This window comes from Pipistrellus hanaki (assembly GCF_964339955.1).
Source record: "Pipistrellus hanaki genome assembly, chromosome: 5".
In the NCBI taxonomy this organism is placed as follows: domain Eukaryota; kingdom Metazoa; phylum Chordata; class Mammalia; order Chiroptera; family Vespertilionidae; genus Pipistrellus; species Pipistrellus hanaki.
The window spans coordinates 18,851,704-18,956,373 of NC_140507.1; the positions used below are offsets into that span (position 1 = coordinate 18,851,704).

The window sequence follows — 104,670 nt, forward strand, 5'->3', positions numbered from 1 at the left end:
CGGCCTGTGGACTGAAAGGTCCCAGGTTCGATTCTGGTCAAGGGCACATGCCTTGGTTGCGGGCACATCCCCAGCAAGAGGCAGCTGATTGATGATTCTCTCTCATTGATGTTTCTAACTCTCTATCCCTCTCTCTTCCTCTCTGTAAAAAATCAATAAAATATATTTAAAAACAAAAAACGTGAGCAATGGTTATCGCAGAGCAGAGGGGTCAGACTTCCTCCCTTCCTCCTCCTTCGTCTGTGTGTTCTCACTTCCCCACAGTGAATACCTATAACTTTTGTGATGAAAATATATTTTCTTAAAAGGAGAGGCCTGGCCCCTCCGTTGGCCTAGACCCAGTGTCTAAGTCACGGGGGCCACAGTCTTAGCCTCCTTCCTGCCTCCACATTCTCCCGCTGTGTGCCTGCTTTCCCGCCTGCTTTGAATTGGCACCACCTTGCTTTCCTGCCCGTGTCCTTGTAAAAGGCCTGAAGCCCTTGCTGGAAGGAGGCAAGGCAGAAGCCAGGGCGCAGGTCCAGCCGCCCGCCGCTCCCCACCACCCCACGCCGCCTCCTGCAGTCTTGATCTAATTAGTGGGGACGCAGAGCAGGCCCAAAGGCGGAACTATAAACACCAGAGGCAAAGACCCATAAACAGCTGGGTAACCAGTTCCAGCTGTGCACATGGCTGGCCCCTCGTCCACGTTGGGGGCGCATGGGGGCCGGCCTGGCCACTGGGGACTTGCCCTTTTTTTTTAGAGAATTTTTTAAAATATACTTTATTGATTTTTTACAGAGAGGAAGGGAGAGTTAGAGAGTCAGAAACATCAATGAGAGAGAAACATCGATCAGTTGCCTCCTGCACCCGCCCCACCAAGGATGTGCCCGCAACCAAGGTACATGCCCTTGACTGGAATCGAACTTGGGACCTTTCAGTTTGCAGACTGATGCTCTATCCACTGAGCCAAACCGGTTTTGGCATCTGCCTCCCATTTTTAGCTACATGCTGCCAGGAGCTGGGCCGTTAAGAGAATCGGGTGGGTCATTCTTAAGTGCTTTTACATTCACGTGAGCGGGGGTATGGGGACCAAGGCTCCTCAAAGTCACCTGAGCCCCATTACCTGTGCCCTTGAGCTTCAATTTACCTGTCTGCAAAATGGGTTGGAAAGGGACTAAGAGACTAGCTGGGCCCTTCAGCTCTACCACATTATGCTTAACTCATAAATCTATGCACTGGAACTAAAGGCCTGTAATTTACCTATCTGTACTATAATAAAAACATGCCCTGGGGTAAAAGAAGTGTGCTATAGTCAAATTATCTGTACTATAACCCATACATCATGTTCTATATTGTTGTATCATACACTTTGATATAAAATTTTAAATTTGTAAATGACTATCTTGGATAGCTGTGATCAGGGAGTATACAGAGGCAAGCCAGGAAGACTTCCCGTAAGAAGAGAGGCTAAGGGCTATGAATTGACAGGTCGGGGAAATGAGCCTCCAAAGATGTTGCGATGGAGGAGAAGGGAGAGATTGGGGGAGAAGGGATTAATGGGGCTGCTTGGGATCATCCAGAGAAGGACTCTGTTCCCACCTTGCACTGCGTAAACACAGCCTGGCATGGCCGAGGGTGAAAACTTAGTATCTGTAAGATGGCAACTCCCCAATGATCTACAGCAGTGTTTCCCAAACTTCTCTCATGATAAGAATCATCTGGTGGAGTTGTTAAAACACAGATTCCTGAATCCCAACTAAGAAGTGCTAAACTAGAATTTTTGAGAACATATAGGTATAATTGCATACCTAACTTAGTGCTCTGTATATAAAATCTGTCTTAGAGCACTAGTTAAGTATACAATTTTACCTATATGTTCCCAAAAATTCTAATTTAGCACTTCTTAGTTGGGATTCAGGAATCTGTGTTTTAACAACTCCACCAGGTGATTCTCATCATGAGAGAAGTTTGGGAAACACTGATCTACAGGGTCAACACAATCCCTATTACAATCCTAGGTACATTTTATTACAAGCTTATCCTAAAATGCATGTGCAAATGCAAGGACCCCAAAGTAGCCAAAAACAGTTTTAAAAAGGAAGAACAAAGCTAGAGGAATCATTCCTGACTTCAATAATTACCACAACGTTACAGTAATCAAGACTGTCTAAAACTGGTTATAGATCAGTGGAGAAGAATTAAGGATATAAGTAAATACTTATTTTTATAGACAATTGATCTTGGCAAGGGTGCCTCAGCAATCCAGTGGGGGGAAGAACCGTCTTCTCAAGACGTGGTGCTGGGACAACTGGCTGTCCACATCCCAAAGAGTGAAATTAAACTCCAATCCCACATGATACATAAAAATCAACTCAGCCTGGGTCAAAGGCCTAAGTGACCTACCTAATAATTAAATCTCATATTCAGAATATATGAAGAGCTCTTACAAACTCAACAGCAAAAAGACAAACAACCCAAATCAAAAATGGGCACCTTAACCGGTTTGGCTCAGTGGATAGAGCGTCGGCCTGCAGACTCAAGGGTCCCAGATTCAATTCCGGTCAAGGGCATGTACCTTGGTTGCAGGCACATATCCAGTAGGGAGTGTGCAGCAGGCAGATGATTGATGTTTCTCTCTCATTGATGTTTCTAACTCTCTATCCCTCTCCCTTCCTCTCTGTAAAAAAATCAATAAAATAAGTTTTTTGAAAAATGGGCAAAGAACTTGAATAGACATTTCTGCAAAGGAGATATAAACAGCCAGCAAACACATGAAAAGATGCTCATTACCATTCATTATCAGGAAAATGCAAGCCAAAACCCACATTGAATACCACTTCACGCCCCCTTGGAGAGACAGAATGAAAAAGTGGAACATGACAAGCTTTAATAGGGCAGGAGAAATGGAAACTCTCCGACATTGCTGGTGGGACTGAAAATGGCTTGGCCACCATGGAAAACAGCTTGAAGTACTCACACATGCTACAACATGGGTGAACCTTGAAAACATTATGGCAAGTGAAAGAAACCAGATACAACACTACAGATCGTGGGATTCCATTCATGTGACTTGTCCAGAAAAGGCAATCCTCCATAGAAACAGAAAGTAGTGTAGTGTTTGCCAGAGGCTGGGAGGAAAAAGAATGGGGAATGACCACTAACGGATATGAGCTTTCTTTTTGAGGTGATAGAATGTTCTGGAACTAGCGGTGATACTTGCACAGCTTTGTGACTAGGCCCACACAGCACTGAACTAACTGTGCATTTTAAAGCATTCTTTTATGGTATGTGAATTACATCTCAATTTTTTAAGAGTTGCCTTTTGTGCTATATATGTATTTCTTATTGTGGCAAAACTTGCCATTTTAACCATTTTAAGTGTACAATGCAGTGCCACCATCACTACTCTCTGTTGACAACATTTCCCACCTCCCACCTCCCCAAGCAGAGACTCTGCACCCATGAAACAATGACTCCCCATCCTCTCTCCCCTCAGCTCTTGGTCACCTCTAAGAGACCTGTCTCTGAATCGGCCTGTTCCAGATAACCCGTATAAGTGGAAGCACACATATTTGTCCTCTTGTGTCTGGCTTCTTTCACTTAGTATAATGTGTTCAAGTTTAATTTCTGTTCTATCATTTATCAGAATTTCATTCCTTTTTTTTGCTGAATGACATTCCCTTGTGTACACATACCATATTTTGTTTATCCAGACACCTGCTGATGGACTTTTAGGTTGTTCCCAGCGTTGGCTATTGTGAATAATGTTTTTGGGTTGTTTTGTTTTGTTTTTTTGTGGGGTTTTTTGAGGAACTATTTTCCACAGAGGCTGCTCTCTTTTACAGTCCCACCAGCAATGTATGAGAGTTTCAATTTCTCTATGTCCTCATCCAAATTAATTTTCCTTTTAAAATGAGTTATAGCCATCCTAATAGGTATGAAGTAGTTTTGATTTGCATTTCCCTGATGGCTAAGAATGTTGGGCATAATTTCATGTTGGCCACTTGTATATCTTCTTTGGAGAAGTGTCTAATCAAATTCTTTACTCATTTTTAAATTGAGTTGTTGGAGTTCTTTATATATTTCAGATAGGAAGCCCTTACCAGACATAGGATTTGAAAATACTTTTTCCCATTCTGTGTATTGTATTTTCACTCTGTTAGTGTACTTTCGTGCATAAAAGTTTTTAATTTTAATGAAAAATAATGTATCTATTTTTCCTTAGTTGCTTGTACTTTTGGTGTCATATTTAAGAAACAATGACCAAATTCAAGGTCATGGAGATGTGCACTTATGTTTATTTCTAATAGTTTTATAGTTCAGCTCTTACATTTAGGTTTTTTTTCATTCATTTTGAGCTAATTTTTGTATATGCTGTGAGGTAAGGGTCCAACTCCTAACTTTTGCACAAAATGTCCAGGTTTTGCTTGCCATGAGATTGATACCTACCTACCTCAGAGGATTGTCATGATGATTAAGAGATATTACTGAGGATCTGCTTGAGTCAGAGTGAGAAATACTTTTTATTATTCATGTTATTTAATTTGATATTCTTATTTATAGTATTATTACCCCACCACCATTTTATCACCACCCTCCACGCCCCCCATCTTTGATAGGGAGGTTCACGCTGACCTAGCCTCGAGATGGTGTGATATCTCCCCCTGGTGGAAATATTCTGAACTGTACCAGAGAAGTCTGACCCGCTAGATTGTTTCCCAAAGTGTGGTACATGAACCCCTGCGGGTACGGGTAGAGCTTGGTGGGGGTACGTGTTGCACCTGAGTTTGGTGGGGATATGCACTGCACTGTGTTCAGCTGCGCCTAATTCTACGTTCTCATGAGTATGAGGGGTACTCAGGGTTACGAAAATTATAGAAGGGGTACACATATGTCAAAAGTTTGGGAAACACTGTGCTAGAGTAAGAGTCAAAATTCAGCTCCCTTTCTTTCTTCTTAGCTGTAAATATTTCAGTGTGTACTTTGTAAGTACAGTGAAATACTCTTACATTACGATAATCAAAATCAGGAAATTTAACATTAATACATTATTCTCCAACCCACACAGTCTGCATTCACGTTTTGCCAGTTGTCCCTATGGTATCCTTTATAGCTCATTGTTTCCTAGTCCTGGGCCTCTTCAGGGTCACCTATGACATTTGCGTGCCGAGCCTCTTTAGTAGACTTTAATCTTGAATCATTTCTCAGCATTTCTTTACTTTCATGACTTTGACATCTTCGGCGGTCAGGCCAGTTAATTTGCTAACTGTCCCTCACATGGATTTGTCTGGCGTTTCCTCCTGGCTAGATTCACGTTACCAGTTTTTGTCAGGAATGGCACAGGCTGTGTCCTTCTCCTACAACCTTGGTCTGCCCCAAGGCTGATGGTGCTAACTCGAAGCCCCATCTGTGGGCCTGTGGGCGCTGAGCTCTGAAGACCAGAGAGGCGAGACTTGCCTCGAGTCACACAGCAAGTCAGGCTCCTCAGCTCAGGCCCTGAGCTCCGCTGGGAGCCTGTGGGCGGGTGAAGGACAGCAGTGTCACCCTTCCTGGCACATCTCACAGTGGACAGCTGCCTGGAGCCGCCTCTTCCTGCTTCACCCATTCCCAGTTATTTTTATTAGAACATTTTCATTCTACCGATGAATAGATTATCTTCCTTTAAAAAAAAAAAAAAAGTTTCAGCCAAAGTAAAGTCCCCTAGGAAAACCCCTCTTCCCTGTCCCCTCACCCCCGTTACCAGTTTGGTGTGAGAAATAGGAATCTACTAGAGGCCCGATGCACAGAATTCGTACAAGAGTAGGCCTTCCTTCCCTGGGCTGCCGGCACCAGCTTCCGACTGGCACCCGGGAACGACGACCAGTCTGATTAGCATATTGCCCTTTTATTATTATAGATACGCCCAGAAAAAATACACGGTCTAGTATTCTCTCCCACAATGGTCACACTGTAAAGGACCCCGGCAGGACTGTCCTCAGCTGCCTTGTCAGCACGTGGCTGCCCTGGAGGCTCCGCAGCTGCCCCCGCAGGGATGGGCAGGAAGGTTGTTCCCAGGGCTTTGCTATCATGAAACACACTGCCCTGTGCCCAGGAGCCAGGGCTTCTCCGAAGGAAATGCCCACCTGTGGAGCCTGGACTGCCCCAGGATTCCTGAGGGAACTCCCCTCTGCTGGGGGTGAGGGGCTCTGCTGTGTTTTTTGTTAAGACTTGCAAAACTCTTGGGGCCTCCGGGAGCAGCCAGGCTGGCTTTTCACAATGTGCTTCAAGGAATCTTAGGGTTCCAGACAGGATGGGGGGCAGGGAGGAAGGCAGGGAGGAGGGGTAGAGCTGATCAGAGTCCAGACCCTCACCCCCACTCCAGCCAGAGCACCCAGCCTTCACCTGGTTTCCAATGACATTTCCCCTTTAAGGAAGAATCATGCTGTTGTAAAAGCCGCCAATGTCTGATGTGGCCCAACCTCTTACCTGGCACAGGCATCCCTTCCGTATCCCACCTTCTGGGTCTGTTCCCAGTAGAGCAGCCTCTGCCGTGTTCTTGCTGATGATGTACCGAGCTCCCCGATGACAACCCCCAAGGTGGTCTCTGCTGGCATGACTGTTGTGCCGCTGGGGCTGGCATTTTGGGGTGTTCCCAGCAGGGTCCCAGCAGGCCCCTCACAGCACCCACATTTCTGTAACTTCCCTGGCTCACCCGGGGGCTGGCTGTGTTAAGTGCACATTGCTGGGTTTTTGGCTGGCTCGGGGGAGCCCGGGGAATGTGCATTTTAAAAGCCTTGCAGGAGGTTCTGAGGAAGAGGTCCAGACACTGGCATTGCAGACAGCTGGCCAGGGCCCCTCCCGCAAATCACAACCAGGCTGGGAGGGCTAGAAAGTCGTTTGTTTTGTTCCTTGGACAGAGGGACTCTGAACTCATCTGAGCCAGTTTCCCAGAGTGGGGTGCCTCTGCTGCTGGAGAGGATGTTAAAATGCAGGCTTGCCCTCCCCTTCCCCCCCATCTGCCAGAAAGAAAACTCTGAGAGTATGGCCTGGGAATCTGGTATTTTAAGCAAATTCTCCAGGGACAGCCACAAAGTCCAATTCCTTCCAAACCCCTAAAGCCGGGAGCCAATTCCAGCATGTCATAATTATAAGAGTTTTATCAAAATGTTGAGACTTGGGGGCTCAACAAGGACTGAATCACATATGTAATTACCTGTTGGAATGGTTGGAAAGACACTTCCCCCAAACCTGAATAGGATGATTGTTTACTGCCAGACAGCTGAGCTTCTTAATCTACATGTTATTGGCTCCTGTTGGCCAAACATCTGAACAGCTGTAGGCTATTCCCCAATCTGACAATGCTTCTGTATACCCTACCCTTTGAAGTGTAGTATCTCCACCTTGCCTTAGGACAAATTGTGTTAATAAAAGCAGGGGTCATGAGACTAGGGGGACCAAAAACTAAGAACTTGAGTCTTTAGCTCCTTTAGCTGAAGCTTCTCTGACCCCCCCAATGCCTTTCAAAACTATCTTTCGTCGTTGGACTCCTTATTGAACCTACACACAGCCTTTCTCCTGATTGCTGAACCCTTTGTAATGCTGGGACAAGAACCCTCACCCTAAAAGATGAGGAAAACTGAGGATCAAGAAGTAACAGTGACCTGTCCCCAATCACATTAGCGGCAGAACTGGTTCTAGACTCTGAGCCTCCATAGGAGGGCAAGGCACTGGTCACCATCCAGCGGGTCTGAAGGCACTTGGTCCCCGGAGATAGCCCACCTGGCTGGCTGCCAGGACAGGTCTGCTCTCTGGAGAAGCTATCTCACACCCCATGGAAATGACCTCCGATTTGACAGTCACCATGTGTGTGTGTGTGGGCGGGGGGGGGGGGGGGGAGAAGATAGCAAAGGGGCCGTGCAGCAAACATCTGTGTCTCCACCCTCCCTGCAAAGGTCGGACAGACAGACATGACCAATGGGTACAAACGGAACCCCACTTTATTAGCAGTTAGTTCGATATTGTACATTAATGGAGGAAGGTTCCCACGGTTAACACAACCCAAAACGGCTGGTTTGAGAGCCCTGATCAGGTGAGCTGGGTAGCGCCCCCTCTCCACACCTCTCCCCGCCCCAAGGGAAGGAAACCCGGGCCTGCTCCCCCAGCGTGCCCCCCACCCTCTCCAGTCAGCCCTCTCCTCTCCCCAGGAAATGACATGAATTTCATGCACAAATTACAAAAGGAGCCCTCTTGCTGATAATAAAAGCTAGCGTAATCATAGAAAACCCTCTCCTCCCTCATTCTCCTCACGGGCCACCGAGAGGACGAGAGGGAGGAACTTAGGATAAAACCCAGCCAGAGTCTCCCCAAGCCCTTGACGTTCACCCACACCCATTCCTCCAGGAGCTGAAAATATCTCCCGTCTAGGCTGGTGCAGACCCCGCAGCCAGCATTGCCTGCGGGGAGTGGGGTGGGGAGGGGGCCGCCTGGGCCCTGCTCTTCAACTAGGGCAGCCCCCTTCCTTCCTGACATTTGAAAACCCCCGGCTGCTCGGTCTTAAATGGGGGGGGGGGGGGGGGGAGACTGAGCTGGGAGGAAATTGCCCACCTCCTGCCTCCAGCCCAGTGCTCTTCTCCTTACACCACCATGGGGGAGGGGAGGGAGGGTGGTTCCCTAGCTAGACCTTCCCCTGGCACATCCCAGGGGCCTGGCTACTCCAGTGCACACTGACCACGGGCCTCCGAGAACTGAAGACCCAGAAACCACAAAACAGAGAGAGAGAGAGAGACAGAGACAGACATGCAGTTTGGTGCCCTGTGGTCCATCACCAGCATCAAAGGGGGGAGGAAAGCCTCTTCTGAGCTAGGGACATCTCATTCCCAAGAGGCCCAACTCGCCTTGGTCTGGCCTCCAAGCACACAGCCTCCCATTCCTAGAGGGCCCCCAGGCCTGCTCCGCCACCCCCCCCCCAGGCCTGGCTGTGGGGCTGCCCCCGCCCTCCCCCAGCTCCCGGAGCTCCTGCCGGCCCCTCTGCTGGTTTGGCACTTGGTACAGGTGGCAGCAGAGGGGCACCTTAGGGTGGAGTCCAGTCAGCACCAAGGCAAACCTCCACCAGCCTCCGGTGCTGGTGACAATACAGGGGCTGGGCTCTGACCTGCCGCCAGGAGGACAGTGCAGAGCGCAGCCGCCCCGAGCATCAGGCCTGCTGGCCGCTGAGGCTACGGCGTTTTAAACTCCAAGTGCGCAGGACTTTTCCACGTTCAGCGAGCTTTACACACAGTCACAGATGCAGTGAGTGCCCCTTGATTGGACGCAAATTCCAAACCAGGTGTAAGTTATTTAGGGGAAACGAGAACACGGGTTGGAGAGCAGATGAGAGAAATTATTGTTTCAGGTGAGATACTGGACCACCGCACAGAATGTCCTGTCTTAATAGAGGCAGCCTGCAGCATTTTGGGGTGAAGTCTCATGATTTTTACTTTTAAGCTGGTTCAGAAATGTAAAGAGAGAACACTAACGCCCCAAAACGTTCATTGTAAATCCAGGCAGCAAGAAACACGGACAGACCTCAGCCCTGCACCGGGGCTGACGCTGGCTGCTCCTACTTAGGGGTTTGGGAAGGGCCATGTTTAAAGTTCAGACTCGGCCACCATCACAAGTCGCCTGCCCCGCCGGTGGCTCTAGAGCCGCGAGCGGCTGAGGCGTTAGCTGGCCTCCCCACAGCACCCGCCTTGTGGGGCGAGGGCTGGTGGTGGGGTCAGCAGAAGGGAAGGTGCCGTCATCTACAGGGTTTAAGCTACTTCCACCCCCTCCCCCACCCCCCACCCCCTCTTTCTGGCCAAACCCTTACAGTGAGTCAGGGAGCACTAAGCTGCTGCTGCTGTGCTCACTGACCCAGGTTCTCCCCCCGACGGGGGCCTGTGGTCAGCGCTGGGCGCCCGGAGACTTGCCTGTCCTCATAACCCCGGCGGCCTCAGTGGGTCCTGGAGAAACACTTGTCAGTGGGAAAGAAAGTGACAGCAGTGACCAGGTTTGTATGAGGCAGGGCCTGTGCCCAGCCTCCCAGAAGGGCCTGGACAACCCCCAGGGTCTCCTCTGCTCCCACAGGTCTCCCCCCTGCCTGTCCTTCCTGGGGCCGGGCCCGGGGCTCAGAGAAGGGGAACTGCCGGCCCCTTAGGTGTTCAGAGCTCCAAGGGGGAGCGGGCAGGTGTCCAGGCCCAGAGGGCAGACTGCTGGGAGGTCGTCAGGTCCCGGAGCCCTCGCCCTCGCCCTCGCTGACAGAGGGGAAGTGAGGCCCGGGCCCGGGACGTGGCCCAGGAAGTCACTGCTGCCCTCGGGGGGTCTGGTTCCGCACGGGCAGGTCCTCTGTGCGTACAAGCGGGCAGGCCGCCCGGCCGGACATGGCGCCTGCCCCTTGTGGGGTTGATCATGCTCAGGACTCCCAGGCCCAGAGGCCCGGCCAGGAACACCGTGGGTACGCTTCTGGGTACACCAGGAAACCACACGCAGCGGCCCCGAGTGCCCAACGCTCTCGTCCAGTGAACTTGGGGAGGGAACTGGCTCAGAGCCAAGACTGACCCGGCCCCGCAGGCTGGGAAGGACCTTTTGAGGTGAGGTGAGCAAGACAGGGATGCAGATGGAGGTCTGAGAAGCTCAAAGGCACCTGCTGGGGAGGAGTGGTTTGTCCGGGAGTGAGTGACTGAAGGAGAGGGAGGGGGAGGGCAGGACCTGGCGGGGCGGGGAGAGGAGGCTCAGAGGCAGTGGCACAGCAGGAAGAGCACTGAAAGCGTCAGGCGCTGCACATCGGTCCCCAGCCCTCTCCCAGCCGGCTGTGATGTCGTCTCCGCACCCGGAGGGCGTTCCAGCCTCGAGGGGCCAGAGGCTCTGAACAAGGCAGGCTCGGAAAGGCCTTCCTGGGGGTCAGTCCAGAGCTGGACTGGCAGTGGGAGGGGCTGGGAGAGACCCGGTTTAGTCCCTTCACATTGTTAAGAGGGGGCAGGAGCAGACCCCAACCAGAAAACAGCTGAGCCCCGCTGTCCGCAGGCCCCGCGGCTGCAGCTCCGGGCAGCTCCCCACCTAGCACCATGAGGGGGACAGGCCTCCGCCCAGCCCGCCGTTTCCTTTGGCCAAAACCCCAGGTTTCCTGGGGAGAGCGGTCTTCCCCGCGGACCTCGCCACCTCCGGCCGCCTGGGCGCCCAGAGCCCCCGGGCCCCGCACACGGCCCGGCCCGCCAGGACCACCCGCCTCCCTCCCGCACGGAGAAAGACACCTTTGGGCCTGGGGCGTGCCACCACTTTGTATGACTGAATTAAAAACAAACCCAACCAAAAAAATATAATATATATATACAAATAATATATATATATATATATATATATATATATATGTATAACACAGTGCGACCCCAGCACCCAAAGTATAAACTCTGGCACCAAGAAGAAAAACAAAATATTAAAATACTTTAGCTTCTTAGTATTGGGGAGGTTAAGGGGCCTCTCGAACCCTCAGCCACGGGTCGCTGGGCAAGGCCGTGGGTGGCAGTGTCCCCAGGGGCCGAGGCTGTGGGCGTGGGGACACGTATGTACACTGGAACATGTATACGGCAGACTCCTGAACCGCCTCAGTCTTTTACCACAGGAAACACCACGCGTGTCAGGCCCCAGGGTGGAAGGGGTGGACTGAGGCCTGGGTCTCTGGGTCTGAACGGCATGGCAGTGCCCAGGGCCCTGGGGAGGCCTTGAGGACTGGGTGGGTACTTTAGGAATTAGCGGTTCTTTCCCCAAAAATGGGGGTGAGATGTGAGGTCTGACCCAGAACGTATGTGAAGTTCGGAGTTCTCTCGAGGTACCGCCCTCACATCCAGCCTGGTGCCCGACTCTGGTCCCCAGCTGGCCCCTCGGGAGGGCCTGGCTCGAAACAGTCCCGTCTCGCTCCCTGGTTTGGCAAAAGGCCCAGCGGGGCTCTTCTCCCTTCCGGTCTGGGGGACAGGAAGTGTGGCAGTTGACACTGAGGGACGGAGGAGAGGGCATGGCGGGTAGGACACAGTGAGGGGCAGAAAAGAGAGTCTCACGGACCCCTCCTACCAGGAGTGGCCTCCCCTGGCGGCTGTAAGCGGGACGGACCTCTGGTGGCTAAGGCGGTCCTGGCGGCCACAGCCCCGGCGCTGGATGCTCGGAGGCGCGGTGGGCCTGCCTGGGTCTCCCGGCCCGGCCTGGGCCTCGGCAGCGTATTGCTCAGACGTGCTTGGCCAGCCCAGGCCCAGCTCCCGTTCTGCAGGTCGGTCTGGCTCGGCATGCCGCGGGACGTCCCTGCCATCTCTAACGTCAGTCTGGCGTGGCGGCCACGGCTACCTGGTGTTCTGGAGGTCCTCCCGCAGCCAGGTGGGCAGCGTCTGGCCCATCTTGTACAGCAGCTTGGAGAGCTCGATGTTGTGGTCCCGGTAATAGTCCTTCAGGAAGGCGCGGGACTGTAACAGGAAGGAGAGCTCAGATCGCGGTGATGTGCGGACTCAGAGGGACCCCTCTTTAAGACCACCCTCTGCTGGCACCATCCCTATGCCCATTGCTTGTTCACGTGCTTCTTAAAATGGTAGCCTCCAAAAGAAAACTCCCACCTAGTACGAGCACCCAATGGAGCACATGAGGACAAGTTCTTGTTATACAGCGAAGAGGGAGGAGGAGTTAAAATCAGGGGCGAGTGCGACCAGTGTGACTCAGTGACTGAGCATCAACCTATGAACCAGGAGGTCACGGTTTGATTCCCAGGTTGCAGGCTCGGTCCCAAGACTGGGACGTGCAGGAGGCAGCCAATCAATGATCCTCTCTCATCACTGATATTTCTCTCTCTCTCTCCATCTCCCTTCCTCACGGAAATCAATTAAAAAACTAAACACAAAAACCAGGGGCAATCATAAGGAGTCACAGCGTGTGACTTTGCCCCTATATCCTTTGTACCTGCCCTTCCTTCCCTGCCACAGATCCAAATGGGTCCCACCCTTTCATGCCCAACTCCGGAGACCCCTCTAACCCTAACCTCAACCCTAACCCTGATTCCCATAGCACTTTGGGGACCTCTCCTACTGCACGGAGCACTTCCTGCCTGTATTCTACTTACTGGAGTATGTGACTCACCTCCTTCCCAGACTAGGAGTGCCTTGAAGCCAGAGAACATGCCTGAGGCATCCTTGGAGCCCTGTGGCGTTCTTTCCCCAAAGAAGGTAATTAATACTCATTTGACGTGCTGGGCTCAGGTCAAGGGGACAGAAGGCTCCCTCCCGGACAGGGGCCCCGTCCACGTATCCAGCTGCTGCGGGCAGCGTGTCCTCCACTTACGTCCAAGTCCATCTCCGGGTATTTCCGGCCCTTGCTTTTGCCCAGACACTTGGTTTTTCCTCCTTCGAGCAGTTGGCACCAAAATCCTTTCTTTGGATCAAACCTGTGGAGGGGGGAAAGTCAGGGGTGGGAGATGGCCCAGCCCACCTCCTTCCCACTGAGGCAGAGCCTAGACTACAAATCCCCCGCAGTCCTCACCCCCCCCCCCCCGCCACTGTGCCCTCTGGAGCCCACCGATTGCCTGGGGCTGACACTTGCACCTGCTGGCCCACGTTCTGTCCCGGACTCCATTAAGCCCGCCTGCCCTTCTCCCCAGTGGGCGGCGGCTCACGTGGCTAAGCCTCCCCGTCTCTGGGCTGGCAGCCCCAGATCCTACATGAATCCCTAACATGGGCTCCCCCGCCTCCACAGCACCCGACACCTCTCCTAAGCATTCCCCAGCCCCGGGAGAGCAGAACTCTTTTACCCATGAATCCAACGGAGGGGGCAGTTTAGCGAGGTCCTTGGTATTTTTTGTTTGTTTGTTTTTTTCCTAAGGAACTGTATTTTTATGAAGAATTGCAACATCTGCAGTTGTATTTAAACATGCCATCATCGGAAAGTTTTGGTTTTTTGGAGTGAATTTCAGAAATGACAGCGCAAGGCTGCCTTTGGAACTTGAAGTCACGCTGGGCCTTCAAAGGCATTTTGGGGAGATGAGATCTGAAGCTGTCGCGGGGAGGGGAGGCACACTGGCATCAGAATTCAGCCCCAGGCGAGGAGACTCGTGGGCATGAGGACAGCAGGAAAACAGAATGCACATGTGGCTGGTGAAGGAAATGTGATTTCTGAATGGGCACGGGGTAGGAGGAGACAATGGTGATGGTGATGCTGATGACAGCAGCCTCATTGTTACATGCCGGGCACCGAGCTAGGAGCTCCACGTGAATGCTTTCATTCAGCACAGCGGCCCGGGGGGGGGGGGCAGGGATCGTTACCTCTGTCCCCAACTCTCAGGTGAGGAGGTGCGGCCTGAAGGGGTGAAGACCTTTCTCAAGGTCGCACAGCTAAGGAAGTCGCGGGCCTGGGTCCTAACCCAGGCATCTGTGACGTCACAGCCCACACCCTTCGCTGCTTCTGCCTCAGAGTGAGGGACTGCCTTCCCTTCCCCACCTCCAGCTTCCAGGACAGTGAGAAGGGCACATTCCTGCTGCGAGACTTTCCTAAGGAGGCGGCCGGGGAGGTGCTTTATTCCTCCTTTCTGACCCCCCGGGCCAGCTGAGGGTGCCACTGGCTGTGACCCAGCACCGGGAGGCGGCCTTCGCCCGGCCCTAAGCCCCGGCAGCACGCGCTGGCACTTACTCCCCTGGGGAGGGCACTATCCACACATCTGCACTGGCTCCTGAGTGCCTGGATTACTGGCCCTCAGCAGCATCTGTGGTTTACTTCTCCTAAATTACACTAAGTCATCATCCAAGACTAAGAAACCCTGTGGGAATTGGGGCTGCTCCTTGTTGGTCTAACTTACTTAGACGAAACATGTGGAAATGTCCAGCCCGGACTGAACAGAAAACCCGGGAGTGGGACTTCAGAGACAGATTCATACATGTGACGTAAGTCGTTATTAGTAGCTTTTCTGCTAAATTGCCATCAAGGACATGCGTCCGTGCTCACACTGGTTGCTGCTAATTGACCTGTGTCTCTCCCATAACCACCCAACACTGTGGTGTCTGGCCCAGGTGCCTCTCAGGAAACCCCGTGCAAAGGCCAAGCACCACTCACACCAAGGCTTTGTGGTAGTCAATGGTGTTGGTCACCCCGAGGAACTTCTGCACGGTCTCCATCACTTTGGCAGGTTCTGTTCTCAGCAGTTTGCCGTCCAAGACCAGAATCTGGAAGAAAGAAAGATAAAGGCATCGATTGGACCTGTTTGGACTCCTGTGGCCAAGGGGCCCCATTTTCTGGGTCAGCAGCCATGGCTACAAACCGGGGCCCGCACTCTGGAGAGTCTGTTACCTCCCCGCCTCTGAATGGCGGGCGTCCCTGACCCTCTGACCCTCTGTCCTCCGAGCCTAGCTCCCTGGTCTCTGCCTGCCTCCCTGACCGAGGTCATCCCTCCTCCCATCCCCACAGCTGCCCTCTCGGCCTCTCCTCTGGCTTCTCTGGCCCACGTCACTCTCCTGCCCGAGTCCTCCACGTTTCCCTAACGTGCCGCGCGATCTGGCCCTGCCTTCCTCTCCAACCAGGTTCTCCCTCCGTCACCACACCCCCCAAACCCCTCCCAGGGAGGGCCCTACTCCAGGGCTTTCCGGGTCCCCTTAAGAACAAGCCTCTGTTGTGATGGAACAAGGACTTGGGGAATTCTCACACATCAACCTTGGGATAAACAAGACTGAAACCTCGGAGGGCCCCACAGGCTTAACTCGCCAGGGATGGCATTTCCGGCCCCGGGGCTGGTGGGGAGGTGTGGCGGCTCTCTGCCAGCCACAGCGGGGGAGGGACAGGCGGCTACCTGGTTGGCGTGAAAGGCGCTGAGCCAGCGCTCGATGTGGGTGGCGTACCAGCCGGGCACCAGGCAGCGGCTCTGCAGGGCGCGCAGCTTCGAGGACGCGTCGGGCCCGGCCGTGATCACCTCGTGGAAGGTGTACTTCAGGGCCACGGGGTCATCGTGGGCTCGCTGGTGCTGCGGGCAAGGGAGAGGGTCAGCAGGTCATACTTGGAAGGCAAGCAGGAAGAAGCCTGAGTGGGCGAGCAGCCATGAGGCCGCCAGAGCCCTGGGTTCAAGTCTAGCGTTTCTCAGGGAAGTCCCTGGGCCCCCCCCCCCCGTACCCCCCCCCCCTCTCCCCCCGGGCCCTAGTTTCCTCATCTTTGCAAGACACGGATTGGAGGAGATCAGGTTCCTAACCATGGTAATTTGCATACCATCTTTGTAATTTCTGCAGTTTCCACAAACCGCCTGCACAGGCCACTGTCAACATGCTCTTCTTTACATTGACTCGTCTTCCTTATTCACACACAGTGATTTCTAAAGAAAACCCACTATCCCCTCCACGAAAGAACTAGAACAGCTGTCGCACATAGAAAGTTCATAAATACAATAAAAATAATGCAACGTTCTCCAACTCAGTCAGATACAAACATCTGCTACAGACCCGGACCCCAAACCTCGCGCTCCTTGCTGAAGACACAGCCTAGCAACGTTAGAAAGGACTTAGGTGCCACTTGTGTCAAATTAAAACGTCTCCCTCCTTTATGTAACTCAGGTGTGACAGACTGAATGTCCCTTTCCCGAATTTGTATGTGGACGCCCGACCCCCGATGTGATAATACTGAAGATGGGGCCCTGGGGCGGTAATGAGGCTGAGATGAGGACACGAGGGTGGGGCCCTGGCGCTGGGATTAGCGGCCCGATAAGGAGAGACGCCAGCGAACAGGACTCGGGGAGAAGGCGGTCGTCTAACAGCCAGGAAGAGCACCCTCATCAGTGGCTGTACTGGTGCCACCGTGACTTTGGACTTCTACCTCCAGAACTATGAGAAATGAATTCCTGTGGTTTAATATCTCATTATGCCTGTCTGAGGAGACTAAGACAGAAGGATCGGAAGAACTGGACAGGGGGAAATGCCAGGTGTGAACCACATGAAATAATGCCATGAGCCCTCAGCATCCGCAGAATTCCCATGGTCCAGAAATCAGGGACCTGTCGACCAGGGGACCTCCCCTGTCCCCATACTCCCACTGAGGGTTGCACCCCGCTCAGAGGAAGGGGAGAGGTCTGGGAGACAGAGAGCAAAGGGGGTCGGTAGCCGCCCCCTGCCAGTGCTGTGCGCACAGCAAGGCCCCAGAGAAGAGACAGCCACCAGCACCCAGGGCACAGGCTCAGGTCAGTGGCCTGAGGAGGCCCTTCTGGGCAGGCTGGTAGACCAGGTACTCCCCAGACCCAGCACATCACATAGCTGGCAGGGAAGGACACCACCAAAAAGGCCTGTGGAACGGTGCTCAGAAGAAATTAAGTCACACTATCAAAATCAAAGTTCTCATTCTCAAGGAAGGAGTAGGAGTCATCCTCTCTCTGGCATGAGTATAATCCAGGTGACTTCCTAACCTGATCAGGCATCGCATCCTCCACTGAGGATGGCAGGTCCTATTATCTTGTCCTCCTCCAACTTCCCGCCCGCCCCCTCCCGGTATCCGGTGAGGGGCCACCGTTAGTATCAGCCCAGATCACTGGGCACCAAATCAAAGCAGACCCCAGCCTCCACCGCTTTTTGGCATCAGAATGAGAGGCAGGACCCCAGACAAAGCTAGGAAGGTGTGCAGGTAGCTGTTGGCTGGGATTCACCAAGGATTTCTGCCAGGCTAGAAGCACCATGGAGGTAGGACTCCATTCTTACCCACCACCACATCCCAGGAGCCACGCCAGGGCACACAAATGACTAGTAAATATTTGGTTTTTGTTGTCCTTGTTTTATTGATTTCAGAGAAATGAAGAGGGAGAGATAGAAACACCAATGATGAGAGAGAATCATTGGTTAACTCCCTCCTGCACACCCCCTTCTGGGGGTCAAGCCCACAACCTGGGCATGTGCCCTGATGGGGAATTGAACCCCAACTTTCTGGTTCATGGCTCAATACTCAACCACTGAGCCACACCGGCTGGGGTAGTAAATATTTATTGAATGAATGAGTAGCTGAGTAGCAGACAGAGCTCCACACCCCCAACCAGGTCCCTGCTCCGGCCCGGCTCACCTGGTACCAGGAATAGGCCCGGTCCGCTGGGTTGATGAGGATGGTCAGGACCTTGGCTTTGGGCAACAGGGCGGCTGCCCGCCGGGGCGCCACTTCTGAGTCAAAGTAGTTGGCGCTTTTCTCAAAGTAGAAGTCAGAGGTGGTGTTGGAGGGGATGGGGAAGAACTCCATGTACCTGCAGGAAGCCCAAACGGGGGCTCACAGTCAAAACTCTTGAGGAAGGGGCTGAGGGACCAGCACAGAGGGCGAGGGTCGCTGGGGGTTGAACTTCTGAAAGCAAGCACTGGACAGGGGGAAATGCCAGGTGTGAACCACATGAAATAATGCCATGAGCCCTCAGCATCCGCAGAATTCCCACGGTCCAGAAATCAAGCAAGGACTTGCTTCTGGCAGGAATGATGCTAGAGGAATGGTACTTGGCAGTCCCCCTTTCTGGAAGTCCTTGCGGGGGGGAGGATCTGAAGACTTATGGGTTATGTCTCCCTCCTAAACAGATGCTCCCAGAGTAAAACAGACAAGGCCCTAACTACCACGGCCACTAGGGGGCGAGCTGGGATTGAGCGGCCTGACAGTTTCCCAGATGAACCTCCCGTATCCCGCTGGGAGTGAGCGTCCGCACTAGTCCTTTGAGACCACCTCCAGGTTGAAGGCCCCTCAAAAACTGAATGAACATTCCAGAACCCCAGGGGCACCTACTCAAGCAAAATGGAGGGACACTTTCAGGGGTTCGTGGGAACCAAAGTGCACGAGGTCCATCCTAAAGTGTGGGGTCCCTACTCTAACCTGTGAGACAGGGGTCCTCCAGGGGGGTCCCAGGGATGTCCATGTACCTGCACCCAACCTCCTTCACATCTACGAAATCAAAACCTTGCCTCCCCTTCCTTCTTTCCTTCCTTCCTTCCTTCATTTTCTTCATAAAATGCATCTTTCTGCCCACAATCCATTGTAATGCTTAGATCAAGATAGCTCTGAAAAACAGAAGCTTTCTCCACGTTTGTAGCGAATCCATTTGGCAGCAAAAGCTGACATTAATCTTACTTGGTATAAATATTCACATACTTTGCCACAGACATAGTGATGTGTTTGCTAATGGGATGCTGCCCCAGACCCTGCTGATGGGGCTGCTAAATAGATGGTGTCACGGCACAGCTCGCCCTGCAATCTGAAAAACGCTGACTTCCAAGAATACATCTCACCACAACAGGTTTAATTTCTTTTTTCACTTTTTAAAAAATATGTTTTTATTGATTTTTACTTTTTTATTTTTCTATAGAGAGAAAGGGAGAGGGAGAGAGACAGAGTGAAAGAAATACTGATCGGCTGTCTCCGCATGCACCCTGGGGCATGTGCCCTGACCGGGAATCAAACCAGTGATGTTTGGGTGCATGGATGGGATGACACTTAATCAACTGAGCCACACCGGCCAGGGCCACATAGTTGCAGCCATTTTAGAGATAGAGACAGACAGGTAGGTAAGTAGGTAAATAGAGAGATGAAAAACAAGAGAAATACACATAGACTAATACCAAAAAAACAAAACGGAAGAACTACCATAATCTCTCCACCCAGGTAAACTACTGACATAACAATAATACAGGAGAGGAACACATGTATAAGGTAAGAAAAGACAAGTAGGAGAGAAAGATGTAAACTGAAAAATTGGAACGTAACACCATCCCCACGCGGCGCCTACACCCAGGAAACCTCGGGCGACGGCTTCTGGTGGAAGCTGCGGCGTCAGCCCCTCCCCGGGAGACTCCCTGAAGGCTGGTGAGCCGCCTCGGAAGAACCCACAGGACACTTTGGTTCTGAGGTCAGCCAAACACAGTGGACGGGCCAGCTCTCGGGCCAGAACTCTTGGATTTTAGCCCCTTGCTTTGGCCCCAGCTCTCGGGACCTTGGATGAGTCCCTGGCCTCCTCTGGGACTTAGGATGCTTCCGTGCGAGCCAGGCAGGGGCTGGGCTCTGACCCCGAGCAGTAAAGCAGAGGGTCACCGAGTGTCCTGTCCATGACAAGGTTCCAACACTATGGCTCCAGGGTCACCCCGCTCTGTCCCTGTTTACAGGAACTTTAGCTGCGTGTGAGCAAGCACAGCTGCTTCCTGCTGTGGCCATGCAGGGCAGGCTCTCCGGTGGCCTTCCTGCCCCTCTGTGGACAGAAGGGCCCACTCACCAGTCGATGCCTTTGTGATAGTTGTGATAGTTAAAAAACTGGATCTCCTCGAAGGTCTCTGAGCTGGGGTAGTTGCTGCTGAGGTCGGGGTGCATGCCCAGGAACAGGTAGAGGGCCGTGGTGCCTGCGGGGCAGAAGGAGACTGAGACCAGGGCCCGGAGTCTGCAGTCCTGGGGCCTGGTTCTAGCTCTCCACTGTGCTCTGGGGCTCAGTCTCCACATCTATGCAGTGAAGGAATTACACTAAACCTGGGATGGCAAATACATGGCATGCATGTGAACATCCAACTCCTGCACCACTGCAGACATCACTAATCCACCACAGCATTCTCATCACTAAACTTGAACTCAGAATCTTTCTCACCATCTACCCCAGCAACCACACCCCACTCGTGACAGGTTCCTCCTAACCCCACAACTAGGTCTAGGTTTATATTTGGGCCCCTCCGACCCTGGGCCTCTGTCCTCTGGCACTAGGAGGAGCTCAGAGAAAAGGGAGCTCCAGACCCTCCAGGCTGTTAATGTGAAATTCTTGAAGGGCTAAGAAATCTGGCTCCGAGGCCTCTTCTCCTGAGTGCCCTCACGCATGCCCCTCCCCCATTAGACAGCACAGGTCCTGCCCCTCCTCCTTCAGGGAGCTCACTCCTTTCCTGTGTGGGAGCCTGTGGTTACACGCTACAATGAGGCCCCAGCAGAGAAGGAAACTTTAGACTTTGGTGATTAAGAATATATCTTCTTCTGCCGATACCGGTTTGGCTCAGTGGATAGAGCGTCGGCCTGCAGACTGAAAGGTCCCGGGTTCGATTCCAGTCAAGGGCATGTACCTTGGTTGCGGGCACATCCCCAGTTGGGGGTGTGCAAGAGGCAGCTGATAGATGTATCTCTCTCATTGACGTTTCTAACTCTCTATTCCTCTCTGTGTAAAATCAATAAAAATATATTTTAAAAAAAAGAATATATCTTCTGGCCCTGGCCAGTGTTTCTCAGTGGTCAGAGCTTTGGCCCGAGAACCAAAGGTTCCTGGTTCAATTCCAGTCAAGGGCTCATACCTGGGATGCAGGTTCCCTGCCCCAATTGGGTTCATGTGGGAAGCCACCAATTGATAAGGCTTTTACATTGGTGTCTCTCTCTCTCTCTCTCCCTCTCTCTCTCTCTCTGTCTCTCTCTCTCTCCCTCCCTTCCCCCCCCCCCCCCCACTCTCTCCCCCTTCCACTTAACTCTCTCTAAAATCAATAGGAAAAAAAATCCTCCAATGAGGATTAACAAAATGAAAAAAAAAAGAGTGTGTATTCTGGGATCACAGAAACCAGGATTCAAGGCCTAGATTTGCCATTTCCTAACTGTGCTAGAGAAGTCACTTAACTTCTCTGAGTCCCGAGTTTTTTGCTATGAGATGAAGGTTTGTGCCTGAGAGAGTGTGGATGGCAGATACTTACTTGGCAATCGTGTCACCACTTCCTCCTGCACCTCTGGCAGACATGACTAACTGATCACATGACTAACTGATCGCAGTCCTCTCTGCACTGAACCAGTTTTGCCTGGCATTGCTCACACTTGCTGAGCAGCTGCTCTGGGCTTCTCTGCCTAGACTGGAGATTCCCAGGACACAGGGGGAGCTCCCTGAGGCTGTGGTGGTTCTGGACAGACTGAAGAATCCCATGCCCACCCCACCCTCCACCCTGCTCCCACTGCCACATTGACAGGCAATTCATATTCACCCAACTTTACTCCTACTTCCTGGGAAAGAGGGGGCAGGTTATTGGGGAATGGGACCAGGGCAAGGCAGTCCCCAGGGTTCCATGGCTGAGACAGCAGGCGATGGCGGAGGCTGGCCAAGAGAGAAGAGACCTACCTGTTTTCTGGGGGCCAATGATAAGGAGTTTGGGGAAGCGGTCACACGTCTTCTCCTTGGACCAGATGTCTTTGTGGCGTTTGTCTTCACAAGGGTCCTAAAACAACAGGGGGAGAGATGTCAGGGCGGCCAAGAACCCAATGAATGGGCCCCATGGCACGTGGATCTGTGGCTCTCACACCTGACTGACGGGCTTTACTATATGAGTCTTGTAACATCCCACCTCGGGACACTGGGCGGCTGGCAGGCAGGGGCCACTTCTGGTTAGTCCTAGCAAAATGCTCAGCCCAGTGTCTGTCATACAAAGGGAATTCACCAGTGGTTGTTGAATTTAACTGTCTGAGATGTGTTTTGCCAGGGGTCAAGAACTTGCACTATAAGTTTAATAAATCTTCTGAAATGTTAGTAAATATTTTAGTCTTGGAGTCTGTGGCAACAACTCAGCTTCACTGTGTAGCCTGAAAGTTGGCGCAGGCAGTGCATACAGGACTGGGCGAGGCTGGGTCCCAGAAACACTATAAATAGGCCAGGGCCACAGTCTGTGGACCTCTGAACTATGAGCATGTCATTAATTCCAGCTTCTGTTTCTAGTTCTTGACAGTCCCCAGGGGCAGGCTTCCCCGAGAACGGTCTCCCTCCACCCTCCCATCAGCCCCTTTCCCATGGCTCAGGGCCTGCTGGTGTGAGGAGGGCAGGGAGGACTAAGAGTCTAAACTGGGCTGGCAGTTGCTCTCTATACTTCCTCTAGACTACATCACATTCACTGGCAGTTGTACTGCTGTTTTTTCAGAGGCTGTGTGAGTGTGCATGCCTGTAGGTCTGTGTGGGAGGTGGACACACATGTGCATGAGAACAAGTGAGTGAGCCCATGTACACCTGAGTTTACACTCAAGAGTCTGAGGGTGTGAGCTGAGCCCTGCCCACATCTGGAGCTTGCGCCTGTGAGCAGGGGGCATTCCCTCCTTGCGACAAGGCTCCAGGCCCCACTTCCCACCCACCTGCCAGAGCGGGTCCCTCTCTTCGGAGAAGATCTGGAAGTACTTCTGGGCCAGCTGCACGGGGGGCAGCGTCTGCAGCCGGAGGTTGGTCCACGAGTGCAGGAAGCGCACCAGGTGCTTGAAGGTGTACAGGCCCAGGCGGTCGTTCCCGTAGTTGGACAGGTGCGTCATGAAGATGCTGATCTGCTCCAGGAGGGGGACCGGGGGGAGAGGCAGGGGTTGGTCAGCCTCTGAGCCACCTTCACCCACTTCCGACCTTTGGCCTTGCTTCAGTTTGAAGGGCCACTCGATGACCAGTCCAAGGGTCATCGGGCCATCCACCATCTCCCTGTGTGGCCTTGGGCTGGCACAGCCAGGGGAATGCAGGTCTGACTGACCAACTGCTACAGCCCTGAGATGGAAGCTGACCCTTTAGGGTGTTCTGTTTCATTTTTTTGATGGGGTGGGGTGCATGGAAGATAAGGTAACATTTAGTTATCCCATAAAACTGAATAGTACCACCACTTGATATCTATATAACATCTTGATATCTATATTAAAGCACAAATTATTATATTATATCCACCTTACAGATAAGGAAAGAGAGGCCCAGGAAGTTCAGGTAAATAGTTTACATGTGTGTATTATATATTGTTTATACGTTGTTTACTATGTACATTAACATACACTTATATATTTATACACTCACACCAAGCCTGGAGAGAGCACGTGGTTTAGAATGCTAACACTACTAGACTGAAGTGCGAGGTTATAAAAGGAAAAAAGCTCAGATTCCCTGCCCAGGGCCATGCTGTGAGCAGGGACAGAGCCGAGGCTGGAGAGAGGGTTTCCCAATTCTCGGCCCTCACACCTGCTCTACGCCTGCTCCCCGGCCCGGGAGGCCTGCCCCGGGCAGACAGGCACTGCAGCCCCACCTCCCGCCAGCGGGCTGAGGAGCACTCACGGGATTGAGGAGCACGGTGAGGAAGAGCTCGCCCCCGTTGATGATCTTGTCCAGCTCGCTGGAGCCTCCAGGGTACTCGCTGTAGAAGATGGTGTGTGTGAAGAGGCCGCAGGTCTGCCGTGGGAGGACCTGGGATGAGGACAGAGAGGCGCGCTGGCACCTCCAGGCATGGACGGAGGACGGAGGACCCTTCCTAAGAGCTGCCGGGTTGTTTATTACCTGTCTCCTCCCATGAAACTGTGGGCTCCAAGAGAGCAGAGAACTCACCTGTCTTGTCACCACCTCATCCTGCAGCTAATTGAGGGCGGAGGGTGGGTGGATGGATGGATAGATGGATGGATGGAGAGATGGATGGATGGATGGATGGATAATGGATGGATGAACCTGGCCTCCCCACAGCTGCCCCATCTGGGCTGACAACTCATCCTCTCAGCAGTTCAGGCCCCAAACCCTGGAGTCATCCTGGACTCATCTTTCTCCCGCACCCGACATCCAACTCATCAGCAGGTCCTGCTGTTCTAACTCCTAGGAAAGTCCAGAACCTGATCCCGTCCCAGCATGCACCCTATCCAAGCCACCACCATCTCGTGTCTGGAAGCCTGCACCTCCCACTTTGTCCCCAACAGTCTCTGCTCCACACAGCAGCTAAAATGATGGACATGCTTGTAAACGTGTCAGATGCTAACAGCTCACCGAGCCGGGCTCCGAGGGAGTGTCTGCACACCGCCTGCCGGCTGCGGGCCACTCACCATGATGCCGTTGTGGATGAAGCCACGGCGGTAGCGGGCCGGCTTCAGGTGGGGGTACTCCTCCGTGCTGGTCACTCGGATGTTCCACACCTGCTTCCAGGCCTCGTACAGCTGCACGTGCACAGGGTACACGCCCGAGTGGTGGGGCGCCACTGCGTACCCCATGTCTGTGGGAATGCCGTGCTCCTGGGGAGAGGAGGGCCAGGGCAGGGTGAGCAGGGGCCCCATCCCCTCTGGGCCTTATGTCCCTTTGCAGAATGGGACAGAGAAATCAGCCCACAAGTGGGCTAGAGCAGCAGGGCAGTGGGCCAAAGCCCTCGTGATACTGACGGGAAAGGGAGGCCCAGGAGGAAGGGGACATGCCTCAGAGTCTCCAAGAAAGGGCCTGGCTGAACCGGGACTCTAACTCTCGGCTCAGTGTCGTGCCCTCCAGCAACCAGAAGCGAGGAACAAAATGGGGCTTTTCCTGCCATTTCCTGCCAACGGGGGCCTGGAATTGGCTGTGGCCCAGGCAGAGCTAGCACCGGCCTCGTTCCCTCCTGGCTGAGGGGCCTCCATCCTGGCCTGAAGGGAAGAGCCTGGGCTCAGGAAACAGACGGGCCTGGGCTGAAGTCTCACTAGCTGGCGTGGCCGCCTGCGCTTCAGTTTCTTGTCTAAAAGGGAGGCTATCAGTACCCGCCTCTTGGGGTCTCTGTGAGGCTTCCATGGGACAGGGGTTACGAAGATGTCCATAAAGAGCTGTCGCACGGACCTGTGAGAGCAGCCAGAGGCCCGCCGTGGGACCCCAGCCCAGCCCTAGCCCGCCCGGCTCCGCCCCGGAGGGAATCTTACTCACGACAGCGAACTTCTTGTTCAGGGCCATCTGCTCAGCCAGCACGGACTGGTTGTGGAAGAGGTGGGGCTGCATGTGGCTCCACATGTGGGGGAACCACCAGAACTCCTGCACGTAGGACAGCAGCAGGTCGTCCCCGGCATCCTCGGCGTCAGTACCTGCAGCCGAGCACAGGCAGCTCAGCCCAGCCACCTGCCCAGAGGCCCTCCGACCTGGGCAGGTGCACAGGATGGGAGGAGGCCATGCCACGCCCCCAGAGCTTGGAATCTGAGCTACAGCACAGGAGCAGATGTTATCCATTTCTGTGATCTTTTAAAACCCAGGACACTTTAAGCAGGAATAGTGAAATCGTGTTAAAAGGTGGAGTGGAGGGGGTGACAAGAGGGAGACATTCCCCAGGACAGCGCAGCCTGCAGCCAGGGACGCTCAGGGGGAGCGAAGGCATGCTGCTGCTGTCCCCAATGGCCTCTGCCTGGGGCTGTGACTGTTCTGTGAGCCATTGGCCAGGGGTGGGAATGGGGGGTACAGGGATCAAATGTGCCCCTAATATGGTCCCGTGGCACCGTGCTCTGAGGGTCTGGATGTGTTGGCCCCTGGAGATTGCTAGCAAGGCACAGCTGGGCCCACTTACCTGTGTGGAAGAATTTCCCTGAGTAGCCCAGGTTGAAGGTGAAGTTTGGGATGTGTGTGCGTAGTTCATTCTGTGTATCAAACAGGGCCTAAGAGGAGGAAGAAAGGGGTGAGGGGGACCCAGCAGCTCCCATTCCTCCCATTGAGGACCTGAAAGTGTCCTGCTGTCCCAGGACCAGCTAAAATATTCGTGGGGCCCAGTGGGAATGAAAACGTGGGACTCTTGCCGAAACCGGTTTGGCTCAGTGGATAGAGCGTCGGCCTGCGGACTGAAGGGTCCCAGGTTCAATTCCGGTCAAGGGCATGTACCTTGGTTGCGGGCACATCCCCAGCTGGGGGTGTGCAGGAGGCACCTGATCGATGATTCTCTCTCATCGATGTTTCTAACTCTCTGTCCCTCTCCCTTCCTCTCTGTAAAAAATCAATAAAATATATTTTTTTAAAAAGAAAAGAAAAAAAAGAAAACGTGGAACTCTTACTCAAAATTAAATATCTGTGTTTTCTGAGGGTCTTAGGCAACCCTGCTAGCAGTTCTGAACCCGTGGGTCACCTAAGACCATCGGAAAACACAGGTATTTATATTACGATTCATAACAGTAGCAAAATTACAGTTATGAAGTAGCAACTAAAATAATTTTATGGTTGGGGGGGGGGGGGTCACCACAACACGAGGAACTGTATTAAAGGGTCACGGCATCAGAAAGGTTGAGAACCAGTGGTCTATGGTCTCTACCACTGGAAGCCCCAGGTCTTCCCCACGTGTCAAATGTGGAGCACTTCTCCTCACAGGGGAATGCAAGGCCAATGTCAAAGGACCATGACCTTTCCAAAGATGTACTGGGCACCCAGCAAAGCAATGTTCCCATGCATGGCACGCCCAGTGCTTTGCAAGTCAATGAAGGGTTGTTGACACTTCTGAAACAAACCTACAGTTGTACTCTGGGATCAAGACTCAAAATATCCTTGCATGACACACAAGGCTGCTAAGAAACCTGCAAGAGCCTGCTATCCAAACACGGCAGACTGGATGTCCTGGCCCCCTGGGCCACCACCGGCATCTTACTGTGGCCACACTGCCTGGTGGACATGCACGCTCCAGCCGGGTGGCCTTGGGTGAGTTACTACATTTCCCTGAACCTCAGTGCCCTGCTCTGTAAAAAAGGGACTTACAACAAGGCCCACCACACAAGGCTGCTGCGAGGGTCCGATGAGGCAACTCACAGAAGGCCTGAGCCCAAGCCTGGCCCTCGCCAAACCCTTCATAAGCAGCTGCTGTTGGCATTATTTAAAGTGCACTGACAGCCAGTCCTGAAAGAAAGGCTCAGTGTGGCCTGTGCTTGGGATTAAAGAAAAAAACCAACTCTGTCCTTTTTGACTCACAAGGACATTTAAGGCAAACGGGACCCTGGCTGGCGAAGTGTGGTGCAATCTGCACTGAGCTGAGAGAACAGCAGAGGGCGCTTCTGTTCATACCTTTTACAGAAAGACTCCAGACAGCTAGCATTCCTCCCACTCTAAAATGGGGACAATAAGAACCAGGCAGGGGGCAGCCCCAGGTTCATGGGGAATACATGAGGTCATGGTTCCCACATGAGGTCAACCCTGGACAGGCAGCGAAGACCCAGGTGACACAGGAGAGAGCAAGGTTAGGCCATCAGAAGATGGTCCTAAGAAATCTCACCAGGAAACACGATTCATAAAGCAGACCAAAGCAACACTGCCCTGCCCCAGGAGGCTGGAGAGGGAGGGCTCAGAGCCTGGCTGTCTGCACACACCTCTCACGCTTCACCCCAGCACCTCTGTGAAAGCCTGGGATGTCAGAAAATAGCCTGCAACCCTCTCATCCGCCCATCTTGTCACTTTGCAGAGGAGGCTCAGAGATGGGAAGGGACCTGCCCGCATCACCCGGGAGGGTCAAATCGGAACTTGGACCCAAATCTTGATTCCCGAGACTGTGCCTACTCCCAACACCATCTGCTCAAGGCGAGAGGAAGAGTAGAGAACTGATTCTTGACCAAGGCAGGAGCCCGACCCCTCACCCCAGCCTTCCTTCCAGGCCTGGGGCCAGTCCCAACAGGGATATCAGAGGATGGAGACAGCAGTCACTCAGCGGAAAAAGCATTCCTCTTGGAAATCTCTTTTCCAATCCTCCTCCCAACATCAAAAGAAGTCTCGGTTTGGCGCTAATATGCCTCTGACACTTGCTAATCCGGTAGAAGAGCGACAGGCGGCCAGAGGCTGCGCGTCTCAGCAGAATTTAATCCCGGCTTTGTTTTCACTGGAGCTATTGTTATGGTTGCCCTCTATTCGAGGCAACCGATAGATACCGATACGGATACGATTCCCCATTTACCACTAGTGAGGGCCTTTCCTTTGTAAATAACTCTGAGTAAAATAGTGAGTAGATGAAAACTCTAAGACTGCGTAATGGTCTTAATTTGCAGGCTTCTCTTTAGCACTGAGCCGTTTGTAAAACTTCCTGGTTTGCAAACGCTTGTACAGACAGTTTAGTTTGGTAAACACACTTCGAATTAAACACACGCATTCCACTGTCTACACAGACCTCAGTTGAAATACGCCTTGTGTATGACTCCGGCTCTAGCTCTTGTTTTAGGAGTTTTGTAGGAGCTCTGGTACTGACATAAACATTTCTGAGAGTTAAAAATCATGTTTGGATTATGAGGCGGGTGAACGACCCTGTACAGTTCCCATCTGTGACTCCATGGCTGGGTCTCTTCCTCCAGATACATCCTTGAGCTCCACACTCCAGGAGCAAATTCCTCTAGAGTCAATACTTCGATATAGCTTTAAATGACACTTGCTTCGAATAAGTAACTAATATAGCCAAGCGGCCAAGGGAGGATGCAGACAGCAAAGTCCCGTCTGAGCACAGGAAGGTGTGCAGGTGGGCCGCCCCCCCCACCCGATCTGGCGCCCGGGCCCTACCTTCACGTCCTCCACCTTCATGCGCGTGCCCTCCTTGCCCACGAAGATGTCATCGATGTCCACCAGGATGTAGCGGTCCAAGGGCAGCGAGAGGCGCTTGCCGGTGAGGAAGGCCACGGCGTCCACGAAGACGAGCTTGTGCAGCCAGAAGTTGAGGTTGTTGCCGAAGAGCACGCGCTGGATGCCGTCGTGGAGGCCCAGGTCCTGGACCACGGTGGTGTGCAGCAGGTTGGCGTCCGAGCTCAGGTTCGGGATGGACCCGGAGGAGAGCGTCTTGGCCTGCAGCACCGGCTCGTAGGTGGAGTGGTTGGACTGGAACACGGTCCAGTCCTCGCCGGGCAGCACGCCCTTCTCCACCTCGCTGGGCCGCGTCACGTAGAGCAGCGGGGACCGGGGGTTGATGCTGCAGTCCTTCAGGGCCAGGTTTGAGTGCAGGTGCAGGGGGAAGCCTTTGAGCTGTGCGCTCAGCAGGCTGTTCTCGTTGGCCTGCAGGCGGGGTGAGGCAGGGAGGGGGAAACAGAGCCATCATGTCCCAAACCCCAAGGGACCACAGAATCTCAAGTGTGTGATACAGTGATGTCACTCACCTTCAGGGGGGTGAGGGGGCTCGTCACACCCCTGGCCCTGTGCTAACGGGGTCACAGAAACTCAGCTTCGCCCGTCACAATAACACACTAGCTAACATGTATGCTGTCCTTACTGAAGCCTGGCACAGGGTTCAAGTGCTTTGTATGCAGGTTGCCAGTAATCCTCAGCGACCCCCACGATGGCGGCATTTTACAGATGAGGAGAACAAGGCCCAGAGAGGCTAGGTAACTTGCCCAAAACCACAGAGAGAGGTCCAGCAGGGAGAGCGTGAGCTCTACCAGCAGACTGCTGGCCCTGCGCAGATTGTGTAACCTTTCTGCCTCAGTTCCTCTGCCGTAACACGTGGCTGAGGACTCGGTAAGGAGCCCACGGGGTGGGGGAGGAGGAGGATGAGGGTAATGCTGACAGAAGGGCTTAGGGCAGGGCCAGTGGCATCAGCAATTGCGCATTCAGTCCTCGCATGAGCCTTAGGAGGCGAGGAAACCGGCTTTGAGGGAGTGCGGCCCTCAGTCACACAGTGGCCGGGAGGAGCCAGTTTAGTTCCAGATCCCGTACACCTGACCACCTTCCAGGGGGGGGTTCCAAACTGCTTTGGCCGCACAAAGCTTTCTTCAGGAGAAGTCCGAGGTGATGCCAGGATAGAGGAGAACAAAGAGGAGGTATCCACTGGGGGTGCAGACACTCCACCCCACAGCTCTCCCAACCCCCATACACCCCAGCACCCTCAAGGCCACCCCCTCACAGGAATCCCACTCCCAGGGTCTGCTGCTGCCCAGCTTCCTGGGGACCTGCAGACAGTACCTTCAACTCCCACTCTCCCCTCCCCGAGGCTCACAGCCCTGCTCCTTCACCCTTGCTATCAACCCTCCCAGCCTCGGGATATGCTACAATCTGTCCTTGTCCCTGTGCAACTCTGTCTTCTTGGCCTGGAAAGCTTTTGCTCATCCTTCAAAACCCTATGCACATACCCTCTTCCCTGCACTGGCCTTCCTGGGACCATGTCAAAGCCTCTGCTATGGCACGTTTTACCTCGGCTGCTGCATTTGTGCCGAGGGTCTCTCTCCCTCCTGAGGGCAGGGGCTATGTCATTTCCAGCACAGGCTTGACACCCCGTGAGAGTAAACTCATATTAGATGAGTAACTGAATTTTTTAAAAGAATGAAGGAGGAACAGACAGCTGCCCAGTACTTGGCACATGCCAGGTTTCATCTGTTCATTCCATAGCTATTCACCATGACAGACTCTGTGATTAGTGTCAGGAATGCAGAGAGGAAAAACAGACAGGGTCCTTGCCCTCATGAACCTTAAAGTTGAGCAAGGAAGAGAGAGAGCAATCAAATCGCAGAAATAAACATAAAGCTTCAATAGGCACATGTTGCAAGAGTCGGTACACAGTTCCGGAAGAGTGGATGACTGGGCGTAGTCAGCCAGGAAGGCCTCCTGGAGAAAGGGGCTTGAAGAAGGAGAAAGCATCGACAAGGGGAGAGGGAGGCCCAGTTCTAAGAACAGCAAGTGCTAAGGCCCTGAGGTAGGAGAGGGCTCAGCACAGAACAGGAATGGCAAGAGGCCAACGGAGAGGGGAGGGGAGGGGAGGAGACAGAAAGGTCAGCTGGAGCCAGACCTGCAGAACCCTGAAGGTTGGAAGTGGCAGTGGGAAGCCATGAAGACTCCATCGAAGGGTTTTGAACAGAGGGATGACAGGTTCAATTTGCATTTTAAAAAGACCCACCTGGCTGCTGTGCCGAGAATGATGGGGTGGGGCAAAGCAACAGCACAAAGGGCACCAGGGAGGCTGGAGAGGGAGGCGGGTGGTGCCTGGAGAGCTGGCCAGGTGAGACTGTACCAGGACACCCACTGAGCCCCAGGGTAGGGTTGCATCTGCCCACAGGGGTGCCTCTCACTCTCCCCTTACGCAGGAGGGCTTTTCTAATTCCCACAAAGGCTCTGCAGGCCCTGGCCTGGTAAACCGCCATAGGAGCTGCTTTTGATGTGATCGGTTACCAGAGTACCTGCCATCTGCCCACTCTGTCCCACGCCTCAGGGCAGAGCGCCCCACCCTGAGAGGCCACCTCTCCCAGCCCGTCTCCCACCACCCTGTACGCCAGCACTGGTCAGAGGAGAGCTACATTTCAGGCCCTGTCCTCACCTGCTGTGGCCTGGGAGGTCACGCTGGACCACAGGCACCCGGGGATCCCATTTCAAAGCCCCGACCCTGAGCTGACTGCCAGGCGCTGGCAGCTCAGCCAGCTGCCCAGCTGGAAGGCATTGAAGAAGGGAAAAAGCCAAGTTGCTGACTGTCCACTCTGTCGGCAATGAAAGGACCCAGCTGGGAAGGGAATGGAGACTAAGCCTCGGCATCAGAGACTGACCCCCAGGGCAGGCCTTGCCCGAAGGAGGGGAGTCCCTCCTGTCCCGCAGCACTAAAGGCCCACTCAGGAGACACCCCACCTTCCACTGAGGTCACCCAGCAGCGGAAGGAAGCTCTGGTCCAGGCGCTGGGAAGCCCAGCACAGACTTAGCGACTAGCTGATGACCTTGCGAACCGCATGTGTCTTCTCCAGGCCTCGGGTCAGCTTGTTCTGGGTTAGAAGCCAGGAGTGTGGTTGTCAAATCTTGGCTCTGACTGACTGGCTGTGTCATCCTAGAAAGCCACTTAACTTTCAAAAAAATACGTTGCTATTGACTTTAGAGAGAAAGAAGGGGGAGGGAAAGAGAAACATTGATGAGAGAGAAAATGTATAGGCTGCCTGCCGCACTTCCCCTACTGGGAATCAAGCCCGAAACCTGGGTATATGCCCTGACCAGGAATTGAACCAGTGACCTCTCAGTGCATGGGCCAACGCTTAACCAACTGAGCCATACCATCCAGGCCATTTAACTTACTTCCTTACCTATTAAGGGAGTGTCTGCTTCACAGGCCAGTTGTGAGAGTTACATATAGTAAGGCAAGCAAAGCAATGAACTTGGTGTCTGGCACATAGTAAGTGTAAAGAAAAAAAAAGGTCGGGTAGCTCCTGTCAGTCCCAGGAACTGGGGCTAACGAAGACCTGCTCCACCCTTACGGACCTCACGTGAGCGCAGGACTCAGAGACAAGACTCAGTGCTGCCACCAGCTGTTTGCTAGACACAGAAATGACAAAGATGGCAGCTGCCATTTACTGGGCGGCTGCAGGCACCAGGCACTGTACCAGTGTTCCCACCCCGTCTTGCTTTATGTTCAACGTGGCCCAGTGAGGCAGGAACTGTGATTGGCTCCACCTTACAGATGGCTTGAGCAGTGCCCTGTCCAAGGTCGCTCTGCTCTTAAGTGACAATAAGATCTAACCAAGGGTCTGGACGTTTTTGCCCTTGCTCTCATGCTGAACTGAGAATGCAGCACCATGGGGATTGGAAAATGAGTCTCCAGATCTCTGGGGTCCACAAACCATCTGGGTTTGGCCAACCCAATGCACAGTGCTGAAGGTGGCCTTGCAGAAAGAGCCCCAAAATGTATATCTTGACCACCAGAGGGCGCCAGTAAGAGTAGAAAGTCACAGGTCTCTGCTCAAAACCAAGTGGGGGTCTCCTGTTATGCAATAGGGTAGGAAGAGCAGGAAGACCTGGAATTGCCACGGACCCTACTAAGCATGTCTCTGCCCCTCCCAGGGCCTCATGTTCACCTGTAGAGCAAGGACTGGGGCTAGATGGGGTCCAAGTTCTCAGCTGTACCAACTGTGCCCAAGGACAACAGTCCACTGCCTGGTTTCCAGAGACTGGGAGCTCTGAGCACTGGATGTGGCCTCTGATGCAAATTCTACTAAATAAATGGTCTGAGGTTCCTGAACTCACTGCATGATGGCCGTGACTAAGGCCTACAGAGCCAGACACCTGGGTCTGTACTCACTGGAGGTGGGAGCGTGGGCACATTTCTTCACCCCTCTTTGCCTCTATCTCCTTCCTCTTAAATCAGGATGGCAGCTACCTGGCTTGGAGGGCGGTTTATGAGTGCTCAATGAGTTAATGCATGTAAAGCATATAGGACAGGCAGGGCATGGCTCTGGGTGAGCACTCAATAAATGTCAGGCCTGGGGCTCTGACTCGATCTTAATGAAGTTCATGGAGGGAGAGGGAACAGAGTCCAGGAGAAAAGAAGAAACAGACAACGAAGGGAGTCTGACTTTATGCCACTGTAAAGCCATAAACCAGGTCAGCATTTCCCGGAGGGTGACCTGTGAGGCAAAGGGCTTTGTGATCAGGCCAGTTGGGGAACAAATCTCACCAGGCTGCTCCACTGCAGGACTTCTAAGAGCCTGCGATTCCTCTGCCCGCAAAACCTCAGTGGATGGCAGAGCGTCCTGCTGCATTAGCGCGTGTGGGAACATGCCGTGGGACACCTGTCATGACGCCAGGCTCCTCCCAGCACAGGGAAGTACACAAACTCGTGGGGTGGATCGTCATCCCACAGTGGGCATGGGCCACTTCTGAGCCACCTCCCGCTCCCCTCCCTGCTCATGCCAAGCAAGAGCCTGCCTCATGCACTTACCCACCCCTCTTCCGAGAAGGCTCCTGACACAGAGCCACATCCCCTTCCCTCACCTCCTTCCAGCCACTATATCAAAAACAGTCTCAACCGCCATACCTCGCCCACGTGCCCTTGGCCTGCTTGGTTTCTTTTTGAAGGCATCACCACCTGCCACAGGGTGTATTTGTTCACTGTCACCCACCCCTCCCCACGGCACTGCAATGTCAGCTCCGTGACAGCAGGGACCCTGCACATGTGATCACCACTGTGTCCCAGTGCACAGCACGGGGCCTCGGACATGCTAGTGCTCAGTACGAACTGACTGAACTGAGGAACGAATGCCCCCAAGCACTCGGCTAGAGTCCCAACCAAAGTTTGCTTTCATCTGGCGGTTCAAAGTCCTTTGGCCAGAGCCTCTGGGTGTCCATCCAGCTGTCCCCAACCGCCCCCTCCCCAAGGACAGCTTCTCCAGGACACTGTCAACAAGGACTCTGATCCCAGCAGTCATTCTGGGTAACCCACGAGCCCAGGGCAGCTGGTCTGCCCACTGGGACTCCCCTCCTCCCCCTTTCTCCCAATGCAAAATGGCTCCAATTCAGGAGGCGCATAAACCCCACACTCCACCCAGCTCGGAGGGAAGAGCCTGTGAGTCAGTGCCCAAACTGTCTAAGTCTCAGTTCAAATCCTGGCTCTCCCATTTATAGGCTACACGAACACATATACATAACTTTACCCTCCTGAGCCTTGGTTTGCTCACCTGCAGAATGGGGACGACCTGCCACGACAGGTTTTGAGGGACCTGGCTGAGCATGTCCTCTCCTGCCTCTCACCCCTCCCTGGGGCCTCCTTCAGGCAAGTACCTGCTATCTGCCAAGTCCCGTGCATGGCAGGCAATCCCCTGCCCTGTATCCTAATAAAAGCTAATCCTTAAAAAGCACCTACGCACCAGGCACAGTGTGCCCCAAGTGCCTTAAATACACTCATCCATCTAACCTTCACAGAAACCCTGGGAGGCAGGTGCTACCATGACATCCATTTTGCAGACAGGGAAAGCCAGGCACTCAGCTACCCAGTGTGGAGATGGGATCCGATCTTAGCCGGAGCTCCGAGCTGCCTGGGGACCCCGCGCCCTGCGTACCTTGAAGAAGCCGATGATGCCCACGCCGTAGGCCACGCAGTACTTGTCCAGCAGCTCCCGGTTCCAGGCGTCCAGGTTCACGTACTTGAGGATGTTCTCGTAGATGATGAGGGCGAAGCGGCCGCGGCCCTTGTCGGTGAGTGTGGGCATGTCCCCCTTGCCCGGGGCGATCTCTGTGCGGTACTTAAAGCGGCTCGACTCCAGGATGGCCACCACCTCCTGGCCCAGCTGGGAGTAGAGGCTCTCCACAAACACCAGCACCAGCGGGTCCGTGCGGGAGGGGGCGGCCGCCTGCACAGGCTTGAGCGGCAGCAGGCGGCTGGGGGCGACGGGTGGCGGGTCCCCAGAGTCAGGCTCGGGGGCGTCTGCCGAGGGCTCCAGGCCCCGCTTCCAGCCATATAGGTAGTAGGCGGAGACAAACACGCTGAGCACGCAGAAGACAAACAGCAGGAAGAAGATGGCCTGTGGGGACACGTGCCGACACAGCCTGCGGAGGCGCGCCAGGGCGGGCATCCTGGTCCCTGAGACCTCGGCCACCGGAGGCCCGGCCTGCCCTGGCCACCCCAGGCCCCACGCAGAAGGAGACACCGGAGTTGTCCGCGGGCCAACGAATTCACAGACAGTTAGCAAGCGAGGCCTGCAGCGGGCAGCAGGAGGGGAGGATCCGGGCCGCCGGCCCTTCCTCCCAGCCAGGGGCACAGTCCGCAGGCTGGTTGTGCTCCTTCCTTCCTCCTCGCCCCTTTATGTCACCATGGCAAACCCCCACGTGGTCCTGTGCACAGCAGAAGTACCCCAGGGCGTCAGGGCCTCCTGGGGGGGCCGGGCAGCAGGCAGGAAGACACTGGGCAGGCCCGGGGATGCCACATGCTGCTGGCTTGGCGGGGCCCCGGGGCCGAGGCTGTGGAGAGAAGTCAGAAAGGGAAGAGTCAGAGTGTGGGCTTTGTGGGTCCGCTGACAGTGGATGCACGGGACCTGACCTAGGCAGGCCCAAGGTCAAGTGCTGCTGCCTAACCTGGCTGAATGGTCTGCCAGAGCTCCCTAATCTCTCGGAGCATCCATTTTCCCATGTGTGAAACGGGGGCCGGTGGTACCCAGCTCCCAAGACAGGCTGGGGGATTAAGTCCAACAAGGTGTATACATAACTGACAGCAACACCCACTTCTGGGGTCTACAATGGCAGCTGCTATTGGTTATAGTCATCAGAGTCAGAGACCAGACCAAGAAAGCTCCAGAAGTGGGAAGAAGGAAGACAATAGACACTTCCCAGACCTGGGAGCTAGAGGTGTAATTCTAAATCACACTCAAACACCATGTTCTCTCTCTCTCTCTCTCTCTCTCTCTCTCTCTCTCTCTCTCTCTCAATTACCTACAATGCTCCCCCTCTCCCCCATTTATCTGTGAATGGGCCCAGCAGCCCCATCTGACAGATGAAAAGACTGAGGCTCAGGCAGAGCAGCCAAGCCAGGGCTGTGAGGCATCGGCGCTGAGCTGTGCTGGAAGGGCCCTTCTAGCACCAGTGCCTCGAGGACCTGTGAATCACCCCTGGGCCGCAGGGCTGGGCTGAGGGAGGACTGAGTCCATCAGCCCAGGAGCGAGGAGCCAACAATACCTCAGAAACGGCAGCCGTCACTATTAGCCCCAATGCAACCGGCATCTTTCCCCCTCGGGGCTCATGCCACACAGGTACACACACCAGGACCCCGAGCGTGCTGAGGGCCCCAGGCAGCCAGAACTTGGGTTCCAGTCTCCCCCTCAGCCAACCCCGGACAGGCATGCTGCTTGTACGGGTTTCTCTGGAGAGTAGATGAGACCACCCATCCATCCTAAGGCCCCAGTTCCATCACCCCAAATAGCACTCCCACACACACAGCCCTCCACTCGCCCTTCAACAGGAGTGGAAGCAGCTGCTGAAGGCTAGCAGGAGAGCTCCCCAGGGCGAGTGGGGTCGGGACAGGGACAGAGGTGCAAGGGCCTGGGCTGGTGCAGCTGGGGAGGGAATGTAAGCCTCAGACACAGACTTAGGGGTGAATATCTTCAAAGTCCCCCTCCCCCCAGCTCCAAGGCAATCCAGGGTGTTCCACGTGGTACGGCATGGCATGCCAGAGAACTTCTAGGAACTCATACTAGGAACTTATCCTTAATGGCAAAGCGCATAAAGATTTCCACGCAAAAACACACCCCAGTGCTATTAGTAACAGCAAAAGATGCCGTTTGCAAAAGCAAATGCCCAACTACGGGGACTGTCTCGGGCAATCACAGCACAAGCACGTGACGGCATTCCAGGCAGCCATTGACGAGACGTCAAAGCACATAACTGACACAGCGACAGGATTACCATGCAGACTGCTGAAGCGGAAAACTGTGTAAAACAGGATGCATTGGCATATTTTGGGTAAAAGATTTTATGCAGAGGCCAAGAAACTGGTACTAAATCCAAAGAAATGTGAACTATGATTATCTCCGAGGGGTTTTTATTTTCTTCCTTTTGTTCGTTTCCTAAATTTCCTATAATAATCATGTTATTTTTGTGAAAATAAGAAAATAAATGTTTTCAGAAGATATGCTCATAGACTGACAGATCTCAGGGGGAAGGGAGGAGAGGGAGTGGGAAGAGATTAACCGAAGCTCTTCTATGCCTATATGCATAGCCCAAGAGCAAACAACAGTGTGCTGAAGGCCTGGGGTGGGGCTGGAGCGGGGTGGAGGAGGGCAAAGGGGAGAAACAGGGGGACAGCTGTAATACTGTCAACAACAACAATAAAGGTGTGCTCAGAAGCAAGGGGGGGACAGTCTCAGTCACCAAGTCTGCTCCCAGTTCTGTCAGAATGTGCTGTGTGGCCCAAGCACAGCCTGCCCCTCCCTATCTGGGCTTCCTGTCCATTAGAGAGGGGTTTGGGCCGGAGGATTTCTGGGGACTCTTCCATCGCTGATGGTCTGCAATTCAGTCCCTACTATGTGCCAGCACTATGGGGAGCCCGAGGCCACCACGGAAACAGGCACCTATAAGGCAGGGGGGAGGGAGGGTGTGTGAGAGGCCTGGAGGCCGCCGGAGGGCCGAGGAAGGCTTCCGGGAAGCAGTGGCACCTGAGCTGACCAGCAGGACAGTAAGGGCTGAGCAGGGGTAGGAAGAGGGAGGGGCACATACCTCACGCAGCTGGAGCTGAGATAGTGTGTGGGCTTTCCAGGGCCTCAGAAGTCCCAGCTGACAGCAGGCAAAAGGGACAAGTTTCCTGGTGGAGTCAGGAGGGCCCAGCGACTGGTCCTGTGTATGCCTGGGGTGCACCTGTGTCCTCCTCCCACTGATAAGGGACCTGCCCAGCGATCCCAGCGAGCCCCACCTCTTGGCCCAGGGCCAGGACAGACGAGTGGGGGAGGGAGAGCTGCTCCGAGGGCGCCCTGCTTGCCTCACTCCCTTGCAGGCCTGGGCGCTGGGGGCACTGGCCCTGGGTCTGCTGCATCAGCAGCGTGTGTGGTAATGATGCAATCAGCAGCCTCTCAGACATCTGGGGACACAGATCCTTGTGGGAATCAGATAACATTTTTCCATCAAAAAACATGCACATGCCCTGGACAATGCTGTAATGATTTCAAGAAGTCCAGACCCTGTGACCCCAAACCCATCCGTGGACCTAAAGCCCTAGGCTAATAGAGCCAGGCGCCTCCGTTCAAACCCAAGCCCGCCACCCAGCACTTGTGGAATCCGGGCAAGTGAACTTTTCTGTGCCCTGTTTCCTGATCTGTAAAAGAGGAAAACGTGACATACTTCCCAGGGTACGTCAATTTTCCCATTGTGAAAATTCAGTTCTCAGAGCCATGCCTGACGCATAGCACGGAGGGCCAGCCGCTATGATCGTGCCTGTTGTTTATTGCATCACGTGGATGATAACAGAGCCATGAGCACTGCAAAGCTCTGCGTGCTCCCTCGGAATCCTATTTGCAGAGGCTGTGGCCTTTCCCAGGAACTAGATCAGGGGTCTTCAAACTACGGCCCGCGGGCCACATGCAGCCCCCAGGGGAGTCTGATCCGGCCCGCCAGGTTTTTTGGGCAGTGAGCGCAGCCAATGTGTTACAGTAGGGATTAGTAGTTCATATAGTCCGGCCCTCCAGCTCTCTGAGGGACGGTGATCTGGCCCCCACTTTAAAAAGTTTGAGGACCCCTGAACTAGATGGTTGGGCAGGGAGGGGCCAGAAGGTCAGAGGCCAGGAGGTTAGGGAGAAGGCCATGGTAAAACCCGGCCCAGCCCAGGCTAGAGAGAAGGTAAAGGAAGCAAGACTACGGGCCCATCAGCCGGTCCCCAGAGAAGTCCAAGTACCTGAGGTGGGGGTGGGAGGAGCCGGGAGCTTTGTGAATAAGCACTAGTCTCCAGCACTGCCCCCCTCCCCCCGCCCCCGCACCCTTCACCGGTCTGACCCCAGTCATTTGTGGCCTCCATTAGCCTTCGTGCCAGAACTCCAGACTCCAGGGATGGGGAGCTGGAAGGTTTCTAAACCCCCTTGGAGCCACCAAAGCCTCAAAGACGGCTGGGGACTGAGGCCTCAACCACCCCTAATGTCCAGGGCCCGGACTCTGCCTGGCCCTGCTGACATCACCAGTCACACTGCAGCCTCGCCCAGCCAGTCCCCAATCTTGGTCAAGCAGTTAGGCCTTTCTAATGACGTTCCCATCGCCTGGAACGCCTCCCCTGCCCCCGGGACACTTATTCATCCTTCAAGACCCCAGTTCCAATGTCATCACCTCTCTGAAGTCATCCCCACGCACATGGCCCCTCCTGCCCCCGGGGGGTCCTATTCCTCAGGCTTCCCACCCATCCCCACGCCACAGCCGAGGCTGAAAACCAGGACCTCAGGCCAGAACAGGATGCAGATGTGTGCCCTTTGACCTGTACAATATTTTTCTTTCATTTGAGATTAGTTATCAACATTTTAAAATCAGGAGATTTCACACAACTTCTAGGTTGCCTTTAAAAGGAGCACGTTCTGGTGACACCAGGTGCACACATCCCTCCTGGCCACCGTCAGTGGAGGCACAGCACCTGCCTCGGGTAGGCTGGCCATGTGTTCCCCGTCAACACAGTGCCACACGCACCCTCCTCCCCTCATCTGGCTTCCTGCCCCGTCCCTGAGTGTGTGGTCCATACAGAGGAGGCTCGGGACGTCTGCACTAACAGCTCTGCACTCTGCAGCTGCAGGTCCCGGGGCTGGACCAGGCCTTCCTGACCTCGGTGCAGGCAGGCCCTGCTTGGCAGCTGGCACACAGAGGGCCTCCCCAAATACCATTTCCTTTCTTTCCCTTCCCCATATGCCTGGGGTGCCCTGTTGGGCAGGAATAAGTCCGATTTATCCTGGAAGCTTAATATTTTCCCAGGCATAGGTGCTTACTGAATACTCAGGATATGAATAAATGAGCAGCTGTTATTATCCCCAATTCACAGATAAGGAGGCTGAGACTTGAAGGTGAAGTGATTTGCCACAGTCACATAGGAAACTGCTAAGTCTTGACTCAAAATCTTGTCATTCCTCCATGACACTCAGAGGTTTCTAGAATAATTTAAAAAAACAACCATTATAATTATCACCATTGTTATTTTTACTGCTTCCATGTATTGAGCATTTACCATGAGCCAGGCCCTTTTACTGACATTATTCACATTTACAATTGAGAAAAATGAGGCTCAGAGAGATTAAGTCACTTGCCCAGAATTGCACAGCTAATCAATGGCAGAGCTGAAATTTGAATCCAGACCCCCCCCGCCATGAGAGGGGGTCCAGAGTCTACAGGGAAACCTTGGCTGAGATGGGAGGACAGTGAGGGAGCCGCAGGCACAGAGGCCTCTAGCCCTCAGCCAGGCTCCCACTGTGCTCTCCCAGCCCTAGGTCCAGCTTTCCCTGCCAAGGTGCTGGGGATAATGAATGAGATGCTCTGGTTGTCATGGAGATACCATGGCAACGCCGCACTTTCGGGAAATACCACGGTAACTGTGGCCATTGCTTGGGAGTTGAAAGTCACTCCCTGCCCTACTCCCTATTCTGAAATGCTCTGGTTCCCCATAATCCTCTCGGGGGCCCAGAGAGAAAGGGGGGCAGTTATATGGACCTTCCCAGAGACCAAGCTGTCCAGAAATCAGGTCTGGGGAGGGGTCCCGCTCCGCCCTGGATGGACAGGTAGGCTCAGCAAGTGCAACCAAGAGCTCCCTGAGACTGAGCTTCCTGTGCCTTTCATGGTGACATGCACCTATGCATAACTGCATACACTTGTTGCCTACTATGTGCAGTGGCCTCCTGTGAAGTCTGTATGCCTCATGCTCTTTCACCCCAACAATCTGAGGGGCAGCAGTGGCTGTTGGTTTGGCAGTTAAGGGCTCATCGTGGAGCCAGCCCGCCAGGGCTTGAATCTGGCCTCCATTATTTTACTAACCTTGTGACCTTTGAGCAAATCACTCAACCTCTTTGAGCCTCAGTTTCCCCAAGTGTAAAATAGGGTTTATACTACTTATCTATGCGCTGCCAAGACTAAGAGAGATGACAGGTGAGTGCCTGGCACACAGTGATATAGGTTAAGAAACATTATCCATTTAGCAGACGTGGAAGCTGAGGTTCAGGAAGGAACTGGCCCAAGGCCACATGTCAGATTAATAGTGGATCCAGAAAGCGAGGAAGGGAGGCCGGTCTGGGAGCCCACTGGGAGTCAGGGCAAGCAGGTGACCGCTCCCTGGTCCCTCCTCTGCACCTACTGAGCACCACTAGGGGCACGCGTGGCCCTGGGCACTGAAGGTGCAGCCTGTGGGCTGAGGCTATGTCACTGCTATGATGCTGCTGCGGGATGAATGAAGGCCCTCCCAGCCCCGCGTGCTCACCCAGCCCAGATCTGATTTCCTGCCTGGGTTACACCTGACAAATGTTCCCGGCATCTCCCACACTCACATGCACACGGAAGCACAGAAAAATTCCTATGATGTTTACATATTCACATGGTGCCAACACAGGCATCTGGGCCACAGGCACAAGAATAGGGTGGGGAGTTGAGAGGAGATGCAGGAGGACACCTATAAAGAGGCTCAAAGGTATGTGAATGGCTGGCAGCGTGGCTCAGTGGTTGAGCTTTGACCTATGAACCAGGAGGTCGTGGTTCGATTCCAGTCATGACACATGCCTGTGTTGTGGATTCCATCCCCAGTGTGGGGCAAATAGGAGGCAGCTGATCACCGATTCTCTCTCATCAGTGATGTTTCTATTTCTCTCTCCCTCTCCCTTCCTCTCTGAAATAAATAAAAGTATATATTTTTTTAAAGTATGTGAATGGCCACTGGGCTTGGGGGCGGAGTGATGGTTGCAATCCAGGTTTTGATAGTCCCACAAGCAATCCCAGGAACACTTCCCACAGCTGACCCAGCCCCTCCCCCTCCCAGCACAGTCACCTCACCACCCACTGCCCACACACACCCCACAGCCACCAAACTCCACCAGCCACCCTGCCCGGACCTACCCCATCCACCATGTACAGCACAGCCGAGAAAATACTCCACATTTGCTTCCCAGCTGTGCAGGAGTATCTCAGCTCAACCGCATCCCTGGGAGGCCCAGACCAGAAGCAAATCCCTCCTCTGCTGGAATTTGATGCACACCCCATCCCCCACAGCCCTGTGGTGCTGCCTGGCTCCGGGCCCAGCTGCTGCCCATCAGCCACCCTGGAGTCCAAGGCCACACCAAGGGACTATTGCAGTCTAGTTCAGTCTCAAGGCCAAAGAGTGTGCAGTGCACCCTGCAGTGAGCACATGGGGACAATGAGGCCCAGAGAGAGAAGGACCCCTGAGGATGCACCTGCTAGGCCTGACCCCACTCCCACCCCCCGCCACCTTGGTTCATTTTCTCGTCCAAGAAAGCCATGCCCATCCCCCTCTCAGGCCAGCCTTAGCGGGAGGTGGGACTCTGCCAGCTGTGGCTTTCAAGTCCTCGAGGAGCTCCCCTGCTCTGCATGCCACCATGCAGCACCAGATTCGCTGCCAGTTGTCAGCTGCTCGTACAACTAGAACACTGGTCCGCAACTTCACAAGAAGCAGTGGTCAAGGCAGAAGTGGCCTCCCGCCCATGGTCGGCTCTCATGAGCTATGGGCCCTTGCCTGCTACCTTCCCCTTTTGAATCTGCTATGAGGCGTCTCTGAGCTGAATGCATTAATAATACAAATTCCATTTATTAGACAGGATAGGTCTGTCTGAGTGCTATTATTTAACCCTTACGACAGCACCATCACCTACTTTCCACTCATCTCACAGACGAGGACACTGAGGTTACCCCAGCACACAGAGCTAATGAGCAGTGATGGGGAATCTCAGCACAGAGCCTCCGAGCCCATCATCCTTCAAACCCCGGTCCTCCGTTCACCCAGCACAACCCACTCTCTGGGCCCTTTGAATGGTGCTTTTTCTGTTTTTGTTTTTATCCATTTTATGTGTGTTTTAACTTAAAAGCAGACCCTAATGAGCCTTCTTGGAAGCAGGCCCATAAATCATCCATCAATGTACAAGCAAACAAAGCATAAAACCCTGGTTCACTTGCAGGTTCTCAACCCGGTTGTTGTAGGCTCCCCGGCAGGGACTGCCCAGCAGAAACTTCGGGAACTCAGGCCTGCTTGTGGAGAATTTGTCTTTCTTCCAACAGGGCCTGAGCTGAGAGTTTACCTTTGTACCAACTCTGAGGAAAGAGCTTACCGAGCAAACAAACAAGTCAACAAACAAGTCAGATTGGGCGGACGGGGGGTTGGGGGGAGGGGGAAAGAGGCTGGGGAAGGGAGGATTGGGGAACAAGAAGGAAAATGAGGACCAGCTGCCCCCCTGTCCCAAGGCCAGGCTCCAGTCGCCCTGAAGCTCCCAGCACAGACCCAGATGGGCAGGCCCACCCCAGGGCATGATCCTCATGAGCCCATTCAGCTACCCAGAATCGGGCTCCCTCCTCCCATCCCCCAAATCCACTGGCAACAGTCAAATCCATCCCTATTTTTCTTAGGCTCAGATCACAGGCACTCAAAAAGACTAGAGTGATATTTCTTTGCAAATACCATAACCTCCCTGGCTGACAGCAGCCAGCAGTGACTGAGCTCCTGGTAACTCACCAGCCCCACACCCATCTGTGCTGAGAGCTTTCCCTGAATTATCACACCCAATCCTCACATCCTGGGAGGTGGTACCACTGCCATGTGCACTTCACAGATGAGAAAACGTAGGCTCAGAGAGGGTAAGCAACTGACTGAAGGTCACACAGCCAGGTCTTCAGCCCAAAGCACATCCAGGGAGAGGCTTTCTGCGGGTGGCTAGCCCCAGCTGCCTAAATGTAGGCTAACAAGGAGAATCTGCAATGGGAAGGCCGTTACTGGCAGAAGAGCCAGCACAGGTCCCCAGAGAGGCAGGACCTCAGTCAGGGGGTCCCTACCTTCTCCTAGATCAGGGGCTCCTGTCATCCCAGGCAGGAACCCCACATGAGAAAGGGGGACTGCCTCCATGCCCTCAGGAAGAGGCCTCCTGCTAAGGAAGAGGAAAGAGAGGCAGGAGCGAAGCTCAGAAGCAGATCTCAGCTAACCACCGACAGGAAGGACAATGGTGACCGACAACCTCAGGGTCTGCTGTGTGCGAGGCACTGTAGCAAACATGGCCGGATGTGCCCTCATTTACTCGTCACGGATTCCCAGGGAAGTAGAAACAAGTTTATCATGCCCTGTTCTCCCCTGGCTGCCACCCCCGCAGAGGAGCAGGGAAAGGCCAGTCCAGGCCAGCCCTGCCCTCCCACATCGCCAGATGCCCCGTGAGGAATTCCGAGGAGCAGGCCTATCTGGGGACCTCCATCTCCTGGATGCAGAAGCCAAAACCCATGGGGCCCTGAAGTCCATATCAGATCCCAGCGCCTCTGTGCCTCCGGGCTTGGCCTTCCCTTTCTCTTGCTTTTGTTTCTTCAACTGGGCAATGAGGGGAGTGAACCAGATCGGAAGCTGATGACCTCCTGGGGACAGAATCCTTAGAGAATATACTGAGGGCTGCTACTGGACTCTCACGCACATTCTACACAAACTCAGGGTGGCTCTGGCTGGCCCCCACGTTAAGAACACAGAAACCGTCTCGGGGCCCTGCGGGCTTTGAGGAGCCATGGCTCTCAAGGTCTAGACAGGACTGAAGCCACGAACACGACACATGAGCAGCCTGGAACCTCACCATTCCAGCTCCCCATGGCCCTGTGCTAAATCTCTAACGCTCAGACCTGTCGGCTTCAGGTGGATTTGTGGGCTTGCCAAGCTGTCAGAAGTCGCAAGAGAAACTGATCCTTCCCTTCCTTCCCACACCTCCTTCCCCTCCATCAGGAAGCTGCCGGCCAGTCCTGCAGCCACCCCAGGGGCTGGGACACTGAAGGAACCTGCTGGCTGCGGAGCCAGCCAGCCCCGTCCTCTGCACCCAGGGCCCCTCTTGTGTGCGTATGAACACGCACACGCTGCGTGCACACACACATCCAGACAGACCTGGGAGGGCTGGAGAGCAGGGAGGGCGCTAGGGGCCATGGTCAGAGGTACAGGAAGCCCAGGGAGAGAAAGACAAGACCCACCGGAGCTCCAGCCGCAGCCGTTACTGCACCGCGTCCTCTCAATGGCTCCGCACTCCTCACTTAGCACGCTGGCCGCACCTAATCCCAGAGCCAGGACAAATAGCATTACAGTCAGCCAGTCCCCTCCCCGAGAGGGAGGGGGTGGCCCCAGGGCACCCTGAGCCACCAACCAAGTTCCCGGAAGCCTTCAGCACCCCACCCCCACCATGTCTCTTGTCAGAGGCCACCAGCCCCTACCTAATGGACCTCAGCCCAATTCAGTCCCTGGCCCAGGGATCCCCCCAAATGCCAGGAACCCCTGCCTGTAGGTGCAGTCCACGGAAGAAGAGAAAGCATGTCCCTGACCCTAATGCTTCTGGTCCCACTCAGGAAAGGTGACAGCCAGCAGCTGAGGTGCCCTCGCTGGCAGCAAGCGTAACTGCTTGCAGTTCTGCCTGACCTCCTATGTGATCTTAAGCAAGGCCCGCCCCTGCTCCAGGCCTCAGTTTCCCCACCTGTCCTAAGAAGAGGAAGAAGAAAGACTGATATCCTCAGGTGGGGTCAGCTGGTGGTCGAAGCAGCTGTGCGTTGGCTTTGGCCCTTCCTGCACCCCAGCTGCCCTCCCATCGCCGCCCTGCGGGGGAGGAAGACGGTGACTGCCAGAGTGTCAGGTGCTGGATGAGAAGGGCCTCCCGGAGCCCAGAAGGAAGCGACCTGGCCACATAGGCAGCTGGAACGGGGCCAGGCTGGCCTGGGCTCACTTCCCGGCAGCGAACATGGAAGAGCGTCCACCCGCCAGGGTTTCTGCCTTTTTAGCGACACCAAGGAAAGCACAAGGCAACCTGCTAATGACATAATTTGAGGCCTCAAGAGCAGAAATGGAGAAAAAAGATGGTGTGTTTGCGTGCATGGGGCTTGGGGATGCAGACCGTCCAAGGCCCCTCCTGTCACCACAAGAGGCGGGGGGGTGGGGGGGAGAGGAAGGGGCTATGAGACTGCCAGCCCCGAACCTGCAGGGAAGAGCAGTCTCAGCCACCTCTTAACAAGTCCTTGTGGTGGTGGTGATGGGCAGACTGGCCCAGGGGCTACATCGCGACCAGGCTGCCTACCAGACAGAACTGAAAGGCTCAGGCCCTATGGCCAGAGGGGAAGGCAGCCAGGTTCTCGGGGGCTCCAAGGAGGGAGAGAAAGCTTTGAGGCACTTGAGCTGCAGAAGCCCCTAATCTTCTGGAGGCCTGACCGGCATAACACGGGGCCTGCTGAGACCCAGGCCCACATGAAAGTGGCCTCGTCCCTCCAGACTTGCTGGGGCTTGTCACCGCGACAAGAGCCCCCGCCAACATACCTCGGCGGCGAGGGGCTCAATCTGCTCACAGAGGCGCAGCTGGCAGGGAAGGGAGCGGGAGGGGGACCGCAGGCCTCGCTTTCTCTGGAGCATAGGCAGCTAGAGAGCGGAGACACAGCAAACGGCGCCGTGACCTATACATCACAGGCTCCTCTTACCAGGACCCAGAGGGGCCTCAGTGAGACTCGAGAAGGTGCCTCACAGTGTCCCTACACTCCCAAGGCTCCGGCGGCCAGAGTTCTGGTCCTGGACCTCTGGGTGAGCCCAGTGAGGCGGCGGGCGCTCATTCAGGAGGCACCCCCTCAGGAGCTGGTGTGCCCCGGCAATCCTGGGAGGGCCACCTCCCTGCGCCTGAGTCAACACGCCTTCAAGTTGGCTCTAGGGGACTCGTGTGCCTCACCTAGTCCCAGCCTTGCCTGTGACCTCAGTGACCTCAGGCAGGCCCCGGCTCTTTTCTGGGCCTTCTTTGCTCACCTGTAAGGTGGAATAACGCCAGGTGACTCCAAGGCCCTCCTAACTCTAAGCTGGGCGGTTCTGTAGGGATCATAACTGACCTCACAGCTCACCCCAAAACAGCACAATGCCCCCTACTCCCCACTGTCCATAAATCCGTAAGTCACCGCGCTCCAGGCGGACGCTTTATACGACGTCAGCTGTGGAACTGGATGCGGGGCCTTTGCTAACTGCTTGGCTCCGCTTCTGCGGGGCCTCATGTTACAAATGTGGAAACTGAGGCTCATGGCACATAAGCAAGCTCGAGCTCCCAGCTGCGAAGTGCTTAGCCGAGATTCAAACTGGTGTCTGGCTTCCATCCCGGCATTCCATGACATCAACCACAGAGCACCCAAAACCACTGGGCCTGGAAGATGCCATCGGGTCTCTGTACCTCCCACAGTGAGGGCGCAGTGCGGAGACTAATGCGGAAGGCAGGCGGAGGAGGCGGGGCGCAGGCAGGGGCGGGAAGCCCGCGTGGGCGCTGGGCATTTGCAGGCTGACCAGCTTCCAGCCCGCCGCTGTGGCTACAATATCCTCCTCACCACCAGCACACCACAGCCGCTGCTGTGCCATTTTTAAATCATTAACACGGACGCCAAGCTTTTCCACCGACATTGCTTTGGCATCACATGACAACCTTATAGGAACAGAGCAGGGATTTCTCTCTTTTTCAAATGAGGAAGCTGGTGTTCCCAGCAGAGGAGTGACTTCCCAAAAAGCATGCACCGAGGCTGTGCTTGAGAGTGGATTTGGAGTCTGTATCTCCCGCCTCCCCGTCCAGGGCTGGGTCTGCCCTCCATGCCCTTGACTTTTCAGTGTAACCAGCACTGGTGGCCTGGTAACAAAGTGGCCACTGTCAAGCTCACTCTGTGCAAGTATTCTATATTATCTCATTTAACCATCAGTAAATTAAGTACTGCTACAGTTTTCATTTCACAGATGGAGATGCTGAGACTCAGAAATGTGGAGCATCTGGCCCCAGGTCGCCAAGCTAGGAAGGGGCAGAGCTGGGATTCGAACTGAGGGTGGTCTGCCTGAGCTCAGCACCTCGGTGCTGCACCGCTCTGTCTGGGACTAGAGGCACCAGGAGACCAGACGCACTCACATGGTGTGCGTGCCTGGCAGGTTATGGCAGGATTATGGTAATAGAAGGACAAACAAAGCTCTTGAAGAGCCCACAAGATGGAGGTTGTCACAAACATCTGGGCAGGAGGCCAGGAGTCTGAGCAAGGAACATGGGAACAGAGGGAGGTGGCAGACAGAAGGGAGACGGCCTTGTGAGACCTTGGTCAAGTGCCTTGCTCTCTCTCAATTTACCCAGCTGTTGAGAAAAGTCCCTGGAATATCTCCAGAGCGTACTCCATCCCTAAAAACCCTTGGACCCTGGGAAAACAAGCAATGTTTGGTGACAGCTTGGCTGTGAGCCCTGGGGGACTCTGAAATGTCCTTGGCCATCCTGGCACGGCTCAACTGCTGGGAAACAGGCTTGCAAAACACAGGGCCGGCCAGCATGCCCGGGCACCACTGAAGTATGGGTCCTGAGGGGGCCACATTCCGCCTCTGTCAACCTTTCCACAGCTCCACAGCGGCAGCGCCACCCGGCTGATTCACACAAGTGCCCAGTGGAATGGCACTCCAGGCCTGCCCTGCCCCCCTGCCCTGTCCAGAGCCCTACATGCAACTCAGGTCCCTCACTGTCACCCGTCCTTCAATGCCTCTCACTCACGTTCCTAAGGTGCCCTGGGAGACAGAGACAAGGGGTCCTGTAGGAGAACTTGGGGAAAATGTCCACCCCATCCCGAGGGACCTGGGCAAGGCAGAGGCTGCCCACGCCAAGTCAACGCAGATTCCTGGGTGGGGAAGGTCAGGAGAGTGCATCTTCTGGCCCTCCGCTCTCACTCGGGCAGGCGGAAGGGGCCCAGCCCGAGTCTCCACACTAACAGTTGCTCCCTCAACCCACATGAGAAACATGCTCCTACTCAATCACCTTCCACCACCCACCAGGCAAAACCCTTCCGTCTGACCCACGACACAGGCCATGGCTCCAACAGCCGGCTCACTGGGTGCTGTGTGTGGCAGGGCCTTGGAAGTGCTTTGTGCACATTTCCTCATTTAACCCTCACAGTGACCCGGATGCAGGTACTGTGGTTGGCCCATTTTATAGCCATGGCGCTGTGCGGCTTCCTCACATGCCCCTGCCACCCTCAGGGGTCAGCTCAATGCTTCTATGTACAGGAGGGGAAACCAAGAGAAAAGGTAGCAGAGTCAGGACAAGGCCTCCCCTTCCAGGGCTCCCTGCCCTCCACCCCCAGGGGAACTCCACCCAGAGGCATGCCGGGCAGAGAGGCCCGGACCAGCTCCACAGCACCGGGTCCTCAGGACCTGCCTTTCCCTCTGTCCAGAGGAAGGAAAAGCAGGGGAGCTTTGCAAAGAGAGTCCGGTCCTTGGGGCACAGGAGAGTCCTCCCAGGTACCCTCCTGGCCCCTGAGGAAATCGCCCTTCAGTAACAAGACAGGCAGGCCCAGGACCATTTCCCTACCCCAGGGTGAGCGCCAACCTAACACCTCTGACCTGAAATCTCCGTGTTTCTCCCCAAACCTGCCTGTCCTGCAGCCTTCCCGGTCTCAGTAAATGAGAACACAGTCCTCAGGACAGAAACCGTGCCATGGACACCCTCTTCCTTTCACACCCCACATTTGATCCACTGGCTCATCCTGCAAAATGGAGCCAGAGTGCATTCCCCAACCGTCCCCACATGGTGGTCCTCCCTCATGGGAGTGACTGCAGCAGCCTCCTGGCCAGACCTGCTTCCACCTGGTCTCCTCTCTTACACGTACGTCGAAACAGATCTCTTACGAAACCGGTTTGGCTCAGTGGATAGAGCATCGGTCTGCGGACTAAAAGGTCCCAGGTTCGATTCTGGTCAAGGGCATGTACCTTGGTTGTGGGCACATCCCCAGTGGGGGGTGTGCAGGAGGCAGCTGGTCTATGTTTCTAACTCTCTCCCTTCCTCTCTGTAAAAAAAATCAATAAAATAAAATAAAATAAAATAAAATAAACAGTCAGACCTCGGCCAGCCCCTCAGCCGCTTCCCCTCTTCTCCAACACAACAGCTAAGTCCTCTGGATGGGCCAGGAGGCCCCACACACTCCCCTGGCCCATTGCCCAGCAGAATGGCTCTTATTCCTCCTGCCCCGGCCACGCCAGCCTCCTCGCTGTTCCTCTAGCACACCCCGCACACACCCTTCTGCCTCAAAGTCTTTGAGATGCTCTTCCCTCTGCCTGGAATGCTCTTCCCCAGATACCCTAGGCTCCCCGTCTCCCTCCTAGACTCTACTGTCCCCGTTCCAGGGGTTTCCATGACCTGACACAGCAGAGCCACTCCCTGAAGTCACACTTTTGACTGCCCTTCCAGCCTATCTTTCTTGCAGGCACCTCACTGCGTGATTAGTAGCTAGTGCTGGGCTAGTCTTTGTTGACTTGTTGATTCTATCTCACCGCTACATTATCAGCCCCAAGCCTTGGTCTGTTTTGTTCAGTGCTGCATCCCGGTGCCTAGAAAAGTGCCTGAACAAAGAAATGTTGAAAGAGGGACTGTTGTTTCCTCGTTTAAACACACCTTTCGGTTTCTGCAGGCCCTGGAAGACAGGGTCACCTGGGGCCAATACGATACTCCACCTGTGCCAGCTGAAACCCAGACGGTTGTCATATGAACAGTGCGGGTCAAATCTAACAGTTCACTGCGTGGGTCAGAACAGGTCAATGACATTGGTCCTTGTCCGATGCCTTTGCCCACACTTCTGGCCACTAAAGGAGAACTTTCGAATCTGACAGCGGGGCCCACGGAGCGGCTCCAGCCACCAGCAGGGGCATGGGCCAGGCTGCTGCCCTGCCTCCCAGCCCCCAGAGCTGCCGGGGTCCAGCATCTACAAAGGCCGCCCCTTGCTCCCAGCAAGAGGAGGCGGAGGAGGGAAGCCCAATGCCACGCCTGCCCCTTTCCTGTTGTCAGCAGGACCATCAGAAGGAAGCTTTGTTCTCAGAATAAAGAGTGTGAAGCCCAGTGCCAGGCGGAAATGGGCACAGGCTCATAGCAACAGTTGAAGGAAAAATTTAAAAAAGGGATGGAGGATGTCAGAGGGGTAAACTGCACACCCAACCGGTTTCTGCTCTAGGGTGGCTGTCACATGGTGGCTTCACCTTCCCAGGCCCTGGGACATCAAAATCAGACGATTGTCCCCACTGAGCGATCAGGCACCGGTCCTGCAGGGGGAGTGGGGACAGAGGAGTGTGGCTTTGCCTGGGCGTCAGAAGACCTGGCGTCCGGGCCCGACTTTCCACACACTCATATGACATTGGAGGGTCCCTCCCGCTGAGTACCTCAGCTTACCCATCTGTGAGTGGCTTGTCCAGTCTGCACTTGAGCCTCAGTCTGTCTGCCACAGGACTCACCCAGCGGGGTGCCCTCTGTGTCTGAATCTTCCAGAGCAGGGGAGACTGTACCCCAGACTGAAGAAATCAAAGAAGGGACAGAAATCTACACACATTTTTTTCAAGTTTCCCAGGTTTTCTTGTACCCGGAGCAACTGTGACCTCTCCGCTAAGACCTCTTCCAGGAGGAGACATCTTAGCTGGCCTCAAGGGATGCTTAGGATTTCAATTAAGAGTGAAATGAAGCTCAGATGGACAGACAGCTGGATAAAGGGCTGACGGGTAAAGCAGGAACTCTAGAAGGAGAATGAAATAGAGAAAGGCCCGAAGGAGCAAGGGCGGGGGGGAAGCCAGTCCAGTAAACACCTGAAATGACCCTCCTTCCCGTCCTCTGTCTCCTCAGGATGCAGAGGACTGGCATCGTGCCTTCTGAAGGCTGCGATCCCAGCCTCCCTTCCCTCCCCAACCCCCGAGCCCCGGGAGAGCGCAGGGTGGGGACAGGTGCAGATTATGCTGCAGGAGACACTTTCCATGACTGTTTATCCGCAGCTTAAGAAGCTGTCTGGGTCAGAGGCTAAGCAGCCACAGCTTAAATGGGAGAGGATTCGAGGGCCACAGGGCAGGCGGATCCAGAGCCTCTATTAAATGGACCTCCACAGCTGGTGGGGGCACTACTGCCACACCTTCATTCACAAAGGCAGCACTTGTTATGCTCCTGCTGTGTACATCACCCTGAGCCTGAGCAGTGTTTTGAGGGACACGGGACCCTCCACCACCCTCAAGAAGCCCACAGAGCAGACAGAAGAGGTACCATTACAACTCGGAGAGAAGCAGCCCGCTCCCTCAGGATAGAGTTGCAAACTCAGATGCGTAGAGGGCCAGAAAGATGGTGGAAGTGTGTGAAGTGGCGGATGGGGCTGGGGCAGCATGGAGTGTGTGTGCCTCCTCTCCAGTAGAGGCCACTGGAGAATGAAGGCTCAGAGTTATATGATCTTCCCATTTCGGAAGTAAAGCCAGAAGTTGGGATTTTGATGTAAAATCTCCTATTGTCCAATAGTTCAATTTTTGGCATGGGCCAAGCAAAATCTGCCTGGGGGGGGCGGATGTGGCCTGCCCGTTTGTGACCTCCATTTTCTTAAAAGAGACAGAGAACAACGCAAGCAGGATGACTTCCCGTGCTGGCCTGGAGGGTGGGGAGGGCACTGCTGAGGAGGAAGCCATGGGGTGGGGGGAGGGTATACCTGCTGGAACCACAGGGACCATGGGTCAAGGGCCTGCCGCCTACTGTCTGCCTTTCCCTGACTCTTTCTATAGAGTCCCTGTCTCCATTCCCAAAGCAGCACAAAGGCATCAGCCCCGTCTGCCCCCAGATGGGAGGAGGAGGGGCCACCTGCCCTGCAAACCTCCAGACTAAATCAATTGGTGGCAAAATAGCACAGGTTCGATTTCATCCCTGGAGCTTGAAGAACAGGTCGGCTAATGCAACAGCTCCATCGGGGGAAGGGAGAGGAGGAGACAATGGGGACAAAGCGAGGTTGAGAGCGGAGTGCTGCCTGGCCAGGCGGCTGGTTACATAACCCTCCTTCAGGACAAAGCCATGGGTTCAAGGCTCGGCGTGGGGAGCTGGACTAGGGAGTCCCAGAATGCAGAGGGAGTCCCCCTCTTCCCCTGTCCACCCCACTCTCTGACCTTGCCCTGCAGTTCCTGGAGAGCCCCCCTCAGAATGCAGAGCCGGAGATGGAGACTGAAACCCAGGGTGAGGCACTTAACAGGACTGCACAGCAAATTAGCAAGGGTGGGACCGAAACTAATAACAAACTTTCCCAGGCCTGGGGATAAGTCATTTCTGTCCGTTCTCTTATGGAAGTCTATCGCATCATGACTGTTCTTATTCCCGTTTTACAAATAGGGAAACTGAAGCTTGCGGCTCGCAGCGAAGGTGCTGGCTCGGAACCCAACAGTGGCCTCGGCGACCACTCCGCACCACGGTGCTGCACTGCCACCAGGCTGCTTGCTACCAGAACCACACAGCCTCCAGCAGCCTTTGCTCAGGCCTGCGGCCCAGGCACGCCACCCCTGCCCTCCGGTCAGCACGCTGGGGGAGGTCAAGCCCTCTAACAACCGGATGAAACCTGCAGGTTCCGCAGAAGGATGCACAGAAATGCCACCCAACGTTCATGTGGTTTCAGGGCTCACCGACCTCTGCATTGGTGAGAATGGGTGGGTCAAGAGCCTAAGACACATAGGGTCAAGAGATAGGAGGCGGTTGAGGGGAAGGACTCCCCCAAGTCCTCTGGACCCCCCTCATCTGTAAACTTGGAGCCCAAACTCACAGCTGCTTAAGTCCACAGACGTGAGCACAAAGCAGTGCTCAGGGCCGACTCATCCCTTCAGGACTGGGAGGACTGAATGAATCATGACACACAATAGCCCTTGCCTCTGCACCCACTGGGTGTGACTCGGAGCTCCCAGTTGCTGGGCAGGCGGTGCACAGCTGGGCCCCGGCATCTGGAGGGGATGGCACCACCGTGTGGACCATCCAGCCTCCTCCCCTCCATGCACGTCACCATCTAGTGGGCCCACCGCACTGCGGACCAGACCTGGCCTTTTCTCGCACCCAGAACCCAGCAGCTCTGCCTGTCTCCAAGGAGGACCCCTGCACAGCCCCAGCCGGGCTTCCACGCCGGGGTCCTCAGAGAAGTAAGCCAAGACCACAGCCTCTTGCAAGACACCGGAAACCCAGGCTTTTGTCCCAAGTCTCCTACGGCCTTACTGTTTGGCCTCAAGCAGGCCCCTTCCTCCTCCGAGAGCCTCAGTCCCACCAGCTGTAAAATGGGCAGATGGCCCCGTCAAGACCTTCCCAGCTCCAGAGCCCGAGTCTAGAAACAGGTCCTGACAAACTTCACGGGCCCTGGGATCGTGCTTCGGGAAGTTACATAAACATCCTCCAGAAAAACAAAAGTCAAACTTAAAGACTCTACTTTTTTTTTTTTTTTTTTTGGATATCAAGAAGCCCTTTTTATAGTCCAACTTCCCCCTTCCTACTTCCATTGTTCCAAATATCCTCTGAGGACCGAGAAAATACATTTGGTTTCCGTCTGGGGTTTGGGCTTCTTGGCTCTCTTCCTCTTGGATGCTGCCCCACCCTCCTTGGCAGCCTTCTCCCCAGCACACACCCATCTCTGCCCCCCAAGCATTGCTCCGGGCCACCCGGAGGGCTCCAGCTACCCGGCCAAAGATGGGGGTGGGAAGCAGGGGCAGTTTTGGGGAAACAAGCCCTTCTATGGCCTGAGCTCTGGGTTCTGCTCCCAATGTGACGCCGTGTGTGGGCCTGTGTGGGCGAGTCCCTGCTCCTCCCTGGGCCTCAGTTTCCCGCTAGGAAGTGAAGAGGAACATTGTGTCAGAAAAGCCCTTGTGCTCCTGCGCAATACCTTGGCAGAAAGGAACAGCAGGGTAGACAGCGAGCGGGCTCTGATCTTGGCCCCACACCCTTCCTGCTAGAACCAAGAGATCCACTTTTTTCTCTTATTTTACCTCCTGCCCTCAGTGTGGGGCCTCGGACCCAGCATTGAGCCTCTCTGTGCTCAGACGGCCCATCCATAAGACAGGAAGAGGGGCAGTGTCAGCAGAGGCCCAACCTGGAGGCTTGAGCCCTAACCACCCCAACCCAATCCGCCAAGCCCGACTCACTCATTTGATAGGAGGTATACGCCTACCTCTTTAGAAAAGCAATCTCCACAAACACTCCGGGACAATCCCCACGGCCCTTTTCCCAATGAGATCATGCTTCGAAACACCCCTACAGAATCCTACAGAATTCCTCCATCTAACCCGATGGCTAGATGGCCTCAGTATTTTTATCTACAAATGGGGACAATACCAGCGCCTGCTTTATAGGATTATTCTGCGGATTACTCCAGATACGATTACATGGAAGTGCCTAACAAGCACTGATAAGCTCTGAGTAAATGTCAGTGGCAATTAGACGATCATCATCATTAAAATTATTGAGATGCCTAAAACCACTGGACTGGTGACGGCTAAGGCCTCTTGGTCCTCTCATCTGGCCACTGTAACCACACACGCATGCTCACACCTCACACCCCCGCCCCCAGCACACAGCTGGGTCTGAAGCACGACCCACACTCTGCCCGACCAGCTCTGGCCCCGGCCCCAAAACACACCAGCTTGTCCCTGGCATCCATCCTTGCTCCTCACAAAACGCCCCCCACTTTCAAATCCCCTTCCTCACGTGGCCCTAGCACTGTCTCCAGTAATTCTGGGGATCACTGCATCACAAGATTGTTTGCTGGGGTCGGAAAGTTTCTACAAGATGGTGGCCCCTGAAGACAGAGTAGCAAGAAACCGGGCTTTCCTCTGGCTCCCCCACATTTGCTAGGTGTCTGAATATGTTTACAGCCCTAGGAGAGAAGCATCAAAAAATTTTTTAACAACTAACCAGTGTTTCTCCAACTTTAGTCGCATCAGAATTGCCTGGAGGTCTTAAAATAGGCTGCTGATCCTGGTCCTCCTTCTTCTCTCTCGTCCCCTCCCTCTGCCCCCCACCACCCCTGCATCTGTTTCTGATTCAGTAGGTCTGGGTGGGGCTGGATAATTTGCCTTTCTAACAAGTTTCCAGGTAATACTGATGCAACTGGTCCAGAGACCAACTTTGAGAACCACTAACTTAACCTGCAGGTGAATCAGGGAGAGCTTCTGTGAAGAGGTGATTCGGACACTCCCATAAAAGCAGGAGCTGCCCAGGAGTAAGGAGGGGAGGAGGAGAAGCTGGGCAGAGGGTGCAGCACGAGTGAGGCCCGGCAATGACCGCATTCGTTTCTCCCCGGGCCTCTGCCTGGGCAGGCAGGGTGAACCAGAGGTGGCTGCAGCTGCGCAATGACTACAGCAAACCTTCACCGACCGCCACCCTGGACCTGCCCCGACAGGCCGATCCCTGGCCGGCCCAGGGGTGATGGGAATCCACGCCCCGCTTTATGGAGCCAGACCTCAGGTCTGAACCAGGCCAGTCTCCACCACGTCCCAACCACGTGAGGGCCAGGATTCTGCCCCCACCTCCAGACAACCTGCCATCCCGGCTAGCTCTGCTGGTTCGTTTCCTCATTTCCTCATTTCTGGTGCCTCCTCTGGCTGGAGCAGCCCCTCAGAAACCAGCAGCCCCTGACAGTAACCCCCCAAGTCTGAACCTCTCCAGGCCGAGCTGTGCCCCTCGCTAAGACTTAGCTATCACATCTGCTAAAAGGGGATGACGCTGTGCCTCTCTCCTCCTGCTGTTGGAGGGAGAGAAAAGTGAGCTCCTTGGTCAATAACATCACCATCAGTATAACCACCACCATAACTAAGCACCTTCCCGCGTTCTCTCTCTAGGTGCTGGGAAAGGGGGACAGTTATGGTCCCCTTTGTACTCTGAAGAAACTAAACAGCTTGCCCCACATCCCTTAAGTAGGAAGTAGCCCAGCAGGGATTTGAACCCAGACTGGCCTCTGCTGCTGTCTGTGTCCTAGACCTAGGTCACCACCACCCTCTCCTAGGGCACCGGGAGAGTGGGCAGGAGGCCTCTGGAGGCTCCGCCCTCAGTCCACACAGTCCGGGCCTCGGGTCCCTGGCTTGAGGGCAGCCCAGGCCTGCCAGCCAGGTCATCTTCTCTGGCACACTGTTTGAGACACCGTTCAACATGGCCTCCAGTCTGGGCTTACAGAACTTGAGCACCTTATCCTGAATGAAAGGAGAGAAGAGGAAAAACAGGTGTGACAAAGAGCAGAAATCCTGCCAGGCTTCCTGAGTAAGGCCAGCAGCTCCCGTACCCCAGGCAGATTGCCCCATCTCTCCGGCCTCAGTTTCATCACCCGAACAAGCCTTGGGACAGAAAGTTCAGGAACTCAAACTCCTGGGAGCCTTCCCTTTATTTGGAAAGAACAGATCGCTTCCTGGATATAAACAAACAACAATATTAACAACCACTGTTATCTTTAACAGTTCCTACATACTAGGCCCTTATTGTGATCTGCTTGTCCTCCCTGGCAAAGCAGGATTTGAACCCAGGACTTTCTATTCCACTCTGCAATGCTGCCCACCTCTGCTGGGGCAGAAATGGGCCACACCCAGCCCCTGCTGCCAGGGCACGGAGCCTAGGGAAGATGAGACATGTTCTTGAGGAACCAAATTCAAAGCCAGGTGTGTGAAGGGCCCGTGAGAGGGCCAGATAACAGGTTCTGCACTCATAAAGCAGGAAGTGGGCAATGCCAGCTCTGCCGAGTCAGGAATGACTGCATGTAGAGGTGACACTGGGGCTGGGCACTGGTGGGAAGGATTTGCGGTGTTGAGGGGAAGTGACTAGGGTGCCGCATCCCCGCCATTAGCAGGGATGTGGAGGAGGCAAGGGAAAGGGAGCACAGAGGGAGGGAGAGGAGGCAGCCAATGGGAGACAGGGCGCTTACCTAGCCAGCCACCTCCCATACCTTGCCTTCCAGTAAACATGTGATACACATTTTAAAATTCAATAATTCCAACCTATAGCTAAAAATAAAGCAGGTAGTAATACGAAGGGCCAGGAAGCAACTTAACACAAACTAGCCTCCATCTAGAAGAGTACTTCATCCCCAATTTGACTCCTTTGGTGACAGACAGACTAGCCTTGAGGCCACATGGTCCAAGACAATCATGTCCGCCCCTTCCACCAAGCTCCAAACCTCCCAAGATCAGCAGATCCTGCTTTAGCCTCTACTTCAGGGAAGGAAGGGGATTACCCTGCCCCCAACCCCTCCCACTCCTCACTTTCAAACCTTTCCTCCAACCCCTGCTGATTCAGCCTGATTCATGATTCAGCCTCATTTCCTCATATTTGAGGAAAGAGAAATTGAACCCATTTCACAGATTGGGAAATGGAAGAAAAAGGTCAGTCCTCTGTGAAACCAGCCTCGCCAGCGCAGGCTCCGGTGGCTGATCCACACATCCTGAGAGGCCTCTGGACAGCAGACTGGGCCGAGTATATTCCACGGGGCAAGGACTCTCCCAGGCGGAGCCCTGCAGGCCTGGCATTTATTAGGAACCTCCCGAGACGTGCAAGAAGGGGCAGTTCTGAAAAGCTGTGAGAAAAGCAGGGTGGAAGTGGGCCAAGCACCACCCCAGTGCTAATATTCTAGGGTAAACTGGGAACTGAGAGGTGACCCAGGCCTGAGCCTCCTGGTACATGCTGCCTCCGCCTCTCCAGCTCTCCAGCTTCTCTGCAGACCTTCGGGGATGGGGATCTGTCTCCTCGCCAAGGAGTTCATTCCCACTAGCTTCCCTGTTACCCTTGATGCTGTCTGTGCCCCCAGGAGCCACACAGGACAAGACTATGGCCGGGACCAGTTTGGCTCAGTGGATAGAGCGTCGGCCTGTGGACTGAAAGGTCCCAGGTTTGATTCTGGGCAAGGGCATGTACCTTGGTTGTGGGCACATCCCCAGTAGGGGGTGTGCAAGAGGCAGCTGATTGATGATTCTCTCTCATCGAAGTTTCTAACTCTATCCTTTTCCCTTCCTCTCTGTGAAAAATCAATAAAAAATATATTAAAAAAAAAAAAGACTATGCCCTCTGCCCACAGAGAGCCCTGCAGGTGCTTTAAAGCAGTGGCACTGCCACTTAATGGTCCTTCCCCAAACTTTAGACCAGGGGTCCTCAAACTTTTTAAAGTGGCGGCCAGATCACGGTCCCTCAGAGAGCTGGAGGGCTGGACTATATGAACTACTAATCCCTACTGTAACACCTTGGCTGTGCTCACTGCCCAAAAAACCTGGTGGGCAGGATCAGACTCCCCTGGGGGCTGCATGTGGCCCTCGGGCCGTAGTTTGAAGACGCCTGCTTTAGACCTCCTGTGATGACCCCCAGTCCCTAAGACAGCTACACGGTCCTGCAGCCTCCCTCCTTCCCTCTCAGTCCCGTAGCTCGAGTCACACTCTGGCCATCTCTCTGCCGGACCATCCTCTCTGAGCTGCTTTCCACCCAGCCAGTCCTGCCACCATCTTTGGCCAAATGACCGGAGAGGAGCTGCACAACAGAACAGAAACAGTTCAGGCCTGTGTTCAAATATAGCTCCGTGAGTGACCCGATCCCTCTGAGCCTCCATTTCCCCATCTGAGAACGGGGCAGGGGTGGGGGTGGCTGCCAGCAGCAGCTACTTGGAAGGGGTATTGTGAGATTTCAATGGGGCATCTGTAAGAAGCCTGGCACAAGGCACAGCAACAGGCATCGACTCAACGAGCTGCTTACAACCCTCTGTCCTCCCCACCGGCTTCAGGATAAAATCCAAACTCGGGGCAGATACTGCAAGCTACCGGCCCGATCTTATCTCCCACCGCCCCGTCCCCAGCCTGCGCTCACCAACTTCCTCCCCCAGGAAGCTCTGCGGACATTAGCAGCTTTCCCCTCCGCTGACCTTACAAAGCCCATCCATCACCTTCCATCACTTGATCCTGGCTTCCCTCCCCCAGCAGAGCGGCAGCCTCTCCAGTCAGGAGCCAGCAGCACCTTTGCCCACCTCGTGTCTCCATCATCCCTGCCCACAGACTTTCCCCGTAGCTATTTAACAAGCCACTCTAACGTTCCATTGCAAGTAAAGAATGTCCCAACCTTCCAAACAGTTCAGGTATTTCAAGCCATACCCCAGAGCAAATTCCAACCTCTGTCCAGTCCTAGGGACTATCAGGCCTGGCTTTGGTCCCAAAGTATGGAAGGTGGGTCAATAGCCCAGGGAGGAGACCAGAGGCCATTTCTAAGCTTTCTCTGGTGACTTTCTCAGATGCAGAGTTTCTCAGTTGGCCCCTAGGCCTATGATTTCTTACTTCTGATCACACCTTCAACTTGTGATTGCAAAACTGTTCCTTGTGTATGTTGATGGGAAGCTAGCTTTCCATCTTTTCTTGCCTGCTGGCTCCCTCCCTTCACCTATTGATTATCCAAGAGGCCTCTCCCCCTGCTCTGATCATGACGACAGGAAGGTCTGACCACCTGCCAAGCGCCATCCCCATTCTCAGGACTCCTTCCAGCCTTCCGGCCCCTCCACCCATTTCCCCAGGTTTCTGAATCCCCTCATAGTCCGGCCTGTAGTGGACTGTCCAGTGGCATCCCCACAAGCTGAAAGTGAACGTCCACCCGAGAGGGCCCCTGTTCTCAGGACCCAGCAAACGCCTCCGGGCCCTGCAAGTTCAAGACACAGTGCTGGACCTGCCCTCGGAGCAGTTAGAACAGCAATGCACAAACTTTCATCTTCTAAGATCTTCTTTCATTACCTACCCCACTCAATTGTTTTAGGAAATCGTTTATGAGCTAACAATTTGCTTTCCATTTTTAAAGAAATTACGCAAAGCCCCCAATGAAAGTCCAATCAGCAATCATATGAGATGGTACCCCCTGCACAGGGCACTAAAGCCAGTGGAAGTCTGGGCCACCCTACTAATTCCCTTACAGGGTATTTAATGAGGACCCCGCCGTGTGTCCCAGGCTCAAAAACCCATACACACACGCTGTTTCCACGAGGATTCTGCAGTCCTGACGCTGCCTCATTACTATCCTCAGGGGCCTTTGGGGCTGGGGTACCTAGAGCAGCCATAAGCTCAGCACTGAGGACTGCTGATGAGTCAGTCACACAGGAGGACGCTGAGATGTCAGTGCCTTGGCCTTGCAGCTCTCATCACCCCAAGGGCTTCCATCCCGGGCCCCACCTCTGCCCCCTGCTGATCTGAAAGTGACCTGGTCTAATGGAGATGAAAGCCACTGCGCTCCCCTGGGTGCTGGGAGAGGTCTGTTGACAAAGCCACCAGCTGTCCCCGGCCAAAGCCAGGGCGACGGGCTCCTCCCTGCACCACCCGGACTGGGAGCGCGTTCCCGCCGGGGATCCAGGCAGCAACGGAAACTGGACTGTCACGGAGCTCCAGGCCCAGGCTCCAACCGCGTTCCCCTCCTGCTCCAGCTGTCCACAGCGAGGACCAGGGCAAAAGACCTCGCCCGCACCAGCACCGCCAGAAGGAGCATCACTTGGGGGTAAGGGGCATGGGGAGAGGGAGCAGGTGTCCTCCTAATTTCAACTGAAAATGAAACTGTGAGCTCAGTCATAGCAGGACCTTACAGAGCCCTGTTAGTTGGGACTCAGGCTGGGGGAGGGGAGTCAAGTCCAAGTTCCACTACTTCCCACCTACTTGATCCTTGCCATTCTGTGCCTCAGTTTCCCCCTCTGTAAAATGCGATTAATAGTAATGTCAAAGAATTAAATGAGATCACATAGGTAAATCAACTAGCCCCGTGTCTGGCCCGTACTAAGCATGCAATAAGTACTTGTTGAATATAGACAAGCCACTGTTCTTATTCCATCCTTATTCTGGCAGATACTACATTGTGCCCATTTCACAGGTGAGGAAACTGAGGCTAGGAGAAGGTAAGGAACCAGCCCAAGGTCACATAGCTGGAAAGTGACATTCACCCAGGTCAGTCTGAACCCCAGACCAGGGGCCAATACTACCCCAGGCCATTCCAAATGGTATTTCTTTTTCAGGGGGATGGAGGGGGTGGCAAAGGGGAGGAAGACCAGCACAGGGGCGTGACTGGAGTGTATCTCCTCACCCTGGCATGGCTCCCGGCTGACCCAGGTGCTCAAATCTGGGAGAAAGCCGGGAGGCCGGTCCCCAGACTCCCCGCCTGTCCCAGCACCCACGCGCCCCTCGCGCCCACGGGCGCCCCCTCCTCACCTGGTCCCCGGGTGTCACAGGGCAGCGTTCAGACGGGCGCCTCTGGCTCCTGAGGACCTGCGGGGAGAGGGGAGCTGGAGCTCGGGCCGCTCTCAGCCCGGGGAAAACCGGTCCGGCCGCCTCAGCCTTCCCGAAGCGGGGACCCGGCCCCTAACCCCCTCCCTCGCCAGACAAAAGTTTCCCCTGTTTGGGAGCCGGGGAGGGGGAGGGGGCATTCCTCGTGAGTGACATTATGCGTGACCTACAGCTGCCGCGCTGCCCTCCGCACACCCCGGCCGGCCCGGGCCCCGCGCGGCCCCCCGCCCTTTGTCCTCCCTCCCCGGGCGCGGGGCCCGCCGCCCGCCCGCCGCCCGCCGCCCCGAACTCGCAGCGGGGCCGCCGGGGCGCCGCGCGGCCTGCACGCCCGGCTCGGGCCCCGCCGGCTGGGCGACCGGGGACCGGCCGGTTCCGGCCTCCGGGCCTCCTACCTGCCGCGGCGGGGCGCTACCCGGGCAAGGGGGCGCTCCGGGCGGGCCGCCGGGCGCCGGGGTCCCCCAGCATGGCGAGCGCCGCGGGGATCGGCCCGGCCGGCTTAACCCCTTCGCGGCCGGCCCGCCGCTCCCGCCCCCGCCCCGCGCCGCCGCCGCCGCCCCGCCTCCGAGCTCTCCTCCCCGCCCCTCCGCGTCCCCTCCCGCCGCTCCCAGCCCCCATCCCGGCCCCCCGATCGGCGCCGGGGCCGTCACAGCCGCCACTCCTCCCGCGGCCGCGAGGCTGGGGTCCCCCTGGAGACGGGAAGTTGGGGCGATCTCCCTCGCCCCCGCGGACCCGCGGAGCACAGACCGGAGAGCCCGCCGCCCGGGCCCCCAGCCCCGGCCCCCGTCCCCCTCCGGCCCGGCGCCCACCTTCCCGGGCCGCGGCGGGGGAGCGGCTCGATCCGTGACGAAGCGGGGCGCCGGGAAGACCGGCTCCGGGGCGGCGGCGGGGTGCGGGGGCGCCCGGGGCGGGGGCGGGGGCGGGCGGGACCCCGCGGTGCTCTCGGGGCTGGATCTCTCCGTTTCCACCCGGATTCTCCCTCGGCGCTCCCGGCCGATTCGGTGCTGCTCGGCAACCACGTGACGCGGCTGCCTTTGACCCCGGCCTCGGAGCGGGTAGGGGGCGGGGGCCGGGGGGTGTCAGATGCGGCACCCACGAGGACGGGGGGGCGGCTGCCCGGCGTCCCGAGGGCGGCGACCCCGAGGAGACAAATCCGGGGGGAAACCAACAAGTTATTCGGGGTCAAAGGGAGAACAGCGCTCGAGGGTCGGAGATGCTTCAGCGAGAACGTGGGAGACAAAGACCCGCGTCGTCCGCCGCACCTCTGAGGGGCCTCGGCTCCGCGGCCACCGAGCTTAGGACAACCGCCCTGGGCCTCGTCTCAGGGCGCCCCGACATCCACGTCTCTGCTGGAGGGACCCTCCTAGGCAGGCCTTCCATCCCCCACCGCGCACCCCGCTTCCCACCTTTGCCCTGACTCCAGCGTGATTATCTGGTTCATGTACTGGTTTCGCTGTTACCAAAATGTCATCTCCCCCAACAAGTTGTTTCCAGATGAATCCCCGGGGACTGGCACACAGCGGGTCGATGGAGAGGTGGATGACCTTGTGCCAATCTCCTCTCCCACTGAGTCTCAGTTTCCCACTCCCGGTGTTATTTCAGCCATCTCCACAACCCTGCACGGGCAAGGTTACAGCGCCCGCCCTCAGCAGACAGATGGGACGACCAGGCCCAGGGATGAGATGACTTGTGGGAGTCTCCCATGTAGCCTGCACTCAGATCGGCCTGCTCCAGACCTCAGCTTTCTCCCTCCAGGGACTCAGCCTGTAAAGGGGGGGGGGGGGGGGAAGAGCCTTAAGGGGCTTGCTTTGCTAATACGTAGACCATCAGGTCCCTCCCCTCCCCCCCCCAACATGCTGATTCCAGGCAGGTCTGGAATGAGGTGGGGCATATTTGGAAAACAGTGCATTGGTGATTTCCTAAGGACCTTCAGAAGCTCAAGATTCTCTAACTGTAGAAGCAAAGCTCAAAAACATCAGCAACCAGAACAGAGCAAAGGGAGGTAGAGAAGCCAAGTTTGACCATGAGAGCAGGATAGACTCATCCTGGTGCCCCAAAGGTAATGTCCTGTAGTGAGGGGGAAGGGTATTCAGTCAGCCCACTTATGTCTCAGGGGAGGGGCTGGGGGATGGGACCAGGCTTCTGACTCCCAGAAAGGTCCACGTGACAGCTTTGGATTTAGTGTCATCAGACAGGACACAGCCTAATGGCAGAAGCCACAAGCCTAAATTGCAGGCCATCTTCAAAGATAGGTTTGTGACTTCTGGTACATACTCCCACCACCCCACCAGGATGACTAGGGAAATCAGCATCCAGCAGCAAATTCTCCTTATAAATCCATGTTCCTGCCCAGCCAGCCAGCATAGCTTGTTGAGCACTGACCTATGAACCAGGAGGTCACGGTTCAATTCCCCAACAGGGCACATGCCTAGGTTTCCAGCTCAATCCTGTGTGGGACATGCAAAAGGTAGCCAATGATTCTCTCACCATTGTTTCTTTGTCTCCCTCTTCCTTCCTCTCTGAAATCAATTTTATATATATATATATATATATATATATATATATATATATATATATATATATATTTAATCCATGTTCCTGTAGTCCATAACTGGTCCTTGAAGATGGTCTGGATCTTAGGTAAGCTAAGCAAGGCCCTAGAATCTTACTCATTCATAGCTCTGCTTTGGAAGCCCATTTCCATCTGCATGAGGCCCTGTGAGCATCTTCTCTGTGCCCAGCACTGTGCTCCTGGCCAGGAGACGCAGTGTGTAGAGAGACATGGGTTTGGAGATGCTCTGTATGTCCCTCCTGGCATCCAGAGACGATCGGAGCTGAAGGCACGCTGGGGACACCCAGGGCAAGTGCTAAGGCCCGAGTAAGAGGGAAGCAGAATGAGGGAGTTTTGGGGGGTGGGAGGGAGACAGCCTCTGACCAGGAGCAAGAAGAATGGGTGGGATTGGGATAGGGAGATGGACATTCTTGGCACATGGGACAACCTGTGCAAAGGCCACATGGAGAACACTCCGGAAAAGTTGAATGTCGAATGGACGGGTGTGTGTGTGTGTGTGTGGCAGGGTGAGAACAGCAGAGGAAGCAGGAAGGAAAGCATGAGAAAGAAAACTGGACAGGAGGGTTAGGAACAGATTGTGAGCGGTCTTGTGTGAGGTGCTCCGCTCACTGGATTATCTGAGGGCCTGCCTGGTGCAGTGAGGAGATTGGTAGCTGGCAAAGGGAGTGGTAAGAGCCACCATGTGGGAAGGTGGAGAGGAAGGAGATCACCTGAGATGCTGTATCTTACCAATGGAACTGCAGGTCCACTGTTTTGGGGAGCACCTATGCGTGGGGTGACTCCCTTGTCACTAATGGCTCTTCCTATTCTTTTCAAGTCTTCAGAGTTGCTGTTGCCCAAGCTGTGCCCAAGGCCGACCAGCTCACTGTCACCCAGAAAGCCTGTGAGAAGGCGAGGCCAAGGCCCCGCCCCAGGAAATGGCTTCCATGGGTCTGGTTGAAGCGAAGGACTTGCATTTCTAACCACACCTGGGAGGTTCAGCAGAAGACTGTCCTGCCCCTCCTTCCCCTCAGCACCCGGCCATACCTCCCAGAGCTTTGGGGGCCTTCATGCTGACAGCCCCCCCTACCCAAACTCTCTTCTCAGCCCCAAGCCCCCCATCCCCCCACTGCCCACTTACCTCTCCCCTTTGACTGTCCCAAGGGCACCTTTCTCCAACTCCAGAAGGCTAAGGCTGGACTCATTATCTTCTCCCCTCCTCCTGGGTGCCCTTTCACACATGCAGTCCAGAGATCTGACTCCAGTCCCTGATCCCCACATCCTATCCACCAGCCAGTCCCACAGTTCAGCCTCCAGTTTTTTCTCTAACCCAACCTCAACTCTTCGTCACTGCCACCCTCGTCTGAGCCCCATCTTGTCTTTGCCTTGCATTAATGTCGTCTTAATGACCTCTTAAATACTCTCCTACCTCCTGCTTTGCCCATTCTTTTTTTTTAAATGTGTTTTTTTGTTTTTAGAGAGGAAGGTAGATAGAGGGAGAGAGATGGGGGTGGGGGGAGCATTGATGTCAGAGAGAAACATCAATTGGGTTGTTTCCCATATGAACCCTGACAGGGGATTGAGCTCACAACGGGTGTGTGTGTGTGTGTGTGTGCCCTGACCAGGAAGCTGCCTTTCAGTGCACAGGATGGTGCTCAACTGATTGAGCCACACTGGCCAGGGCCCACATTGCCCGTTCTAATTTCCTTGTGCCTGTTTCTTAAAACCACCAACAGCTCCCCATTACTCTGCCTCGTTGTCCAGTCTCATCTCTTTTCCTAAATGGTCTACATACCCTTCACCTTTACCTAATTCTTTGTGAAGAGTGTGGACTCAAGCCAGACTGCTTGGGTTTGAATGCTGGCTTTACCACTTACAAGCTGTGTGACCTTGGGCCAGTTTTTCAACCTTCGTGTGCTCAGTTTCCTGGCCTCTAATGCAGGAATAATAGTATGCACTTCATAGGGCTGTTGTGAGAATGAAATGAGCTAAATATGTAAAACCCTCAGTGTGGCCCTGGCCACGTAGTTTAGCTGGTTAGAGCATCGTCCTGATATGCCAAGGTTGCAAGTTCAATCCCCGGTCAGGGCACATACAAGAATCAACCACTAAATGCATAAATAAGTAGAACAACAAATCTGTTTCTCCCTTCCTCTCTCTCTAAATTCAACAATAAATTTTTAAAAATGTGTTTAAGTCGTAGAACCCTCAACGTGCTATCACGTGATAACACTGCCTGCGTTTGAATGCTGCCTGGGTTTTCCTCCTCATGTTTCCTTACACCCCTAATCCAGGCCATGCTTCCGGTCCACACGTCACATCTGCCTCTTCATCACCCTTTAGCTACGTGTCGGCTGCCTGTCTCTCCAGAGCGCAAACTCCGTGTGGAGAGGACCATGTTTATCACAGTGCCAGGCGCAGGGCAGGAACCCACTCACATCGCCTGACTATACTGGTGCGATGAATGTCAGCAGGTTCGGCATAGAACAGAGGACACTGCTTTTCTACAAAATACCCGTCAGTGGCATTTTATTCATTTATTCATTCATTCATTATGGCCCTGTCCTCAGAGACAGCCATGTAAATGAATCAGAAGATACATTGCAGTGTAACTGTTGTTATAATGGCCTGCAACAATTTCGTTTCCCAGGAGGTCTTTGGAACCATGGAAGGAAAAGTAACTGAAAGCAAGCAGGGCTGTCTATTTGGCCGGCACCCCCGGTTCCCAGCAGGGAGGTCTGTAGAGCAAGAAGGGTGGTCTCCTCCCCAGGGCATGCGGACCATCCACTCTCTCCAAGACCTCCTATTCAGCCTTCAGGGCCCCACGTAAGCAGCGTTTTCTCCGGAAGTTTTCCTGCTCCTGTCAGGGCTCTGAACGGCCCCATCCTGGCTCTAATGATTTTTTGGGACTATAGTGAGATTTGTCAAGGACAATCCAAATTGCACGTTGTTCCCTTCTTTAAAAAAAAAATAAAAGGTGACTGAATGAACGTGTAACTACATGTTATTTCGTGTTGGACTTCAGTGGAGGTAGAAAATAGACCTCTGTCAGACCATGTGATCTGATTGTGGTTTGGAGAACATGGTCACCATAATTACAACATTGACCACATGGTGTGAGCGCTCGCTCGCGCGCTCTCTCTCTCTCTCTCTCTCTCTCTCTCTCTCTCTCTCTCTCTCTCTCTCTTACTCTCTCTCTCCCCCTTCCCTCCTTCCTCCCTCCCTTTCTCTCTAAAATCAATTAAAACAAAATTACTTACTCTGGAGCATGCCATACGCTTTCCCTTTGTTACTTGGCAGCATGAAGCTCAGAGAGGTGAGGCGAATTCCCCCAAGTCACCCAGACAAGAGCGGTAGAGCGGGTCTCAAACCCAGACCCACCCATCCAACTACAAGACAAAGTTCTCATCACTATTTGACTCTACCCCCCAGGGCCCAGGTGTCATGAGGTCCCACCTGGCTATGTGCCTGCTCCCCTGCTTCCACGGGGCTCCCTTCTCGCCCTCCCCCCTGCACACCCGCTGTCAGCAACGCCACTGCGTTCCCAGAGCCCTGCAGCTGGTTTCCAGAGCAGCCCCATCTCTGGGGCCAGGCTTCCTGTTTCAGCAGAATCTGAGGATGTGTGTCACACCTTCCCAGCCATCCCTTACTCCCAGGAGCTGCCACTTAGCCAGACTCTGCCGCAGAGTCCCTCCCAGGGGCAGCACTTTTCCTGTTGTTTTTTATAAAGCATTTTCCAACTTCATACACCAATCCCTGGGGACTCTGCAGCAGTCCTGAGAGGTGGGTTACAATAGAGGATTTCACCCCATTTTACAGATGAGAAAGTGGAGGTTCAGCCAATCTATGGGAAACCCCCTCACTTTGCAGGAGAGCCGAGCCGTGCCTATACACATTTCGGGCCACCTGACCGCATTCTTCCAAGTGTCTGGAGGGTGCAACTGGACCAAGAGAACAGGGATGGGGCATCTTTAGAATCCTCACACAGAGGAGATAATGGCTTTTGCAAACAAATGTAAATCACTTAATTCCCCTTTTTATGGTGTTCATTGTGATGCACCAATTACAACCTGGCAAAGAAAAACACTGAAGCACCGTGTGGTCTCTAAATGATGTGACAGCAATCAGCTCAAAGTCCTCTGAGGGCAGGGCGGGGCAGGGCAAGGCCAAGTTCAGCCCCAGCGTGAGTATAGCAGGTGCCTAGGGCCAGAGGGGGACGAACTTTCCCAGACCTCTCAGCTGCTACTCAGAGGGCTCTGCCCTGACCCTGCCCTCACCCCAGGCCATGTCTCCTCCCCTCCTCCACCATCTGACCTCCTCATTCTTCATTCTTTCACTCGATCACCTGGAGTGAGATACTTTCAACAGCACTCAAATCAAAAGATTATATTAGCCCTAGCTGGTTTGGCTTAGTGGATAGAGCATCAGTCTGTGCACTGAAGGGTCTCAGGTTCGATTCCGGACAACAGCACATGACCGGGTTTCGGGCTCAACCCCCAGTGTGGGGTGTACAGAAGGCAGCCAATCAATGATTCTCTCTCATCATTGGTGTTTCTATCTCTCCCTATCCCTTCCTCTCTGAAATATATATATATATATATATATATATATATATATATATATATATGATTATATTATTAATTTAGCCCTGGCTATTGTCATTCAGTGGTCAGAATGTTGGCCTGCGAACTGAAGGGTCATGGATTGGATTTTCAGTTAAGGGCAGGAACCTGGGTTGCAGGTTCAATTCCCAGACACATGCCTCTCTCACATAATGTTTGATATCTCTCTCTCTCTCCTCCCTTTTCTTCCTCTCTACCCCTCCCTCCCTTTCACTCTAAAAAGCAATGGGAAAAAATATCCTCAGATGACGACTAATAAAAAAATATTATATTAATTATTAATTTTTAAAAGGGGTGGGATTTCTCCACAAGATTCCCACGATTTTTTTAGTTCGTTCTCACACTCCCATAGGGTAGGAGGTAGGCATTACAATCCCTACTTTCTAGTTAAAGAAACTGAGGCTCAGGGTCCTGGTACCTCCACAGCAGGGTCCAGAAAAAGCCCACCAGTGAAGCAGGGAGGGATGGGGGGGTCACCTGGTCTGGGGGTTGCTGCCCACCCATCCTCTGTGGCCACCAGTCCATACACACACATCCAGCCCGCTTCGTTCATTTGCATTTTTCTCCTGAGCCCCCTTTCGTCTTAGTTTAGGATTCCAGAAAGAATTCAGTGAGCAAACCAAGGCCCAAGAAGGAGCAGGGGGAGAAGCAGTGCCCCCATCACAATGACAGAGCTGAGCGAGGACAACTGGGGAGGCCCCTGCCGGTCACCTGCCCCACTGCCCCTGCGTCTGCGCATCAGAAGCTGAGGAGTTGGCACTGGCGAGGCAAGGACCACCGGGGCCAAGTCTAGATGCCATTCCCGGACCCTTGGAGATGTGCCAGCATGAGGGGCTGGGAGGGGGGAAGTGCTGGCTCCAAGGGGGAATTGGCTCTGGGATTGGCCTGGTGGCCAGACTCTTGTCTGGGGCTATCTGCTCCAACAGGCACGGACATTCTTATCATTCCAAAGGTCCTCCATTCATACCCACCTGTCTGGACTGGGTCTGTCCTGAGATGGAGCTGGAGTTGAGGGAGAGAAGAGTGAGGGAGACAGAAGGGATATACCACCCCTCAACCCTCCCCCTGCAACGGCACAATTTACACTCATATACCACCCCACACTCACCCCCCACACAGCACAATTACACTCATATACCACCCCACACTCACCCCCCACAGCACAATTACACTCATATACCACCCTGTGCCCACCCCCCACACAGCACAATTACACTCATATACCACCCCACACTCACCCCCCACAGCACAATTACACTCATATACCACCCCCACGCCCACCCCCCACAGCACAATTACACTCATATACCACCCCATGCTCACCCCCCACAGCACAATTACACTCATATACCACCCCCACGCCCACCCCCCACACAGCACAATTACACTCATTCACTCATATGCTGTGCACACACTCACCGCCCCCACCTCCCTCCTCTGAGTGATTAAGAGCTTTGGAGCCAGACTGTCCTGTGTTGGAATCCAGAGTCAGCCCTCACTCATGGTCACTTAACTTGGCTTCAATTGTTTACTTGTAGAGTGGGGATAATAGTACTTACCTCAAAGGGTGGTTGAGAAGATTAAATGAGAAGCCACTTAGCACCATGCCTGGCATAACTATAGTCATTACTGTCATTTTATCCAGCACTCCTCTATTGTATACACACACACACACACACACACACACACACAGGCTAATGCCCATCGATCCTCAGCCAGATGACCCCCCTCAGAGACCTATCACCCTCTGACCCCTCCACTCCAGGCAGCCTGGGGCCCTCAAGGCTTGGGTATGTGCCAGGTGCCCAGCATCCCCTCTTCCCAGAATGCCCTCACCGCCATCTCTTCACAACTGCCCCCTTCCCTTCAAGCCCCAGCTTCAGGGCCTTCTCCTCCAGGAAGCCTCCCGGATTGCCCTCTGATTTCCTCCACAATTGCTGAGCCTCTGAGTGAGTCATCACCACTTGGTAATGAGACTCTCTCACGATGGCAGCGAGAAAGCCTCTTCCTTCTTCCTCCCCAGAGTCTCTTAAAAATTAAAAAAACAAACAAACAAACAAAAAAAAACTTCCCAGGGAGCTTTGGGACACCTTAAACCGACCTCCTGATTCCTGTGTCACCCCGAGTCCTAGTAACTGTAGTCACCCGTCATCATACATCTTCCTGGAGCTGGAAACAGGGCAGGGTGTAGAGGGCCTGGGGGACAGGCCAGCTGCCCAGTGGACAGACAGGATCAATGACAAACTGGGAGAAGCTGGAGGGACCCTCAATCCATTGTTGGGGTCCCAGGAACAGTTCTGCTGAGGGATGATGGGGAATGGAGAGAGTCCTCTGGAGCTGAGGGTCCCTGCTGAGGGAGGTGTCCCCGAAACCCTCCTGTATCAAAGGCGCTGAGGTTTGCCCTGCAGAACTCCCCACCTTTCATGGGGAGAGGGAAGCAGATTTCCGCTCCCCATGAGAGGTGGCCCTGGAAGGTGCTCTGGGAGCCAACCACCAGGTTGGAAGAAGCTTTGGGAAGCAGGTCCCACACACCGGACGTGGGGAAATTCATAGCGTCCAGAAGCCCAGCAGCTTCTGGGGCAGCCACTTCTCCACAGGGTGACAGCGGGTGAAGGGAAGGGCAGGCAGACGCGGTCAGCGGTGGAGGATCCCTGCGTTGGGTGGGAATAGGACCAGCACTCTTCTCAGATTTTCCCGGCTCTGAGAGTAACTGTCTAAAATTCAATGTCGTAAAGATCTGGAAATATGGGTTTAAAATTCTGTCCCTTTAAAGTTCTGAAATGTGGCCCTGGGTGGATAGCTTAGTTGGTTGGAATGTCGCCCTGATATGCCAAGGTTGCGGGTTCGATCCTTGGTCAGGACACATACAAGGCTCAATAAATTAATGAATAAATAACAAACCAATGTTTCTCTCTCTCTCTCTCTCTCTCTCTCTCTCTCTCTCTCTTCCTCTCTATCTGAAATCAATTTTAAAAAAAATGAAGTTCTGAAATGCCACACATGAAATTTATTTTTAGTAGATATGTTTTAAAAGGTTAAAAGAAACAGGTGAAATTAACTTTAATAATATATTTAACCCAATTTACCCCAAATATTATCATTTCAACATGTAATTAATATAAAGAAACAGTGAGAAGCTGTCTGTTCTTTCTTTTGTACTAAGTTCTCCAGACCCTCTGTGTACCTGACCCGCAGCACAGTCCAGCTCAGGCTGGCCACATTTCAGGCGATCAGTGGCCACACATGGCTGTAGCTGCAGTGTTGGACTGCACAGTTTAGAAACCTAAAAGCTATGACTCACTTTCTTCAAACTCTAGGAAGCTGTGCCTCTGAGATCCTAGAAGTCTGTGGCACATTAAGTGTCTGTAATGCTATAACTGTGATTCCACCAGATTAAAATGTTTCCCGGAGTCTGCTTGTGGGTAAGTCTTCTCCCCACGTGTTTTTCATGTGGAAATAAATCCAGGCCCCTGCAGAGCCCCTGGGAGGTGAGGGAGCAAGGAGCCTCCCCCCCCCCCCAGCTGTCCCCACCATCTGGCCCAGCCCGGGGAAGCCGTGCGGGCATGCCCTATGCCTGGGTGCTGGCCTGTCCATGTACAGCTGCCTTGCCAGCCATCCCTCCAGCTTGTCATCTCTCCATCCAAGTGCTGAGCCTGGAGGTGAGAGTCCTGCCTTTGAGTCCTCCAGGGATGGGGCATCCCCTCCCTCCCTCCCTCCCTCCGTCCCTCCCTCTCTCCCTGGTGTCTGTCCACTCTGGAGAGCCTCTGAGAGCGGCTGCAGCAGATGGAGCCGGGAGTGCGGTTAAGCCCACGTGGAGTCCCCTGCGGGTGGAAATGGTCTCCATTTGCCGGAAGCTACAGCCTGGAGGGCAGAAGTCAGAGACCCACCGTCTGGGGCTGGGAGAGCCAGAAGGGCTCTCTGAGGTCATGTGATCTGTGCCCCACTGGTGCAGATGGGGGAACAGGCCGGAGAGCAGAGGGGGTTCCCTGAGTCAAGCACAAGGAGAGTGTGTCAGCTAGGGGCTCTCCTCTCCCTTTTCCTAAACTCCCTCTCCTGGCTCCACTTTCAGCCAAAGTCAAGATGCAGATCCAGCTCCACCGCATGGCAGGGAGGCGGTGGGAAGGCCCCCGGCATTACATGCATGTGGGTGATTTCTTGGATTTCGGATACTTGTTCCAGGTCCAGAGGCCTCCAGGTCCCAACCCTGCCCCAGGCTTCCTTTGCTCCAGGCCCACAGGCAGGAGTCTGGGTGAGGCAGGAGCTGCAGCCAGATGTGGAGGGTCTCAGTCAACACAAGGACCAGCCTCCGCTCTGTTATCCTGCTCTGGATTCCATTTCAAAGTCCTTTGTAGCTACAGTCCCCTTTTATCCTCACAAGAGCCTGAGGGGAAGGGTGGGCAGGAGGGCTTGCCATCAGCACACAAACTCCCAGCACTAACGCCTGCAGAGGGCCAGTGCTGGGGCTTGGTTCCTGTTCCATGTTTTGCAGATAGGGAAACTGAGGCCCAAAGTGGGGCTACGACCTTTCTCAGGCCACAGAGCTAGAGGGAGGCCCCTGAGGTATCACTGGCTCCGCACCCATCCAGGGAGCCCCCCACCTTGTTCCGCTCCCAGGCACCCAGACGCTCTGCAGCTGAAGAGCCACATGTCAGGAGTCACCTGCACTCACAGTTTCCAAGCTGGACTGTTTCCCGGCTGGGTTTCCCCTCCAGGGAAAGCCCCAAAGCCATCTGAATGGTCAGGAGGATCAGGGAGGAAATGGTAAAGTTCCTGCTATGGAGGGCAACCAAACAGCCGGCCTTTGGCTTCTGGGATCTGGCTCTGCTGAAGTGGAGGGGGCAGCAGGTGGGGCCGGCAGCATAAAGGGAGACCTGGAATCCAGATTTGGAGAAGCACAAACTTAGGAGTGAGGTGGGCCTGGGTTCGAGTTCCAGGGTTGCTACTCAGCAGCTGTGTTATCTTGTGGCCATGACTTCACCTGGGCTCCCTCTTCTGTTAACTGGGCTGTCACCCACCTCCAGGGTAGTGGGAGTCAGTGCTCACGAGCTAAGCCCATGGCTAGCGCTGAATGAATGTTAGTTCTCGCCAGCATGCCCCTCCAGGAACTGATCGGGCCCTGCCCCCTCCAGCTGCTCCCCTTGGCTGCCATAAATATGGCCCATAAATATTTACTGCATAAACAAATGAATGAATGATTGCTGCCAGCCCAAAATACAGCCAAATATAGGGGAAGGCTTTGAACTAGTCTCTCAGATCTGACACTGTCACAACTCAGTAGGTGGCCTCGGGTTTTAAGGAATAGAAAGATAACTAACCTTTGCAAAGCGCTCACTGTGTGCCAGGCTTTGTGAAGAAGCTTAAAGCACCAAGTTCTCCCAGCAGCACTCCGAGAAGGTGTGACGGTTGCTAAGTGGCCCCGTAGTCACATTGCTGGGTGGCAGCCACGTCTAGATGTGGACCAGCCACCCTGTCCCCAGGGCTCCTGGTCTTTCTTAGGGGCGGCCAGGACCTCTGGGGGGAGGGCTCCCCTCCAGCTGCCTGCTGCTGCTCTCAGGGTTTCCCGTGAGTTTTGGAGGCTCCTGCAAATCAGACGAAGTGGGCGCTCTGCCTGGGCTCAAGACGGTTGCCTGGGCTCTTTGTCAGAGACTAATTCTCACCATTTTTCTGGGTGTTTCCTGCCCAGAAAGAGGAAGGAAGCAAGGGCTCCAGACCCTTTGTCCTCCCTCAAGTCATCCTCCCCCTCCCCTGCCCCGACTTCTGGACCTTCCTCTTCCTTGTCCAACCACTGACCCTGAACGTGGAGTTCATTCCCAGGCAGACTTCACAGCGCGATAGCAACAATAGCTCAGGGACATACATGGTCCTGTGCTCTGCCAAGAACCAAAGTGTGCTTCCCTTTCCCGGTGGGCAGATTTGGAGAAGCCTGGCCCCCAGATGGAGGAGGTGGGGGTCGGGAATGTGCCAACAACTGACATCAGTTCACAAAGAGGCTCCGCAGTGATGGTGCGGATCATCCCAGCCAGCCTGCTTAGACGGTTTGATTGACATCACCCAGTTTAACAGAAAAGGAAACTGAGGCCCAGGAGGAATAAGTGACTCATTCTTGATTTTGCAGACATTTTCAGGCAGAAGCAAATGTTTATCCCAGTCTCCAAAGATTTATTATAATTATTATTGTAATAACTATTAATATTACTGAAAGGATTTACCAAGCCCTGACTCTGCCAAGAGCTTTCCTCTCATTGCCTTATTTAATCCTCTCGGCAACTCAGCAGAGAAACCCATTTTACAGACAAGGAAACTGAGGTACAGAGAAGCAAATCATCTACCCAAGTCCAGTATTTTCACCCACAGGGTATCAAAGCCAAATTTGAACTCAGCCTGTCTGGCTCCAAAGTCTCAGGCCTTACAGGCAAGACAGGGCCATCTCCACCTGTGGGGGGAGGAGTCATTTTGTTTCCCAAAGCAGGGCCTGGGATGAGCCTGGCCTTACCCCCTGCTCACAGACCTGCTTCAGGCCTGGTGCACACAGCTCCTGGGAGCCCCTCAGGCAGCAGGCCCTGGGAAATGGGGCAGGCCGTGCAGGACTTTGGGCACATTGCGGGCACGTCTGAGTAGCAGCAGCTCATGTAGCAGCAGCCCCTGGTCTAGGTCACTGTGGCCCTGTGACACTTCACACATGAGCTCACACGTATGTGCACAAATTCCTTCCCTTTTCCTTCCTCCTTCCTTCACCAAACACCAGCTAAGTGGCCCTCGTGTTTTCCACACACAGACATTCACTTCTTTTGCTGGCCTCCCCAGCCAGGGGCAGCTATATCATTTATGAGGCTTAAAGCAAAATGAAAATGCAGAACCTCTTGTTCAAAAATTGAGAATTTCGAGAGAGTAACAGCAGAGCACTCAACCACTCATGGGACCCAGAGCGAGTACAGACGTGGCATGCCCATATGCCCATGTGCCACCCTGTTCCACTCATCTCGTTCCTGTCCCTCTACCCACCCCTCCTGCCACCTTATCCTCCACTTATATCCTCACACATCAAGTTCTTTCCCATCTCAAGGCTTTTGCAAAGGCTGTCCTCCTGGCTGCAGACCCTTTTCCCAATCTCCTCTTGTAATTGGGTCTTTCTCATCATTCAGGTGTCACTCAAAGCCACTTCCACAGAGAGGCCCTCTTGGCCCCGGTCTAAAGTGGCCACCTGCAGAGCTCTCCATCATGTCTGCTGTTTGTCCCTAGTGTGCATCACAATCTGTGACCTCACGTGGACTTGTCAGTTTACTACCGTGTTTCCCCGAAAATAAGACATCCTCCGAAAATAAGGCCTAGCGCATGGCAAGATTAAGACATCCCCTGAAAATAAGACCTAGCGCAACTTTGGGAGAAAATATTAATATAAGACACTATCTTATTTTCGGGGAAGCAGGGTAGTATTGTCCATCTTCCCAGGGGCAGGGCTGTCCTGCTCAGGACTGGATCCCCAGGGCCCAACCCAGCCCTCAGCACATAGCAGGTATTCAATGACTATTTGTAAAACAGTGAGTGCATAAAAGCATGCATGGGCGCAGACACCCTGACACACCCCTCCCCCACTCCTCTACCCCTCCCACCCTCCCTCTGCAACCAGACAAGCACAGGGGTGCTCCCCGAACATCCCTGCCCAGACACCCCAACACCAAGAGCTGATGAGACCAGCGGGAGACCCAGGAGGGAGTCCCCTCCTGGATCTGAGGCCTCAAAGCTAGGACAGACGGAAGTGACAGAGCCGGGAGAAAATGAGAAGGAAAAAGAGGGAAGAGAGAGGGCGAAGGAGGCCGAAAGGAAAGGAAAGGAGACAGAGCTGGAGAAGGAGGGAAGAGGCAGACAAGGAGAACGAGTTGGGCTTGGTGCTAATCCTGTGCCTTCTCTTTATTAGCGAAACTAATAATTACTATTAATACCCAGCCCGTCCCCGGCCCTTTCATCCAGGCTGGTGGGGAAGTTTTGAAGATGAAAGTCTGGGGGGCCTCTCAGGTGCAGGTGACAGAGCTGCACAAACAATAATTAGACTTGGCAGCCCCCTCCTCTCACCCCCACCCGCCATGTCCAGGATGCTGTGCCACCTGACTCCACTCCTTTCCAGGTGGGCATGCAGCAGGAGCTGCTCTTGGGCCTGGCCCTCCTCTGAGAGACGCTGGGTAGCTGCCCTTGGAGGGGCGGGGCTGTCAGCAGAGACAGTCCTGGGGGAGGTGCCAGCAAGAGGAACCTCATACCAGGTGGCACTGAAACTAAGGAGCCCTGCCTTCAGCTGAAATTACAGCCCCATCCCCACGGCTACCCCCACCTCACCCTGGGGGCCTGTGTCTCTGGCCCTGCCAGATGGCAGTGAGGGACATACCACTGGGAAGGAGGATCTAACAGACAAAGAGATGGAGTCAGCATGTCCATCTCCTCCACGCAGCCCCAAGACCACCCGGGGCCCTGGTCTGCGGAGTTCTCAGAGGCTGTTCTGTTCCACCTCTCTCACAGGGGTCTCCCCTCTCCTGCAAAATGACAGCCACCAGCCAGGCTCCCCCGCACACCTACAGTGATGGGCCCTCGCCACCGCCTGTTCTTTGTTGAGCTGCCTGGACAGTGGGCTGTGTGATCTCATCCAATCCCTTGACATTAAGTACAATCTAGAAGCTCCTGAAGTTACATCAGTAGCCCCCACCTTTCCCATGAGCTCCAAATGCCTGCCCCATTTTTCTACTTCGATGTCAATAAGAGGGCCTAAGCTTAATTTCCACCCTCCGCCCAGGTCATGACCCCCCACTTGGGTTCTAGGCCCCATGGTCTATCTATTGCCCAGTCTTAGGACCTGTGATGATCCTGACCCCTGCATCCAATTCACCTGTAAATCCTGTAGATTCTGCTTCTAAAGTGCCTCTCAAATCTCAGTGTTGTCCTCCATCCGCACAGCTGCCATCATGCTCTGAGCCACCGTCATGTCTCGCCTGTGTGACCATCGTCACCTGACTCTCCAAACCACGCCAGTGTGGACTTTGAAATACACAAATCAGAACATGCCACACCCTGCTTAAAGCTTTTCCCTGCCTTCCCATGGCCTGTAGAACATAACTCACGCTCCTCACCAGGGCACACAGAACCCTGGCCTCACGGGTGACCTCACCTCTTTTCCCCTCTTGTGCCCGCACCTCCATGCAGCCCCTCAGGCTCTTCTCAGCCAGCCGCTCCCTCTGCCCCAATGCTGGCTGTTTCTCCAGCCCTTCTCATGGCTGCACCTTCTCACCCTTCTGGTCCCTTCCATAAAGTCCCGTCTTCCCCTCCTCAAAGGGAGCGAGCCCACCCCTGTAACCTTCTCGGGTCTGCCTGTTTCCTTCATAGCACTTACCACACCCTGCAATGATAACATTGTTGGCTGGTTTACTTGTATAAGAGCTGGCTGTCCCCCTGCCAGACTGCTCCAATGCCTATGCTACCCAAAGCCTACCACAGTGCCTGGCATATAGTTGGTGCTCAACCAATGTGTGCTAAGTGAATATATGACCCAGGATCTGTTCTTCCCTTTGGGGTGACCCTGAGCAGGTCACTCACAACCTGGTCCTGCGGTGTGGCAAAGTGCAGGGAGGCCTGCATCAGCATTCAGGAGACCTCTTAGCAATCTGTGTCCATTTACACTACTGTGAACCAGCCGAGGGACCTGAGGCACATCCCTAACCTTCTCTGGCCTCAGCCTCCTACTCTGGAAACTGTGGGGGGGAAAATCTGAGCTCCTTGCGGTGTAATGAGGCACAAAAAGGAGTAAATACACCAAGGCCATCAGACAACACAACAGGATCTCAGGTGCATGTCCTGACTGAAGTGCAGATTTACACACTCTCACTCCAGCCCGTCATTCCCCAGCAGTGTGGAGATCCGGCGCCATCTAGTGGGCACATCGGGGAGAGCAGGCATTCTTTCCCCGTCTTGTCTGTTCCACTTGGGGTGGGACCTGCCCTGATGGTCTTCACTGGGGAGAGCTGGGCCTAGGAGCAGAAAGGCTGCCTAGGAAGGGAGGTGGGGGGGACGGGGGGAGGGGCAAGAGGGGAGTGGGTGTGCTTAGCCTCTTGCCCACCATCATAAAATGCTGATCCTGTACCCCCCAACCCCCCCCCCCCCCATGGGCCCATCCCCCAACCTTTGAGCTCACCTTCCTCCATTCCCTCCCCTCTGTCACAGAGAACTTCACAAATTATTCTGAATGACCCAAGCTATCCTTTGACTCAAGACCTCCCCTCAGGTAGTTTTCTCAGCCTGAGAATTCTCCCCCACCTCTTCTCCCTGTCCTGGCTAAGCCCTACTCCCTCACTGGGCTTCTACTTAAATGGCCCCTGGCCAGGCTAGAGCTGCCCTCGTCTCCATAGCCCCCAGCCCTTATCCCACCATTGCTAAGTCTGTGCCACAAGCTCCACATTTCTTGCTCGTGTTCCTGTTAGACAAAGACCTTGGCAGGAGCCCTAAAATGCTCCCCTCCACATACTAAGTGTTGAGAGAGTCTGGGGCCCATTCATTTATACTGCAGGCCGGTCACAGCCTGTAGAGGATAGACCTTGGGGTAACCAGAAAGAATGCTGGGTGCTGCTTCATCTGCCCCCCACCCCTCCAAGCCCCAGGGCCTACTCAGTGCAATTGGTTTCTGACTCCTGGCTGTGTGTCTAGGGTGAACTAACTCGTCCCTCTGGACCACAGCTTCTCCTCCCTACTCTCTCCTTGCTCCCTTTTGCAGAACTTCCCTCCAAAGGGAGGAGAGGATGGATCCCACATGTAAATTAAAATGTAGATTGTTGTGCCTGGCTGGCATGACTCAGTGCTTAAGAATCGACCTATGAACCATGAGGTCATGGCTCGATTCCCAGTAAGGGCACATGCCTGGGTTATGAGTTTGATTTCCCATGTGGGGCAATCAGGAAGCAGCTGATCAATGATTTTCTTTCATCATTAATGTTTCTATCTCTCTCTCCCTTTCCGTTCATCTCTGAAATCAATTTAAAAAAAAAGAAAAATCACATGCTCTTCTCTAATGATCTTGTCCCCAAGCCCATCTTAGCCAGTCACTCCTATGGTCAATAAGAATATGTCACATGAATGGATACACCATGAGAGGTGCCTCTCCAGCGTGGCTCAGTGGTTGAGCATCGACCTCTGAACCAGGAGGACACGGTTCAATTCCCAGTCATGGCACATGCCTCGGTTACAGGCTCGATCCCAGTGGGGAGTGTGCAGGAGGCAGCCCATCAGTGATTCTCTCTCATCGCTGATGTTTCTATCTCTCTCCCTCTCCCTTCTCTGAAATCAATAAAAATATAATTTAAAAAACAACAACTATGAGAGGTGACTGTAAATACATTTCCTGTACTCACAGTGTTGGCCGTGCGTGGGATGGGGTAGGATGGGGAAAACAGACAGGACAACAGGGAAGTAAGGCCCTGCAGGAAGTGGCTCCGCTGTTCCTCCAGCCTGACCTTCCAGCCCTCTCTCCTCACACACAGTACACCCATGCTACAGGCCATGTTTTTTTTTTCTTTCTTTCTTTCTTTCTTTCTTTCTTTCTTTCTTTCTTTCTTTTTTTTTTTTTTTGACAACCTCACTTTTATTTATTTATTTTTAAAAATATATTTTTTATAAATTATTATTTTTGTACATATACCCTCCCTCCCCAGAGTTTTGTGTCCATTGGTTGTACTTATATGCATGTATACAAGTCCTTCGGTTGATCTCTTACCTCCCCCAGATCTCCCCTACCTCCCCGCTGTAATTTGACAGTCTGCTTGTTGCTTTACTGTCTCTATATCTACCTTTTGGTTCTTCAGTTTATAATGTTCTTTATCACCCATAAATAAGTGAGGTCATGTGGTGTCTCTCTTTCATTGACTGGCTTGTTTCACTCAGCATGATGTTCTCCAATTCCATCCAGGTTGCTGCAAACGATGAGAATTTTTTCTTTTGTGTAAATGTACCATAGTTTTTGGATCCAATCATCTGCTGATGGGCACCTAGGCTGTTTCCAAATCCTAGCTATTGTAAATTGTGCTGCTATGAACATAGGGGTGCATATATTCTTTCTGATTGGTGTTTCTAGCTTCTTGGGATATATTACAGGCCATGTTTTCATTTCCCTGAACTCTCCAAGTGCCTTCCCCCTTCAGGACCTTTGCATTTATTATTTTTCCTGCTGGACCATTATTTCCCCTTTCATTTAGCTGATTCCTATTCTGTTTTGAAGTCTTAGTTTAAATGCATTTCAGAGCTTAACACTGAGTAAGTAACCAGTAAAGATATATATACTGATTTTGCCTTCACATCTTCTTTGTTGCTCACAACATAATAAGGATGTTCCCACACATTCCTATCAGATTTCTATGCCAGTTAGGCACATTCCTGTAAGTAACTCTGGAAGTTATGGCAAAGATTATAATGGCACACTGGGCTTGGATATAATAGCCATCTCTTTGTCCACCAAGTTTCTCCTAACCAGCTGTATCCCATACATCGAACTAAATAGGCCCTCTGTTGGTGTGGAACGGGAGGGAATGGACCTCAGCTACCAAGGTACTTACATATTTCTCAAATTCATCAGTCAGGTGAGGTTTCATGAATGAAGTTTTTCCTGTCCCACCATCATCAACCAATATAAGTTTGAACTGAACTTGAAACTCTCCTTGGACAGCCATTTGATGTCCCCCCTGCTCCCTGACTCTGGATAACTTATTCTTATTTTGCCCAGTACATAGTCCACCAAACTCTGATTACCTGTTTTTTTAAATGTATTTTTTATTGATTTCAGAGAGAAAAGAAGAGGGAGGGAGATAGAAACATCAATGATGAGAGAGAATCATTGAAGGCTGCCTCCTGCACGCCCCCTCCTGGGGGTGAGCCTGCAACCCCGGCATGTGCCATTGACCAGAATTCAACCTGGTACCCTTCATTCCGCAGACCAGCTAGGGCTGTTATTTAATTTATTGGAGTAACACTGTTTTTTAAAAAAGTATATATTTTGTTGATTTTCCACAGAGAGGAAGGGAGAGGGATAGAGAGCTAGAAACGTCGATGAGAGAGAAACATCGACCAGCTGCCTCCTGCACACCTCCTACTACTGGGGATGTGCCCGCAACCAATGTACATGCCCCTGACCGGAATCGAATCTGGGACCTTTCAGTCCGCAGACAGATGCTCTACCACTGAGCTAAACCGGTTTCGGCAGTAACACTGTTTTATAAAACAAAATAGATTTCAAGTATACAACTCTATAACATTATCTGCATACTGACTGCATCCTGCACTCACCATCGAAAGTCAAGTCTCTTTCTGCGACCATTTATTCCCTCTTTGCCCTCTCCCATCTCCCCCCACGCCCTTTTCCTCTGGCAATCACCAAACTTTTGTCTACGAGGTTTTTTTGTTTGTTTGCTTGTTTTTTTTGCTTAATCCCTTCATTGCCCGTTTTATTTATTTTTTTTATTTTTATTTTTTTTTAAATATATTTTATTGATTTTGTACAGAGAGGAAGGGAGAGAGATAGAAAGCTAGAAACATCGATGAGAGAGTCATCGATCAGCTGCCTCTTGCACACCCCCCACTGGGGATATGGCCGCAACCAAGGTACATGCCCTTGACCGGAATCGAACCCGGGTCCCTTCAGTCCCCAAGCCGACGCTCCATCCATTGAGCCAAACCGGTCTTGGCTGCCCGTTTTATTTTTGTTGTTCCCCTCCGCGCCACTGGGTGCGCTGCGCCTCCAGGCCGATCAGGCCTGGGGTCAGACCGACGGAAGTCTTCTAGCCGGGGTGGCCACCATCTTAAAACACAGGCCTGCCTCTCTCTGCAGATGTGGCTGCCTGGTGCAGTCTGAGACCGCCGCTGCCGGTTCACCCAACCTCTTACCTCCTCTGGAACTCCCTTAAGTAAACCGTCATTTCGAGGGCGAGTCTCTTAATCTCCTTGTGAACGCTAAAGGCGGTGTCTTCCGGGAGGCCTCGCCCGGTGACCTCAGACGTACACTTCCGGGGCGCTCACGTGACCTGTAGCCTCGCCCCCTCCCATCTCTCTTTCCGGTGGCGGAGTCTGGACGAGACACGCAGGTAAGAGGCCTGGGCAGGGACAATCCAGTGGCATCCTGTGGCAAGGGGGTCCCGCGGGGCCGGGGGCGCGGGGCTGGGGACTTTACGCGGAAGCCTGGCCAGGTTTTGGGAGAGAAGAGTGCGGCCGGCCGACCCCAGACCCAGGTTTTCGCCTCGTCTTGGGAAGCGGAGGTCTGGCTTCAGAGAAGGAGCCGATGCAGTGGGGGTGCGTGCGGGTCCTGCGTTCAAGGCCTTGTCCCCGCATTATGACCACTTCTACGTTTAAGCGCCCGCGCGGCGTGGTTGGGAGCGAGCGCGGATTCTAGTCTGATGTGGGCTCCCGCCCTTACCCCGCCAGCTTCTTTCTGGGCGGTCGCAGGCCAGACGTCTCAACTCTTAACTTGTTAACTGTCTGAAAAATAGGAGTGATTGCGCTGATCCCACGGGGTTGTAGTGAGGTTTCAAGGAGGGAATGCAGGAAAAATGACCCTGCGATAGGTGTTTTTTAAGTCTGGGTGATTGCTAAGTCGGGCACGTTGCAAGTTCTGGGCTCCCAGGGCAAGGCCTCTGAAAGACAGACATTGGGATTAGGCACGCCAGTGAGCACCTGCCGTGCGCCTGTGAACCCTAAAAACAGATGTTGGGGAAGGGGGGAGACTCAAGTTTTGTCAGGGCCCGTAGGGAGCGGTTGCACTGGGTGTTTTCCACTAAGAAGATGCACCTGGGAATCCTGGTTGCCAGAGTGTTCACAGCGCGGAGGCCCACGCGCGTGCCCCGCGCTTCCCCGAGGTCCCGTGCAGAACTTTGGTCCTGTTCACGTCCACGGAGACATCTGGTCTGCACCGAAAGGCTAATGGGCCATTCATTCATTCCTGCCTAGGCTACCTCGATAAGGATTAGTGTTAGCACTACATCCACAGTGCAGTTGATGGACCAGTAAAAATACGATGGCGCTTTTTCATGCATTAATTTTGCAAACCAAAAGAATAAATAAATGCTAGGAGCTTTTGGAACCCAGGGGTATAATAGGGGAAAAGGGTTCTGTTAACTTGAGGACTGTGATTTTTCTTTCAGAAATGGCACCTCGCAAGGGGAAGGAAAAGAAGGAAGAACAGGTCATCAGCCTCGGACCTCAGGTGGCTGAAGGAGAAAATGTATTTGGTGTCTGCCACATCTTTGCATCCTTCAATGACACCTTTGTCCATGTCACTGATCTTTCTGGCAAGTGAGTACCTGGGTGGAGAGGTGCAGGACCCAACTAATAAATTAGCAAGGGGCTGGAGGAAGACATGACCCTCGAACTGGGTGGCAGTTTGAAGGGGGTTTCTTTAAAGATTTTTTAAAAGAATGTTCAGATTAGGAAACTTGGTTAGTAATTTCCCAGACACTGGAGTTAGAAGAGAGGTGATGTTTGGTTTATGGCCTTACAGTGTGGTGATCATTGAATCCTCAGTCTCCGGGGACTTTGTAGAGACAGTGGTGGACTGAAAGGGAGCCCTGGGTACAGGTTCTGGCTGCCTTTAGCACATTTTTTGGTGATTTGTGAAGTCACTCAAATTCTAAGTTTGGTTTCTGTGGATGTAAAATGAGGTTAACAGTGCCCACCTCATAGAGTAATTGGGAGAATGAAGTGCAAAAGTAAGCAAACAGTATTAATAGAGTTTAGCTATTGTGGGCCTGTAGACTGCCCATGAGAGCGCCCATCATAGCCTTCCCAAAGCCTAGCATGCATGACCTCCATCCTCTGCTATCCCCAGCTGTGGCACTCTTGACTCATTAGGACATGACACACTCAGAGTCCTTGTTGGATAAGAAAGAAATGACCCTGTGCTTTTTGTCCCCAGGGAAACCATCTGCCGTGTGACTGGTGGGATGAAGGTAAAGGCTGACCGAGACGAGTCCTCTCCATATGCTGCCATGTTGGCTGCCCAGGATGTAGCCCAGAGGTGCAAGGAGCTGGGCATCACCGCTCTTCACATCAAACTCCGGGCCACAGGAGGAAATAGGTAAGGCTGGGGCTGAGAGGTAAGATCACCGGGCTTGGGGTTTGAGGCTTGGTTTTCTTTTGTGGCCATGTGTGTGCATAATTAATAATTGGATCCTGTGTACTGTGCACTCCCCTCCCAACTTTATTTATGAAGCGCTCACTGCATACCGGATTCTGTGTTCTAGTTATAGAGGAGGGTGATGGGAAAAAGTAAAGATGGTCTCTACCCTCTTCTGTGGCACATCCGCTGTTGCAGTCAGACTTTAAAAAACATGGAAGGGGTGTTTTTTTGTTTGTGGCAAGTGCTGGGAAGCAAAAAGGTGTTGGGGATGGGCTGTGGTAAAGTGTAATTTAGGCTAAGACCTGAATGTGCCAAGAGTCAGTCCAGTGAAGAAAAGATGGGATAGTATTCCAGCTGCTAGAAAAAGGTCCTAAGATGGGAGTGAACTTGGCACATCTGAGGGATGTGGTGTGAGATGTGATCAGAGAGGTTCTTCTGGGACTAGGAGGGGGGGGATAAATAATGATAATGTCCAATAGGATTGGGTTTGATTTTGGTTTTTTTGTTGTTTTTTAATCAGAGAGGAAGGGAGAGGGAGATAGAAACATCAGTGATGAGAGAATCATTGATCAGCTGCCTCCTGTAGGCCCGCCCACTGGGAGTGGAGCCTGCAACCGGGGCATGTGCCCTTGATCGGAATCGACCCCAGACCTTTAGTCTGCAGGCCCATGATCTATCCACTGAGCCAAACCAGCTTAAGGCGGGTTTGCGTTTTTTTTTAAGATGATTTCTGTGTAGGCAACAGCCAGAGAGGAAGTTATTAAACTGGTCCAGTGGAGAGATGATAGTGTCTTGGGTGGGTAGAGTAGCTGGAAATGAACAGATCACTGAAGAAGACAGACTTTGAGTATGTGGCTAAAGGGGGCAGTACTTTAAACAGGCTGCAGGCAGAACAGGGTATAAACTGACCCAGCAGCCAAATCTGGCCTGCCACTGTTTTTATATGGTCTATGGACGGAATATTTTTTATGTTTTTGATACTTTTTTTAGTATGTCACAAACCTGTAAGTGGTCCACTAAGTCTAAAATATGTACTGTCTGGCCGAAACCGGTTTGGCTCAGTGGTAGAACGTCGGTCTGCGGACTGAAAGGTCCCAGGTTCGATTCTGGTCAAGGGCATGCACATTGTTTGTGGGCACATCCCCGGTAGTGGGTGTGCAAGAGGCAGCTGGTTGATGTTTCTCTCTCATTGACGTTTCTAGCTCTCTATCCCTCTCTCCTCTCTGTAAAAAGTCAATAAACTATATTAAAAAAAAATAAAAATAAAAAAATAAAATATTTACTGTCTGGCCCTTCAAGGAAAATTTGCAGGTGTCTGAACTAGAGGGTTATGAGATCTTAGAATCCTGAATGACTAGATCTTCGTTTCCTAGGACCAAGACTCCTGGACCAGGGGCCCAGTCAGCTCTAAGAGCCCTTGCCCGCTCGGGAATGAAGATCGGACGGATTGGTAAGTGTCCACCTGTAGCTAATGCTTGGATTTACTTTGAAGCATTGACTCCAGAAAGCATATGCTGTGCCCAGTGGGTATAGATAGGGCTTGGTATAATGACTGTTGGCAGTTAGGTATGTTAATGCAGAGTGAGAGGTGCTTGTGACAAATCTCTGAACTTCTGACTGACAGTGGCTGGTGGAACTAAGAGGAGAGGGATTATCCTTGTCTTTACAGTGTTCTCAAGGGGGTGGCTTGGCATTTTGTGTGGGCTTTCTCCTGTGTGGTCCTTGCCTACACAGGCAGAACTTTTTATTGTACTTCGCTTTATTATGCTTAACGGATGTGTTTTGTACAAATTAAAGGTTTTTGGCAACCTGCATTAATCAAGTATTTCAGTGCCAACAGTCTCATCTGATGGTTAGCATTTTTTAGCAATAATACAATTTTTAATTGAGGTATGTACGTTTGTTTTTTTTTTAGACAGTGCTGCTGTGCACTTACTGTATAGAGTAAACATGGGGACTGGGAAAGCAAAAAATTTGTGTGACTCACTTTATTGGAGTGGTCTGGAACTGAACCTGCAGTATCTCCAGGGTATGCCTGTAACTATCAGTAGGACATGCCAGTAATTGCGACAAAAATGAAGGCAGAGGGCAGCAATTCCCGTGGTTGAGGATCCCAGCAAGTCCCTACATTTGTGTAGCCATACGTGTATGCCCTTCTGTATTGTTTCTCTGCACTTGGTGGCAGGCAGTGTGTACTGATTCCTCAGTCCAGCCTTCTCTTTAAAATTTCCCCCCGAATATTTTTAACCTTTTACCTATTGAAAAGGAGATAGTCTTCAGTAACACTGGGCTAGGTGTTAAAAACCTGGATTTTGTCGCCTGCTTCTGAAAGCCTCTGCAAGTTGTGTACCCTTTCGGAGCCTCAGCTTCCTCTTCTGGAAAGTGAGTTAAAACCACTTCAGAAATTTTGAGGATGGGGCTGCCCCATGGCCATCTATTATGTACTGAGGACTCGGGGGAGCAGCAGGATCCACTACCGATCCATTACAGCACTGGCCCAGAGAGGCCAGGACTTCTTCCATCCAGCTCTAGGCAACTATGTTTTCTCTTCCTCCCCACAGAGGACGTCACTCCCATCCCCTCCGACAGCACCCGCAGAAAGGGGGGTCGCCGTGGTCGCCGTCTGTGAACAGGACTCCTCAAATCATTTTCTGTTAATAAATTGCCTTCGTGTCCGTTATTTCGACTCCAGTCTTCTTCATGTTGGGTCCACGCCTCAGGGAAGTTTAATTCCTTCCTCTATCCCTCTATCTGCATTTAGCCAGGGTGTGGGGCTGACTTGAGATCACAGGTGCAGTGCTAAATCAGCAGGTCAGTACTGCCTCAGACAGGAACACAGGAGGGTTTGAGTCAGCCCCTTAATGGGACTGGCTTCCTGGGAGGAGGCGCCTAAGGGGAGATATCGGTGCTGCAGTTGAGTCTTTTGTACTCTGCTTGGGCATCATTACCTCAGTCACCTAAAGCAGGTGAAGTCCTTGGAGACTGTTTAAAAGGTGGCGATCTTGGTTCCAAAAACAGCCCAATTCCTAAAGAACCAGAGCGGAGTGGAGACTGTTGAGCCAAGTGTAGCCTGAGCAGCAGGAGGAGCCTTCCAGACTGAGCCATATATAAACACGTGTGGGTGTAGACTCTCCCAGCTTCCCCTGCCCTCCCCTCTCCAACCTATGTGCAAAATTGGTAGCTTGCTCTATTGCATCTTGCGTTTTCTCACTTGGCAGATCTTGGAGATTGTTCCACATCAGTACATAAAGATCCAATCACTCCACAAATACACACCAAAGCTCTATTTTCATCGGCAATGAAAAAGATAAAAGTTTTGCTTTCCAGAAGAAGCTTGCATCCAGTTCCAAGAACCCAGTAGTGCCAGGTGGTACTGAGTGTTCTGCAAGGAATTGTCATAGGGCCCTGTGATGGTGATTGTTAAACCAAAGGGTTATTGGAAGAGGTCAGGCATGACAGTGTTTCCAAGGTTCATCAGGACTTCTTTTTTTTTTGCTGAATAACATTCCATTGGGGACACAAGTTGACCCACTTGGAAGAGCCATGGTCTAGCCATTTCTCCTGTCAACTTGCCTTCATGAACAAGTCAGCCTTTTTGTTGGATTTTCTAAATCTCAAAGGTGATTACTACCCAACGTATAAAACGAACCCATGCTAAAGTGATTTTAGTAAATGAAGTTACAAATCTAAAAATTCCAAATAATACAGATACTCTCCCGGTAAGTGGTACTTACTTTTTCCTCTTTGAGTGTGGGCTGCACTTAGTGACTCCTTTTCCAGAGAATAGAAGCTGGAAGAGGGAAAATGTGAACTCTGCTCTGGAGAGACCTTAAACTATTCAAGTTGACAGTATACAGTGGACAGTTTATCAATGACTGGGCAGCTTCCTGTGTACTGTGGTAAAGTTGACAGTATTATGCCCTAACCGGTTTGGCTCAGTGGATAGAGCATTGGCCTTCAGACTGAAAGGTCCCAGGTTTGATTCTGGTCAAAGGCATGTACCTTGGTTGCGGGCACATTCCCAGTGGGAGGTATGCAGGAGGCAGCTGATCAATGTTTCTCACTGATGATTCTAACTCCCTCTGTAAAAAAAATCAATAAAATATATTTAAATAAATAAATGGAACTATATATATATATATATATATATATATATATATATATATTTAAAGTAGACTGTATTTGTGATAAGACATGTTGATACCATAATGAAATGAGAACATTGCGCCTCTGCAATATATATGAAAACCCATAACCCAATTTGAGGACATTCTACAAAACCACTTCAATTGTCAAAAGTCATGAAAAAGAATTACAGCCGAAACCGGTTTGGCTCAGTGGTAGAGCGTCGGTCTGTGGACTGAAAGGTCCCGGGTTCGATTCCAGTCAAGGGCATGTACCTTGGTTGCGGGCACATCCTTGGTGGGGGGTGTGCAAGAGGCAGCTGGTCGATGTTTCTCATTGACGTTTCTAGCTCTCTCTCCCTTCCTCTCTGTAAAAAATCAATAAAATATGTTAAAAAAAAAAAAAAAAGTACAGAGGAGCTTAAGGAGATCTAATAACAGTAGATCCTGGACCAGAAAGAGGGCATTCATGTAAAGAAAAAAAGTCTAGCCCTGGCCCAAGTGGCTCAGTTGTTGGGTCTATGCAGAGAGGTCAGGGCACATACCCACGTTGGGAGTTTGAGCCTCAGTAGGTGGTGTGCAGGAAGCAGCTGATTGATGTTTCTCATTTGATGTACCTCTTAAAAAAAAGTCCTACATAATAAAAAGGAAAAATGCAAATTAACTATCACGGCCACAAAGATGGCGGCGCCCACAGCTGAGGCATAGTCTGTAACACAAGATGGCTGCACCCACAGCAGAGGCCAAGTTCCCGTAACAAGCCTTAAAGAGCAATCATCAGGGACCCCAGGCTGTGCCCCCTGACACGGTGGGGCTTGACTGGGGACCTCGGGTTGCCCCCTCTCCCCCACACCCCAGCATTGGGCTAGGGCACCTGAGGCCATGCCCCCTGCCCCAGTGCCAAGCTGGGGTACCTGAGGCTGCACCACCCTGCCTGGCGGGGCTTGACACAGGACCTCAAGGTGTGCCCCCTGCCCAGCAGGGCTTGACGGGGGATTTCAGGCCATGTCCCCACTGATGGGACTTGACGAGGGACCTCAAGTCACACTCCCTGCCCTGGTGCTGGGCCAAAGGACCCAAGGGTGGGACTGGCCAGGTCTGGATCTAGCCCAAAGGTGGTGGTGGGGGAGACAGTGGCCGGGTCTGGGTCTCGTGATTTTGAGGCGCACGTGGGTGGACGGGGCCTTGACTCTGGGTCCCATGGTGTGCCCCAGACTGACAGAAGGAAGATTTTCATATATTGTACATTTTATTAATTTTCTTTCATATCTGACACTTCTATTATAGAGAAAGGGCAAAGAGCAATATTATTTCATCTATTATAATTAATCCCCTTTTATTTATTTTTGAAATGTATTTTATTGATTTTTTACAGAGAGGAAGGAAGAGAGAAAGAGAATCAGAAACATTGGTGAGAGAGAAACATTGATCAGCTGCCTCCTGCACACCTCCTACTGGGGATGTGCCTGCAACCAAGGTACATGCCCTTGACCAGAACCGAACCTGGGATTCTTTGGTCCGCAGGCCAACGCTCTATCCACTGAGCCAAACTGGCCAGGGCATTAATCCCCTTTTAATGTGCACGAATTCCGTGCACCAAGCTACTAGTAATAAATAAAAATAGAAACATTTTTTAAAAGCATAAATAAGGACGAGTCCAGTTAGTAGTTTTTTGATTTTGACAGGAGTACATGGTAACAAGATGTTAACATTAGAGGAAAGTGGATGAGTGATATATAGAAACTCCACTTTTTGGTAAAATTAAAGTAGTCCTAAAATAAACAGGAAAAGAAATGCGGGTGCTTTCCTACTGTCAGCTGGTTTCTAAGGCAGGATGTGGTGCCTTAGTTCCTCAAACTCAGACTCTTAACTTTGAGGCAAGTTAACTTGACCTCTTAGCCATTTAGTGAAAAATCGCGTGATAATGGCTGCCTCATACGGTATTACCAGAATTAAATAAGATTAAAGTATTTAGCGCAGGGCCTGGCACTGGAGAAGCTGCTATTCTTACGCTTGTTCAGTTCTCATGCCAAGCAGCATGAATGACAGCTGGCTGGATCCTGGTGGGAAAATGCTGGTGGCTGCTGAAGCATTTTTTTTTTTTTTCCTGTGGTGGGACTTTGCAACTTGGCCTGCTGTTCCTTAGTAACCAGGGATGCAATTAGCCAGGTCTTTGAAAGCAGTTCCTCTCAGGGTTTTGTTTTCAAGGTGAGCTAATTTCTGCAGCCAAGTTGGAATGTAGCAGCCTATTGGCCACTGATGCGGGCAAGGCAGAACTGAGCTGTTGGACACCTGAGATTGCAGACCATGGAATCCCAACTTTGGTAGGTGAACCTGATGCCACTGTCTGTAACTGCAACCCAACCAGGTCCTGAGAGAGAGTCCCCAACTTCTGGCTCTTCGCTCTTACCTGAGCTATGGCACGGAAGCCTGAGGATTTGCCTTTCTAACAAGTTCCTAGGTAGTGCTGATGTCTGGTCTGGAGGCCACACTTTGAGAACCACTGGACTTGTCTGTTTAGGTCACTGCTGCATCTTGGCACTGGTAACAGTAAGTTATAGCGCTCTGTAAATATTTGTTGACTCAAATCTCAGGCATTTATTTTAATTGCTTTGAGGTAAGTACTGTTATCCACATTTTAGATATGGGGAAATAGTGTCAGCAAAGTTAAGTGACTTGTCCTGGGATACATAGCTAGAAAAAGGCAGAGCTGAGATTCATATCTGCGTTTGTCTGTACCACAGATTATGCCCGTAATCACTGCTGTCATACCCCTGACAGGTAGGATGGAGTTCAGTGCAGTGAGGCTAGCAAGGGAGCAAAGGTGGACGATCGACCCTATTCTTGTGTCTCTGCAGAGTGTTGGGCAGTAGGGGGCAGCAGAGTGCTGCTCCTGAAGCTCGCCCAGCTGCTGCAGGAGCTTGCTGCAATTAGACCACCAGGTGGTGACAGGGTTCTGACAAAGTTCCTTCTGAGATGGCGGAGGCATCTGTTCTGCTATCATTACCTCTGAGGGCCTCAGTTTCCTCATCTATACAGAGAGGAAATTGTATCTCTCTTATTTCCAAAGAGCCCTTGCAGCTCAAATACCATCTAAAGGAGACAGATGGCCACTAAAATCTAAATGCCCCCAAATCAAATATAATGTGTAATTTCAAATTTTCTAGTAGCCATATTAATAAAAGTGAAATTAATATTAATATATTTTTAACCTAATATATTCAAAATATTTTAAACAATCAGTATGTTATTAAGATATTTTACATTTTTTTGTACTGTCTTTGAAGTCCAATGTGTATTTTATACTTTCAACACATCTCAATTTGAACTAGCCACGTTTTAAGGCTTCAACTGCCTCATCTGGCTAGTGGCTGCCATATTAAATAGCATAGCCCTAGAATATTAACAATTAATGGCAACCATTTATTGAGCTAGTTATTGTGCTGAGCGTTTTATATTCATTTTTAATCCTCACAATACCCTGTGAAGTAGGCAAGATTTTTGCAGATGAGGACACTGAGGCTAATTTTGCAGATGAGGACACTGAGGCTCAGGGAGACTGTCTTGGCCCAGATCATAAACAAGTAAGCAAGAGTCTTGGCTTTGAACTTGGCTCCATCTGCCTTGAGCTCTTAATCTTGACATAATCCTGCCCTGATGATAGTTATAAGGATGTGCAAACAACGGGCCCATTGATGGAGATTTCAAATCCAGGGAATGCAAAAGGCGAGGAGCCAATAAGCAGGCCTGTGAGAGGGGCAGGAAGTGAGGCCTTGGAACTTCCATTCTCCAACCCCCAGTTACGTGCTTGGCTTACTACCTGTGACTCTGTCAAGGAGAAATCATGATCTTAGGAAAATCATGTTTATATGATGAACAACTGAGATTGAAAAAAAAAAATTTCTGGCATCAGCAGAAAATGAAAATTGAGAAATGCAGAACAATAAGAATAACCTACAGATGAGTACAGAAGAAGATAGAATGCCAAGGGACAGGGCTAGGCCCAAAGTGTAAAGGCTACAGGGAGCAAGTTGTAGCTCTACCTTAGGAAAAATATTGATAATGGAAATGTCAATAACTAAAATGCATTAAGCACTTACCAAGCAATTGTAAGGTAGCATCTTATTTAATCCTCAGTCATACTAGGAAATAGGTACTGCTGTTATTACCATTTTACAGATGAGGACACTGAGGCACAGGGTGCTAGTAGGTGGTAGAGTTGAGAGTCAACCAGAGCAACTTGGGCTGGAGACCTGCTCTGGATCGCCATGCGATCCTAGAATGGGCTGCTCACATAGGTAGTGAGTTCTCTGTCTTTGGAGGTGTGCAAGTAAGCACCAGGAAATGCTCAAGAGGGGTCATTCTTGAGTAGGATAGAAGCCTGGTGAACTGATATCAAATTTGTCTGGGGAGTAATAGAGACAGAAATTGCCCACATGAAACAAAGATTGGGAAGGAATTCCATCTGCTTTTCTAATTCATCCTCTTGGCAATGGAGGCCACAGGAGCCATCATGACCTTTACTAGGACTGGTTCGAGTGAGTAAAGGCTCTGTGGGAGGCAGGGTGATGTGGTAGTATGGGCTCTGCAGACAGCTGAGACCTGGGTTCAAATCCTGGGTTTACCACTTATCAGCACTTAGAATCTGTATATCTCATTAGACTCACAGGGCTGTTGTGACATTAAAATGAGAAAACACAGAATAATTTATACTCAGACAAGGAGATGACACAGAGTTCCACGAAGAGGGAATGAAAGTCAGGAGCCAAGGCCTTGGGGTAATTTGGGAAGTTTCACTTCTTCCTCAAATGGGATTGTTGGTGGCAGCATTTGGGAAGTGAGCTGCCAGGCTGCGGAAGGTCTGCGTGCTGGGGGGTGGAAGAGAGATGGCAGGGAGCTGGTTTTGCTGCCTTGGAGGAGAGGCACTCCAGGGGCCACTCCTTGCTGTGGAGGGGCAGCTCTGTGGAAGCACCTGGCAGGACCCCCTACCCCCTCATGCTGGCTTCACATCTTACCCTCCCAGTCACCTCCCAGCCCAATTTGCAGACTTGTTCTTGTCAAGGTCTCTCATGACTCCATGTGGCCAAGTGCGTGAACATTTCGTGATCCTCATGTGCCTTGTCATCTTAGCGGGATTTGACACAGCTGACACTCCTTCCTTCACTTCTTTATTGGGATTTGCGATTGCACTCTCTCCCTGACCCCTCCTCCCACTGGTCAGGGCTGCTCTTCCATTCGATCTCTAAATATTGAGAGTCCCCAGAATTCAGCCCTAGTCCCATGGTTTTAATACCGCCTGCTGGTTGGTAATTCACAAGTGTATGTTCGTTTTGTAGGTTTCAGTTCAATACCTTCAGCCATCCACTAGATGTCTACACATGGGTGTCGCACAGAATACAGCTTGGAACTAAGCTCTAGCGTCTGCCTGTCCCGGAATGCATTCTCCCAGTCTTCCCCATGTCCATGAATGCCACCATCCATTGTACGTTGGTGCCCAAAACCCGGGCACCTCACTCCCACAGCAAGTCCTGACGTTTCTGCCTTCAAAATAGCTGTTGAATCTGCCCACTTCTCCCATCTCCACCACTCCCTGAAGTCACCACCATCTCTTCTACTTCAACTTCTAGCTGGTTTCCTGGCTCCCACTCCTGCCCCTTTTAAATCTATATGCCACACATGGTTTTAAAACATAAACCAGACCCAGCCCCGCCCTGCCTGACACCCTCTCTTGGCTTCCCATTGTTCTTGGAACAACACCCCAGCAGCTACAGGCCTGTACCACTTGGGCCCGGTCTGGCCCTTCAACAACATCTGAAACCACTCTGCTTTGCTCACTTAGCTAAGATGCACTGCACTTGTTTCTGTTCCTCAAACGTGCCAAGGACTTCCTGTTTCTATGAATGACATCATCTCTGTCACCCAAATAGGAAAGCTCAGCAGCATCTCCCCGGACCCCCACCCCATATCTAGTCTGGCCCGGGTTGTATGGACTGTCCTGGCAGTTTTACTCTTCATCCCCTTTCTTCCATGCTCCCAGCCACAACCTCCATCAGCTACCTGTCCAGCTTGACTTCACCACGGTCTCCTGACTTGTCCTCTGGCCTCCAGGCTCAACTGTGACCTGACCCCAGCCACAGATTGACCCCTGACCCTAAGCCCAACCCCAGTCAGAATGGTTGTCTGGTCTCCACCTGAGATCTGATTTCTGCATCACCAGAGACTGGGCTCAGTCCACGTCAGGTATCTTCCAAAGGCCCTGTAACCAGTCCCTGGCCTAGGACGGGTGCTTCATACAGTGCTAACGAGTCATAGGGGAGGCCTCAGCCAGTCCTGCCCAGGTGCACTCTCAGAGATCACATGTCAAAGGCCAAGCTGTGTACTTATCTGCCAGATGGCGCCTTGCCCGGGAGAAGAGTCGGGGAGTCCCAGATCCTGAATTGGTTACACAACATTTGACTTGGAGCAAATCAAATTCTCTCCTGGCTTAATCGCCCCGCTTCAATAACATGGGAAGGAGCAGAGCAGCTTGTCTCTTTCTCCCAGAAACAGCTATTTTTGTTTGTGTTTCTCTATCCGGGCTCTTCTTGACCTTTACAGAAGTCTCATGTGGCTGTTGGGCTTATCTGTCCCCAGTATGGAGATTCTTGACAGAGCAGCCTGGACCTCCCTTTAAAATATATATTTTTTAAAATTTGTTTTTAAATTTCAGAGAGGAAGGGAAAGGGAGAGAAAGAATTGATTGGCTGCCTCCTGCATGCCCCACAATAGGGATCAAGTCCACAACCCTGGCATGTGCCTTGATTGGGAATTTGAACTGTGACCTCCTGGTTCATGGGTTGATGCTCAACTCCTGAGCCACATTGGCTTGGCAGTGGGCCCCCCTTTTAAAACACAAGTCAGACAATAGTACTTCTCTGCTCAGAGCCTTCCCCTTGGTTCCTGTTTCACTCAGAGTAAAAGCCAAGGCCCTGTTGATGGCGACAGCATCTGGCCCCATATCTCGCTGACCTCGGTCCACTTGCTCTCCAGCTCAGTGATGCTATTCCAGCCACAGTGGCCTCCTTGCTGTTCCTCAGCCACACCAGACACATGCCCACCGTGGGAACTTTCTCTGGTGTTCCATCTGACATGGGCTCTTCCTGCTGACATGGGCTCTGGGTCAGCTGCCTCACCTTCCGGCCTGTGCTCAAATCTCACCTCGTCAGTGAGGCTCATCCAGACACCCTACAAAGTACTGCAACCTGCCTCCCTTCTGCTGCCCTTTTTCCTATTTCATCACTTTCTAGCAAACAATCTGGCTTACTTGTTTATTTCCTGCTGGAATGTAAACTCCATAAGGGCAGGGATACTTGTCTGCTTTGTTCATCCATCTAGTCCAAGCACCTAGGACAGTACCTGGAACAAAGCAGCTGAAATGTACTAGGGTCCAAGGGGCTCTCACGCAGAAATGAAGGCTGGGTCACGTGGGGTGGCAGACAGTGTAGACATGCACTGCCTCCCTCCCACCTGGAGCGGCTCTCGGGGATCAAGGAGAAGAACAGGATTGGCGGGAGGTCTCAGGAGACTTTACCTCCTCGTTCACCCAGATAAACCGGCGGGAACTCAAACCTCTGGGGCCTGGAGGGAGTGGCCAGACCAAGGCAGGATAGGTGTCCCAACTTAGACTAGTTTGAGGGGGACAGTACAGGAGGACATGCCCAGGAAGGTGCAGAGTGGGAGGATAAGGCCCCTTTGGCTCTGCTGAGGAGTTCCAAATCTCTGCATATTGGTGACAGGGTCCCAGATTCATAGTTAGCAAGTTTGCAGAAAAAATTATATCACTGAATCACCTAATATTTATTGCATTCTCAGTCTCTATGTCAGCCATATGTATTCGATTATTCACTTCTCACCGTAGGCCCATTTTATAAGGAAACTGAGGCACAGAGGAGTGAATTTGCTCAAAATTACATATCTGATAAGTTGTGGAGCTGAAATTTTTCCTATTAAAACTTTTAATATTAGACATTTTGAATATTACTATATATTTTATGAGCCTGTGCTATAAAAGAGCCACTGTTCCCAAAAATGTCAGTGTAGCAACAATGGGAATATTGCCGTGCGTTAGCAGATGGCACAGTTCCTGTATAGGAGGGGATGGGATTTGTACACAACTGCCCTTCCTTTTTTTTTTTTAAAATATATTTTATTGATTTTTAACAGAGAGAAAGGGAGAGAGATAGAGAGCTAGAAACGTCGATGAGAGAGAAACATCAACCAGCTGCCTCTTGCACACCCCTACCGGAGATGCGCCCGCAACCAAGGTACATGCCCTTGACCGGAATCGAACCCAGGACCTTTTAGTCCACAGACTGACGCTCTACCACTGAGCCAAACCGGCTTCGGCAACTGCCCTTTTTCCCCAACCATTTATTATGAAAAATTGTAAACATACAGAAAGCTTGATGTTTAGTCTACGGCCATACCACCCTGAAAGCGCCTGATCTCAGAAGCTAAGCAGGGTCGGGCCTGGTTAGTACTTGGATGGGAGAAAACTTGATGTTTATATACCCTCCACCTAGATTCAACTTAATTTTAACCATTTGAAAACAAGTTTCAAACATCATGTTACATCACCTCCGATTACTTCAGTTAGTCTTCAGTTCCTAAAAAAGTATTCTCCTACCAGGCTAAAATTTCATTATCATACCTAAGAGAAGCGGTAGTAATTCCCAAATGTCATCTCATATTCAGTCCATATTAAAAATTCCCCAGCATCTCAAAAATACCTTTTGTAGTTTTTTCCCCCAAACCAGAATCTTGTAAAGATTTACAGATTGCCTTTGATTATGTGTTTTTAATCTTTTAAAATATAGAACCTCCTCCATATATCTCCCTTTTTTTATGACATTGATTCTTTGGTGGGTATAGTGGTTGTAGACTGTCCCTGGACTTGTCTGTTTCTCATAGTGTTATTGAACTTGTTCTTCTGTCCCTGTGCTTACTGTAAACTAGAATTTAGTCGAAAGGCAGATTCAGATTAATGATTTAGTAGCCAAGATACTTCTCAACTGATGCTGAGTATTTTACTCCGTTAGGAAGCACAATGTCAGGTTGTGCCCCCACTGGTGATGCTGAGTTTGATCACTTGGATTGACAGCAGGACTGTACCATTGCAAAGTGCCTGTCCCTTGTGGCCATCAGCAAGGACCTTTGGGATGATACTTTGGCACGTGAATATCCTGTCGTCCTCCCAAAACATTTGTCCCATGGTTTTGGCACCCATGGGTGGTCTTAGCCTGAATCAATTATTACAGTGGGGGTTATAAATAGGTGATTTTCTAATTATATCTTTTCTTTTACATAATTTAATTTGCATTCTTCTGGGGTTGAATTATAGTTCCTTCTAAAGAGGCAGGGTAAATTATTCTAAGTGATGCTGGAAATGTCCCGTATTTGACTGGCAAGTGCCCCCTTCAAGTTGGGCCTGGGGTCTCTCTTACAAATTCCAGTAGTCTCTGAACACTTTTTTGCTTTCCAACTCATCTGTATTCTTTCTTCCTCAGCTCTGCGATTTGCCACTTTGGAACTGGGATGTGATTCCAGGAAGTCTGACTCAGAGCTCTTTGGTTTAACTTTTGTTCATGTCTACTGCAGGGGCCACTAGCGGCTCTGGGTGGCCTTGTTGTGTGACCTTGGGCCAATTCCTTTCCCCTCAGAGCCAGACCTTCTCTGTATGAACAACGAGGAGAGCTGAATTCTGCCTTAACCCTGAAGCCCTGCTGAGGGTATGGCAGATCCCAAGCCTTTCTTCTTGTCATCTGTCTCCTTCCCCGGTGAGGGAGTGTGGGTGAGATGGGGCTCCTCCACTCTGCAGCGAGGCCTGTCTGACACCTGAGACCTCTTATCCTGTTAAAACTTGCCCATCCTGCCGGGACCGGTTTGGCTTAGTGGATAGAGCGTCGGCCTGCGGACTGAAAGGTCCCGGGTTCGATTCCGGTCAAGGGCATGTACCTTGGTTGCGGGCACATCCCCTGTGGGGGGTGCGCAGGAGGCGGCTGGTCGGTGTTTCTCTCTCATCAACGTTTCTAACTCTCTGTCCCTCTCAATTCCTCTCTGTGTAAAATCAATAAAATATATTTTAAAAAAAACAAAACAAAAAACTTGCCCATCCTGGGAAGCTTGGTTTTGGGACCCATGCTTCTGGCTGGAATTATCTCTAGCTTTCTGCAGGCAAGGACAGGATGACCTTCGAGGTCACCTTCAGCCTTGGCCTAAAGACCGCCATTTTGTTATTGTAGTCAGCTTATAATAGAACCAATTGACTTCAATGCAAATTTTTCTTTATTTTAAATTGAGTTTTACGCTGTATCAATTTCATTCACATATTTAAGGAATCAAATATTTATCTAAGGCTGGCTGTAAAAAATAGCAGTTACTTATCTTCCTTTTCAAAACTTTTTTAGCCATTTTTTTGGGTACTTGCCTCCATATTCTGAATAACTTTTGGTATTGTGACTTTCTGATTTTTCAGTTTTAAATATTATCTGGTTGGCTTTTCACTATGGAAGATGAATATTTAGCCCTCTAGGTCACTCTTCCTGTCCTCCCATCTCCTTGTATGCCTCTATTATATGTTTGGTTAGATCAATCTTCAGTGTTTACCATATTATGACAATGTAAATGTTCTTCATAGCTGAGCTACATAGTATACTGAGATAACAGTTCATCTCCTTTTCTATTTTCCTAAGAGTTGAGTTGTTTTGATTTTTCACTTGCTTAATTTTCTATTAAATTATCATAATTCAACCTTATACTTTCCAAAAATTATCTATCTTACCTCTCAGTACATTCGGGCATATCAGTTATCTATCAGTTTATCGTGTTGAGGAAATGTCTTTTAGAGCCTTCAGGCTTGATCCAATGTGGATGGATCTGTTGCTTTACTCCTGGGATTTTTATATTCTGTCATCTGGGGTCCCTATTCCCTCTTGTGAGTTGAATTTGTTTCCTGTGTCCCTCCTTCATTTTGGTTGAGCATATCTTTCTGAAGCTGAGAAAGCAAATTTTTGATACTGAATGTCAGGAAATATCTTAACACCCTCACCTATTTGATATGTTGGCTTAGGAAAGATTCTAGGGTGGAAATCATTTCCCCATAGAATTTTGAAGGCATTACTTCATTATTTTCTGTTTTCCATTGTTGCTGTTAAAAAGTCCAAAGTCATCTGATTCCTGGTACTTAAAAAGAAAAAAGAAGAAAAAAAAAAAAAAAAGAAAAGAAAAGAAAAAGAAAAAAAGATTGCTGGTATTTGTTTTCTTTTTTCCTTTCTAGAAGTTTGTGGAATCTTCTTTTTGTCTTTATTTTTTTCTGAAACTTAGTGAGTTTCTGATGTGCCTTAGTGAGAAATTATTTTCATACCTTGTCCTTAGCACCACCATGCCCATTCAGTTTGGAAATTTATATATAAGTCCTGGAAATTGTTCTGAATTACTTCACTGATGATTTCCTCCACCACCCCTTGATTTTCTCTGTTCTCTATTTCTGAAACTCTGATATTTGGCTGTTGGGCCTCCTGGACTGGTCTTCCTTTTTATCTTTATGGTCTACATTCTGGGAGATTGGGGGGGAAAAAACCACACACTTTATCTTCCATCTACTGATTGTTTAATATCTGCCCTTATATTTTTAATTTTAAATAGCTGTGGTTTTGCTCTTCTAATACTACTTATATCTTCATAGCATCCTAATTGTGTTTCATGAGTGCAATGTGGTCCTTTGTCTCCATTTGCTTCCCCTATGGGGCTTTTTTGGGGGGTTTGGTTATTTGTTCATTCTCTTTTAATGTTAGGTTTCTTCTTTTTAAAAAGATCCTCTCCAACCTGCACCCTCTCCAATCTGGGACCCCTCAGGGGATGTTCGACTGCCAGGTCTAAACAGGCGGTCAGACATTCCTCTCACAATCCTGGACTTCTGGCTCCCAACTGTTCACCTGCCTGTCTGATTGTCCCTAACCGCTTCTGCCTGGTAGCATGATCACCTCCTAACCACTCCCCTGTCAGCCTCATTGACGCCTAACTGCTCTCCTGCATGCCTGATCATCCCCAACTGCCCTTCCCTGCATATTCCCTCTTTATTAGATAGGGTTTTTTCTTTAACATATTGGCAGCCCTAACTGGTTTGGCTCAGTGGATGAAGCAATGGCCTGCAGACTCAAGGGTCCCAGGTTCGATTCCAGGCAAGGCCATGTACCTTGGTTGGGGGCACATACCCAGTGGGGACTGTGCAGAAGGCAGCTGATCAATGTTTCTCTCTCATAGATGTTTCTAGCTCTCTATCCCTTCCCCTTCCTCTCTGTAAAACATCAACAAAACATATATATATATATATATATATATATATATATATATATATATATATATAAGAAACATTTAAGATTCCTCCATATCTGCCTGGCTGGTGTGACTCAGTGGCTGAGAACCCAGGAGGGGATCTCTGTGTGGGTCCGAGTGCCTCTACCAGCCTGAGACCCCAGGCTGGGGGGCATGGCCTGATTGCTATGGGTGCGGGAGCTGCTGCCAGCCTGAGACTTCAGGTTGGGGGTGTGAACCCAAACTGCTGCTTGGTGCTGGAGCATTCCCAAGTGGCTGCAGGCGGGGTGGAAAGTGACTCGGGGATGTTCCTGCCCTGTCCCCAGCTGCTTAGTGCCTGCACTCATAGGCTCCGATGGCCAGGTGTTCTGGGACCCCTGCCACTCAGGGCCTACGGGCCTACAGGCTAGGAATAGCTTGGGTCGGGAGGATGATCCTGTTGTTTGGGAAATCCAAGCCTCCCTCTGCTCTCTGTGGCTGTAGCCATCTTGGCTGGGTTTATTTGCATACTCATTCTGATTGGCTGGTGGGCGTGGCTTATGAGTGGAGTGGAGTGGTGGTTAATTTGCATATTACTGTTTTATTAGGTAGGATGGTGTAAGAGAGTGGTCCAATTTCCCCAAATTCACTTGTTGAAGAGAGACCATTTCTCCATTGCATACTCTTGTCTCATTTGTTGCAGATTACTTGATCATATAAGCAAAGGCCTATTTCTGGGCTCTCTATTCTGTTTATTGATTTATATGTCTGTTTTTGCACCAGTACCATCCCATTTTTAAAATTTTCATCCTCACCCTAAGAGTGAGGATATTTTTTCCATTGATTTTTAAATATATATTTTATTGATTTTTTACAGAGAGGAAGGGAGAGAGAGAGAGCTAGAAATGTCGATGAGAGAGAAACATCGACCAGCTGCCTCTTGCACACCCCCTACCGGGGATGTGCCTGCAAACCAATGTACATGCCCTTGACCAGAATCGAACCTGGGACCTTTCAGTCTGCAGACTGATGCTCTACCACTGAGCCAAACCGGCTTTGGCTCTATTGATTTTTAGAGAGTGGAAGGGAGGGGTACAGGGAGTGAGGAAAGGAGGAAAGGAGGGAGAGAGGGGGGAAGAGAGTGAGAAAAGAAAGATAGAGGAAACAGTAATATGAGAGACATATTGAATGGTACCTGGACCCGGGCCAGGGATCAAATCTGCAACCACAGATATGTGTACTTGACTGGGAATCAAACCCATGACCCTCTGGGGCACAGGCCAGTGTTGGCCAGGGCCCATTATGTTTTGATAATTATAGATTCATAGTATAGTTTGAAATCAGGGCAGAAAATATCTTAATAAATATTTGAATAATAACACTTCAATTTATTTAGCATTTCTTATTGTACCAAGTTCTGGGCTAAATGCTTATTTAATCTGACAACTCTGGAAGTTTAGTATTATTGTTGTTACTTTACAAAGGAGAAACACAATACACAAAAACTGAGGAACTAGCTCAAGCCATACAGCTAGGATGTTTCTGATTTGGGATTAGAGCTCAGGTCTGCTTGCATCAAAGGCCATGCCTGTTCTCCCTCCCCCATCCCCAAATCCAATACATATATACTGTCTCCCTTCACTCTTGAAATATAAGATTCACTGAATCTTAGACCCACAAAGTTTTTAAATTTAAAATTTTTTATTAATGCTAAGTTAAAAACACACAAAAGATATAAGATTAATAAAACAAACATTGAAGCCCTAACTGGTTTAGCTCAGTGGATAGAGTGTTGGCCTATGGACTCAAGGGCCCCGGTTTGATTCCAGTCAAGGGCATGTACCTTGGTTGCAGGCACATACCCAGTGGGGAGTGTACAGGAGGCGGCTGAGCAATGTTTCTCTCTCATCGATGT

At 52.4% G+C, this 104,670-nt stretch overlaps 2 protein-coding genes across 11 annotated transcripts; one reads left to right on the forward strand and one right to left on the reverse strand.

Moving 5' to 3' along the window:
* Positions 1-7,937: 7,937 nt before the first annotated feature.
* Positions 7,938-63,952, reverse strand: NDST1 (N-deacetylase and N-sulfotransferase 1). Of its 5 annotated transcripts, none has more exons than XM_084886319.1 (17): positions 63,812-63,952; positions 62,931-62,987; positions 45,947-46,024; positions 35,365-36,262; positions 29,138-29,623; positions 26,193-26,280; positions 25,565-25,719; positions 24,730-24,915; positions 23,981-24,109; positions 23,038-23,220; positions 22,040-22,136; positions 20,189-20,312; positions 18,016-18,190; positions 15,779-15,949; positions 15,049-15,158; positions 13,288-13,390; positions 7,938-12,422 (listed from the first exon to the last, which is right to left on the reverse strand). In XM_084886319.1, the coding sequence occupies exons 4-17, from the start codon at positions 35,875-35,877 to the stop codon at positions 12,303-12,305; spliced, it is 2,640 nt and encodes an 879-aa protein (XP_084742445.1). In that variant the 5' UTR covers positions 35,878-36,262; positions 45,947-46,024; positions 62,931-62,987; positions 63,812-63,952; the 3' UTR covers positions 7,938-12,302. The 5 variants fall into 5 exon arrangements, with proteins under 5 accessions (XP_084742445.1, XP_084742443.1, XP_084742444.1 ...); XM_084886317.1 differs by lacking the exon at positions 63,812-63,952 and adding an exon at positions 63,398-63,553; XM_084886318.1 differs by lacking the exons at positions 45,947-46,024; positions 63,812-63,952 and adding exons at positions 56,446-56,614; positions 63,398-63,553.
* RPS14 (ribosomal protein S14) lies at positions 61,930-88,981 on the forward strand. Of its 6 annotated transcripts, none has more exons than XM_084886323.1 (7): positions 61,930-62,229; positions 73,493-73,597; positions 84,022-84,274; positions 85,328-85,478; positions 86,098-86,259; positions 87,675-87,751; positions 88,863-88,981. In XM_084886323.1, exons 4-7 carry the CDS (start codon positions 85,330-85,332, stop codon positions 88,928-88,930), a joined length of 456 nt encoding a protein of 151 aa, XP_084742449.1. In that variant the 5' UTR covers positions 61,930-62,229; positions 73,493-73,597; positions 84,022-84,274; positions 85,328-85,329; the 3' UTR covers positions 88,931-88,981. The 6 variants fall into 6 exon arrangements, with proteins under 6 accessions (XP_084742449.1, XP_084742452.1, XP_084742450.1 ...); XM_084886326.1 differs by lacking the exon at positions 73,493-73,597 and adding an exon at positions 62,596-62,669 and having other exon boundaries at positions 61,941-62,229; XM_084886324.1 differs by lacking the exon at positions 73,493-73,597 and adding an exon at positions 62,571-62,669 and having other exon boundaries at positions 61,944-62,229.
* Positions 88,982-104,670: the final 15,689 nt, after the last annotated feature.

What these genes read in the sequence shown, in the direction of transcription:
- NDST1 (XM_084886316.1), bottom strand. Translation starts at nt 35,877, where the DNA reads ATGCCCGCCCTGGCGCGCCTCCGCAGGCTGTGTCGGCACGTGTCCCCA. An exon ending in GCATCATCGGCTTCTTCAAG is followed by an intron (nt 29,624 to 35,364) that starts GTACGCAGGGCG and finishes CCCCGCCTGCAG; the next exon opens with GCCAACGAGAACAGCCTGCT. An exon ending in GGGCCTATTCCTGGTACCAG is followed by an intron (nt 15,950 to 18,015) that starts GTGAGCCGGGCC and finishes CCTTGCCCGCAG; the next exon opens with CACCAGCGAGCCCACGATGA.
- RPS14 (XM_084886323.1), top strand. Translation starts at nt 85,330, where the DNA reads ATGGCACCTCGCAAGGGGAAGGAAAAGAAGGAAGAACAGGTCATCAGC. An exon ending in CGGGCCACAGGAGGAAATAG is followed by an intron (nt 86,260 to 87,674) that starts GTAAGGCTGGGG and finishes TTCGTTTCCTAG; the next exon opens with GACCAAGACTCCTGGACCAG. An exon ending in AATGAAGATCGGACGGATTG is followed by an intron (nt 87,752 to 88,862) that starts GTAAGTGTCCAC and finishes TCCTCCCCACAG; the next exon opens with AGGACGTCACTCCCATCCCC.